At 39.8% G+C, this 143130-nt stretch overlaps 1 protein-coding gene across 2 annotated transcripts; it reads left to right on the top strand.

The window, feature by feature from the left end:
• Positions 1 to 42769: 42769 nt before the first annotated feature.
• On the top strand, positions 42770 to 139525 carry LOC127634008 (neuropilin-1a-like). Of its 2 annotated transcripts, none has more exons than XM_052113393.1 (17): positions 42770 to 43357; positions 45015 to 45189; positions 68914 to 69095; positions 80655 to 80882; positions 85779 to 85934; positions 89067 to 89233; positions 106934 to 107089; positions 112010 to 112154; positions 116461 to 116792; positions 117944 to 118088; positions 126395 to 126484; positions 127655 to 127702; positions 133205 to 133348; positions 133437 to 133714; positions 136218 to 136314; positions 136485 to 136538; positions 136771 to 139525. In XM_052113393.1, exons 1-17 carry the CDS (start codon positions 43291 to 43293, stop codon positions 137055 to 137057), a joined length of 2751 nt encoding a protein of 916 aa, XP_051969353.1. In that variant the 5' UTR covers positions 42770 to 43290; the 3' UTR covers positions 137058 to 139525. The 2 variants fall into 2 exon arrangements, with proteins under 2 accessions (XP_051969353.1, XP_051969352.1); XM_052113392.1 differs by having other exon boundaries at positions 126395 to 126505.
• The last annotated feature ends 3605 nt before the right edge of the window (positions 139526 to 143130 follow it).

Genomic DNA, 143130 nt, shown 5'->3' with positions numbered 1-143130 from the left:
TCTGGGATAAGACGGGCAAGTTTGATGTCTCATTCAGGTCTCGAGAGCAGGATGAGCTGTTGATCTCAGCATCAGAAAGCGGACTGATCCAGCCGGGCAGGGTGGCTCGACTGGGTTCCCACCTTTGGGTGTGGTCACCCAGTCTGAGGCCGATGTGGAGCTGGTGGCCATGCTTGCCCGGACTGCCGTGAGCAATGGGCTTGAGTGGAACCCTCCACCCTGCCCTGAGCCCCGCTCACAGCCATGCCCCACCTCGGTTCCATTCTTCCTGGAGGTGCACAAGGACCTCACAAAGTCATGGCAGGCACCTTTTATTGACTGGATCCAACCTCTGAGCTTCTCGCTCTCACTACCCTTGATGGTGGGATGGCCAGGGGGTGCACGGGGATTCCCCAGGTGGACAAGGCAGTTGCGGTGCACCTGTATCTACAAAACACCACCACAAGTTTGGAGGTGGTGGACAGACCACTCCATCCCCCCATGGAGGACCTGTAGGAAAATCTTTGGTTCCCTTTGAATTTGATTTCACCGCACGCCCAAGAGGCTGCCCAAAGGGTACCTACATTTTCAAAGAAAGAGTCGTTTTCTTCATTCCCTGGGTCTCATATCCTCTGTGTTTATGGCTGTTGTTGTCACGAACGTCGGAAACCGAATGTTCACGGCAGGCAGGGCACTACAAGAGCAGGCTCCCCGCCTTTGCCCACTCAGCTGCGGCACACACCCACGCTCAGGCGGTTGTGACGAGTCATGAGGTATTTCACCCTCGTCCCCCATCATTGAACGGTCCTATTGTGGACAAATGGAGGGAAGTAAGTGCTTTGACATTTCTCTCAACACAGCCCGAGCTCGGGATGCGAGGCCCCTCAATGTGGCAACTCCTGTTCCGCCCACAATGAGGACCACCCACTGATACGTCAGATGTGATTGTCCCTCTGGTGCCCCTCACTCAGTGCTTGGAGGCATGGCTAGCACTCTCCAATCCGTCATGCTGGCTGGCCAGGACAAATCGACTCGGCTATGCGATTCAGTTAACCAGGCGCCTGCCTGGGTTCAGCGGCATCCGCTTCACCTCAGGGAGGGGTGAGAATGCCACTGCCCTGTAAGTTCACGATCAAACAAAATATAGTCAAAATTACAATGTGGTCACAAACTATAAAAATCAATTGTGACTTAAAAGTCACTCTAAGACAACAGAATATAATATAAATTAGGTTATAAATAAAATTGTAATATCAAATATCAAATGTCAAATACATTTTTGTCTTAATAAAATAGCTACTACAATTGTCAGAGACATTATTTGCTGTTTTGTACTTTCAGTTTGGAAACTTTATTACCGCCTGCTTGTGGAATCTCCTGCATACAGGAACTCAGTTTAGACTTTGCGCTGAGATGAGACGTGCTTCTCAAAACAATTACCTGTTTCTCAGGAAAATAGCAAATTGCACTTTGCGCCACTTTATTTCTATAAAATACACCCACAGTTTGCATGCATACATCCACAGATAGCACAAACACACCAGCCCACATGTGCTTTGGCACTGGCATGAACATTGCACTTAGAATTAGTGCTCTCATGAAAAGTAGATAAGACATAGTGCACGATCATTGCGTGCAGTGCTGCGCTAAGTGTGGTCACGAAAATAGCTCTCTCTAGCAACATTTGTTTGCAAATGGCATGTGGTTTTATAGTTTATCTAATGCTAAATGTGACAATACTTTCTTGAGCCACTGTGGATAGCTACATCTTATAATTTCTAAAAATCACAAGACAATAAAGTTGACACTTTCACCTCACTTTTTGGAAATTTAGGTATAATGCTCATGGCATTTCAAAATGAAACAAAGACATACAAATTCAAATCCTCCTTTTTCAAATGATTTGGTGTAAATCCCCAGTGATATTTCTTGAGAGCAGGAGAGAAATAACTTGAAATGAATGGCACATAAACAGATGATCCGAGCCAATTTGAATGGGAGGCGGCGGAAGAAGAAGAGATTAAGGATTTTAATAATCTGCTGGAGCGAACCACAATTCATGCCTAATGCCACAACACAACAGCACAGGCCTCCAGGGGCAAGAAAAATTATCTCCATCAAAACACCACCTAATCTAGAAAAGAGAGAGAGAGAGAGAGAAAGGAAAGGGAAATAAGAAAATTAGGAATTATACTTTTCCTTAATCTGTTTTTATACCACGCAGCCGCACACAGAGCATAATGTTTTATTGAACAGAAAAAGATGGTGCATCCAGGAAAGGCATGGGTCAAAGACAAAGGTCAACAAAATGGAATGATTCACCCAGAAAAGAAAACTCTATTTACTTTTAAATTAAACTCTGTTTAAATGCTGCTCATTTCTATATGATGAAAGTGAATGGGGGCTGGCGTTGTCAAGCTCAAAATCATTGAAGTAGTCCATTTAGCACACAATATTTATGTGTTCTGATGCCATATGGAAGCTTTTTGTGTACAACAGAATTTAAGTCATTACATGCTGAACATCATCTTTTCTGCTGGAACTCTCAAAAAGAATTTACTCTTCCACGTTTTCAAACGTGCCACATCACATTATGTTACAAGACTTGCAATAACCAATTCTATTGTACAGAAAAGACCAGCATAACATTCTGCCAAACATCATCTTTTGTGTTCCATGGAAGAAAGAAAGTCATACAGATTTGGAACAACACAAGGGTGAATAAATGGCAAAATAATTGTCATTTTTGGATGAACTATACGTTTAAAGCATGTTGTATCGAAGCCAGTGAAAAGATAGGAGACACAGTAATTTATCCCACTGAGCGTCTTCATATGTGTTTGTATATTTGTCTGAGTCAGAGAGAGATGAGAGGAGTAAGCTTTAGATATATATACTGTAATCAAGCATGCATTTCTCTTGCTGAGACACTTCCCAGCGGAGTCAACAGATGTGTCCTATTCAATGTGGCACATCGCATTGCACACACAAATGTTATGGCTTCACAAGATTCATGATAGCTACCCCCCATCTGCCTCAATAGCGTAAGTGAAGCGGTTTGAGCTGCTGGTTGATTGGATGTTGAACATACTGTGGTGAACCTTTGGCTGTCACTGTCTGACAGCTTGAGCTGTGGAGCTGAGAGGAGAAGAGAGAGAGGGAGGGAGGAGAGGAGAACATCTCCAAGGTACATTGGGAGGTCAGGCCAGCTGTTCCTTTACACCATTATTGAGAAAGGCTGAGGACTCCATGAGAAAATTACATCAGATGCAAAGCAGTAGTAATTCAGTCCACACTGCTCACTATGCATATGAGGCACTAGAGAAACACAATTACATCATTAATGTCTGCTGTGTATGCCACTGCAGAGACATACGAGAGACACAGAACTTCAACTATGAGTGGGAAGAGAGTGAGTAAATGTATCCAATATTAGTTTTACATGACACTTTGTACATATTGAGGCAGTCTCCTAGTGAAATGAACACTAGAGGTGATACAACAACAATTACATGTATTCCTTTTCACAAACATCATGAGTAAAACATCAGATTATCACTTCTTAAACACTTTTCGCTCTGTTCCTCACACAATGCTATCTTATGACATTGAAACACTTTTACTATAACGCATGACTTGTAAGGCATTTGCATTACATCACCAACTACATTTACAAGCTTAATCGTATGTGATCAAGTTGTGCATTAGCTGAACTGATAGAAAGTTACACTTACACCACAATGAAGCGTGATAGTATTACAGCGGAGCACGTGAGTCAAAATGTGAGTGTCACAGAAGCACTACAAAATGCAGCCTGATCTCAATGTGACAATGGCAGTTTTTTGCTAAATGCAATTATGTGCTTAATTACAGGTTTGACTGCAGTTTCCCAGCGAGAGTAAAACTTTATCCATAGCCTAACCAATAGTGTCCTAAAAGATAAATGAAATATGAACAAAACTGACATCCTTACCCTTAATCAATGACTAAACCTAAATAATAGTGTTTTCCAAGTAAATTCGACATGAAAAGCAAATTTAATGTAGCACCCTCATCATTTTGTGGTGCTACTATGGCGCTTAACTTTTACTTCAAGTGTCCTTGGCTGGGCTTGAGGCTCGGTCAAACACTCTATCAGGTGAACTACCACGCAAAGCAAATCATGTTGGAATACGTGTGTGAATGCAGGAGGGTCTGTAATACAAGTGTTAAAATGTACTGTTTTTCAAAGAGTAAAAGTGTTTTGATATAATAATATAGCAGGGTTAGAGTAATATAGCCAAAAAATAAGTGTTTATAAGTTCATAATCAGCCATTTTACAGGTGATTTGTGTGAAAGTGAATACAATGCACAGTTGTTGTAGCGTCTCTAGTGTTCATTTCACAAGGAAACTGCAGCAAAACTAGATTGAGGCATGTAAAACAAATTTAAAAAAAATGTAGTAATAGTAACATTCATTATATTGAGGCTAGGTTGACAAAATGACATGGTTGATTTAGCAATTGCGTTTTTCACGTCACATTTGCTCTGTGTGACACTATAGGACTTTTCACACTGCACTGGTTATTGCTCATGGCTTATTGAAAATAATATATCCCATATTTAGGTATAGCTTTGATGTGAAACCTTTTAAAAACAGGGATGAGAGTACTTATCATAATATACCATAGTCAAATTGTGGCAGGGCGGAGGGCGGGGCCGGGTCGTGATCCCACACACCCGGTCCCGTATTAGGCTAATTAAGCCTCCGTGAGGGATAAATGTCGACTGCAGAGGATCGTGCGGGAGAGAGAGATAGTTAATGGACATGTCCGTCATGCGTGTGTTTGTCTTTTGTTTTAAGTTTTATATTAAACTATTATTTATATTGACAAGCCGGTTCTCGCCTCCTCCTTTCCATTGATGGCTTTACACAAATCATCTTTGAATAATGACAAACGTTGTTGCTATTCTAAACATAAAACTAATCTAAGACATACAACATGAAACAGATTGGTGAGTAGTGACTGAATGTGGAATAAATGATCAATACAGAGAAAATTAACCTTATGGAGTCTGATGACAATGCCTTAAGAACCATTTGTCCTTCTTTGAGTCTAATTCAATCAGATTACACAAAGTATTTAACTAATACACCAGCACTTTAAGCAAAAGTCTGGAGCTGTACTTGCATGTCATTGCATTTCTTTGCGTTGCATTTCCTCGAGTTGCTTGGTTCATTGGCGTTTGTAGAAAGTTTGTGTTCGTCAATGTCTTGGACTCTGTAGTGATCATGGATAGTTATTGTCTGGATGAAGCGAAGCCTTCTGCAAGGAGGACCATTGGGTGTCTGAACCATAGAGCAGAGTGTAAGAGGCTTCCTAGAGACTTTTTGTGTCCTGAGTTTTTCTTGGACTTTACATGGCATGGATGATCTGGAAGAGGAGAGGAGACCAAGAGACAGGACCAAGAAAGGATTTCAAGAGCATTCTAAGAGCAGATGAGACACTTTTTCCTGTTTTGGAAACATTTGAACTGAAATTAGCCACACCCCAAAGGTGTCCTGAGCCAATCAGAAGTGACCTTTCAGAGTCACAACTCCCACTCAAAAATAGTGCATGTATACTCATGAACTTTTATATCTTGAAGTGCAAGAGACATGACATCCATTGTCATCAACATTCTCTACATAAACAAGCAAGCATTTACATACTAAATGTGACATGCTTTCATGAATATTACATGCGTTAGTAACAAAACATGAATATCCCTGGTTACAAATCATACTGGTTAATTAATTGGTTTTACAACATGGATAATGCATTACATGTTATGAGAAACCTGAGGTTATGCCTTGAATAATTACAACTCTTAGTAGAATGAGATGAATCATACAAGATTAAAGATAATAATCATCGATTTGTCAGTTATAATTAATTACAAATCACTACACATATTTTAAAAGGTATATCAGGCTATAATCATTGATGTGTCATTTATAATAGTGATCACATATCATAAAATAATTTTGAGGATAATATAGCAAGGCTAGATTTTGTAAACATTGTGGGTCCATGTGGTCTCTGCTGAGCTAAGAGAGAATGTCTTTGGAATTTGCAGATGGTGAGAGGAGGTGTCCTGGGGGAGGAACAAATGTCACAAATGTTTTAGGTCTATGTTGATTTAGGGCCTTAGGACTGCCTTCACAAGTCTCCATTTCCTGATATGGTTGCAAATTTATGCATTAAGGTCACAAGGTGTTACTTGGCCATTTGGACTTACTTTTGGTCAGCTCTGTCATTACTAACCCAAGTTTAATATTAAGCAGGCATGGGAGAGACGGTCTCCTTCAGCAATTTAGGCGCAATGGATTAGTTTTTATGACTCTCCAATGGCTTGCTGGGGGATCTCTCTGATCTGTGGAATGTGGTATTGTGTTCATTTGATGGCTTTGTCCATGGATAATCATTCACAGACAACCAATTATATAATGCCTCAGTTCTTACCTCATTATATATGAATGTGCTTTGTACAGTCGCAGAAATGTCTCTGGTTAAACATCAGTTCCCTGAGATGAAAGGAACGAGACAATGCCGTAAACACTATGGGGAAAGTGTCCTTACATGACCTTGTTGAAGCATTTATACAATCACACCAATCTTCTGATTAGCAATGGGGTCTGAGCCCACCCCTTTTGGAATACATTCTTCAAAATTCTTCGATATGAAACTCTGAAGGAGTAGTGCAGTCAGCTTTGGCAATGTTTCGTTCCCTTCATCTCAGGAAACCGAGGTTACATGTGTAACCGGAGACGTTCCCTATCGATTCAGTTCACTCGACATTGCCGTAAGCACTATGGAGAATGGAATCCCATCATGCCTTACTATGTGAAATTACAACTTTAAATATAAATAAGATATTTATAAGGAGTCACAGGCCACAGGCAGATGAATTACAAGTCATATTAAAGTTTATATGAATAGTCCCACATGGCGGGTGTCAGATGAAAATGAACACAGTCTGTAATTTATACACAGTATGATTTATTAGCCCTCTCACAACATAGTTGTAAAAGTAGGATTATTTCTTATGGGAGTACTGTGGGACGGCGACCGACATGAGTATAGCATAAGCGAATAACCCTCATGGTGGGCCAGGAGGGGAGTACTTCGAATGGATATATGAACTATATAGTCATATGGTATGAATTAACCCCTTCACGAGCCCAGTCAGTAAGGACGTTTTATTACAATTAATGTACTTGTGACTTTATGGGAAATTTACAACTGTCTGTATGCAGGCAAATGACAGGGAATCCAATACTTAAAAAGGGCACAAGTTTGTTTGGGTAATGGGCAGTTCAACAGCACATAATCAGGTGACTGTGATTATAGTTGGTAGCCCACCCATAATAAAGGACTGGGCTCACCTGTTTGAATAGAGGACTTGTGAGGAGATGAACGCCACATCCAGGTTATTAAATCTCGCAAACAGGTTTTTTTGCGAGGACGTCCTGCTACCAAACATTTGTGCATGCCCATGAAGAGGCCATGCCTCTGGATGAATGTGCTTTGACACCGTCAAAGATTCATAAGATTTGATTAATAAGCGAGGGCAATCGCATCAACGATCCAGTGAGAGAGCCTTTGTTTGCAGACGGACATTCCTTTTGTGCATCCTCCATTACAAATAAAGAGCTGATCTGACAGCCTAAGCTGATGGGTGCACTCAACACATGTATGCAATGCCTTCACCGTGTGTAACATATGTATAGATTTAATAGTTGAAAAAATAAGGCTTCCAAACTAACTACCTGAGTATGCGGCCATGGAACCAGGTGTGATGTGGAACGTATTGCTTGAGCCAGTACTGGAGAGGTCTCATGTGTAACAGACCTAACATTATGACTGTGGATGCTGCTGACATAAAACTCAGCAATCTCTCAAATTACATCAGTGGCAATGTATTCCCCACTTTTAACTGAGACAGACACTGAAGAATGGTCTGTATGTGCTCGTGAGGTGCTCATGCATGCTCACTGAGTCGAGATTAACCCCTAAAAAGGAGATTTGCTGGCTGGGGGAAAGTGTACTTTTCACCCAGTTGACATTCAGACCCAGATTTTTCAGATGGAAAAGCAGCAAGTCTCTGTTTTCTTTCAGTAGTTCCTCTGATTGGGCTAGTAATAACCAAGTAAATTCAAAACACGCACGCCGTTGATTTTCAATGGGGCAATCATCGCATCAATACATTTCGTGGACGTGGGGGTGCCAGAGACAGACTGAAAGAAAGGACTTGGATTGATACGAAGTTCCCTTGCATGCTCAGATCTGGAATGGGCTGAAAAGTCAGAAAACGGATTGCAAAACAGCGGTGACACCGGGTGGCCAGCGTACAAACTGAATCGTATAACCATGCTCAATAATTTTAACACCCAGTCTGACAGGCCTGTGAGTGCTCGCCACACATCCATGCAGCGGGACAGCAGTTTTATTGCGCCACTCACCATAGGGAAGTGATTGAGCATAACGTGCAGGGTGCATGATACATGAAGGGAAAATGGCCCTTTTTTGAAAAATGTGTGAACGTATCATGTTTGTACAACTGGTACTTTTTTTCTCTTATGCGAGAACAATCTGTGTTTGAGTAATAGAGACAGAAGCAACGTTATGAACAATGTCCCATTCCTGATGAACAGTAATGGGGAAGAGGGGAGAATCACTGTGTGCCTCTAATCGAGACTTCTTCAGCTCAGGGCCATGAATAACAGCGAGCTTTGGGCTCCTCATCACAGGACTGGGCATGTCAGAAATTTTTCTGTTATCTGGCCGGAGTTTTTCGTCGGTGTACATTTGGGCCACAGCTTGTGTGGCTTCATTGACGGCTCATTAGTAGCTTTCAGCTGTGCTGGGGCAGCAAGAAATGAATTATTTTGGGAGTATGCCGGGAAGGGGAAGTGCTACTTCTCTTTGGTAGAAAGTGTTTTAATGCTTGAGATTGCTTTTGCACCATGATGAAGCACTCTGAAAAGCTTTCTACGGCATAGCCAAAGAGACCGTTGGGCAACACCGGGGTGTCGAGGAGGGCGGCTTTCTCTACGCCATGCATATCCATGAGAGTTAGCCAAATGTGCCGATTCAAAACAACCAGGTTGCTCATCATTTTGCCGATGGCCTGAGTGGTAGCTTTCGTGGCTCACAGTGTCAAATCTGTAGCCTGCTGAGCTCTTTGAACAGCTCTGGATCAGAGCCTTGCTCATTCATTTGTTGAAGAAGCTTAGCTTGAAAAACCTGGTGCACCGACATGATGTGTAGTGCTGAACCAGCTTGACCTGCTGCTGTATAAGCTGTTGCAGCCAGCGCTGATATCAATCGACATGGCTTGGAAGAGTGGCGGGGCGGGATTTCCATCCCATGGCAGTATTATGGCAGAGGTGAGCCTGTTCTACAGGAAGAAGTTTAGAATAGCTGTTTTTATTGCCATGGTCCACTTTAGTGAGGACGGCAGCACCTCCGACCATAATGCGTGAAGAGTAAGGCGCACACCAATTCTTAGTGTGCTCCGAATGGACCTCAGGGAAGAAAGTTGTGCTCCTCCGGGACCGCAGTCTGTTGATATTGCACAAGCGAATATGTTAGATCGAAAGTTCAGGAGGCTCGCAGGGCTTGTGCCGGCACAAGATCCTCCTCTAAGACTTCCAGCTCAACCCACTGCTCCGCTGTGTATCTTCATGTGGTCCCTCAGGACCAGAACAGGTGGGTGGGAGGTATGAGAAATAGATACCTCACATGTCCTCAGCTGACAGCTTCACTGAATTCTACCCGATCAACACCAGTTTCATGTACAACAGTAAAGAGAAGATTCAGGGGCACAGTCCTTATGGGAAGGATTGTAAACAAAAAGACACTTTTGAAACAGAAAAAAAAATTAGGGTGGGCAACAAATCACAGACATTGAACAACAGATAATTGAAAAAGAGTGTTATGGATCTTAACCCCCACTTAGCATTTTTGTGATCAGCTAGACTGTAAGGTGTGTGAGAAGTGCCCAACAAGACAGCAACATCTATGGCAAGTGCTACAGGAAGGGTGGGGTGAAATGTCACCTGAATATCTGGACAAACTGACAGCTAGAATGCCAAGGATTTGCAAAACTGTTTATATATATATATATATATATATATATATATGAGAGAGAGAGAGAGAGAGAGAGAGAGAGAGAGAATCAAGGTTACAGTAACTCCAGCCACAGCGCAGTGGGATGCAGGTAGAAGTCTCCGCTGAAGCGCTGCATTGATAAACATCAAGCCTCTGAAGAGAAGAACCTGTTCACCGAGAGCATCTTCTACCGTGATGTGGTGAACACTTCACTGGAACACACAAGGGAGCGGAAAGCCTCTCTGTGCAGGTACTGGGCACAGGTGAAGAGTCATCATTTCCACGTCTTGTTGAGGAGTTCTGTCCACTGTAAGTGTATATCGAAGGTGAAGCAGAACGGGTTCCAAGACGAAGTTTGCAGTCTTGAAGGAAGAACATTCTGAAGAAATTGTGACTGAGCACCCGCTTATATAGGCCTAATGCCCACATAAAGAGGTGGGGCTCAGACACCATTGCCAATCAGAGGATTGATGTGATTGTATAAGTGTTTCAACAAAGTCATGTAAGTACACTTCCCCCATATATCAAATGATATATCAAATATGCAAATAAGAACATAAATCCAGGGTTTGCAACTATACAGTATAAAACCTCGGAACATGAATACCCAGGATTAATTATTGACCCAGGGTACAGTCTGAACATTGTGAAACATGAAACAAGATAAGCCAGGATTTCGTTTGCCTAGGGGTAATGATGACCCAGGGTTAACACTTTGAAGTGTGAAAGCACTTCTCTGTTAAGGTTTAGGTTTAAATAAGGTTTAGGTTATAGAGGTCAATTTTGTTGCTTTAAAACTCCATAGAGATTTAACCTTCTTCTTTTTTCATCTCCCATTTGCTTTTTATGAAATTAGGGGTTAAGTTTTGGTTTAAGGTTTAGGGTAGGGAGGTTGGTTGGTTTCATTGATTTAAAACTCAATAGAGCATTAACCTTAAAAAAAATCATCTGTGGTGGCCTGGTTAGCTCAGAGAGCAAAAATGTTGACTACCACCCCTGAAGTCTCAAGTTCAAATCCACGGTATGCTGAGTGACTCCAGCCAGGCTTTCCAAGCAATCAATTGTCTCAGTTGCTAGGGAGGGTAGAGTCACGTGGGTTTAAAAATAATTTTCTACATAGCTGTGCTACAGAAGTTTCATGTCTTTCATATCACTAGTGTTCTTTTCTTCTCACACAATAAATAATTTTCTACTCCAAATCAATGTTTTTTGTTGGCTGTCAGTTACCTACTTACATAGGTGGCATTTATGGGTAGGGCTGTTTTGCATTTACCATTTTCGTACCCACCAATTTTTGAAATAGCTTTCAGGAGGTAAGTGTTTAATGCACAAGAAACATCTCCAGTTCTTGAGCAGGAGTTTTCATTTTTTTCATGCGTGTTATAATAAGTGATGATCAAGCACTGGAGTTTGTTATTTTTTATGTTATAATGAGTGATCGTTGTGGCTGATATCAGTGGTGTTAAGTGGCAGCAGGCAGTGATGTTCTCTACTCGCGCTGCAGTTTCTAGTTAAATCGCAAAGCGAAACGCAAACAAATATGCCTCCGCTCATAATATACATTCACTGACAAACAGATTGTATTAGGACGGATTAGAACCTGGAATTTCTTGTATTTGAGGCGAAAAGTCTAATCAGTCATTCTGGCTAAAGTTTACTGATCCATGTATTTATCCAAATACTATCAAAATCCCAGTACTGAGAGTGCGAGATGTACAGATCAAGTTATAAAAATACATTTTGTGAAATATTTATTGTAGCTGTTAAACTGGTCATCAAGGTCGATTTTATAGATTGTATTTATCATTATCTACACATTGCCTAGTAACTATTTTCAAACTTATCCTCATGCAATTTGTTTTAAGCGAATAACTTTTTTGTAAATATTTTGTATTTGCAAGATATATAAAATTTGTCTTTGTTGCGTATGTTGCTTGAATGCAGACAGAAGGGAGGAGAATGACAGATACTTCTAGAAGAATATTCCCCCAGAGTGCTGATAGATTGAGTCTGCCACAGGCTGCGGCTCATGATGACTTTGTGTATGTGTGTGTGCCGCTCTCATCAAAACAAAGACAAACAAATTGACGTAATCATTAAGTTGCTGGCGGGGTGTCATTTGTGTTGCAAAAGCAAATGGGAATTCTTGAAATGATGACAGCCTCACCATCTATCCATTGCCTTCAACACATACACACACACACATATCCATACACAAACACACACGACCGTAAGCACCCTACATATGTGCGTTGATTCATTTCTGTGGCTCTGTCAATGGGGGGTTTAAGCAGTGTTAATGTGTTGTCTCTAAGCTTCACAACATTTCAAAGATAGGCCAACAGAAGTGTCTCAACAAGGGATGATTTTGGTAGACTTGTTTAGGAATATACAACAGCTTAATCGATTATATTCTGGAAGGAACATTTTGTTTTAAATTCAAGTTAAGCTCAATTGACATTTGTGGCAGAATGTTTAAACAAAAACAAAAAAAATACCTGCATGTCATGCTTCATTTATTAAAAAAAAAAAAAAAAAGTGCTTTAAAGAATTTATAATGAAAGTAAGTGAAGCCAGTCAAATATTATATGTTTTTTGATTTTAGTGTGATAAAACCGGCCCTATTTAAACAATGGCTTTGTCTAAATATTGTTTTGCATAATCGACAGTGCCACAAATACTGTTGATTGAGCTTTACTTGTCTTGAACCTAGAACATTCCTTTGTATGTGTCTTTTTGTTATTATTATTATTAGTATTATTTTTATAAAACAGATCTGAAGTCTGATTGGATGAGACCCTTTTCTCATAAAATAGCTTTTTTACATACACTTGTGACTTCCCATCAGTTGAATTCTTTAGCCCTGTCCCAATACCCACACTTGCGATCTTGATACTGTGTGCATGTGGCACCGAGTAGGCCTAAGTGTTCAAGACTGTCCCATGTCTGAAACATGACAAATCTCAGTGCAGTAAATCCACACTGGCCCGAATATCGCTTCGGAGCAGTTTTTCAGGCTAAGCATTTCCACCTACCCGAGCGATCGGCGTATCTTCATCACACGCTTTGTAAATGACATGCCAACACATATAATTTAAATGGTTTGTAGTAGTAGCTATTAATGGATCACACAGATTTATTGAACAAATATTTGTATTATTATTATTTAAGTTGTATAGTGTATTGAGAAACAAAGTAGAAAGAAATGGCTTTAATAATTTATAGCAATTATGGATGACATATTTTAATGGGCAAAGTACTGAAAATCAAAATGTGTTAAAATAATTACATTTTGCAATTAATTTCACACAATTATACATTGTATAAAATTTACGGTAACACTTTCTATGAAGCCCATATTTATAATGCATTGTAAAGGCATTATACTGCATTCATAATATCTCATAATGCACCTTATAATAAGTTATAACTTCTCATAAATAATTATAACTTCAGTTATTACATTATAAGACTTGCCCTATTCATAGTTATACTTAAGAGTATAATGAATTGTAACACAAGCAATATCTAATTTTAATGCAGCAGAAGCTAATAAATGTACTTGTATAAGTGATGTCATGCAAAAGCAGCATAGTGTAAACTGTCAAAAGGCTTTATGACAATCATATTATAAGTAGTCTTTGCCAGCTTTTAGTAAAGTTACAAAAGTAATATCTTCTAATAAACAGACATAACATAAACTTGTAACATGTATTATAAACATTTTAAAAATGTATTTCAAGTCAAACTTATACAAAGGAAGTTATTCAGAAAATTTGCTTTTGTCACTTTACTTAAAGCATACCTATTATATATATTACAATATATATAATACATTATAACTTCTGCAGATACAATTGGATGTTGCTGGTGTTATAATGTATTATACATATAAGGTATAACTATGAACATGTAAGTATTATAATGTATAATAATTGTAGCTAAAATTATTTATGGGAAGTTATATCATATTATAAGGTGTATTATGAGAGATTACTAATGCATTATAAATATGGGCTTCATAGAACGTGTTACCAAAATTACTTACATATTTTTAACAACACAATACACTTCCAACAACCAGCAGTATAATGATAAATAAAAGGGTGGATGAAGTATTCAGTTATGTATTATTTTAAGTAGGCTACAACAGTCACCACAACAAACAACAATCAGTCTTCTGAGTGCAACTACAAAAACAGCTGTCACAACCTGGACCAACATCGTGAAGTTTAGGAGTGTCCCAAAGTGCAATTAAAAGTCATACATGCACATTCAGTCTTCATGTCGACTTTCACACTGTGGCCAAACACCGGAAACACATAAGACAAGAGGGTAAGTAGGCAAGTCCAAAACTGCAAGTGGGGGTATTGGGACAAAGCCTTTATTAAAGGTGCACTCAGTAGCTTTTTTCTTTATATCATCTTGGACTTACACTTTCACCTAGCGGCTTGGATGCAGCATCATTTAAAACCAATATTTTTCCATTGCAGATGCCATTGTAGAAATGTAGAATTCACAGTCAGCCATGATTACTTTAATCAATGAGTGAACGTGTCAAATAACAGGACTGTTACTGAGATTAAGCGAGTAGTATATGGCTGGTCATGTGATTCTTACATGGCTGCCCCAAATGTGTGGACCCTCTCCATGTAGAATAAAACAGCTTTTATAAGGCAACTAATGACTGGAGATTTCATTTTAAAGTGAGTGGTCATATTGCAAAATTACAATTCATGTCTTTAGGAGTTTTTTAATGAGGATAAAATTACTGAGTGCACCTTTAATGCGCCACATTGCTAAGGTTAGGCAAATTAACTATATTATTGTTTATATAACTATATCACATTTATTGAACATTTGTGTCTTTAATAATATTCCTGTTGCTTTCATTAAAAAAAATATATATATATATATATATATATATATATATATATATATATATATATATATATATATTGATTTTACTACAGTTAAGGGCGTTTTAGGATTTAGTTATGCATATTACCCAATGCCATCTTTAACTATGGTAATTGCACTAACATACAGACACTCATGGTTTACTGCTTTATTTCCCTTACAGAAATGTCCTGTGGTGGTACCGTGGTATAATGATGGTATCATATTCATGTACTATAGTATTTGTATGGTACTCCAAGTTAATTCAAAGAATACCATGGTAACATTTCTAATTTCCATGGTACCATGAACTAAAACTATGGCATTCCTATGTTATAATGTCCAAACAGCATGGTGAGACAATTATATTTTTTGTTAATGACAACTATACTAATATTATAAATTCACACCAAAGTTACTCTTACCATATAAAACGGTGGGGTTTTAGTTGTAAAGTGTGCAGCAGTCAATGTATTACCATGCCTCTCCTTTCTTCTGACACGTTTCAAGGCTGGGTTATGACAGAGTTGCCCTCCTGGCTCCATAAAAAGCCAGATCCCTCTCCCAGAGACCACTGGAATGTAGCTCTTACTGGGGATAACCTAATAGTGTCCTGAGGGGCTTCTCTCTAACACTCCATTAACCATTAACTAGTCACTGTGTGATGTGGAACATACTGGAACATGCTTACGAGAACAAGATATCACCAATGGGCTCCACACAGGAGCTGAGAATGGCCTTAGATAAGGACAGAGGCACAGCTCCAAGACGGGACAGATATGCCAAGAGTAAACAAAGTTAATTAACTTGTGTAGCTAATTCTGTCACTTGGAGATAGGATTCTATCAACATATGCGCATTTCAAGCCAAAGCACAATTTCTGTAATCTTATCTGAGTATGAAAATGTGTCCTAACTACTTTGAAGAAACTGAGCTTTTTAGGCTAGCGGAAAACTGTTGTAACAAGCCTTCTAAACAAATTTACGTCTAACAGGCCAGTCATTTTTAAGTGAACATGGAATCAGAATTGACCCTATTTACTTTCTTACTGCACATTGCTGGTGTTATTGTACTGGATTGATTTGTGCACATTATTTAAAAAAAAAAAAAATGATGATTCTATTATTCTTATTCTTTCATAAGAATGTAATAATTTGGTCAGCCTCTGAAATGACTTCCATACAATCCCTCTTATTTTTCAACCTTACCCCTCCAACTGCCTGGCTCCATATTGGTATGCAATGGTCAGACACTTTTCACAGTCTAATCTGTCCTGATGGATAAAATACCCTCCCCACCCCATAATCAAAACAAGCAAGTACAACCTCCTCATTATTTATACCATGATCAATGGACAGGTGGGTAAATGCTTCACGCTGCAACCCCCCAATGTTCTTGGCAAATCTACGCACTTGTATATGATATAGATTGTTAGAGCTCTATAATCATACTAAATAAAACATGTTAAAATGTTCTTCTCCAGTTTGCTGGGACAATTGTGTTGATGCTAAACTGCAACATTAGTTTCTTCCATGTTTGCTTTTCAGTAAGTCTGTGACGTTTAGATCCTTTGATGTTGGTCATACGTTTTTCCGCTGTATGAATTTGCATGACAGAATTAAACAAACCAGAACTTTGAACAGTGAAAGACAAATCACATATTCGTATGAGTATGAATGGAAGTGAAAAGAAAACAATACCTGTTAATTAGAATCAATGTGACAGAACAGGTGATTCAATACAAGAAAATATATAACGTTTAATTAGAATAGTGGCTATAACAAAATTCTGTTTTCTCTGTATATGAATCAGCATCTTGTGTTGCCAATGACAGCAAATGTTCCTGAGTTTTCACTAAAACAACATTAAATTCACATGCCATTCACACTTCAATTTTTTCCATTCCCAATGATATGCAGCATAAATGTAGATCACATCTGTTTTATGCTCTGTATCTATTTAACAAAATAGCACACTGCAGCACTTTATTATGCATTGAGTGAAAGAAGTGTTATTTAAAATGTGTATGAGGAGCCAAAGTCATTATTGCTCTGTGGCATTTAAACTTAATGAGAAATGACAGTATTGTGTAGCTCTCAGTGCAAAGAGAAGAATCCAATAAGAAAACAGTGCATTGAAATAGAGACTTAATAAAGAGAGAGGATCAAATGAAAGTGTCTGGGTGTGCAAACACACAACCTTTATTGGCCATAAAGTTTCCCTGCTAGCACAAGAGAGTGGACACGTTATTGGGCCATTGTGGTATGGTACTGTCGAAGTGAGGGCGTGGTCAAACACCTTTCTGGGGAGAGAGGAAGTAGTATGGAGGTTCACCTGAGATTAATTCACTGGAAACTACAGTTTCTGTGTATGCATTGAGAGACGGGGGAGATAAAAGTGTCCCCGTGCACAGAGAGGGGGAGAGGGGCACAAGAGAGATTCCGCATCCACATTTCTGGAGCTCTTTGAACATACGGCCAAAGCTCTGAAATGAAAAGCTCTCCTACCGCTGCTGACTGGGGAGGCCCAGCTCACAATCCAACAATTTCCAATCGCCAACCTCCATGCCAATAACCCCTGTCTCTCTCTCTCCCGGCTCTGTCCCACTCTTCTTCTCAGGTTTGGAGAATCCGCTGCTACTGGTGTGGGTGTGAGGTTTGGCCTGGTCTGTTGGAGTTGTGCGGAAACGGGACATGTCCGAGACCAGTGCCTGGTGATGGAACTGGAGGCGTTGATCCGGGTTCCCGACACTCCACAGGCCGCCCCCGATTGAGCAGGGATGTACCAAGTACCCATAAGAATTAGGGGCTGACATACCAAGCCTTAGTGGATTCAGGTTGTAACCACAGCTCTATTCATCAGTGCTTGGTTCAGAATGGGGCATTGGATCCAAATAATAGGGTGAGGGTGGGGTGTGTGCTTGGGAATATTTACGATTATCCTGTAGTGACCATCACCATTCTATTTCTGGCCAAAAGCATAATATTGAGGCTGTGGTTAGTCCCCACCTCACCCATCCACTAATTTTGGGTATCAATTGGCTGGCCTTTTCAGTGTTGTTAAAGGGGTTGTGTGTGGATAGGTCCTGTAATACAGTGAGACTGTGTGGGTGTGCAATGTGACGACTGGGGAGCGGAGCCGTGTTTCACAGAGTTGGTATTGACGTTCTGGTGGACTATGCAACACGATACACGGAAGCAACATGTAATGATGTGGATGCACTCTTCAGAATAATCTCCTGAATGTGGATTCTGAAAGAAATCCTCACTGATCAGGGCACTACATGCATGTCATGTACTCTATGTGAGCTGTACAAATTATTGGGTTTTAAATAGATTCGGACAAGCATGTACCATCCAAAAATGGATGGCTTGGTCAAACAATTTAATAAGACTTCAAAAAATATGATTTGTAAGTTTGTGCACGAAGATGCTCGAAATTGGGATATGTGGCTCAAACCCCTGTTATTTACAGTATGATAGGTCCTGCAAGCCTCCACAGGGTTTTCCCCATTTTAATTGTTCTATGGTTGTAAACGCAGTGGCGTGTTAGATGTCATGAAGAAAATTGAGAGGCGGGACCTTCACAAAGCAAAAATTAAATTCAATACGTTCTTGACCTGAGAGCAAAACCCCACACACTGGGGCATCTATCACAGTAGAATTTGCTACAGGCACAAAAACTTTAGTTATGGGAATTTGCACGGGAGATAAAGTGCATGTATTACTGCCCACATTGAGCTTGAAATTACTGGCGAAGTGGCAAGGGCCCTTTGAGGTCACACAGCATGTTGGGGAAGTCGACTATGAGGTAGTGTGTATGGATAGGGGTGGGGCACGTCAAATTTGCCACCTCAATCTACTAAAACCATGGAGAGAGGCTGCCCCCTTATCCTTGATGAAGGTAGTTGCGGAGAGTGAGGAGCTCGGTCCGGAGGTGAGTCTAAAAGCTAATCAGTTCACCCCAGTCCCTTGTGGAGACCACCTCTCTCCTTCACAACATATGGAGGTTGCCAGATTGCAAAAAAAAAATATTCTGATGTGTTCTTCTCTCTCTCCGGCCACACTTATCTCATAGAACACCACATCGAGACAACCCCAGGGGTAGTGGTACGTAGTCGAACCTACCAGTTACCCAAACACAAAAAACAGGTAGTACAGGAAGATTTAAAAGCCTTGCTTGATATGGGGTTAATAGAAGAATCCAATAGTGATTTAGCCACCCCAGTGGTTCTGGTGCTTAAGAGCAATGGTTCGGTCTGGCTCTGTGTGGATTATAGGAAAGTCAACACTGTGTCGAACTTTTACGCATATCCAATGCTTTGTATTGACGAACTGGTCGATCGGTTGGGCACGACTCCACATTCCATCTCATTGGAATTAACAAAGGGTTACAGACAGATCCCCTTAAAGCTGATGTCCCGTGAGAAAATGGCCTTCTCCACACCGTTTGGGTTACACCAATTTGTGACCCTTCCATTTGGTTTGTTTGGGGCCCCAGCAACGTTTCAGCATATTATGGACAGAGTCCTCAGACCGCACGCTGGGAATGCCACTGCTTATTTGGATGATATTATTATTTATAGTAATGATTGGCAGCGGCACATTCAGCATCAAGGGGCATCATCATTAGTTGGAAGCTCTCAATGAGTGAGATGAAGTACAGCACCATAGAAAGGAGTGTTTGGCCATCAAGTCGGCGGTCCTTAATCTCCACTACTATTTGTTGGGGCGGGCACACAAGAGACTGAGTGTATGCTACTTTAAAAAGTGGTTCTGGTGCTTAAGAGCAATGGTTCGGTCTGGCTCGGTGTGGATTATAGGAAAGTCAACGCTGTGTCGAGTGTTTTGTGTATGCTGCAAGGCCATCTTTGGTTGTGTGTAAGCTGAAAACAAATTTCAAGTTTGAAAACAAGTTTGTTGATAATTAAGTCTGACTCACGTGAATCATGGAAACTGGCTTCTTCTCCCTCCTTTATATGTCTGACAACAAACTTGGTTACGGGTATGTTCAAAACAAATTTGATATTGTGAGTTGAGTACTCTTGTGTGAAAAAAAAAAATCTGTATAAAATTGTGTTTTGCCACTGTGCTAAATTCGACCAACACAAAATGTGCACATTCTTTGGTTGGAAAGCATCTGCAAAAGACATAACTGTAAATATAAACATACAGTATGTATTCCTCACCACTTTCTTTGTTTCTTTAAATGCATTAAGGTCCCTTAAAGGGTTGGGCAAAATACAATTACATTTCTTATAATTATTTATTATAATGATTGAAATTGTCACACCCTAAGGAATAAGAAATTAACATGTAAAGACAGGATGAAAAATCAAATTGAATTGCAATTAAAGAAATTCAATACAGTCACATAACAGTGCAATTTTATTAGTCCAACACAAGTTTTGCAACAAAACATAAATATGTTTTTTTAAAAAATATATATATATTGTATAGGGTCATTAGTGAATGTAAAAGTGTTGCACTATATAGGCCTACTGTATATTGTACTTTCATGAATAATATAATAATTTGAGAAATCAAATTTTTCTTGATATTAGACATATAAAGAGGTCATTCTACTATAAAAAAAAAATGTAAGATCATCCTGGACACGTTCTTACACCAACCATTAAAAATAGTGCAAATGGGCGCATGTAAACATGCACTTTATCAGGCGTTCTCAGTGGGGGCATTCAAAGGATGCCTGGGGCTTTCTTCAAAAAAAGGTTGAGAACCACTGCACTAGATGGACATCTTTGACCGTTGTGATGCATTACCAGCAATATGCAGCACAGTGCAGGATGATACCGTGTGTGTTATGTTGATATGTCTTCAGTGTATTTCAGTCATAAACTAATCATAATATGAATCGAACTTTGCAAACAAACTGCTATTTTAAGATGGGGCAGGTAAAAACTAGGGATGGACATTTTTCCATAATTGTATTAGAATATTTGAGCTCATAAAAAAATAATTCTCAATTATTAGTTTATTTAAATTAAGTTATTAAATGAGAAAGATGTTGTGAAATTATTATTTTTCAATCATTAAGGTTGCATCACCATTTCAAAACAAGCTTATAATTATATCCAACACAAGCTTATATTATATCCTGTGTTTTTGGTGAAAACATTTAAATAAGCAATGTGTGTAAACAAAAAAGTATTGAACAATAACATTTAAGCTTATTCAAAGTGAAGAAAAAGAAAATTAAGTATTAAATAAAAATTAAGACAATTAAAATTAATAAAGTAGACTGCCGCATTTAATGTCCAGAACGTATACAAGCGCTCGGCATATAATGGTAATCATGTATATATTGTTTCCTATGTCATGTTCTTGTTGAGAAAACAATCATATCCACATGCTCGGGTGAAACTCAGCCCCTTAGTCTGTTCACAATAAGGCCTGCTGCAGAAAAAACACACTCTGCGTGCACGGACGTTGCTGGGACACACAGATAATGGTTTGCTAAGTGACCAAGTTTGTTTAAGCGCTTTGTATTTTCTGTCCACCAATAAATTGGATCCTCATCTAGTAGAAGGAATGGCTCCAGTAAGAACTGTTCATCTCAGCTTTAGCTATCAGGTGAGCGGTCTTCTTTTCTTACTCAGTGGTAAATCTATAGTGGTCTTTCCTCATTCGATTGGTCAATACAAGCGGTGGTGTTATTATGATAACTCAGTTTCACTTGACAATGCTTGCACATGACAAACTGATCATATTAATCAAAGTAATTCCAAACTTCATTGCACCTGGAGACAGACGATGCCAAATGTCTCATCAAATGTGTTCAACTTGTGTCCACAGCCCTATCCATTGTGTTCAGTTATAACAGCAAGTTTTAGTTTGGGTGTTCAGGATTTAACGTGCATTTCACTGTATTTACAGCCAGCAAAGCAACATTTTGTGAAATTGGAGTAGCATTTTAAACTTTTTGAATAATTATTGCAGAACGAATAATCAAGTATTCGACTACTCATGCACATCCCCAGTAAAAGCATTATTGGACCCGACTGCAAAACCTTAACCAATCCCATTCATGAATGGTTCAAAATTATGTTGCTGCTGTGCTTGAGTGAACAGATTCAGATGCAATATGTTGGATTTTATTTAAAAAAAAATTTGGAGCTTGTTTATTCTCTTTCGATTGAATTTCAAATATGGCTGTATTTGATCGGCTGCATGTTGGTAGCCAATAATAACAGTGGCCATTATCATTGAAGTTTAGGCCAAAACAGAACATTTCAGACAGAGGGCCAGAGACAGGGTGGAAAATGATTAGATTATTAGAGATATTTATAAATTATGACTGTTTTGGTGTGAAAAAAAAAAACGTTATTAACATTATCAATGGACATCAGGGAAGATGCCATGATCCCTGTAATATCTATACAGCTGAGAAATTAATTTGTTAGTTAGTTAATTCATTAAATATAATAGAAATATATATATATATATAATAATACTTGTATAGGTGTCATTTCAAACATTGATTATTTATGTAATCCAATATTTCTGGTAATACCCCTCGTTTTATGTGTATGATAACATGTGGAATATTCATACTGAGAAAAATTACATGTATTTTTATAACTTAACTTACAACTTACTCACTTATATTATAATAATTTTTTAACTTCCATTCCTTTTAATTTGACATCCTTAATTTCAAATAACTATAATTTTATAAAATGTATTTCTTTATTATTTTTCATAGATTTTGGGGGTCTTTTTGTCACATTTTATTAATAGACACAGTAGTAGAGAGACAGGGGAATGGTAACATGAACATGAACCCAGACCTCCCACGAGCACCCACCAAATTACTATTCTGCATCCTGTTTGCTTCCTCAATTTATCTTCAATTCAAATTAAGGAATTAAATTGGAATATAAAAGGCATTCTCAATTCAGTTTTGAAAGGCCAACAACCGTGGAGAGTCCCTTAGCATCACATCCACCATCCCTTGACCCTCACCCCAACCTCTCATCTGTTTCTCCCTTAATCTCACCTCTTTATCTGTTTCTTTCAGCAGTGTGGTTGCACCCAGCTGAGCATCACAAGTTATCTGGGTCCTCTGATATTGCCTCTATCTGAATGCACCAGCTGAAATGCTCCAGGAATCACTCACCACAGACTAATGTGGTCTGACTCATTAGCCAGGGAGTATGAGTGAGACAGTCAGTCTACACGCAACCCACGTTAAGCACACTCATATATACACATTCCTCCCCTATCAAAGCAGATGTTCTATACATGATCTCTGGCATTGCAATGACAAATGCCAGCCTTGTCGAAGTGTATCACTGAATGCTGCAGTACAAAGGCAAATGCAGTAACTACTCAAACTGAAACTAAGAAAATGGCTTGAAAAAGTTTTGATTGTCTTGCCAAATGTGGGTAATACATTTCACACTCCTTTTTTTATGAATATGAGCACAGTTAGGCCAAATCCAACTGTCACATGACAGATTTTCCTCATGGTCCTCATGGTCTAAGAGACACGATTTCGGTCATAACTTAATTTTAACTACATACAGTATTAGTTACTGTGTTTTCTGTGGATCTACATTAACTAAAGGTGATTTTGATCGGGGGCCAGGCGTGCATGGTTACGGCCTGGCCCGCCCTCCTCCTCGTCGCACATAGATAACCAGCTTGGACTGGCTACCTTGGAAGAAGAAAAAAAACAGCTTAAACCAACCAATATTGGTTTGATGTTTTCCAGGATTTGTCATGCTGTCTGTTTGGTGGTTTTAGAGGGGTTTTGGGCATTAGTCAAAACCAATTGAACACAATATTGGCCATGCCGAGAGACCAGCTAACCAGCTTCACTAGGCTGTGAGACCAGAATAAACCAGCTAAGATCAGAAAACCAGTTTAGACTGGTTTAAATGTATCTTTTCAGCAGGTTAGAAATAATTTTAAACCAGCTACCATTTGGAAGCTTGTTTAGCTGGAGTTATGAATGAGTAAAATTTTCAGTCTTAACAGATCCACTATTTCTTACTTAACCTTGTATATGGAATCTTTCAGTCTTACTGAGTAGAGTTTTCAACAGCTCTGGGTGATTTTTGAATCATGTACAGTAATTATGACAACACATGGTAATTCACTATAAGCTGTAAAAATGTAGACCGCAATGCCGTGAACAGGACTTGTAAGGAGACAAACTTCACTGCAAACTGTCGGGTGCAAGACTTTCACACTCAATTAACAAATGCTGTCTATCTTTGAAAACTTGTTTACAGTTTTACAGCGGATTTAATGTTTGTGGTTACAAAACACATTGATGCTGTGTGAACGAAGTTGAATGGACTTTGTTGTGACACAGTTTTTGTGTCAACACGTTATGCAAAGTAACTGCCTGGCCAACATTAGCTTGCATAAGGAACATAAACATGCAGGGAACAAGGCAAATCCCTCAGCTCATATTCACATATAATGGAAAACTAGAGGGCTGCAGATGATTTTGGATCTGCATTAAGATAATGATGTATCAATCTCCACTTTTCAAACTTTGCAACTCATCAATAAATAACTTAACTTACCTTACAACAGTTGTACTTTATATTATGTTTATATGATAACTCTCAGTCATCTAAAATGTATATTTGGTTAATCACAAATGTTTTTTTTTCCCCCATGTTAACTTTAAGAGTTAATCTCAATAATAACCTCCCAGCACTCTCATTTAACAAACAGCTACAGCAAAATTAAATAGACATATCGTGTTTAGTTTTACTAAATTTGATAAATCCAGTTGTATTATTTAAATTGGCCAAACCTTTCTAGTGCTTTCTAGCAAATTTTCATGACTCATACTCAAAAGCAATGGCATTAAAAATCAGTCCGTTAAAATTATGATGCTGCATACGTAGTTGATATGACTGAAAAATTATTTACTTACCCTCATATTTTTTATATGATAGCACAATGCAGCCACATAGTATTATTTTTTCACTCAATTATGTCATAAATACGACATCTTTTCTCATAATAATGAGATAGTATGTCATAAAAACAACATCTTTTCTAATACAATTTAGATATTATGTTATAAAAACGACATATTTTCTTGTAATAACGAGATTTATTATAAAAACAACCACTTTTCACATAAAAACTAGATATTTTGTTATAAAAATGACATCTTTTCTAGTAATAACGAGATATGTCGTAAAACCGGTATCTTCTCGTAAAAACGAGATATTATGTAATAAACACAACATCTTTTCTCATAATAACGAGATATGTTATAAAAAAAGACATCTTTTCTCTAATAATGAGATATATATAATGTCATAAAAACTACATCTTTTTTCATAATAACAAAATATATTGTCATACTAACGACATATTTCTAGTATTTCTCAACATCTTTTCTCCTATATCTCTGTGAGGAGGAGGTTGTGGAGGAGGAGGAGGGTGTGGCCGGGCCATGATGAAACATGCCTGGTGCTGAGTTGACTAAACAGTGGGAGAGAGATAAGAAGTCTGGGACACTAGTTTGAGAGAGAGACGCACATGTTGTGTATGTGTCTTTGTTTTGTTTATGTTGGAAAGCAGTGTGTGTTATGTTTAAGTTCCTTTGTGGCATTAAAAGTTTATGTTGATTGTTAAGCCGATTCCCGCTTCCTCCTTGCCCATCCTGTGAATACATTACAATCTTGTTATTACGAGAAAAGATGTTGTTTTTATGTAATAACTATCTCGTTATTTTGAGAAAAGATGTCATTTTATGAGAAAACTATCCATTTATTATGAGAAAAGATGGCGAATTTCCAAAATTATGTCACATTATTACGAGAAAAGATGATCGTTTTTATGAGATAACTGAGGGATAAAAAAAATTATAAGAATGTGGCAGCATTGTGCCATTGTAGATTTTAACCCTTATAACTTTTTTTTCTTTTTTCTTATTTATAAAACACAAAAAGTGATGGTAGGCAGAATGGCAACCTCAGTCAAGTCGTGACCTTTTTTTTTCTTTTTTCTTTTTTTCTCTAGCGTTGGATTTATATGTTGGTTTTATCAAAGGTCAGTGTGTTGAATGAACTGCCTGTTGTTGTTGTTTTTCTGAGCAAGAGCAGTTGTGTTCAATACTTTTGGTTACAGTATGTGATTATATAGAAATTGACTTTCAAAAACAACAGTGACAAATATTACTGGAGGAAGAAGAGTGATACTAATCCCAGTTTTCCTACAGTATACGTATATTCTGAAGAAATAAAATGTCAGTTTTTCTTTAGGTAGCAAATAAAGTTGGATTTGACACCCCAAATACACCATCTAAATTCCTTTTACTCTAAAGGCTTAGTCACTGAAGGCTATACTAGGCCATTAAGGTTGCATCACAATCAAATTATGCATTTATAGCTTGGCCAAGAATCTCATGACCTTTCAAATTAAATTCCAGAGAAGACACTGTCTTGAATCCCAATGCCTCCCAATGGTTCTCCACTGGCGCAAATTTCTGACAGCGAGTTTATTTCGGCACTGTCGGGCAAGAGATAAGCAGGACCTATTCCCTGGAAGGTTGACAATAACAAAAGCCCTCTGTCACTCAGGCCCCAGACTGGCCAGTGGCAGTGTCATAGTGAAATGTCCAACAGATAAGGTGACTGAATAAATGAAGTTCATGGACCATCCAACCAACTCTCTCAGCCATTCCCAAAATTGCTCAGTACAAGGTTACTGCTGAGTGAATTGTTTAGAGGGAAAATGTCCAGAAAACATTTGAATTTCCACCATTTCAAAAACCTAGAAAATCACTCCGTCTTATCTTTCATCTGGTTCTCCAAAGTAATGTGCTTGAGTTTTAATTATGTTCCAGTAACATAGAAAAAGAGGAAACTGAGACATTGTGCCTCAACCATCTCTTTAAACGTCCTTTAGCGGTCTCACAATAACATGAAATCAAGATCGGACTAAGCCATTTTATTAATAAATAATTAAAACAGTGTAACTTTTGAACTCTTATACTGTATAAGTGTAACCAAACTAACTAATAGTGGTCAGTCTACAAAGCTACAGTCAAAAATAAAAACAAACATACCAGCATTTTCTTTTGTTTAAATTTAGGTCATCAAACAATATTTTCTCAAGATATTGTTTCAGTCCAGGAAACAGCTTCTACCAATTTTTACACACACAATTTTTTTATGTATATTATATCAATTACATTTTAATAATAATCATTTAAGTAATTTTAAAATAAATTAATTATTAAATTAATTAAAATATTTCCTGAAGTGGTGCTTGCCTGTCTAAACTTGCTACCTCAATGCTATATGTTTGTTATGTGGTTTCTAAGGTACATTTAGTTGCTATGGTGTTCTGGGTGGTTGTTAGTGTGTTCTTACTGGCTCATGTCAATAGAACCCACTCAAGTCAATTATGTTCTAATCACTAGATATGGCTTGGGTCACTCCATCAGTGTAAGTCTATGGGACCTTTTTTATAGCACTTTGTTTAAATTCCTTACCCTAAGCAATAGTAATAGTGATTCTTGCCTTTGCATGAAACTATGTTTAATATTAGCAAGTAATCATTAACACACTTATTCAAACACAAATACAAAGAAACATGTCATTATTACAGGAATTTAAAAGTCATGCTCAAACATATCGGAGTTCAAGGATGACAAATGTACATTATATATTCTCATTTGTCCTCATGAAATGCACAAATCATGCATCACTCTGAGCAGCCTTCAGTTTATACATAATGGAGGTCACCACATCCATCACGTTTGTCTGCAGCTCATCAGACATATGTACAACATACATTACTGTGCGATGTGTTTTTCCTCTTTGCCACAGTGGCAGTGCTGGTGCCATGTGTCACTGTCAGGGGCTGTGCAATAAGTAATCAATAAAAGCCATGTTTGGTGGGTCATTCTGTGGCCGAAGTCCAAATGGCAACAAGAAAGACAAATTAAGAGACTGTCACAGCTGCGTTTTCTCCGAGATGACCATGACATTAGGTGACATTAGGTGCAAAACAAAGGATTATGTTTATCATCATTTAGTGTATTGATGCAATGTGACATTGATTTAGAGTGTGTCCTATGGAATAGATAATGTATCAGCCAACCAGGCCATATAGAGACCCCTCAAACACAGCACCACACAAACACACTTTTAGTGGAAAATAAGTCCAGTCAGATAAAGCAGACAGAGATGTATCACTGAATCATAGAACGATGGGCAAAACAAATGGGGTCAAAAGGCATCAACAATATCAATGTGTCAGTCACTGCTGACATGAGACAGTCTATGACTCTTCCAACCCTCAGTGACACAACAGACATGATTCACTCCATAACATATGGTTACAATAACAGTCATATACCTCTGTATCTTAAGATGATTCACCTTTTAAGGTATCCTCACTCTTTAAGGAGTAGCTTACCAAAAATCTCTGCAGGTCACCAAGTCGCTGTACTTTTTGTTGCTAGTCGGCGTTCCTACTTGACCACTGTATCCAAGTCTTCAGATGTTATAATGCAAGCCTTTGTTGTAAGGTGACTGAGGGACAAGAGGGACTGTCAGACCGATGGTCTCTGTGCCAAGAAGCACTTGCAAGACCTTTTACCATTTTTTCAGACAAAGTGGCTTCCCTTTGAAGACAGCAATGTGGCTCCTCCTAATCCACTTAGCATTTTGTAAAACACCCTACTTCATGGAAATCTCATAATTAGGCAAAAAATATGAGGGGACATTAGAAGGGGCAGTCTCTTGTATTTCGTTGACTCTCAGAGAAATAAGCATAACCTTGTATGAAAAAGAAAACTTAGATAGATAGATAGATGGATGGATGGATGGATGGATGTATGGATGAATAGATTCAAACAGAACATAGATTCAAACTGAACATAGACAGAAAGAGAAGAGAATGTATTAGAGCTTTCACTATGTAAATCACACCAATGGTCTGACCTTTACTCCTAATCAGACATATTCCACCTCTCTTTTTCTGTCTTTTATTTTTAGTCTCTTGTTCTCTCTCTCTTTCTTCCTCAACCTTAGGTTAACCTTTTTTTTAAAGACTCCATTATTAGTATTGCAGTCATCCGTATGGGAAGTCAAGCAAGTCTGAGAAATAATAGACGGCTACAATATATTCAAAACTCAACTGCTCTGACATTACGCTGTGACATCCAATCTGCACTGGACTTAAAACAACAAACACTTAGTATGTGGACGGTGGGAGATAGTGTTCATCTTTGTGAAAGGCAATGGCTTTCTCAGGACTTGCTGTGGCACTGGTTTCCCTGATAACCTGTGTGTTCATTTATGTGTGTGTTTCTGAGTGTTTTACCTCAGCTAGGACAAAGTAACAGGATGGTCTGCCTGTTTTTATTTGTCTATCTGGGAGTCTTATTTGTCAGTGCTCAGATAGAGCAGCTTGTGGTCTATTTCAAAGTCAGAGTCCACTGTGATTGACTCTTACTCAATGTAAGTAAATATATTGGCAGAGACATTATTAGTGTTTATGTTTGATGAAAAGCTTTAATGTTTCATCACAATTACACAATTGAGCTGAAGTATACATTAGTGGTTTGACTCTACCTACTTATTGACTTAAATATCCCATGTGAGTGTATAGGAGGACTTTGTCATTCCAGGTACTCTGTAAGATATGGGCCGCTGACTCATTATTGATACTGCAGAGCAAATAAAACAACCCTCCCATTCCCAGACATACATTCACTATAGTCCTAATAAAGTGCCCAATGTGGTCTTCTACTTGAGTAGCCCATCCGCCTCAAGGTTCGAAGTGTTGTGCATTCTGAGATGCTATTCTGCTCAATACAATTGTACAGAGGGGGTTATCTGAGTTACTGTAGCCTTTCTGTCAGCTCGAATCAGTCTGGCCATTCTCCATTGACCTCTGTCATCAACAAGGTTTTTCCGTCGCAGAACTGCCGCTCACTAGATTTTTTTTAGTTTTTTGCCACCATTCTGATTAAACTCTAGAGACTGTTTTGCGTGAAAATCCCAGGAGATCAGCAGTGACAGAAATACTCAAACCAGCCTGTCTGGCATCACTGAGATCAAACTTATTCCCCATTCTGATGGTTGATGTGAACATTAACTGGAGCTCTTGTCCACCTATCTGCATGATTTTATGCATTGCACTGCTGCCACACGATTGGCTGATTAGATAATTGCATGAATAAGTAGGTGTATATACAGTGTCATGCAAATGTTTGGGCACCCCTGGTCAACATTCCTGTTGCTGTGAATAGTTAAGTGAGCAGAAGATGAACTAATCTCCAAAAGGCATAAAGTTAAAGATGAAACATTCTTATCAACATTTTAAGCAATATTAGTGTATTATTTTTATTTAGTACAATTTTGGAGTGAAAAAATGAAAGGAGCACCATGCAAAAGTTTGGGCACCCCAAGAGATTTGAGCTCTCAGATAGCTTTTACTAAGGTCATAATTAGCTTGTTAGGGCTATGGCTTGTTCACAATCATCATTTGGAAAGGACAGGTGATGCAAATTTCCAAGCTTTCTACATCTCTGACTCTTCAAATCCTGTCCCAACAATCAGCAGCCATGGGCTCCTCTAAGCAGCTGTCTAGCACTCTGAAAATGTAAATAATTGATGCCCACAAAGCAGGAGAAGGATATAAGAAGATAGCAATGCGTTTTCAGGTAGCCGTTTCCTCAGTTCGTAATGTAATAAATAAATTGCAGTTAACAGAAATGGTGCAGTTCAAGCTGAGGTCTGGAAGACCAGGAAAACGTTCAGAGAGAACTGCTTGTAGGATTGCTAGAAAGGCAAATCAAACCCCTGTTTGACTGCAAAAGACCTTAAGGGAGATTTAGCAGACTCTGGAGTAGTGGTGCACTGTTCTACTGTGCAGTGACACCTGCACAAATATGACCTTCATGGAAGAATCATGAGAAGAAATGACACTTCTGCATCCTCACTACAAATTTCAGCATCAGAAGTTTGCAAATGAACATCTAAACAAGTCTGATGCATTTTAGAAACAAGTCCTGCGGACTGATGAAATTAAAATCTAACTTGCCGCAATGATCAAAGGTATGTTTGGAGAAAAAGGGTGCAGAATTTCATGAAAAGAACACCTCTCCAACTAAGCACGTGTGTGAATCGATCATGTTTTGGCTTGTGTTGATTCCAGTGGCACAGGGGAATATTTCATTGGTAGAGGAAAAATGGATTCAATTAAATACCAGCAAATTCTGGAAGCAAACATCACACCATCTGTAAAAAAGCTGAAGATGAAAAGAAGATTGCTTCTACAACAGGATAATGATCCTAAACACACCTCAAAATCTGTATCCTATGTTTGAGGTTGGGATAGAGTCACAGAGAAAGCTAGAGGGAGAGAGAATGTGTGTGTATAACCCTGGACAGGTGCAGTAGACAAAATGGCCAAATACTGACCCTGGTCTACACCAAGTTTGACCTCAGGATGAGATGTTGCACAGGGATTTGTGTTCGTGTGCGTGTGTGTGTGTGTGTGTGTGTGTGTGTGTGTGTGTGTGTGTGTGTGTGTGTGTGTGTGTGTGTGTGTGTGTGTGTGAGCGTGTATTTATCACTTTGTGGGGACCATATGTCCCAATAAGGATAATAAAATCCAAAATGTTTGATGTTGTGGGGACATTTTGTCAGTCCCCATGAGGAAAACAGCTTATAAATCATACTAAATTATGTTTTTTGAAAATGTAAATGTTTGTAGGCCTGTGTTAAGGCAGGTCCTTGCCAGACATCACCTGCAACAACATCGCCTATGAGCACGAACCCAACTACGCTGGATCAGACAGGACTGGCAAAAAGTTATCTTCACTGATGAGTTGCATTTTGTCTCACCAGGGGTGATGGTCGGACTCGCATTTATCGTCGAATGAATGAGCATTATACCGAGGCATGTACTCTGGAGCGGGATCGATTTGGAGGTGGAGGGTCCATCATGGTCTGGGGCGGTGTGTCACAGCATCATCGGACTGAGCTTGTTGTCATTGCAGACAATCTCAATGCTGTGCGTTAAAGGGAAGATATCCTCCTCCCTCATGTGGAACCCTTCCTGCAGACTCATCCTGACATAACCCTCCAATGCCACCAGCCATACTGCTCGTTATGTGCGTGATTTCCTTCAAGGCAGGAATTGAGCACATTGGGACCTGTTGGATCGGAGGGTTAGGGCTAGGGCCATTCCCTCAGAAATGTCTGGGAACTTGCAAGTGCCTTGGTGGAAGAGTGGGGTAACTTCTCACAGCATGAACTTGAAAATCTGGTGCAGTCCATGAGGAAGAGATGCACTGCAGTACTTAATGCTGCTGGTGACCACACCAGATACTCACTGGAACCCCCCCTTGTTCAGTGATACATTATTCCCTTTCTGTAAGTCACATGTCTGTGAAACTTGTTCAGTTTTAGTTGTTGGATTCATACAAATATCTACACATAATAAGTTTGATGAAAATAAAAGCAGTTGAATGTGAGAGGACCTTTCTTTTTTGCTGAATATATATATACTTAATTTTTTATTTTACTCTTTAAAGCCCATTCGATACACCATGCTTGCTGATTCACATACTTACACCCCAACAGGAGCCCATGATTTAATCAAGCTATCTGTCCAATCTCGTGTAAATGATCCTATACTAAAACAGTGGTCCTGTCACATGACCCTTTGACTTAAACACAACAGGATCAAACCTTATACCCATACCTTCGACCTTAATATCCCTGATCTTACACACTTACACACTCACAAACACACACAAGAGTAACAGTTTGTGCCCCAACACCCCTTTACACTGGGGAGCTGTGGTCTCATATTTCAGGGTCTAACATAACTCTATATCTGTTAATCTTTACTATCTTAACTCTTACTCCATTGTAGAGACTTTCCTGTGCTTGATGTAGGAGACTGCAGGCTTTGTAACAACTGTGAGCTAGGGTCTCCAGAAACCCCCTGTCTCAGCCCCCCTCCAGCATTACCACCTGTTGTGATAATTATAATAATTAACCAAACAAAATAATACATTGAGACAATGGGAGCACAAGTTTTCCCTGGTTACTTCTGTTTTGGGATATTCCATGGCTACAAAATGACTCAGTTTTTGAAATAAATGCTGTGATAAATTCTGCATTTTCTCAATTTTAGTTACTTAAAATGCACAGCCTTCTTGGACCAACAAGTCTTAAACCTGGGGTCTGTATCTGGGCCTTGAGGAGTCTAGTCTTGGTGTGGGTTTTAGGGGTCTGGTGTTGGTCTGGGTCTAGGTGTTAAGGAGTCTTTTTTTGGTCTGAGTCTTAGGAGGTCTGGTATTGCTCTTGGACTTAGCGGATTTGGTAATAGTCTGTGTGTTAGGGAGTCTGGTAATGATCTGAGTGTTATGTGGTCTGATAATAGTCTGGGTGTTATGGGGTTAGGTGTTTGCCTGAGTTTGAGGGGGTATTGAATTGGTCAGGGTCTAAAATGGCGTCTAGTCTTGGTACAGATCTGGGTCTTAATGGGATTGTTATTTGTCTGACTTTGATTGTTAGGAAATATGGCCTGGTTTTAGGGGGACTGGTATTAATCTGGGTTTGGGTGGTAGGGGATCTGTTATTGGTCTAGGTTCTAGGCGTCAGGCTGCTGTGTCAGGCTGCTTGGGCATGTGGGCTTTGTATATTTGGGTCTTGGGGGTTCTGCTATTTTTCTGGTTGTTATGGGTCTGGTATTGGTCTGAATCTAGGCTTGAATTGAAGGCTTAGTGACCCAGGTGTTGGTCTGGTTGTGGGTCTTAGGGGGTCTAGTCTCAGTCTAGATCTTAGGGGTCTGGTCATAGTCTAGGTCTTAGGGGTTCTGGTCTTAGTCTGGATCTTAAGGGTCTTGTATTGCTGTGTATCAGTGCCTCAAGAGGTGTCTAGTCTTGGTATGAGTATGGTATTATGGGGTCTAGTCTTAGTCTTGGTCTTTGGGGTCTGTTATTGTTCTGTATTTGGGACTTGATATGTCTAGTCTTTGTTTGGGTCTAGGTTTTAGGTGTCTGGTCTTAGTCTGGGTCTGTTATTGGTATGTATTTTACCCTTGAAGTGTCTAGCCATGGTCTGAGTTTGTGTCTTAAGGGGTCTGGTTTTAGTCTGGGTCTTAGGGGTCTGGTATTAGTCTGTATGTAGGACTTGAGGTGTCTATGCTTGGTCTGAGTCTGGGTCTTAGGGGGTCAGGTCTTGACTCCAACTCTTCTAATCTGAAGCCAGGCAGGCTTTCTTTACATATTGAAGAAGTTTAGTTGGGCATTTCTGACTCGGAACATCACCCTTCTCATTTTCTATCTCTTTCTCACTTGAAAGATCAAAAGGAGATCTCTTTCATTTGCAGCCTGTCTCTGTCTCCGCCACGAGGGAAACCTTCAAAGGCTGATGTTCGGAAAGTGATGCTTCAAACTCGGAATCGAACGGATTTGCAACAAAAATCCTCAGTCTGAGCAGATACTGCTTCATCTCAGCACAAATCCACCTACATAACATTTCTTTCAGACTCTTCTGTCAGGTGCACCTCTTTCGTTCTGATATTTATGAAGTTTCCTTTGAGTTAATCTCTTGCATGTGTATGTCTGACTGGAAAATTTTATCCTGTCTGCCTCTTTTCATATGCAGAAAATGTTGAAGAGAATGTTGAAATGCGTTGCAATGAAAGAAATCCACATATCATGTAGGGTTTTGACTTGGTGTGTCGTCTGAAATCTAATTAAGTAAGAGGTAAAGCTTGTGTAATTTAATCCTTGTATAGATTCTTTGAGGACAGATAATTCCTTTCAGGATAAATCATTTAGTTAGACATCAAAGATTGCGTGGTGATCACAACTATGATGATGATGATGACAAATTGGGGGCAAGTGAGTCAGAATTTTAAGCAACCAAGCATCGTTCGTCATTTAATTCCAAACCCATATGAGTTTATGTGTACTGTGGACCACAATAGGAGAAATTGTGAAGTATTTTGACACTGCTCTTTTTCTATACACCACGCTTTAATTTCTGTTTTTATTTTTCCCTTAATTCCATCTATTTTTCTCACAGAATGCCCTGATTTTGCAAGCGCTGCTCTGTCTTGATCTGCTGCAGTCCCAGTGGATTAATAGAGGGTGGAAGGTTTTTTTTCTTCTAATCAAGGGACTCTCAGCAGACTTTGCATCTACACTAAGAGCAAAAAAAAATGAAAGGATGAAAAGAAAGACCAGTCACTGTGTGGATTTTACTGATAGCTCTAAAGAAGCATAGGACCTAAAAATAGCTCTTGGAAGTTTGTGCTATTAAATGACTGTACATGTTTGAGGAGTGTTTGCCTCATATGAGAGAACATACAGCAGACAAATAGGGGCGGAAAGGGGGGTTGATTTTTAAACTTTCCAAGGAAAATATGAGTGGTGCTTGCCTGTGTTGTGGGTACTGTATATGGGCAAGAGTGTGAAGGTTTGTGCACAAGTCTATGCTTGTGAATCATTTTCAAATGAATAATTGCCTACAGCTGCCAAAGGTGTAAAGTAATGTAACAAAATTGTGACTGGTTTTCTGTATGCATAATACATCTCATACATTGAGAAACAGCCTGTGCTTACACAAACTGTTCTTTGGAGTACATCTTAAGTCACAATGTCAAACATGACCGATGTGGCATTTTCTTAGGCTTTATAAATAAAACACTTAGATTTTTTTGAAAGACTGGGAGAAGCCTGACAACATTTTTATTTTATGAATACATCGTGGTCAGTCACAACTGAGCATATTCAGTTCAGTTTGACAGTCACTTATATAAGCTTTTTATGGTGCTGTTTGATCCCAGATGTAAGTGAACATTATAGACTCCATGCGGTAAATGCTATTTTATTAGCACCAGCAGTCCAAAACCTCAAAAATAAACAAACCAAACCTTTCATGTGGCTTCAACATTGGCAAACGCAATATGAGAATCAGCACGCCCTATCATTCAGAGGCACAGCTAAAATTATCATGATATTCATTAAGCGAGTGAAATCAGAAAATTGACAAGGAGGTTTCAGAGTGGGTAGCCGTTTTATTGTTATGACAACTTTTTCAAAATACATTACCACATTTTCAATTATTACACAAAATGCCATGTTAATAATAGGTTCATAGTTATCATAATGAAACCCTATTTTTGTCTTTTGAGTAGTTACTTTTGAAATTAAAGAAAGGGGGCATTAACAGAATTTAAATGCACTCAGTCAAAAGGAACATGTGCTTTTGTTTGGTTCTAATCATTCCTAGGGAATGTATGAAAGATAACTCAGGACAGGAAGGAACAAATTTGTTAAATGGACGTTCCATTGTTCCTGCAGAATCACCACCATTTTAAATATGGGAGCAGTAGATTCTCCGAAATTACTCAATCTCCTTGTTACAAAGCCTTTTTGCCCTCCAGAGAATAGTCTAGTCAAATACAATTTGATTGAAAGGCTCCCTCTTTCTTTCACACTCTCCCTCCTTCTGTTCTATCTGCAAAGTGGCTGGAATTACTAATAGTGATTGGTAATAAACTGGTGAGTTTTTTTGTTCTTTAAGACACATATCGTTATTGAGGCCTGAGTGCGGAATGGTTAAAGGAACAGTGCACCCTAAAATGATGTTCCTAACAGCACACAGGTTTGGAACAAAATAATTATGAATAAATGACAATTTCAATTTTAGGGTAACATATTCATTTAAATTGAAATGCTCTTCCAAATCTTATCAAAAATAAGATCTATTGTCAGAGTTTCATTTCAGTAAATTGTGATCTTATATTAAACATGTCACACTGTATTATAACACTCAAATTGCTGCTGGGTTTCTGGAAGGAATACCCTCACAAAATAGTCAATATGACTCTGACACAATCACAATGGATGTTGATTAGTTTATAACATCGGAGTTCCTCTCAGTGGCAGCAGATTAGCATATGCTGAGAAATGCATTTACACTTCCTTTCTGTATAAAAAAAACAATAGGTCAGTGAAGTGGACAAAAGTGGGTAGCCAGTTAGGTCAACACTCCTGACAAACATCGACCAACAACACAATTCTATCAGTAAGGAAAAATGAGATAACACTTTTCCATTCTTTACAACTACATTTACATCTGATCAATAAAAACCTTCTCATGGTTCCCTAAGTGCAACACATGTGCCTTGATTCTCTTTCAAAATGTAAAAACATCCTGATAATGTGAGTTTGTGGTCACAACAATAATATCCAACACATACATAATACAGATGGAAAAAAAACTATGTTTGGAATGGCAAAAAAAAAAAAAACATACTCTTACTATTTCTGCAGTATGCATATTGACTTTTCAGCCTGATCTCATGAAAATTGCATGACCGTGGCAAAAGTTTTGCAAAACAAAATTATGTACTTCATTATATGCTTCGCATTTGTTTTTCCAGTTAAATATCCAGCGAGGTGTGCCAAAAGCAAGTGAAATGGTGTCGTAATCAGAGAAGATTGTTAAGGTGAATGTTAGATGGATGATAATGGATAATGAGTAACAAATACCTCACTATCCTAAAACTTAAACCTAATCCTAACAAATTAGAGGTGAACTAACCTGACATTCTTACCCTAAACCAACACATAAAAGTAATCGATAGTGTCATAAATGCAATTGTGACATGAAAAGACCATTTTCTGAAGCAACCACTTTATTTTGTGTCGCTTCGTATGATTCTACGATCTTGTCTCATGTGTCAGCTTGTGTGCTTGGCTGGGCTCAAGCCTCAGTCTTCCGTGTAAATAGTCCAACACTCTTTCAGGTGAGCTACTGTGAAAGATAACCATGCTTGTATAAGTATGTAAATGTTGGTGGGTCTGTAATACAAGCGATAAAATGTATCGTTTTTCAAATGAGTAAATGTGTTTGGATATCATAACATAGCAGTGTGTGAGTAATAGTGCAAGAAATATGTGTTTATAAAATCATAATCAGTCATTGTACTCGTGATTTGTGTGAAAGTGAATAAATCACACAGTTGTTTTAGCGCCTCAAGTGTTAATTTCACCAGGAAACTGCTGTGATATGTAGAACTTTGCACGTAAAACTCAGTTTGCAAAAATGTTGTAATAGTAATGTTCATAATTGTGTCTTTTTATGGAACAACTGTAACGACCTAAAACATTTCTCATTGTGCAGATGTATACAAAAAAGGACACTGTGAAGAATGACCGATAGTGGCCTGCGAAGTGGACTTCCATTCAGCCATCTTAAGTGAGATTCCAATTCAAAGGAGTGTACATTTCAGTTTGAAGGGCACACCAGACAGCATAGGGAATGAGGGTACATCGATACATCCAGTGTTGGGCAAGCTATTCAAGCAATTTAGCAAGCTAAGCAACAAACTACTCAACAGAAAAATTTGCTAAGCTAAAAGCTACATTTCAGAGAAAGTATTAAATTACACTACAAGCTACTCACCAAAAGTAACTTGCAACATTTAAGCTTCTTCATATTTTTTTCAACCACAGATTCATGGAGCATACAGTCATAGGCAAAGCATTTGGGTGGTTTATGAGGGAATTTTGGTAACTGGTAATTTCAAGGGTATTATAATATACAGTAAATGTGGTTTATGAGGACATTTCTAGTGTCCCCATAATTGAAATTGCTTAAAAAATATACTAAACAATGTTTTTTGAAAATATAAAAATGCAGAAACTTTTTTGAGAGGGTTAGGTTTAGAGGTAGGGTTAGGGGATATAATCTATAGTTTGTACAGTACATAAATCATTATGTCTATGGAGAGTCCTCATAAGGATAGCCACACCAACGTGTGTGTGTGTGTGTGTGTGTGTGGGTGTGTGGGTGTGTGTGTGTGTGTGTGTGGGTGTGTGTGTGTGTGTGTGTGTGTGTGTGTGTGTGTGTGTGTGTGTGTGTGTGTGTGTGTGTGTGTGTTTTTCATTCCTATCACGTGTGACCAATTAATTTTAAAGAACTAACTCAGATGAGAATCAGAATCAAAACTGTCGACAGTAAACACCGGGTACAAGGTATGATGTAGCGGTGTAGCTTAACACTCTGCCACTACCTCCTCAAAAATATAGCTTAGCTACTGCAAAGCTACTTGATTTAATAACTAGCAAAGCTACCACCTCGCTACTCAGAAAAGTAGTTAAGCTAATAGCTTAGTACAGACAAACTGAACACTAAAATAAAATAAACAAAACCTGTTTGAGACACTGGTGTTTTGATTTAGTTTGATTTACCTCATGTGTGCTTTCTATGCAGTTGTGCATGAGTGTAAACTGCACTAAATGCAGCAGTTACATCTATTATCATGTAACATAATTGGCTATATAACAGTTAAGAAGACACATGTTATAAAATGTACATTTATTTATTTAGCAGATGCTTTTATCTAAAGCAACTTAAAAAATGAGGAAGGATACAACATAAGCGATACAATTTAAGGACACAGTAACACAAAATTTGCTGCATTACAAAGTTTCAATTGCATTAGAAAAGTTCTGGCCAAGATAGAGATTAGAGTGCAACAATAAGTTTATTTTTAACCAAATAAAATTTATTTTATTATTTATTGATTTATTTATATTAAATAGCAACAGTCATGTAACTTAAAGGTTAAACATTTGGAGAAATATATTTATTTAAAAATATAACAATAATTTTCGAGAATATTCTAATACACATGCATGTGTTATAAATTGATGTAGGCCTATATGTGTGAAAGGTTATCTATATTACATTTATATGCATTTACACAAGTTCATAATGTTACTTGAAAACCGAAATCTGCCTAACTCAAGCATTCTCTATGTTTGATGATGTTCCAGGGTTTTCCAAATGAACTAATTTTGTGAAGTGAATGTCAACAGATACAGTATAATCCCATTCTTAGTGAGTAGCCTACTAGGGAGAAGTGAACACTATGTAGGGACTCTGTAAACGTGACTTGTATCCTTCAATGCTTGACTTGAATCTCCATTTCTAGCTTGACAAATGTACAGAAATATCAACTCTTCAATATTTAATCTCATTCTTGACTCATTATTTGAATCAAAACTAAGACATGCATACATAAAATGTAATAAAACTGCAAAAGTGGCCATTTCTATTTTCTATGCTTTACATACATCTAAAACTTTACAATAAGGTTCCATATGCTAACATTAATGAATGTATTAGGTACTGTGAACTAACAATTTACAATACATTTCTTACAGCATTTATTTGTCTTTGTTAATGTCAGTTAATAAAAATAATATTGTTAATTGTTAGTTCATGTTAGTTCATGGTGAATTAACTAATAATGTTAACAAATACAACTTTTTATTTAAAAAAATGTATTATGTTGAAATTAAAATGAACTAAGATTTATAAATACTTGATAAGTATTGTTCATTGTTAGTTCATGTTAACTAATGTTGTTAAGTGATGCTAACAAATGTAACCTTATAGTAAAGTGTTACTGATAATGTGACAACAGTGTAGCATAGTTGTTATGGTTGCAAATTGTGTGCATTTTCACATGATATTTCATAAATACATTTATGAAGAAAAAGTAGGCTGGGTAGAGCGCACTGTGCAGTATGCAACACGCTAGTATTCCATTTCGACGGTCACCTTGCTAATTTGAAGGTCTTGACTCATGAATATTAATTCATTACGCGACTGGACGCTCCAGCGCTGTAACCAAGCAACGTAGGCATAGCCTAATTAATATTCATAAGCTAAGCCCCTGCCCGTTGTAGAATTCTCCTCACCGCTGCTCTTGTCGGCTCTCCGGCGGTCTGCTAGCAGCGCTGTGCGGACACAAAGCACATAGTTGAGCCGCGGTCCAGCAGTGCGGTTACCCACAGCGAGGTATTAGATTAGGTGAAGCCCGCTTATGTGTTATATAAGGTATATATCTCACTGATTTACAAATGTGACAACCGTAACGACGGAGCGTGAGGAATTCGCTCGACAAAGCAGCACATATTTCACGAGTTTTTCCCAGCGTTTGTAAAGTTTGTTTTCAGTGGGCTTATAGGCTTACCTAGTGGAGAATATTAAATCCGAGTCAGTGAATTAACATGGGATGAACTTTCATGGCATGCATTTAATCGACTGGGCAAAGCTAAGTTTAAATTGACTTGTCAGTCACAACGTATTTAGTTCACAAATATCATCAGGTCGACAGTTGGCAAAGAAAGGACTGGAGCTGACCAATCCCAAATTACCTTCTTTTTCCCTCTTTTAATACGCGAGAACACTGCTGAATAGCGTCAACAGACAAAGTGCTATTCTGCATAGTGCATAGTCTAATGTTGACACAAACATATAGGCCATAAATGCAGAAATGGCCTATGTTTGTATAATGAAATGAAAATTATATATATATAGGCTATATATAATTTATTTAGGTTTTTTGATACATTAAGTTTATCACTACAGTGTCAATAGAGTAGCCTAAAAAATGATCCCTTTAAACCTGATTATTTTACAAGAAAGTTTCATACAGCAGCCAGTGTGCTTGTGTAGTTTGTATAGCAGCTTGCCGGGGCAGCCTCAATGAACATGGGCGTGAGACAGGATGGACTCCCGTTCTCGGCAGCGCTCTAGCGGAGCGCAAAACTAATTTTCTCAAGAATGAAGCGGAGCATCACCTTCTCTCTGGTCCCGGCTTTCGGTATTGACCTCTTTGAATGACTGCATCAATAAGCCCACGTTCACCCTAAGCTTGCAGTTAGACCCTGTTGAGAAAGCGTACTGTCTTTCCTCGCTTTGATTACGGCGGTGGCTGGTTGGTGCTGCGCAACACAGAAGGGTATGCAGTAGTTGCGAAGGACTGACTCTTCTTTGGAGACGTGATCAGGGTTGAGTCTGATGTTTACGGATTTGGGGAGGCACTGTTTCGTTTGGAGGGGCAGGAGAAGATAACGGGCTTAGCAAGCACAGCGGTTACCGGATCGCACTGTAGCTACTGGATTTTAAGCAAACTGGTTTGACAGCTTATAGGCAAGTGTTGCTTGTTTGTCTTAACAGAGAGGATTCATATAGGCTACACCGTTGCGCACGAAAGCGAAGTCTATGCGTAATTTTGCGACCAACTGTATATTGCACATTCCCGTACTGCTGCGTAACGCGCAAGTCTCCTCTCAGTTTCCCGATAGCTCATTTGTATTTATGGATGAGACACGCGTTTGAAGGAGTCATGCAATGAAAGGACACAGGCATGGTTGCAACAGATTTCAGTGAATGGTCAGATTTCCATTCATTTTTATTTATTTTTTATCTGTGAAATTATCGTCGTTAAGAACATTTATGTTTTCCCTCATATTGGTGAAAAGATTTGTGCCATACTGAACGCGGTATAGTGCAACTATAATAATACATATGTCAGTATACATAGGCTATGTGGAGAGATTTATTTTTGTAAGTAAATGAATTGTTTTGCCATTTTATTTTGGTAAGCAAGTTTACTATCTCATCAGTCGTGTCGAGGAATCCCTCTCTTTCCAAATACAGCACCCGTGCCACACTACTACCACTGATCGCGGAGGTTTGAGATGTGTGAGGGCTGGACAGTGTCTCAGAGCCAGCTCTGGGTCTCTGGACTCTTTTATAGGAGAGGTTGGGCTCCATATAGGTCGGGCTTTGCATATGTGTAATCAAACCAATGAGAATGCCCTGCGCGCCTGGCACACGAGCAGTGAGGCAGCGCACCAAACTCTGGGAAGAAGAGAAGCGATTGTAATTTAGGGGGTGTATCCCTTGTTTAAGACGCTGTTATGGCAAAGCCAATCGCCAGATGTTTGTGTTCCCAAATCAGATTTAGAGACTAAGCAGAACGCCGGTTACTACGCGGAGGCTGGTTTGTATATCCAAGCCACTTTTAGCCAAAGTATACAAACGATCTGCGCCCCATCTCCTTCGCTCACTGTACGCACAGGATTACGCCCGTTTGGTCGTCTATTTTGAGGAGCTGCAACGTTTTTGTTTTCTGTCATTCTTTAACAGGCAGAAGGAAATGGCAAAGGAGAGAGGACCGCGTCTGGGAGAGCGCAGAGGAAACCAGAGCTGAATGGCAGGATGCAAGCGACCTGAAGACGCACAGAAACCCACATTTCTAGCCCTCAATCCCGTTTTCTTCTTCTTTTGGTTTCCTTTCTACCAAACTAGAGACCCGCGAGAGGAATTATCCCTATTCTACCACTTAAGGATTTCCTTAATATCTTTTTATCTGTTCCCCCTCACATTTTTATTTTCCACATCCAGAACTCTAGGAATCGAGGATGCATTGTGGATTAGTGTTTATCGTCTTTACGGGAAACTTTCTCATTGCCAATGCATTAAAAAATGGTGAGTGTCAACACAATCTGATTAACTGTGTTGTTATACGGTGTGATTATTCAGAAGAAGGGGGAAAAAACATATTGACAAGAGTCTGAGACTCCAGTTCACCTGCTCTCACCTGCCGTCTAGTTTCTGACACTTGAGTGCCAATCAAATCCATTTTCCCTAATCTAATATTAATGTAATATTCTTTCCAATACAGACTGAATGCACTACCGGATCACGGTCTATACTGCTGTTTACGAATTAAAATAACATTCATTAATGACATTAAAACAGTATTACATTATAAAGCTTAATAGATCAGTAGCTAATGTACGTTCAAAATGTTTTGAATAACCGATTGGTTAAGCATATAATGTTTGATTATGACTTATTAATGAAAGTTATTATAAAGTGTTACCCAAAAGTTTAATGTTCGCCTTATAACTTAAAAAAAAAGTTTTGTTTCCCTCACTATAATCCTGACAAACTATTATAATTATGGACGATTGTTTTAATCAGTTATTCGTTATGGTGCGAACTAGGGAATATTAAACTTAACTCTATTAATTGTACTGATATTACGAATAACAATTCAAAATAATAATACAAAATGTAGCCTAAATAAGTTTATAGTGTAAAATGTCCCGCGCATAACTTTGGGAAGTGTTAGGCTATTATTGACCGGCCCATTTTAAAGTGTAAATGTTTTTTTTTTTTATTATGTTATTTTATTATAAGTTGTTTTATATTGTTTGATTAATAAACTTTTGGGAACTTAGTTGCGTTTACGGAAAGTAAGTTCACTATGTTTCATGAAGTCTAGAAGCTTTCAAACGGGATTTCTTTCAAATATTAACTTTCACACAGATTTGGACATCAAAGAGGGTCTCCAAGTCACCAAAGAGCACATGGGCCAAAAGGTCATGCTATAAGTTCCTGAATTAAAATAATGATTCATCTATTACATGTACCAAATCACAGCTTTTGAAAATACAACTTTAATAGTGTGCTTCTTTTCGTCCCATATGTCTAAGCATTTCACCAATATTAACCTTTCGTCCCAAATGTTACATTAAGTCATAAAAAGGTCTAGTGCAATTATATTTCACATGGATTGAACTTTGTACTCATTTAAGCCTGGAGATTTGTATCCAGATCCTCAGAGAGACATTCAAATATCTTGAGCTCGGTTTCTATCATAGATTGTGTTTTGTGGACATTATAACATTGAAGCTTTTGTTATATATTGTCAGAACGCCCAAGCGTTTCACAACTCGGATAAATACGATATTTCTCCTCCAGTTTGTTTGTTTACAGCCAAACTGATATTATGAAATTGTGTTGATTAGATGAAGAGTTTATGAAAGTGCATAACAAAATATGGAACCATACTTCCCTACCACATAATGACATAAAACCACCAAGCCTTTATTTAGAGCTGAGAAATAGGTCTAATGAAATACTTCTGAAGAGAAACGGCATTGCCTCGTGTCAAACTACAGTAGCAGTATTGTCCATTTAGTGTTCAAAAATAATCCAGCAGCTAACATAATGTCACATGAAGTGTGGAGAGCAATAGCCAACCGGGAGAAAAAGAAACACTTAACTTTTATATTTGTTTTCTTGTTATTGTTTTTGGTCTCGTGCTGTTATAATGTCTCCTTTTCATTTCTTTCAGACAAATGTGGGGGTAATATCAGAATCTTAAACGCAAATTACCTCACCTCACCCGGTTATCCGGTGTCTTACTACCCGTCTCAGAAATGCATATGGGTGATTACGGCTCCTGGACCGAACCAGAGGATTTTGATCAACTTCAACCCGCACTTTGACCTGGAGGACCGGGAGTGCAAGTGAGTGTTCTGGATTTATGATTCTGTGTGGAGGTGCGCCACCTGCTGGCTGTGCCTCAGTATGTTCAAGACATTCTTCATGACTGAGTGTCTCATAAGCGCTCTGCTTTCTGTGGTGTTGATTTCATTGATTCCCCCCCTCCCCCCAATTTTTTTTATATCTGCCGGTATTTTCTGTTTAAGTGTTATAAAACACATCTTTAAGACAATGCCTTTTCACTTAGTCCTATGGGCTGGAGTTTCTTTTAACATATTGTGTTGGCAATTGATGTGTTGCCAATAGGTAAAACCATAACACTTCCAGGTTTTCCAGAAGGCATTAAAAGCTGATTTGTAGTGTTATGACCATCATGATTCAACAGTTGACTTGTGGTTTGGATGGTTTAGTTTCCAGTACTGTTCTCTCTCCCTCTTTCTCCTCTTTCCGTCTGTTTCCTTTGTTTGAGCTGGTGGGTCTGAGGGACATCATTGTACTTTCAGAGAGTGTGGTTGGCTCTGTTACTGTATCCCCTCCAACCGGATAGTCTTCCGCCTGGAGTCCTTTGTGTTAGCTGAATGCCTCGTATTAATGGCACCGTTTATCAGGATCTTTACCTTTTTATGGCCATGTAAACCTACAGAGATTTACTGCCCCAGATGACCTCGCACTGTCTGCTCATAGGGGGTCAGTTTCTTTGGAGGGTTCAGGTTTCAATGTCCAGAAACGAGCAGAAACCTGCCTATCACAAACAAACACACACACACGCGCGGTCTTCGACCAGGGGACAATGTAGGTGAGGACATAATGAGCACTACTAATGAAATTATCCAGCAATGGTTTTCCTGTGTTCGAACAAGCCAAGTTAAAGAATTGCAGATTTAGCCCTCGAGGCAGTCAGTGGATATAAATGACTTCATCTGAGTTTAACATGAGCTCTTTGAGGTGTAAAGGGCATTTTATATAGGATAAATTAGGATAATGGAGTGTTTTTGCACTGCAAATGGGACTTTTTACTAAAATACTTCCAGTTTAAGTCAAAATTGACCATATTTACTTTTTTTAATACGTGTTCATGGTCTTTTTGAATTTGAAATTGAAAGTGGAGATTTATGGTAAAAAAGGATCTGTTTCTGTTTCTAACCCACAACTATCATATCGCTTCAGAAGACATACTAAACCATAGGAGTTGTTTTGATTACTTTTATGCTGCCTTTATGTGTTTTTTGGAGCTTCAAAGATCTGGTCACCATTAACTTTGTATGAATTAACAATATTTGAGATATTCTTCTAAAATCTTTGTTTGTGTTCTGCAGAAGAAAGAATGTCATAGACATCTGAAATAGCATGAGGGTGAGCCAATTATTAGAAAATTGTCATTTTTTGGGTGAACTATCTCTTTAAGAGAAGTAAAGTGTGTTGTGATTGCTATTTCATGTTGACTTTAAAGGAATAGTTCACCCAAAAATGAAAAGCTCTTTCTTATGCAGAACACAAAAGAGAAATTTTACTCTACTGTATATCACGGTCCTTCTTTTCAATTCAACGGCAGTGTTAAGTGCCTCACTATAAAGCTTAAAAAAGGACCCAAAAGGATCTTAAAAGCAGTCTATCCGATATCTGCATCATATTCCAAGTCATCAGAAGGCATACGATGAGAAACAACCCAAAGTCACATTTCTGTGATCTTTTAAATGTCTGTTGCATGTTCATGAATGAAGTTTGTTTGCAGTGCCTTGTATTATTTTAATTTTTTCATTACCCAACAGTTATTTGAGTGGCTTTATAGGGTACTCATTTTACCTGTTGTATACCCTTATGGTCTTTGTACTATTTGCCAAATGTCATTGTTATTCTTGGTTTTGCATTATGCCTGGGAATGTGGTCACGGTTCATAAAACGGCAGTACAAGTGACACGAAGAGCTAACTTGAAGACACATTCATGCCCTTAGCACTGAATTTCTGGCCTCCAGGCCTTTCTTACCCTACAACGTTTTGTGGTTGTATTTTCTCCTTAAGGCAACACATGCCTTTCACTGGGTTTTAGTTTCACTCTGTAATCTCTGCACTTCAAGACCAAGCTATCATATTAAATCGCTGTGGAGAACGGCCATTCAAACGTCGCGATTGTCTGAAAGTTATGAGAGGCAGAGATGGACTCCAACACCCACCCCCCTTCGCTAAATCGCTAATTCAATTTGGAGACCAAATAGTCATCTGTTTAGTGGATCTGGCTTTTGCCGATTAGGGGGTGTTTCTTGACTCCTAGATTCAGCTGGACACACATTAAGGGCCTCTTGCATTATGGAAACTGTTGCTGGCCGAAATGGCTTCTTTATCAGATGGACTGCCGAGGGAGGGAATCTACAACACACGCTTCAGTGCCCCGCTTGCAATCTAATTAGCAGCAAATGGAATGCACATGCTCAGCATATTATGTCCATTATCAACAAAGCAAACAAGAAATGCTTCATGTCCACTTGTGAAAAAAAACAACAACTGCCCAATCAGCCTTTAGTATTGTACGTGTATAAAGATGTCACAGAATTTTTGTTTGCTGAGGGGAAATGGATTTATCGCATGAGGAATAAAAGAGAATAAATCTTAAATGAACTTCGTGGACAAAACATGTTTGACTTTCTCACAGTTTGGAGAAGATCAAGGATCCGTAGCATTGAGATGTTACCTTGAGGTGTGAGCAGAAAGTTGACATTCACTAAACAAATGTTTGATTGTTCAAACAAATGTTTGGATTGAAATTAATATGGTAGCCTTAGTTAAAGGGATAGTCCAAAAATTAAAATCATCTCATTATTTACTCACCCTCATGACATCCCAGATGTATATGACTTTCTGTCTATTGCTGAACACAAACAAAGGTTTTTAGAAGAATATTTCAGCTCTGTAGCTCCATACAGTGCAAATGAATGTTGGCCAGAACTTTGAAGTTCAAAAAAGCATATAAAGGTAGCATAAAAGTAATCCATATGACTCCAGTGGTAAAATCTGTGTTTTCAGAAGCAATATGATAGTCCCTTTTACAATAAATCTGCACATTCACATTTTTCTAGTTTTGTTTTTGACGACTCACATTCTTCGTGCATATCGTCACCTACTGGACAAGGAAGAGAATTTATTGTAAAAAAAGGACTTAAATATTGATTTTTTTTCTCACTCACACCTATCATATCGCTTCTGAAGACAAAGATTTAACCACTGGAGTTTTATGGATTACTTTTTCCTTTTTGTGCTTTTTTGTGGGATGGCATGATGGTGAATAAATGATGAGAGAATTTAAATTTTTGGGTGAACTATTTCTTTAGTTAATCAGAGAACGCTCTTTAAACTTCTGCCTTTCATGGGTTTGCTGACATGTATTTGGAGGGTGGGTTTTGGAGAGAAGTTGTAAGTCTATCAGAAGTTAGCAAAATGGATTACATGTATTTATTTGTTTTGTGTTATTTATTTATTTTTTCAAAATAACCTGGTTTGACTACAAAAATATCTTAGTGGAAGAGGCTGGTTATGTCATACTGGTGTGTTTAGTGTTACTAAAGCCAATGGATTTCAGTGAGATCGCAGTGTGTGTTGTGTGTGTATGTGTGTCAAGTTGTGTCAGAGACTGACCTCTGCAGATAACACATCCCCCTGACAGCGCTATGAATCATTGATGCGCCCCAATTCGCTGACCATACAAAAACTGGAAACATTTTCCAACCATTGTAAGATTTCTGTCTTGAAGTGGTGAGGGGAACCACTGGACAGAGGAACTGCTGAAGCAACGCAAAGGACTTAGCTTCATCGCTCAAAGAGAAAAGCTTTTCCGTTTATAGCCATTTATATTTTGTACCTTGTCAGAGAATCCTCAACAATAGCCGGTTGGTATGGAGGAAAATATTCAGAGAACACATGCTTGAGAATGGTCCTTGTCACCGTGGTAACTCAAAGCCTGAAAGCTCAGCTACTTCTCCTAACAGTGACCCACCTTCAGAGCCACCCTGCTGGGTCAGCCCACAAAGCACCACATGTCCTGCAGAGTGAGCAAATACGCTCTTGGCTAGCCACACAAACCACACATCCTGGATATGTGTTGCTCGGAGACGAGGACAAAGCTGATGAGTCATAGAGATACTAATGGTAAACAGTCTATAAACATTTAAATACACACAATTTCAAACATATAGCCAGAAAACGTAAACACTATTTACGTGAATATGTTTTTAGTGTCACAAAATCAGGGATTTAGCTGTGTTACAGCATTTTGCCAGATTACAGGGTTTACAGGCTTTATGTCATCATGACAGCGAAGTTAATATTAGTTCTAACTTTACACAGATAAGGTTTGTAAGCAATTTTATCACACTAAAATCATGTTAATATGTATAATGTGTATTTTAAAGTTTATGGACTGGCCCCATCACTTTTAAGTACCGTAAAGGGATTCTCTCATCATTAACTCACCCACACTCCATCCACTCATGTGGATGACTTTTTTTCTTCTGAAGAACACAAACGAAGATTTTTAGAAGAATATTTCAGCTCTTTGGGTGAATTTATGGTAAAAGAAAAAAGGACTTAAATATTGATCTGTTTCTCGTCCACAATCTAACCTTTTGTACAAAAGAGTTAACATGGTCAATCTGAACAAATGTGCTTATATTTGATAACCAAGAAATTGTAAAAAAAAGGAAAAAAGAAATCTTCTGGACCCCACTGTATGTTAAAGAAAGAGCAACCAAAACTTAAAAATGAAGAGAAAGACTAAAACAGGAGATCTCTCTGGTGCTTAAATATCAGCACATCTCTTTAACTCATGCAGGTTTTTGTGTGCTCCAGTGGAGCAGGGGCCCTGTGAGTCTCCAGTCCCCCACTGAGAGGTACCATAGCCAGGTTGAGAACAACCGTGACTCTCCCTGCATCATCCTGACACCCAACACTGTCCCTCTCCTCTCCTCCATAGCACAAGTAAACACGGAGAGAGCCGGATGGCTTGATCATTCATCAGCGGTTGTCACGGAAGGGCAAACTAAAGAAGTTTGGAATGCACAAGGGCCGCTTTCATCCTCACCCAGCAAGGGTTTTAAAAGGCAGGGAATCTTGTGACCTCTGTGCACTGTAGAAGGCCTGGGCTGACAGAGATTGTTTTAAATACTTATGGCCGCTGTTAACAAACATAAACTTGACAATCTATTCTCAGTGAGGGTCAGGGAAGCGTTAGCAGGATCAAAAGCAACACCAAGATGACCCCGGCCATTCGTGAGCTGTTGATGAGAGGCAGAGGGCCATTCTTGACTCATTCTGTGGCTGTAAAACAGGTGTAGCACTCCTGTTTCTTTTCACAAAGACAACATTTTTTGTCCTGTAATGGTTGACATGCTTTGTGCCAAAGAGGAGAAAGAAAGCAGGGACTTTTGCTACTGCTCTGAGCAGTTTTGCAGTGTTGGGAGGTTGTTTCTTGTCCCTAGACTGCCTCTAACTCACATTTGTTCTGGTATTGCATTAGATTCTGTGTACAGATGAAAGCAGGCAGCATCTGTCATGTGGAGAAAGAGTGAGGTGGTGTTGCTATAAAGCCAGTCCAGATGGAGAACGAGACATAAACATAGGAAAACATACACACAAGCACCCACGTAAGCTTATATGTACTGTTGAGCACAGATCACAAAACATGAGCTGTAGTTAAGACAAGATTGGACAAGATGCACAAGATTTTCAGAGAAAAACCTCAAATCATTTTGGAGATATTGGTGGCATTTTTTTCTCTCTCTCTTATTTACTTTGTTTAATTTCTTTTTCTTCCCATTGGCCATTCCTTACTCACTCTTTGGCATGCATTGATAACCTCATTTTCTCCTTGGCCCTCTAACCCTCTCGCATGACACTTATGACAAGCGGTTGTAAAGTGGCCTGCTTAATGAGGGAGATTAAAGCGGTATGTATCATCTACATGTGTGTTTCTGTGTGTGTGTCAGGGCAAGGGGTTTTCCGCCGGTAAAGCGCTTCACCTTGGCCCGTGTGTTGGAAGGACGGGCTGATTGAAAAGCTCTCTCTCTCTGTGACATCTGCTGTCCTCCCTGCTGTTCTGTCACTGGCTTGATTCATGTCCTCCTCATTCACTCTCTCCCTCCGTCTCTCTCCCAGAAAAGCCAGGCACTTCGCTGCTCAGCGTGAGCTTATCTATGAAGGGTGGAGAGAGTGATGAAGCAGGGAAGTGGGGAAGAAAAGGAGGAGAGTGTTAGAAAGTGAGTGGATGAAGAGGGGGAGGCTGAAGGGAGGACAGGATGAGGAAAGGGGAAAAATTCAAATAAAACCCCACAAGACATGCAAGTTAGAGGTGGATAACTGCAGCTTTGAAAAAAGGGGGGCTCAAAGGAGTGAGAAAAATCAATTAGGCATTAATGAAGGAATAACAAACCTCCTCCTTTCTCACAGTAAAGCATAGTAGACATTAACAAATCCCCCAAAATTCCCTACACTGACAAAAGAATAATGGAGTTTCTAAAGGGAATTTGGCAAAAGCCTTGCCTGCTTTCCAGGCAGAACAACCTCTCCAATATGGAATTTTTGCTGTCTCTGCTGTGAGCTGCCACAGCTAAGAAATCTTGTTGCTAGTTTAGCTTTTTTTTTTCTATCTCAGATGTTTCACAAGTCACACGATCAGAACCCTAAATTATTTTAGTTATACATTTTGCACATGGGTTAAGTTCACCCAAAAATCTAACTTTGGTCATCATTTACTCACTCTCATGTTGTCACAAACCCATACAACCTTTTTTCATCCAAAGGAACACAAAAGGAGATACTTGACAGAATGTTAGGGACTGAAGGTCTCAGTTAACATTCACCTTCATTGTATGGAAAAAAGAAATTAATATTGGTTTGGACCAACATTTCATGGGGTAAATACAATTTTTAAATCCTTTTAACTATTATATTTTATTTATATATATATATATATATATATATATATATATATATATATATATATATATATATATTTATATTAACATTTAATATTATATTTATATTTAATCTAGGGCTATAAATAATCTATAAATCAATTACAATTTTAATTAAATAAATTACATGACATGTTGATTAATTAGTCAAAATTATTGCAATTAATCATTTATTTCATTTCATTTATTTATGTATTCTCTTTTCATGGTAATGCAACACGAAATGCCACAACAGCAATTTAACAAATCCAACAAACACAACAAAAATACATTACATGACAAAAAGAACAGGAGTAGGAAGAAGAAAAAAAAATAAAAATCTTATAAACTCCTACCCCATTCTTATAATAATAAAAAAAATGTACAAATTAGATGACCTCACCAACATTACAAAAGATAACAACAACAAAAAATAACAAAACAGCCCAGACCAGGTAATCTACTTTCAATTTTAACAATTTTCCTTTTTTTTTTTTGTTTTTTTGTTTATTTGTTCACATATCTATATTTGAAGAAAAAGTCCCCCAAATAAAGGTAATTCTATAAAATTAATACACATTAACTTGAATTATTATAAATATAATAAATACAATAATCAGATTTAAATATATAGCATTAATGTGGCATACGAATAAAGTATTCATTAGACAATACAAAAAGTGGCTTGATTTCATGCTTGAATTGCTCCTATGATAGAAAAATATGTAATTCTATTCCGTAATTTATGTAAGGGTCAGGGGTATTAATAATTGCAGTAATATTTTATATAAAAAAAAATTGTTTTTTATATTTTTTACATGATTAATCACACTAAATTAGCATTAAATTGACAGCCCTAATTACACAAGGTACACATTTATTGCATTGCATGCATTATGTACAAAACACAATGGAATATACATCTTAGAGGTTGTTTGGATGAAGCATAACCTCATTAGCATCAGGTCAAGTTTCCATGCAAAGACCCAAATGAGGAACTCTTTACAGGGAAAGAGCAAATGTGGAGAAATTACCACTGCTGTGAAACCAATGGTTGAGGTTCTCTGCGAGTTTGGTTAAAGATCTGTTTCAAGACAACCTGGTTTTAAAGCCCCCCTGGAGAACATCAGAGAGGATATAAGCTTTAATTGATGCAGTGCTGTTGGAAAGCTAATGCACCATGCTGGCCTTGTTTAGTTTGCTGCCAGAGCCACAAATGACCCATTATTTTTGACTGATGGGGCTCCTGCCCAGCTATGGTTCAGCCCTCACCGCTCTGAGCTTAAGGGACCAGTTGAACAGGGATTTGTGTTTGGCATGGTTCAGCTCCACTTGGGCCCCACGCTTAGACTGCAAAGTGAGTTTTTCAATTTGTATTGAAGATGTTGTCTTTTGTGGTAAATTTAGGTTGTGAGATCTCATTCTCATTTGAGTGTAACCAAGGGACGTCCATCTTCGTTTTGTCCTCGACAATGTCAGTAATGAGTTTGATGGCTGGAAAGAGACAGTGATGAATGGGGCAAAGCGCTGTCTGATTGAGTTGAGGCAGTTCACACAATGCTTGCCACCCCTTGTGTTTGCTTTTCTCTTGGTCTTGTCTTTCAACGGGCTGATGTTCATTTTAGGGGGTTTGTTTGTGCGCAAAGATGGCAATTATCTCACACTATAATTTGCACTATTAAATAGCTAATTTACCTGCTTTTAAATCAATCCCTTGGTGGGATGTTATTGCTCTTGTAATGTGTCAGCCTTGATGCCAGCTTAAGTCTGTGAGTCCTTCCTATCCTCTCATCTTCGCCAATTTCCAGCAATTGAAGCATGAATACTGAGTTAATTAAATTTGGTGAAGTCTTCAAGTTAGCAGGGTCAGTGTGGGTTTGTAACAGAGAGGTCTGTTTGCCCTCAAAACTTTGGCATTGGTGCTTTGATCTAGCTGTTGCATGACAAGACACTACATATATGCATGCTCATATATTGTCTGTATTGCATCGGAATGGAACCAAATTGCAAAGGAAAGAAAACAACATGCCACCTGGTTCTCTCAGCATGTGCACTCTAGAGTGTGCGATTGCACAAGCTTCATTTCCCTTATAGAGAGAACGGATGCCCTGTAAGGAAAGATAAGAGATGAAGAGACAACTTCACTGATAACGAATTGGACACAAAAAGAAAAAGATAATTTGTCAAATGCCTAGACCTTGAAACAAACGTGGGAGATTTTACAGAGCAAAGATTCCTCCATTGTTTTCATTCTTCATTAATTGAAATCAGAATTTGTCATCTGAAGGATGTGGGTGAGTGTGATAGACCTAATTTTTTGCATTGTTATTAACCATGGCACTGTTCCCGTGAGTCATGATGCTGACCTGGTCTAGGAGAGTACTACGTAGCCATTCCCTGCCCCCTTCTCTATCAGTGTATGTGCCTGGAAAAGGAGAATGATTAAGGGGACGAATGGGAGAAGAGGGGACTAGACAGTAGACAGACAAGGAAAGCAAGCTAATTGAATTACTCTCAGTGCAGTTATAAGCCCTGTTTCCATCTGAAAGAAAGAATGATCTGGACACAAGGCATTATAGCAGAAATGTAAATGGACCAAGGACGTAGCCTTGAGGGACCTCATGCTCACATCCGTGAGCCTGGTGCTCTCTCTCTCACTCTCTCTCTCTCTTTCTCTATTTCCATTTCCATCTCTCTTTTATCCTATGACACCACCCCCATGTTTACCTCTACTTGACCTCCCTCAGCATTCACATCATTACCCAATAGAGGGCATGCATTAGACTGCAGTAAATATATGGGTCAGATAGTTTAGTAATGGTCTTGTTTTCTTTATGCAAGCCAGTAACTCTTTGTGTCATGTACTGTTCACGAGCGGTCATTATATGGATACGATTTTAACCCTGCTCAGAAAGTCAGTAGGTAATTTCCAGTCCTTCAGGTCATGCTGGCTTTGCCGAATTAGATTTGTGGATTATTTTAATAATGCAACTACTGTAGATACAGATCTTTTATAATTGCCTGTTCTTTCCCTTTTTCGCTGTGGGACTAGTGACACGGATCTAGCCTGCAGGATCTTGTAGTATATCTCTAAATAATTAGTATTGTGATTAGCATTGCTAAAGGTATTACCTTAAGGCTGACCCTGATTTTCTCCCTGTGTAATAGAAATGAATCCTGTCCTCATTATAAGAGAGATTTACCTGAGGGGAGCCTTGCATGTTGCCTTCCATCACTGCTGGGTCAGCATTGGGGTGCATTGGGCTTGGATAGGGAGGGGGGTATAGTGTTTTTAATGGAAAATAGGGCACGTCTGACCCTGCCCCTACCCCACAACCTGCTTCCATCTAACTCAATCCACATCTTATACTATACATTGAATTCTCATCTTCTTAAACATTGACCCTTGCTGTGGCTACTCTGGCTCAGTAATAATACCCCCTATCAGATGTCAAGACGGTACAGATGGTGGCTATTCTCTTAGTAATGGCCAGTGAAATGGGCTCCAGTCAGAGACCGAATGAAGACATGTGTCCCCTGTACACCTTAAAGTGCCATTTCTTTTTCAGTTGTGCTTTTCTGTAGATAGTAGATTTAGTAGAGTACAATAACAGTGAATATACAGTACAGTGTATTGCTAATATAAGATCGTATAATGTTTAAAATAGCTGTATGTTAATATTTAATTTCATCTGTCTGTTGTTTATTTATTTTTATATTTCTGCTCCTTTTTGATAATTTTGTGCAATTCCAACTGGAGAAACTGGAGGTCTCAAAAATCAGAGGTTGTAGATTTAATGTTCTCAGTTATATTCAACTCGGATGTTTTTCCTAAAATTTCTTTGAAGACAAAAATTGACACAAATTAGACAATTGTTGGCATAGATGAAATTACTCTGATATCACACCACAGGCATTTCCGGGTTCTTTTGAGCAGAAGATTTCAATTGTTGAAATGGGCAGCACTGCCATTTTAATCATTTTTAAGCATTATACAATGTGGCCAATATTAGTTATTTGTGTGAAGTGCAAGTCATGGTTAAAAATAGTAAGTGTTAAGGGCCAGTGTTTAAACAAAGATTTTGTAAGAACTTTATTGACTAATGTCTTTGAAGTCCATCCTGGATTAAATGCAGAAGTTCACATAGATGCATTGTCCATTGTTATTTGGCTGATAAAGGCTTTTGTGGTCAATTAATTGATAGTCTATTTATTCCATTTCAAGAGTGTAATCCATCGAGAGTTGCGTGGTGCCATGAGAGGGTCGGACTTGTGAACGGCTGTCGAGCCATTGTAGGCAATGCTGGCAAAGGTCATTGCTGACTTGGAGGATCTTGCTGTAATACGTCTATCGATCACTGCCATGGAGACTAAAATCTCCATGGTGGTTACAAGGGTGTCGGACATCGAAAAACGGATTGATTATCTGGAGTCATCGGAGAGGAAATTAGCTACTAACCCGCTAGCGACCAAGATAGACTTGGAGCGCATTTGGGAAAAGTTGGAAGACCATGAGAATCGTAACCAATGAAACAACGTCCGAATTGTTGGAATTCCTGAGAACGAAGAAGGCTGAGATATGGTGAAATTCCTAGATGAGCTCTTCCCGAGTCTGCTTGACATAACAGGCCATAAGCTGGAAATCAAGCGAGTTAACAGAGTCCCAGTTCGTAGATCCACTGAGGGAGACAGGCCCGATCAATTCTGGCCAAATTTCAAAGATCATCCCATAAAGAAGAATAAAGGAAGGCTTTTTTGGAAGAACCACAGCATTTTCTTGTTCCCAGACTTTGCGAATTAGACAAGAGAGAAACGTGATCGATTCAAAAAATGCAAGAAACTCTTACATCAACAGAAGGTCGCTTTTGCACCGGTGTTTTGGGCAAATTGAGAATAGATACTAAGGATGGCTGCAAAATATTTACATGCCCACAGCAACCAATGTCCTTCATAAAGTCAATGGAATGAAAGAGTATGTCATTGTGTGATACTGTCTATATAGCCGAGTGGAGCCGACTCACTGAACATTCACTTGACCGTCCGAGGAACTGAGCTCCTTCTTTGTTCCTTTTTTTGTGTTGTGTGTGGTGGTTCCACCTACCGGCTGGAGTTTGTTTTGTGGAGGAACACACCTTCAGAACAGTAATGTGGATAAATTTACACGTCTTTGTGTTTATCCCGCCTATTGGCTGGAAAATGTTTTATAGATTATCTTCTGTTGTGCAATTCTGTCAGAAAATTTGGACAGAGCTCCGGATTTGAGCAATCTGATGGCGAAGTTGGTGCGGGGGCTCTCATAGGCGTACATGGACTGTTTGAGTTTAGAGGGAAGGATGCCAGTTGGTGCTGTCATGTGCGGGGTTAATGTGCCTGTTTTTCTTTTTTCTGTTTGTTTGGTTCTGGGGGAAGTTTGATATGTGTTTGTTGCTCTAACATTGGAATGTGGACTTTATAATCTTGTTTTTGACACACAATACAATTTTTCTAATATATCAAAATTTCAAATGTTAATATGAGTGGATTGTCTCTCTCCATGTGGAATGTTAATGGGTTGTGGCACCCCATAAAAAGAAGGAAGGTTATTTATTTTCTTAAACATAAGAAATATGATATTGTGTTTCTTCAAGAAATCAGCACTTCTGATACTATTTTTCAGAAGCATTTCATCAATAGCATGTGGTCAGTGGCGAATGATCATACTCCGGACGCTGCCATTTATTTGATGCAGAAAAGGGAAGGCGATTATCTTTTTAAGATTTTGAAAATATATGGGTTCGGGAATACTTTTATTTGTATGAATTAAGTTACTTTATAGACATCATGTAGTTTAATTTCAGATTATTTTACTCTGGATAGGGCTCTTTCCTCATTATTGTTCACTCTTGGCCTGGAACCATTAGCAGCCGCGAAGGAAGGAAGACAATTTTCCAGGGGTGGTGGCGGAAGGTAGGGCGCATAAGCTTTTGCTTTATGCGGATGATATTTTATTATTTGTCTCCGACCCTACTAGATCTATGCCTTGCCTCCACAGCATTATTAATATATTAAGTTCTCAGGATACAGAGTCAATTGGGCTAAATCCGAAACATTGGCTCTGACAGTATACTGCCCAGTGATTGCTTTTCAGCCAGGCACCTTCCAGTGGCCCAAACAGGGCATTAAGTATTTGGGCATTTTATTCCCAGCAAATTTGTCTGATTTAGTTAGAGTACATTTTTACCTCTTAATAAAAATATTTTTGTGCGATGTGGGCAGGTGAGCATTCATTACATTTATCTATGATTGGGACGGTTAAAGTTGTTCAAATGAATTGTTTTCCAAAATGTAACAACCTGCTACAATCTGTCATTGTAGATGTCCCCCTCTCTTATTTCAAGCAATTTGATAGCATAGTGAAGTCCTTCATTTGGAATGGTAAGCATCCCAGAATGCATTTCAATAAGTTACATAGGCCGTTTGACAAAGTGGGCTAGGCCTACCCAAGATTTGATTTTATTAATATGCATACAGTCTGAGACATTTGGCTCACTGGTTGCTTCCACCTGAGACAGCCCCTCGCTGGTTTTTTATTGAACCAGAAGTTCTTGCCCCTATTTCGCCATTGCAAAGCCATGCTATCAAACAAACCGGAGATATTAAGCTACACCCCATTGTCTTGCATTTGCACATAACTGTAAACTGCACAGTGTGGATTTTTTTTTTTAAATGTTTATTTACATATGGCATTTGGGAAAAGAGCATATGGCTGAACCTCAAATTATGTATTAATAAGTACCCTTTTTGCTGGTCAGAGTGGATCGTTAGGGGGGTTACTACACTCGGTGACCGATATGATAGTGGAGTGTTGAGATCCTTTGAAAATTTGGTTAATCATTTTAGGATTCCCAGATCTCAGTTCTGTAAGTATTTACAGCTGAGCCACCTGCTTTGTACTGTTTTTGGGAGTAGTTTACACCCCCCTAAAGCAGCAGATACTCTGGGAGTGGTGATTACTGCATTTGGAAAAGGTCATGAGACAGTGTATTACTGCTAATTCAGAGTCTGGGGTATGGAGCTTTAAATTCTTTCAAGAGAGTATGGGAGAAAGATTTAAATAGTATTGGAGGAGAGAATGTGGGCTAGGATTCTAAAAAACATAAATTATGCATCTAGAGAGCAAGGGTGCGCCTTATAGAATTCAAGAATTTACATAGATTCTATTGGACCCCCTCTAGATTCTACTGTATAGGCTTGGACTTAAAGGCACACCCACCTGCTGGCGATGTCAATCAGAAGATGGAGACACAACCCATGTTTTGGGGGGTGTTAAGATCCAAGAATTTTGGTTGAAGATTCAGAGTTTTATGTGTGAGGTATTGGGCACTCAAATTTTATTTTGCCTCAGACCCTGTTTTTAGCGATGGGGCGGTCACCAATATAGAGAAAAAGCACATACAAAATTGGGTCCTAACTAGCGGGGTGGCAGCTTTTGAAGAGGTGTTAAATATTATGGGGGTGACATATTGATTCTGTTTGTATATGTTTTTCTTTTCTTTGATTAATAGATGAATCAATAAAAAAAGCATTATATAATGTAATAATGTTCGTAGATGTTAATAAAAGTTACTATCAGGGATATGCAGTATATGGTTTACAGTAAAGAAATTATGTTGGCTCTTTCTGAACTTTAAGCAAAACAAGTTATAATGTGGTTCAGTTGGCATGTATGATTATGTTGCGCATGTGACAGTTTGATGAATACACATCTTGACACACTTAATACCTGAGAAATGCGGCATATGAAAATTAAAACTACCATCAGACAAACAATTTGCGTCTTTACTGCTTAAATTATTAACCCACATAGAGTAAATCATAATGTTTGACTTCAATATTCAAAATTATTGAATATTCCATGTTTAAACTTAAAGGTGCACTCAGTCATTTTTTCCTCATTAAAAAAGTTTAACTCCTAAAGACATTAATTGTAATTTTGCTCTATTTGTATGAAATTGTGACCACTCACATTAAAACAAAGACTCCAGTTATATCATTAGCCTTATAAAAGTTGTTTTAATCTACATGAAGAGGGTCCACACATTTGGGGGCTGCCAGTTTAGAATCAAATGACCAGCCATATACTACTCGCTTAATCTCAGTAACAGTCCTGTTATTTGACACGTTCACTCATTGATTAAAGTTATCATTGCTGACTGTGAATACTACATTTCGACAATGGCATCTGAAATGGAAAAATATTGTTTTTAAATGATGCTGCTTCCAAGCTGTCAGTGTAAGTCCAAGATGACACAAAGACAACAGTAACTACAAAAGTAGCCTTTTTTGTTTGAACGCATTACTTATAATTTTAGCAATATTACGTTATTTTTTGTGTTGCAATGGTGGAGACAGGGCCCCATTCTTCCCATTAGATCATGCAGGGTTCTGGTTCCTATAAGAGCATTGTTAGATTATATTTTACCTAATTTCTGTCACAGCAGTTACACTCTGGAAATATAAAAAAAAAAAAACAGCCATTTGTGATCAGAGTTTTGTGTGATTCCTTAGTGAAAAGTTCAAAAATAACATAAGTTGCATTTCTCATTAGAGCAGACACGATAACAATGATGGTGATCCTTGAAATATCATAAATCATGTCAAATCCTGATTTGTTTCTGATCCAATTATCCTGAAGGAAATTTTAAAAAGACAGAATCTCCAATCATTTTTGGAGAGTTTCAACCCCATAAACAGCACTTTTTGGGCATTTCAGCTCAATGTGAGCCAAACGGCGATTTAACACAGTTCTTTTCTGGTCTTCCAAAAAAAAAAAAGAGTTTGACTGTAAGCAATGACTTCATCTATAAAATTAATGTGGATAGCATAGCTCAGATAATTTGATCTGGGAAGAGTATGATGATACATTTTTGAGTTCATATTGAAATCTGTGACTTTTGATTGCAGACTTTGGTATCTTGGCAAATCTAAGCACAGTTTAAGACTTTTTTGAAACTATTGAGGCAGGAAACTTGAGCAAAAGTCTCCATTTGCACTCCATATAAGCTAATGTTGTTGCTTCAAGGAGACATCAAGTTTGCTATATCAAAAACATTAGATAAATTACTGCACAACTTTCAGGAACTTTCTTCACCAATTCTTTGTTGCAGCAAGGCTAAATCTCTGAGGTGAGGTGAAGTTAAGCCAATATAGGGCAGTTCCTCATCATATCCTGTCAGAGAATGAGAAATCCATTCTGCCCTGCTGGTTGATGACAGAACTATCTCAAGCTCATTCAGCTGTGTTTATATGGGATCATTCAGGGATTTTACATTAGCAAAGAAGCGTGGCACTTGTATGTAGCCTTAGTGTGCTCTACCCTGCGCCTCGTTTAGTGCGGCGTGCTTCACTTAATCAGTAAATGCATATTAGCCATTTTGCCCCATGGGCAGAATTCTAATTAATTGCACTTGCTCCTTCCTCGAATGAAAACAGGATGTTAGACTCTAAATGAGGGCATTTTATGGTGTAATATGCCTTCTGTGTTTCTTTGTATCCAAAACTGAAGAGTTTTGTGTTCCATCTAAATTACTTTAATGGATAATGACAGTTGATGGAGTAAGGAGAGACAGTATGGTTTGCTGACGTACACCATTTTAGTGGCGAATTAACAATAGCATGGTACCACAGTGCGCTCTTTTGTATTATGGCCCTCTAATTTTTTCCCCCTGCTAAAAAAGAAAAAAAAAAAGTTTTAATTATAAGGAACATGCTATCAGTAATGTATTTTGTGGCATGTTTCACATGTGCACATCTCAAAAAACTTTTTTTTTTCTCAGCTTTTACTGCTATACCTCTTACATTGGTGTGTTTTGCTTGGTGTAAAGACTGTAGTGAAACTGCCAGCAGTACACAATAATTCTCTCCAAATACTGGAATTTATTAATGTGATTGTTGGGAATCTGTGGCTCTCGAGCAACCTAATTAGGAGTGCTAATGAAAGCGGACACACTAAATCCATCAATGTTAATCATAATTGCTGTTTATGAAAGCGTGCAGCGTGGTCTCCTGCATCGCGCCCATTTAAAATGTATTATCATCTAAAAATATGTCTAACACATTAACAAGGATGCTTAGGATCTCTGTGATTGTAGCTACTGGGTTGGTGTAATTTACTTTAAAGTGTTGAACTACTTGACATGTCCACACCCTTCGCCAGCCCTGCACCACATGCAGTTTGTGCCACCCATGTCTAAATGGTGCTGCTGTGATAGCTCAGGTTTTGGAAAGAAGCAGGGGTGGAAAGAGTACTGAAAAATCATACTCAAGTAGAAGTACTGTTACTTCTCAAAAAATGTAGTGTGAGTAGAGTAAAAGTAGCTGTCCTAAAAACTACTCAAGTAAGAGTAAAATAGTAGCTCATTTAAAAGTACTCATGAGTAGCTCATTATAATGAACACTCTATGATAAACACTACATTAATCTGATTCCAAAAAATAAAAGGTATACATGATAACAGGAATGAAAAAATGTAAAAGTTATTTTCAATGCAGCGATCGTTAATCGTAATGTATGAAACAATTACATTAAAATAATTTTATGTGTAGGGTCTAAATTTCCCTTAATGCCAACAGAGCTTTATTGTTGTGCATAAAACATGTTCAAACAATGCAAGGAATGCAAAAAAACATTTGAAATAAGCAGGATCACTTGGTACGTCATGTCCTGCACAATAAAGGAGGTAGAGCAGGCATGGGAAAAGTTGTTTGGTACAGGGGCTACATCACACTTAAAAAGGAATAATTCACCCAAAAATGAAAACTCTCTCATCTCTCATGCCATTCTGGATGTGTATAACTTTCATCTGCAGAACACAAATTAAGATTTTTAGAAGAATATCGCAGGTCTTTTGGTTCATATAATGAAAGTGAATCAGTGCTAAAATATTGAAGCTCCACAAATCACATAAATCAGCATAAAAGTAGAATAATCCATATGCCTCCAGTGGTTTAATCCATGTCTTCAGAAACGATATGGTAGATGTGGTGAGAAACAGATCAATATTTAATCCCTTTTTTACTATTAATTCTCCTCCTTGCTCAGTCAATCTCCACTTTAACTTTCAATTGTATTTTTTCACATTCTTCATGCATATCGCCATCTACTGGGCAGAGAGAAGAATTTCTAGCACAAATTTACTAAAATATTAATCTTTTTCTCTCCCACACCTGTCATATCAATTCTGAAGTCATGGACTTTTTCACTTTGAAAAGCTCTTTCACGTGCTGCTGTGATGTTCAACTGTAAACTGTGCTTGAGGCATTCTCCACAGTTGGCGCCAGATCTGCAGCTGCCGTTCAAGTTTTTTACGTGTTTTGATTTGCCAGGAGTCACAAGACTCTCCCTAGCCAATTATGTTGATAGATAACAATAAAATCAGGACAGGGAAGTAACATATACAGATAGTGGGAAAATAGCGGAGTAAAAGTAGTTACAGCATTTAAAATGTTTTTTTAAACTACTTAAAAAAGTAAACTTCTTGGGAAAAGTAGTTAATTACAGTAACGTGAGTATTTGTAATTCATTACTTTACACCCCTGGAAAGAAGACAGGACTATTGGGTGGATGCCATTGAACAGACAATAACATTTTGACACATCAAATGATATTAAATTTGGACACGCTTTTAAAAATGTCCCACACATACTGGACACAAAGAGACTTTCATACCCAAGCTTCGCTTTTTTTTTTTTTCTTTGAAAAAAGATTACATTCTCCTGAAAGACAAAAAGAATGTTCTTCTCAACAGTTGGTTGCTCACAGAACAGGTTTCAAAAAGTCATTTTAAGAGGTTCTGTAAAGAAATGAACAAAAGAACTGCTAAGCCATTGCACAGTTATCAGAAAACGTACAGCTAACTTTGTAGTCATAGCCTAAGGTAATTGCTTTTCCCTCTACATGCTGCAACAGTCGTGTGTAAGTTAATAACTCCATTGGGGACTGTTCTCATTCTCTGTACTCAAATAACATTGGACTCCAGTCTCAAACTCAACTCATTCTTTCCTCATCTGTCTCGTTAACAATGTGATTGACAGTGGTGAGGTTATTGTCATGCGAAACGCAGATAGTGGCTTCAGGAGCCAATTACTGTAGAACAGTAAGCTATCTTGTCTCCCAAAGGCTTGAGTAGTTAAAACAGCACAAAAATCCTTGCTTCATGGAAATGTTAACCAGAAAACTAACTTACACTTGAGGCATGTGGCCGTAACATGTTTGTTGGTGTTTGTTTGTTTGTTTTTTGTGCAAGCTCTTGATGGTTGGTTCAGAATCCCACAACTGTTTATAGCTTTACTTGTTTAAACTTTCTTGTGAACAATGAAAACTTGTACATCCTTCAACCATCTCCATCTAAAAGGAAGAGTTAAGAAAAGTGCAATTGTTTCGTAAAGGGCACATCGAACCTAATGTTTCACTATGGTAATGGATAATGTTATCTACTCTATTGTAGATCAGGCCCGAGATGCATATTAGCCATTTTGGCCTATGGTCATATTTTGTTTCTGTGCAAGCTTATGGGGGTTTAAGTGCCATGATTTGCTGGGTAGGGACATACACTATAAAGCTCTGAGTCTGAGATATATTGTTAGGTTGTGGTTGATTGTTTTAACGCTAGGCATGTGAATAAGAGCTACAGTTATGATCTGACCCTTTTGGATTGCATGGCCTGTACGCTCCCTGCAGACTGGCTTTTCTGCTACCACATTGCAAGGCAGTGGAGCAAAGGTGCCTGAGAATTAGATTCATCCTTTTCATTTTAATTTCCCCCTTGGATTGGCAGGCTATTTTCACCATTATTATGGTGTGTGAGAGTGCGTGAAGACTTTATGGTTGTTCACAATCTCAGAGAACAGTCCAGCTAAGTCGAAGAGGTCCACAGGTAGAGGAGTGTGAGAAAGAAAAGGGGGAATGCATTAAAAACAATTTGTCCGCTGTCTCTTCTGGGGCCATAAAATGAAGTGGGCGGAGGTCAGGTGGCGCGAGAAGAAAGTTTAAGACCTGGGGCAGGTGGAGAGGTGTCTGGTTTGAGAAATTGCGACTCGGTACTTGATGAGAGTGCTTTACACCTCCCTTCTTGACTTTGGGGGCCAAACAGCATTTTCAAATCAGTCCCTGCTGTTTGCTCTCACTCTGTTAATGGCAAACCTCATCTCCCAGTCTCAAACCCCAGCAAGTTTCCAAAGAAATAGATTAGCAGATCCTGTTCTACACAGACAGCTCTGCTTGGGAGAAAGTCATTTTCAAAATATAAAATGGCATCTGCAGGCAATCCAATAATGCTCTGCAGATGATTAGCAAGGCCAAACTGGTGCTCAGAATACACAGAGCTTGTGGAACAGCTGGGATCAGACTCTGCAGAATGTTCTGGCTTTTCTCGCCTGTACTGAGTAGTCTTTTAAAAAAGGAATGGGAATGTGGCTAGAATGCACAAAGACACTTTTTCTATGGCAGCAGCACTACCCTTGAGGCTACTACCCCATTCCCATCTGCATCTTATTCTTATACCTCACACTTCAGCATAACAAGGTCCATCTGTGGTAAGGAGCAAGTGTCATGTCTGAATAAGAAAAAATGCAATAAACAAGATTTCTAAAGGTGTTAAGAAATAACAGGTACAGTATATGCAGGCAGGGGAAGTCTGTATGCTGTTTCTAAGCCTCAGTGAAATTATGTCTCATGGAGAGCTTGTAGTACAGTATAATGTTACCTCTGCTGTGACCACGGTTGTGCAACAGTGACTGTAATACTGTGACAGACTGCTGTAATCTGATAACACACCTTTGATTCACACGGCCCTTCTGAGGAGGAAACGGTTTCTTAAACCCATCAAAATCAGCAGCAGTAATGCCTGTATCAGTTTTTCAAAGATTTGGTTGTGCTTGGGTTTATCTGATTTGGATTTAAAGTAGAGAAAATATCTGTTTATGTGCTTTTAGATGGAGGTATACTGCAGTATACCATGAGACCAGGGAGAAACAAGAACAAGACTGATGCTCTCCACTCATGAGCCAGAATGCTACTGTAAAAATGCATCACACATTGCTGCACCAAGCCTTTTCAAGTTGCTTTGAGTGAAATATCCGATTATCTGCAAACTGCAATGCTCTACTTTCAAAGTATGAATTAGCAACTTGCTTTGCAGCCTTATTTTCATAGCATGATTTACCTTATTAGAATATTCCTGAATCTAAACCCTACTCAAACCCTAAACACACCCCTAAAAGCAGAGGGAAAGGATTGTTGATAAGAATGATGTTGAAGCCTTCAACCCTACCCTAATCTATACCAAACCCTGAACCCTAAATGGAATTTTTGTCCTGGACAGACAAGGAGAGTTTTAAATTGCAAATGTTAGGCAGTGCATGGTAGCAACTTTCCTTACAAACAATCCTTGCTCTCTAATTTTAAAGTTAGTTTATGGTTGGGGATGGTGTAGGGCTGTCAACAATGGATTATGATCAAGAAACATGTCTAGATTTGTATGCAGAGGCTTACATCCAAATTACACCAAAATAATGATGTTGAAGATAATCACCATGAAGCTTTTCATCTGTTTGTCATATCCTCTTATCTTGAAAAAACATTCTTCTAGTGCTCCACACCATTGACACTACGTAAACGAGTCAAACTTGAGCCAGAATGATGACAGAAAACAAAAGAAGTCTTTGGAGTGTTAATGGCTGCTTTTTACGGTCACTGTGCTGTAAAGCCAGTGAGTAAAAGTTTAAGTGCACTGGCTGGATTCCTGGAAAATTATACATTGATGGGGCTGAAGGTAGACGCAGTTCTCCTGCACAGACTGATAAAAGAGAAGAGAAGAACAGAGCTTGTTTGTGCGGGTGCAGTAGCTCTGTTTCCACAGCTGGCCTTGAGAGGAAGAGGGTAGGGAATGAAAAACAGAATGGCATGCGCAAAAAAAAAAAAAATGCCACCAAGCACAAAATAGCAGACCCAAGCCGAATAAAGTTAGGTCATCGCTCAGCAAACGTCATGTGAGCAGTGAGTGCTTAGATAAAGCTGCCTGAAAAGAGCAGTGGGTTTCTATGTTTATGTTTTCGTTATATTGATTTTCACGGCAGTACGTTCCATAGCGTGTTTGAAGTGTTTGAAGAGGGGGTGGTCTTGCTTTACATGTCAGTTTAAAGGCGCTTTCAGTGTGTATATGGTATTACAGCAGTGGCACTCTTTTCTGCTGTGACTGATGGAGTTCTAGGCCTCTTCCATTAGGCCAGCCAAGCGAAGAGACATGGGTGAAGTCATCTCTACATTACAGGCCCCTCAGGGGACCCAATTTTAGAGAGCGGCACGGATATCATTTTCCATCCCCTCCATTCGCACACATCAGTATCATGCCACCCCCACAGTGTGAAACAAACCAACCTTTATATCACTGAGAGCAAAGTCTGGGATGCACCCCCATTTTAACACCTTTCCAAAGTCCCTGGACATACGCTAACACATCGACACACATTCGGCTGTCTGTGGCACCTTCGTTAAATTTTCACACATTTACCTCCATAATGTGAAGCAGGAGGAAAAGGTGGAAAATTTAAATTGTATATCTAGGCTTTTATACATATTCATAATATATATGGGTGTTTTTTTTTACTACTTTAAGCTAGCAGGGGTAATTGAAATATAAATTCAATTAATTCAATTGGCAAACAGTTTATTTTTTCTTGTTTAAAGCATAAACCTCACTAAATTTTGTATTTCTCTGAAAACAAGACTTGATGACCTATATCATTAGACCCTAAAACTACTTAAGAAAATATTTTTTTAGCTGTGTACTTCCCTAATAAGCAATGATAATCCACACCATAATACTTTGAAACGGAAGAGACTGTTCCAGCACCTCATGGTGCTTCACTCTCCTTTCTTCCCGCTGCTCTTGCAGTTACGGGGTGATTAAACGCCATGGAAACAAGACCCAGCTGTCAATCATATTCCACACTGACCCTACCCCCAACTGAATTTCACAAGTATAAAATCAGTATGCACAGTGTACTGTACAAACAGACTGAAAACACACAGATCTGTGTGAGGAGCATTCACATCGGCTTTGGTTTTCATTCCATCTTGCTCACTAACTGTGGTGGGACCACCCACCCATTCTTGTCTTTTATTACAGACACAAGAGTAGCGTATGTTCATGCATATTTTTGTGTGTACATGTGCTGTCGCTGTCTCAATTATGTGGCAGCACAAGCTAATAGCTTTAGGGTTGCAATTCTATTTTGAGGAGAAGTAGAGCGTGTATGTATGTGTTTGTGTGTGTGGAGTCAACACCTGTGTCTTATAATACAAGAGCTGCCATCCACAAACACGGAAAGGCCCTTACACAATTTGACAATTCAACGTGTAAAGTCAACTCCACAGTATCACCATCTGCTGTCATTGTCACAATGATTTGTGTCTGTCTGTCTCTATTGCTTTCCCTCTACCACAGACACACACATTTATACTAAGATAGAGTATAGGACATATTCAATGATTCATAAAGCTTTATAAATCATTTGACTGTAAAGGGAAGTTAGCACTTAATGCAATTAAAATAGGTCATCAATTTTCTGTACCAATGGTTGTTCATTCTTGGGACTTCTAAAAACACTATTAAGTGCCGATTCCAGTCCGTTGAAACAAACCATCCAAACGAACCGAATCACTAAAATGAATCAGTCTTCCCAATGCTACTGCTTTCAAGTGTGTATGTGAATAGTTTAGTCAGTTAATAGTTTACATTAACAAATCTCTGATTTTTTGTCTCTCTGCAGATATGACTATGTGGAAGTGAGGGATGGGGTGGATGAGAGTGGGCAGCTTGTGGGGAAATACTGTGGGAAGATCGCCCCCTCTCCTGTGGTCTCCTCCGGGAACCAACTCTTCATCAAGTTTGTGTCCGACTACGAGACACACGGTGCTGGCTTCTCCATCCGCTACGAGATCTTCAAAACAGGTGGGCAAACATAAAGACCTCCAAAAATGAAAAACATAAAGAAAGAATTTATTCATTCTCAAGGATGAAGTAACATACGGCATTGAAAGGCTAATTGATTTTACAAAATGCTAGCTACAGTAATATATAAGATAAAATAATCACAATATTTAATAGTAAAATGTTTTCACAATAAACAGTTCTTCCATCAAATAACACTGTTATTTGCCAAATTAAAGATGATATTGTAGATTAAGTGTACATAAATATAGAATTAAATTGCTGTGCACAGTAATCACAGGTAATCACGGTCACATGTGTGCACAAATAGGTTATTTTACAATGACTTTGAACATGGCTAATCCAATCAGACTGTAGAGGTGGAACTAAATAAATAGAAAAGATTCAGACAAGGTAGTAATTTACTGCAGGGGAGGACAACGACCATATAAGGACAGAGAAACATTGAACACTTCCTAGTTGTTCTTAGTCAGACTCAGTGGGAGAGTTGCAATAGGAGCAGTGGTGTAGTCGGGGCTATACATGTATATACCGTATGCTTACTTTTTCCCCAGGGCTGTTTGCGTATACAACTTCTAAGGATCAATAACCTCGGTATAACCACTTGTTTTGCTGCTTCAGAAGTCCATAATCTACTGTTGTGTTAGTTTACCTTTAACTTTATTGGATGCTGTTTTGTGAAACTGCCGATTCTTTGTTGTAATTGGTGCATTGTCACTTGAATTTCCTCACCCCTGAAAACCACTGTCACTGACATCATTGACAGAGGGAATTTATGACAGTGAGTGGAGAGAGTCACCCTCACACTGAAGCAGTATCAGGTATTTAAAAATTAATGAACAAAATATGCCAAACGTCCCGTAAAATAAGGAATCGTCCTGTAATTATGGGGAAAAAATTGCGTTCCGGATTAAATCCATACACGTTGCCATTTGTCCCGTATTTTAGCGTCTAACTGCTGAGAATATTTTACAAATCAAGAGAAATTGACCTGACACAGGTGTGAGAAATCAGCTGTTTTAACATGGATGGCTGTGCACTTAACATGTTTTTGCGTCCGTCCTCATTGTTTTTCAATGTTTAGCAGCATTTTGCACAGGAGCGCCTGTATAAATGGGTAATTCCGACAGTTCGGTGACATTAAGTCCCGAGTACAAGAATTTGTGGTATTTATATTATTTCACCCGATTACAATTTTAATAGGCTTGTTAAAAAGAATAAATACTTTTTATGTTACACATTGCTGTTGGCTTAAAAGTTACATTTTAAATAATTGAAATCCTAAATTTTCTCATGTCCACAAAACTGCACATCAAACATCTTTGACAAAAATAAGTGCTAAATTGGATTTACATTTTTTATCCCATACAATTAAGAATTTAGTATTATGGGGGCCTGGGTAGCTCAGCAAGTAAAGACCTTGACTACAACACCTAGAGTCACAAGTTCGAATCCAGAGCATGCTGAGTGACTTTAGTCAGGTTTCCTAAGCAACCAATTGGCCCGGTTGCTAGGGTGGGTAGACTCACGTTGGGTTAACCTCCTCGTGGTCGCTATAATGTGGTTTTCGCTCTCGTGGGGCGTGTGGTGAGTGGATGCCGTGGAGAATAGTATGAAGCGTCCACAGGCGCTAGGTCTCCATGGTAACACGCTCAACAAGCCATGTGATAAGATGCGTGGATTGATGGTCTCAGACGCGGAGGCAACTGAGATTCGTCCTCCCGGATTGAGGCGAGTCACTACGCCACCCTGAGGACTTGGAGCACATTGGGAATTAGCATTCCAATTTGTGGAGAAATTTGGGTGGATGTCTGCATTTTTTGTAATTTAGCTTGTAATTTGACCAGTATGACTAATACAATCTTTAATATGTCCCTGTAATCATAAAGCATGAAGATACTTGTAAAAGTATGTTTTATTTTTCAAAAATTTCAAAGCCGGAATGTCACTGAATTCTATGAATTACCTATTAAAGATATGTACAGAGCAGCAGTTCTGCCTCTCTCTATTCGCAGATTAACAGACAGAAGATCAGGGACAGGGTAATAGTAAACCATTTCTTTTGGTAGAACTACACCACTGCTTAGGAGATGAGATCTCATGATAACATAGACTCGTAGCCCTTCAGGGTGTCTCGCTCTGGTACCGTCTGGCCTACAGAGACACAGATACACACTCAGGGATTGTAGGTCTTATCTGGAGATGTTACGGCAGTAAGCAGAAATTTCCTGTTGTTCAAATCTGTATCCTATGTTTGAGGTTGGGATAGAGTCACAGAGAAAGCTAGAGGGAGAGAGAATGTGTGTGTATAACCCTGGACAGGTGCAGTAGACAAAATGGCCAAATACTGACCCTGGTCTACACCAAGTTTGACCTCAGGATGAGATGAATGTTGCACAGGGATTTATTTTAATCTTTATTTATCCGTTTGTGTTTGTGTGCATGTGTGTGTGTGTGTGTGTGTGTGTGTGTGTATGTGTGTAGCGTGTACTTATCACTTTGTGGGGACCAAATGTCCCCATAAGGATAGTAAAACCCGAAATTTTTGACCTTGTGGGGACATTTTGTCGGTCCCCATGAGGAAAACAGCTTATAAATCATACTAAATTATGTTTTTTGAAAATGTAAAAATGCAGAAAGTTTTCTGTGAGGTTTAGGTTTAGGGGTTGGGTTAGGTTTAGGGGATAGAATATAAAGTTTGTACAGTATAAAAACCATTATGTCTATGGAAAGTCCCCATAAAACATGGAAACACAACATGTGTGTGTGTGTGTGTGTGTGTGAGTGTGTGTGTGTGTGTGAGTTGTTTTTTGTGGTTTATGAGGAAATTGTTTTAGTTTACTCACTAGAAATTATGAGGGTATTATGCTATAAATTTGGTTTATTAGGACACCCCTAATGTCCCTGTAATTCAAACATCTAAAAAAGAACATACTAAACAATGTTTTTTCAAAAATTTTAAAATGCCAAAAGGTTTAGGTGATGATTAGGTTTAGGGGTAGGGGTAGGGTTGGGGGATAAAATATATAGTTTGTACAGTGTGAAACTCATTATATCTATGGAGAGTCCTCGTAAAGATAGGAGTACCAACATTGACCATTATCTGTCACAATTTCATAAATAATCCAAATTAGATTCTTTCTGTCTGAAAATTCTAAACATGCTCAAGTATGCCACATGCTGTTTTCTGAAGGAATTGATGGATAGCAACTAAGTGAAACTGTCAGGGTGGATGCTCATTATAACCTCACAATAACTGTAAGATACAATTCTTTTCTGATTTAAGATTGTTGGTACACCTAAATAACTGACTTTAAATAATTATTTATCTTAGAACTGTGTCGTCAATAGGTTAATTAAAATGCACACAGTTAGGGTTAGGTTCTCATGCAATTCTTCCACAACCTAATTATCTGGACTATGCTATCCACATTAATTGTATTGCTCTATACTCAAATTGTATGGCAACACGCTTTTCTTTTGTGTCTTTTTTATTTCTCCCAAAATTATAGGAAAAACCTTTATGATAAAGTTGAAACTTTGTTCAATCTCTAGAGCTATGAAAGAGCAACCTCCAAGCAATACATTCTCCACTGGGTTCCTAAACACCCCCCACTCTGGCTCTCATCAATACCATCAATAAGTCTCTCACAGTATGCCATTATCTCAATGCTGGTTTTCTTGAACTCATCTTCTTGATGTGCCTGATTGGAAACAAAGTTCCTCTGGAGAGAACAAATATATCTGAAACATATTGACGTGCTCTGTGCAGTCCAAGTGTCTACCAGACACTCTCAGCTGGGATTTGCTCCCTAACGCTGGGTGTGTTCCTCCAGAATGCTCTTGTCATTTATCATCATGGGTGGGCCACTAGATCCTGTGTACACAACAAATAGTGTATTTTTGGAGTCCAAGCCATGGGAACACATTCCAGTAAGTGCCAAGCACTCAAATACATTATCAAATAATAACACAAGGACAGTGAAAAAGCTAAGAAAAGAAAGTAAGAGGACAAAAGAGTTGGGGTAGTGAATAATGAAAGAAATGGAAATGTGTTATTTGTTAGTCTTGTCAACACTATCTGATCTGGGTGTGTATATGTCTGGGTGTATGACATAAAAGAAAACATAATGATTATGCACAAGTGTTGAGGCAGTTGTGCATTCAAATGAGAGATGATGTAACAATGCAACACCAATTTTAAAACTGAGAGCTGCTACTGCACTCCGAGTGGTAAGATGTGGATTAGAGTAGATATTTCAAACACACATTCAGTGTACAAATGCATACTCACATACACACTGTGTGGGGTGCTTTGCTTGAAGCAGCAGTACAGAAGAACATCTAATTGATGGTACACTGTGTATTTTGGAGCTCTGAGATTGGTAAACAGGCATCTTCAAAACAGGCATTTTCATCTTTATATGCTGCTATATATTACTAAAGCCACAAGAGCCCTAGAAAACCCTGGTCTTAAACTTTCAGTCTGTGTAATATTTCATCAAAATTTAATAACTTGCTCTCAAATGACTTTCAGATTTTAGAGTTAGCTGACATCACTGAGATGGAAGTTTCACCAAATGTTTTGGTTGTTTTGTAGCTTAAAAAATTGCTTAGCCAATCAAATTTTAGAGTCAAAACCATACATTTTATAAAGGATAATGAAATATGAACCTTTGGGAGAAAAAGCAAGAGTGAAAACAGAAAGCTAGTGAGAACATTAACAGAGTGAAAGACAGAATAAACATGGAACAAAAAAATTAGTGACGAATCTATTCAGAAAAATTGTGAAGGTGGCAAAGAAAGTGAAGAGAGAGATAGAAGATGAGGTGAAGCGAGGGTGAGAAAGCCTGAAAGCTACACACACAAAGGAAAAGATGAGAGATGAGAATCTCTTTACCACAGCTATCTCTGAATGCAATCAAACCTGACCTAAACACTGGGCAGCATGGCTATCTAATAAAGAGCAATCCTCCAGAGGCTTCATACATCTACGGTTTCACAGACACCATGTTCTTTACCTCAGAGTTCCCTTACATCCCTAAAAAGGGGCTTTTAGTTGATTTTTTAAAACTTGTGCATCCCATTCGTGAAAAGAAGAGTCTGTAGTTATCATGTGAGGGCATACCCTATATGGCCTTTTGTGGGGTGGGAAGATGTAGACATGCGTTTTTAGTTAACAGCTGTGCATCACCTGTACACCTACTTATTCATGCATCTAATCAGCCAATCTTGTGGCAGCAGTGCATAAAATCACACAGATACGGGTCAGGAGCTTCAATTAATGTTCACATCACCAGTTAGAATGGGGAAAAAAAATTATCTCAGTGATTTCAATCATGGCATGATTGTTGGTGCCAGACGGGCTGGTTTGAGTATTTTTAAGCTGCTGATCTCCTGGGATTTTCATGCACAACAGTTTCTAGTGCTTCCTTAAAATGGTGCCAAAAACAAAAACATTCTGTGAGAGGCAGTTCTGTGGATGGAAAGGCCTTGTTGACAAGAGCGGTTAACAGAGAATGGCCAGGCTGGCAGACAGCTGACAGAAAGTATATAATAACTCGTATAACCACTCTGTAGAATTGTAGTGAGCAGAATAGCATCTCAGAATGCACAACACTTCGAACCTTGAGGTGAACGTGCTACAACAGCTGAAGAGCACATTGGGCACTTTATTAGGACCATAGTATTATTAATAAAGTCCTCAGTGTGTGTATATAATGCGATTGTAGCTAAATTTCATCCAGAATGTATACATGTTTATCGGACCACAACTGCACGTGCTCCAATAGACACAGGTGAAGTGTGACGTGTAATACTGGCGCTTTGCTTAAAATATTTGATTACGCATTGTGACGTGTATATCTGGACAGATGATGAAGAATGTCTCTTGTCTATGCAAAAACCTGCTGTAGCATGAGAATAACTGTCGATTATGTAGCTTGATTATAAAGTTTTAAATGAATTGAATTTCTGAAAGCCCAACTGGACCCGCATCTTTAAAATGCTTATTGGCCAACGGATACAAAGAGTGCGTTGTAGCAGAAGTTGAAATGTCAACAACTTTTGGTTGCAATGACGGAGCTTCACTTTTGCAAACCCTTGCTCTATTCCTCTATCTTTCCAACATCCTATCCCAATGAAAACTATGGATTTGCATAAACTCTAGTGTGTAGCCGCCCTAAAACTAGGGCATACATAATTTATCCTTGTATAATTTTCATCTCAGCCTTTCAAATGATACTTTATTGACCGCGAGCCCCTACAAACGCTTTTAACGCAGCACACTACAATTGCTTTGTTATACTCTTTTAGCAGAGTCAACAGCAGGCACATGTTGTGATGATTCACAAAGATGCAGACTGTCTGCCTGTCTATAAAAATGTATATAGTGCTGATGACGAAAACTTCTGCAACACATACAGCCCAAGCATTCTTCGGCTTAAGACTCACTCCACCATGCCGAACATCTGTGTCATCAGTTCTAGATCATGTCTAGCTGGACCATTTATCAAAGAGATGTTATCTGAACATCTTTACGATGGCACCTGCATCAACACTGCAAGATAAGGATTGCATGTGGAGTGCAGCTTGTTCATTGTGCCCAGTTTGGTTGGTTTTTTTACGTCTTTAGTTGTTTTTTACTGGCCAGTGGCATAGGTCACATCTTGTAAAGCAAGCATGTCATTCTACAAGCCCGTCTTCTAAATACACCTCCCTACTTTACCCCTATATTAACACTCTGGGCTAATGAAATCCAAGACACAAATTGTCTTTCTGTGTGTTACTTGCCCACATTCATTCTCAAGGGGAACCATCAGTATGGTTGGCTGGCTAAATGATATGTCAGCAACTATGGAGTGTGTGTGTGTGTGTTTGTGTTCTGGGTAACCACACAGCTGTGAGCTCAGATTAATGTTTGTAGGAAAATGTGGCCAAATTTTGCTTCTCAAACTCTCATCGTGCCCATTAACCTGTCCGAGTGCAGCCACAGGGGTAAACGGTGAGGAAAATTATGTGTTTACTGTATGTGTCCATATTAATTATTTTCCCTGCAGATATATGGAATATAAACAACAGCGATTAGCTCACTAGACCCACAACACCTTAAGCCACTTCATTTCAACTTCTGCATTATGCAAACTCTGTGGTATGCCAAGAGATCTAGGTGCAGTTCTAATGTAACATTACACATATCCCTTAACAGTAGCTTAACCATGCTAGTGCAAATTTTCAACACTTATGTCTTTAACATATCTTTACCATTTATAGGCAACTTCAGAGCTAAGCAAAGCCCTGCTACCATGCTAAAAATTTAAGGTAGAAAAGCTAGTTTAGTTACCTAACCAGTGCCCAAAAATGCTTTTAATGGTGTGTTCACACTTGTAGTTCGGTTCTCTTGATCTGGACCAAAAATTGAAATTTTACATTTTGTCCTGGTTCGCTTAGCATTCACACTGACATTTTTAACACCTAAAGATCCAAAACAAAAGGCATATGGATAACGACACAACCTGATCGGACAGCTTTTGTGATGTATATTTTGTGACGGAACTTGCCAAACATCCAAAACAATGCTGGCTGCTAGGCTAAATGCGCTTTTTGCATTTATGTATATATTGTGGTTTTTTTATTAACTGAGAACAAACGGAAAGCTAAAAAAAATGTGTAAAGGAGTCAAAACAGTGCGAGGAATTCCTCCGTTGCACACACAAATGAAAATATGCTGCAAGGAGACAGCAGTTCCGATGCCTGTACCGAACTGTAATAGGCAACATAGCTCCTATGAGAAGAACCAGGTATGTTTGAGGTCAGTATTACAGGAAATTACTTCCTGTTATTGGTCCGTTTGGACATCTTTGGTCCATGCTGCATTCATATCTCAGTCGAACCGCCCCAGAGTTCGTTTGGAAGCCGAACGAGCCCCGATTGTTTGGTGCGCAAAGGTTTAGAAGGCAGCATTCACCCTTGTTCAAATGAACCGCACTAACAGAGCAATCGCAACAGAGTTCATTTTAATCTAACCAAACCTGTCAAGTGTGATCACACCCTTAAACCAGCAAACCAACCTGACCAATGAAAACCAGCTTGGTGGGCAGCCAAGACCATTAAAACCAAATTAGACTGGTTTAAGCTGTTTATTTTCAGCAGTGTGTGCTGTTGAAACACTATATACATAAGTTTCTTAATAGAAATCATAAGTCTATGACACTTAGGGCGGTTTGTTTTCGCTAAGAGGGGGCCTGCAAGCGATCTTTTTAACAAGCATTGCCTCTGGCCTGTTAAATAAACTGTGCACATTCCATAGAGACTGAAGGCTTTAGCCACTTCAACACACTAAAAAGATAAGCCTTTTGTGTATACATTTGTAAGGAGAAGCCTGAAAAATAAATCATGCCACCTAGCAGTAAACATCAGAATTAGCACTTAGCCACTATGAATCAGCCGTGTGTTGTTGTTTTTTATACCACTTCACCATTCTCCCATAAATTCTAGTGTTTAAGTATAAATATAGTTCAAAAAGACTTAAAAGTATTTACGGCTTTAACAGGGATAGAAAGAGAGAGAAGAGCTCACAAAGCTTTATTTGTTTGGCTTGTGTTTAGAGACTCAAAGCCCTCTTGTTTCTCATCTCAATTTTCCTGTCTTTCTCTTGTAAAGTTTTTTTTTCCCCTACTATTTGCAAATAACACACATAGTAGTGACATGTCTCTGTACCCTTATGAGGCACACATTCAGTTTTAACCGAATGTGCTATTATATAGTAAGCTAGCTAAAAGCATGTGATCAGTTTAACTGACTTTAAATTGTTCAGCAATTCTCCCCAAAATGTTGTTGCTCTGACATAACAGCAGACCTGAAACAGAAAACTAAAAGAAACCTGACCCTGAACCCTTCTACATATGGGATTCAACAAGCTTAGCCTTAAATAGCATAACATGGCAGTCCCATAGACATTCTATGGGCGGTACATTGACGATGGTACAAGAGGCTGGTTTTTTTTAACGGATGTCTATGGAGGAGATGTTTCATTATGCTGAATAAACTGCTTTTGTGAGGAAACAGCTCATCATTTAATGAATTGACTGCCTGTTCACTAATCTTCAATGTTTTACTCTAAACAATCCTTTTGCAATGAACTATGTGTGGAGTTTTCTATGGTAAAATTGCTGTTTTATAAGTGAAGACACGGACAATTTTGCAGCAAGTGGGAATCAGTTTATGGCTCTCACCATTCATTCGTATTGTATCCGCAAACGGTGACTTACTGTCGTAACATTCTAGTTGACTGTTACGCTCTCTCCAATGTGAAAAACATGGAGTTTGTTATCTCTGTATAGAAGATCTCCTCCTGACCTAAAAGAGAAAACTGACTAAAGAAGTAGACATTTTACGCAAACGTTGGCAGGAACTGGCAGAACAGTCAACATAAACTTTAAAGACAGACATAAACATAAAACAACATAAAACAACCATAAACACACAGCGTGGCCACGTGCGTCTGGCTCATATTTATCCCCCTCCTGGCTGATTAGCCAATTTAGGGCTGGGCGTGTGTCTTTATGACCCGGCCCCGCCCTCCTCCTCATCACAATTCTCTAAAGAAATCAGTTTGTCTGTCTGCTAGAGCTGGAACAAATATGAAACTATCAAAAACTAAAATAAAAAGTTAATGCTTTTAACTCCATCATCAAATAGTTCCTTTAAAGTTCCTTTAGTTCTTTACAAGCCTGTTAGGCCTTATAACTTTTATTTTAACTTTGAAAACTTTTGGAGACAGTTGGTGATAGCGGACCATTCCGCTTATAGCTTTTATCCAGCTAAAGTGTTTCTGAAATTACCTTGTCATACCCATATGATATATCCTCCCCAAGTGCAATTGCTGATGTCACAGGTTTCAGTGGTTTAAAGTGGAGGCCTGTTGGGTTTAGGAAGGATACATCCACTGTAGAGTGTGATACTTCAGACTTTTTCTTATTTATGATAGAAAATTATATTAAATCTCTGGAATTTTAGGCCTCAGTGTATTGCAAGTACTAAAAGTATGGAATTTATGTCCTGCTGTTTAAAACTCAACCATGAACTGTACTAAATGTCAACACACTTTAGAGTCAAATTGCCATGCTGGTCATTTGCTTGAGAGCACAAGAGAAATTATAAAGAAATGAAAAGGAGAGACAAAAGAACAAGTTATTGTACATAGATTTTTTTGATGGGCTTTTTGATGCACCCTATAAGATGCCCTATAATTATGCACCCTTCAAGATTCCCAAGTAAATTACAGAAAAATATTCTCTCAACCAATCTTCGTACACTTTGAAGGTTATTTTTTAGTTGGTAGTTGCAGTGTGTCATTTTTAATGTTTAAATACTTTCTTCTATCCCAACATAATATGCAGAGACAACTTAAAGTAAGCCATTTGTAGGTTGTATGAGGGCTATCAGTACATTGCTCTGTATTTGTGAGCATCTGACCAGCCTGACACGGCAACATAAGCCATTAACCAATGGCATGAGTTTGGGAGTGAGTCTGTTTTTCCAAATAGTGACCAATAGAAAAATTGTCCAAAAGCGATCATTGTTTTCGCAATTTTATTAGGTGACGCTCATGCCGCAGAAATGATGCACTTCAGCTTTAACTGACGAAATACCCTGTAGCATCAACTAAACCCCACCAAAAATGGTGCACCAATGCACTTTTATCTACCTGTGCCATTCTTTCCCAAACAACCTTCATATTTCTTGGAGTTTTGCATTAATGGTCATTCATTTCTTTTATTTTTTAAGTTTTAGCCACAGTGACATCATTATTCATCATCTCTAATCTCCAGTCTGGTTCATGATCTTTAAACTTTTGCACTCAGAAATAACCATTAGGGATATTCCACACTACATTAGGTATGGTGCTAACGTAATGTTGACATTTCATTGTTGATGATCCTTAAGCGATCTTATACGCATTACTCCGTAACAAAAGCGTGTTTACTCTGAGCGCTCAGAGCCTATTCATCACACAACAGCTTTAGTGGGGCGGCCGTCATGTAAGTGCTAAGTGGTGATGCATGTGTGAATTTCCACAACACACTGCATCAAGAGAAAGCTAGTTCACCAGGGAGTTCTGGGTAAATGTTATGACTTGCTGCTTTAAAAGTGTGTGCATGCATTTGTAAAGAGGGATAAAATATTTGAGTTTTATAAAGAATGATGGATGTATTTCGGTATTTCTTAATTGTGTTATTTTAAGCACAAACCATATGGCACAGAGTGTCAATGAAACATTTAATAAGTACAGGCTCATATTTGCTTGAACTTTCTTTTTGGTCTCGTTACATCTTCATTATTAGCCCTTACACCCAAGAAAAGAGGCAGTAACCTCATCCCAAGCAGGGTGGGCTTACATCACGGCCCATAAACCATGCAATCATCGAGCACGACAACATGGACCACCATGCCTTCTTTGTTTGTTTTTTCACCTTGCTCCCTCTCTTGCTATTTCCAAAATAATAATAATTATTATTATTTTTTCTCTTGTTCTCTTTGCATCACCCTCCATCTCAGGTCCAGAATGTTCCAGGAATTTCACCTCCAGCAGTGGAGTCATCAAGTCACCCGGCTTTCCGGAGAAGTACCCCAACAACCTGGACTGCACCTTCATGATCTTCGCACCTAAGATGATGGAGATTGTTTTAGAGTTTGAGAGCTTTGAGTTGGAGCCGGACACGCAGCCACCCACCGGAGTGTTCTGCCGCTATGACCGCCTGGAGATTTGGGATGGGTTCCCTGGAGGTGAGTCATCAGAGAACTGTTGGTCCAAACAGGAAAATGAGAATGTATGAAACAAAAGATCCTTTGACAGATGATGTTTGCACAACCACAGTTTGTGAAAGGACCAGCAACAATAAACTCAACAATAATAGGCTAATGGATCTGATACAGTGAATGGCAACAAATAATAAGAAAATGTATTGAACTAGATCTTACATTTTCCCAAGAAATTGTGAGTGGTGCTTGCCACCATGATGCTTAGGTGGGTTGTGTTGTTGCCAAGGCATTGCTATACCGTTAATAGGGTATTCAGAGTTGCTGCAAGGGTGTTGCTAGGTGGTTGCTAGGGTGTTCTAGATGGTTTGATGTTTGTTATTTACTGGCCCAAGTCAAAAGAGTCCACTCCCAAGTCCCTAGATAAGGCTTGAGTTCCCTTTTTTAATGAATTTGAGCATTTTAATGAAAGTTTTATCATCCACCAGGTGTAAATCCGATGACTTAAAAATGTAATAGTACACCTCTGATTTGAGGTTCATGTCCATAGCATGAAGAGTACTGAATACTTGAAGGGATTTGAGAAATTGATGTTTATTTTACCTCAGACAGTCATCAGAGCAGAAATCATTGGGTGGGTCTCGTCCTTGGCCTTGAAAATGCCCTTTAACCGAGAAGCCAGATGCCGTTATTAAATAACAATGCAGTATGATTGATCTCTTGGGAAGAATTGACGCCTGGCCCTAAACCATATATTTGTTACATAAGCAAAACAAAACTTGTGTGGACAAGAGTCTTATTTGGTGGGCATTGCACACACACACACACACACTCTTATATGCAAAAATAAACATGCTGTATATATGCACCTTTGCTCTTTAGGAAAGAAAAATCTTTTGAAAACATGTTGCTAAGAGTTCTCCAATTAAAGGGATAGTTCACCAAAAAAATGAAAGTTCTCTCATTATTTGCTCACCCTCATGCCATCCCAGATGTGTATGACTTCCTTTCTTCTTAGCTCTATAGGTCCTCACAATGCAATTGAATTGTAGCCAGAACTTTGAAGCTCCAAAAAGCACATAAAGGCAGAATAAATGTAATCCATCCAAATCAATTGGTTAAGTCAATTTCTTCAGAAGTGATATAAGTGTGGTTGAGAAACAGATTTCACTTTCACATTCTTCTTCTTTAGTTTTTGGTGATTCATATTCTTTGTGCATACCGCCATCTACTGGGTAGGGAGGAGAATTTATTGCCAAAAATTACTTCATATTTTATCTGTTTCTCAGCCACGCATATCATATAGCTTCTGAAAACATGGATTTAACCCCTGAAGACATGTGGGTTACTTTTATGCATTCTTTATGTGCTTTTTGGAGCTTCAAAATTTTGTTCACAATTATCTTGTGTAAATATAATATATTTTTTTCTAAAAATCTTCGTTTGTGTCCTGCAGAAGAAAGAAAGTCATACACATCTTGGCTTTCATGAGGTAAGTGGTAAATGGTGTAAGTGGTAAATGGAGTAAATGGTGAGAGCTTTTTTATTTTTGTTATGTCTATCTATCTCTGGACATGAGTCTGTGGTTTGTCTCCGCTGGTTTGGATGGGGGACTTTTGAATGCAGACTGTTGTTATAACTACAAAAATATTATTTTCTTGAAGATAATTACATTTTTTGTTGGTGCATGTGTATTTGAGCTGCATAAATTATTCCAGTGGCCCAACAGGCAGATTCCAGCTCAAAACGGGAAGGAAGTCTGTGAGGACCAGATGTCTCGTTCTGTTTCCACTTCATTATCGAATTTTTTTCCTGACTTGTCAGAGGAGAGAAGCTGATAAAAAATGGCACCTTTAATCTGGCTTGCCTTTTTATCTTCCTCGTCAGTTATAATATTATTTTATTAGCATCTTTTCTATGGCATGTTGTGAATGTATAGTTTACCAGTTATGGTCAAAGGAAGTCTGCTTTTTTTATTAGTTTTAGGCATGTAAGAAAGTTTTAGGTACATAAGATGTTTCACGAAAACATTTGTCTTAAGATGGTAATTTATATCTTTAGCTTTAGTGTGTCAATAGGAAATATACATTTTAAACTCCCAAATATTCCTTTTGCAAATAGAATAGAATAGAAGAACAGGGAACCTTGCAACAGATGACATGGCCCCCACAGAGCCCCCCACTAAAAATCGAGTCATTCTGGGATTACATGAAGAGACAGAAGTAATTGAGACAGTCTAAATAGATCTGTGAACTGTGAAGAACTGTGACGAATCCTCCAAGAAGCTTGGAACATCCTATCTGCCAACAACCAAGAAATACTGTGTCCAGGTGTACCTAGGAGAATTGGGGCTGTTTTAAAGGCAAAGGTGGTCACACGTAATATTGATTTACATTTTTTATGTTTACTGGACTTAGTATGAAGTTAACTGATAAATGCAAACTATGTATGGTATTATTTTTGAAGACATGCTCAATATGCAACATTTTCACAATTGCCTAAAACTTTTGCACATTACTGTAAGTGTATTTGAAAGTTTACGCTGAATTGTTCTTGCTGTTCTTTGACAATTTTGTGGAATGCATTTAACCAGTAAAACAGAGCTGTGAGAACTACATTCTTATTGGGGTGATTCTCACAAAACCTGTCAAGAAAATTTCCTGGTTCTATTTTACTTCAAAATTAAAAGTAACAAATAAGAAATTATATTTTGCATATAAAATCTGAAGCCTGTTTGTTGAGCCATTTACAATGAGTAAAATATTCAAATATCTAACAGAGTGTTCAAACAACTTTGGCTAACGTTATGTAAAAGTAAAAACATTAATAGAGCATCATTGTGATGTAATTATTTTTTCAGAAAAGTTCTCACAATGTTAGGAGAAAATGCTCTTAGTGCAATATTGTTTGTATATCCTTTCAATTAGATTTATATTTAAACTAAATTTCATGAAGCTTTAAAATTTTTGGGAATGCTATGCTAACCTTTAAATAACGTTCTACTCGTGTTACACCGGACATTTTAACATTTCCATGTTTGGAAAACGTTTTAAGAACATACATTTATTAACTGAAATAAATGGCCGTTATTCACACTAAGGATGTGTAGAACTTTGTGAATAATGTCCATTCCACTTCTGCTGGTGCAGAATCCATGTCGTCCTAGGGGAAGTGTATATACATCGAGACAGAGGAAGCATGCTTTGTCAGAGATTCCCAAGCCATCCATTTAGAATTCCTCAATAGAAAAGGCTCTAACGCTAGTGTCCCACAAGTGCACAGTCAAAGAGAAAGAGCCAAGAGGGAGAAAACAAGGCTTTAAAGGAAAGGCACCGGTGCTCAAGGGCCTTAGTGTTGCTTCTCTATGGTTCAGACACAAGCTGCATTACCTGTGGAGCCACACCAATCAATAGTGCATTAGTGTAAAAAGGCTGTAAGGCATGAGACAGAGCTTTCTATGGCTTCAATCCACAGCGCCCCCAGCTAAGCCCCTCCATTGCCTACTGGCAGCTCATTTCGGGACAGTCAAGACCTGGCTCCTTATCCACCAGAGCACACATGCAGTTTGGGTTCATGAAGCGGCTCTTTAAAATGTCATAGCCCTGTTGTGTCATGCAGATGAAACGGATGGTTCGCCACACCTTTCCAATGCACAAGCACACACACATTTATACACACTTGAAAGCACCTGGTTCCACAATGTGAAGTCTGATGAAGATTAAGAATAATGTAGGCCAATAGATCTGTTTAAAGTAATTAAACACACAAAGCAAGCAGATCTGCTTCACAGAACATCTCTTCAGAGAAACAGCAGACCTTGAAAGAGAAACTCACGTTCTCTTCATTATTTTATTTGTCGCCCACACAATTTCACTTTTCTTTTTAATGCCTTTCTTTACAACCCTTCCTGTCTCACTCCAAAAACTAATCCTTTGGCTTATTACTCTTGAAATTGTTCACCTAGGGTCATTTTAACCCTGTGAAAACTTAATCCTGGCTAACTTTGTTCCATATGTCACACTGTTCTTTACCCTGGGTTAATAATTTAACCTGTTATTAATATCACCATGTAAATTCGCTCTGGTTGTTCTTAGTCTTCTGAAACATACTACATAAACAAAAGTACAAAAGATAGAAGTCACAAAGGAGCCATCACCTCAACATTTTTAACTGCACAAAGCTCCTGAATATTTAATGAGGCAAGGTTGGTGGCATTTTATGATTGGTTGTTTGTTGCTTAACAACTCGACATTACAATATAGCACTTTATTGTTCCAAACTGTATACCATTGGCTCTGCGGTTCAAGTTAAACACTGAAAGCAGTGCTAATCCTGCATTAGAGTGTGGCTTCAAAACACAAGATTATAAAGGCTACTAACCCTTTTCATTACTTGTGTGAAATGATGCATAACAAGGTTAAAAGTGGCCTTAACCCAGGGGTAAAAACACATTATTTAGTGTGAAAAGCCCTTTTCTCTTTCTTTCTCAATAAAGCTTCTATACATTTACTTTCGCCACTGAATGTATAGCATACCTCGCGTTTACTGCCTTAGTTAGGCTCGGTTCCTTCCTTCTTTCTATCTTAAAAGTTTTTTCCTTTTAAGTGGCTTCTGGGAAGTCATATCAGAGTGGCCCTGAAATGAACGACTAGTGTTTGAATGTATGGCTGCTACAGAAAACAGAAGCCCAAGGTCATAGACACATACAAAACAGACACTGTCCTTTTCATTTCCATCAACAGTGAGGTGTAAAGAGAACACTTTTTGTTCATTTAATAGAGTTATACAAGGTCAGCCAATGTCAGTGTTCTTTAAAAGTTGAGGTTCACATTGATTTCATATACACTCTGTCGCTTGTTTTTGAGTTGACAGGAATAATATGACATATTTAATCATTTTCTTGTGTGTTGTCTCTTTCCACAGTCGGTCCATATATTGGCAGATACTGTGGGCAGAATACTCCGGGACGGATCATATCCTACACTGGAATCTTGGCCTTGACAATCAACACAGATAGTGCTATTGCTAAAGAAGGATTCTCAGCTAATTTTACTGTACTGGAAAGGACAGTCCCTGATGGTAAGTCAACACTTTAATGTCTAAAGTGATTATATAAATTAAATGTATTGTGAAGAAGAACACTCCAGTCATATTAGTGGCCATTTTATTATGTACTGTGTGAATAAGGTTGTCAACCATGTTGAGATAACATAACCTGTTTTATACAATAAATAGCTTTTTTATTCATATTAATAATTGGAATAAACAATTAAATACACTATCCAATGCTCTTTTTATAAACAAGTGTCAGAGTGTGCACGTTACCCAAATACACACGCATCCTCACATATAACATGGAGCTGCATGGGAAGATATTAAATCAACATGTTTTGCTCAGCTGTGGCCCTCTTACGTTAAGTGAATGTGTGAAGAGTCATGACCCATCTGCCCTGCTTTATGGAGGTCACTTTACACACACACACACACACACACACACACACACACACACACACACACACACACACACACACACACACACGTTGGTGCAGCTATCCTTATGATGTCTCTCCATAGACATAGAAAACCCAGATCACCCAAAGGGTTCACCTCTTCACTTCAATCTGAGAAATACACACAACAAACTCTCACCTACAACCACGCTATCCATTTATATCTCTAGAAACCTCTTGTTTTCTCTTACTCACAGTCTGTATCTCTGTCGCTGTCTCTTGAGAACATTAATGTTAAACATGACATTACAATATAGTGGTGCATGTGATTCAACACCAAGATAATTCAGGATAGTAACACCTGTGATCACTACTCTAAACAGGTCATACCGATTTAAGGTGGTCAAGCTGTCAAGCTCAAAAAATCATAGAAATCATAGATCATGGAAGCTGGTGTATGGCAGGTCTAAGGTGGTCTACCAGCTCAAAACAGCTCTGCCAATATGGTCTACAAGGTCAAAACCAGCTCCACCATCTGGCTGGATCAACCTAAGTGATCAAACAGCTTGGGCCAGCCAATGACCATAAAAAGAGTAAAACCAGGTAACATCACAAGCTGGTTTTAACTGGATTTTCCATAGTTAATTGTTAAATGAAGAGATAAAACATGTCTCCAGTAAAACGTTTACAAATGTCACTTTTTCCACCTCATTTAAAAAATGTATGCAGCTTTTTGAAGATAGGTCAACAATGCTCTGAGCCCCTGTACTGTGTTATAGTTCAGCTTTCAGAACAGATCAAGGTGTGTACTACATCTTTACTGTCCAGGCTCATGCTCAAGAATAGCTTGTTCTCAGCAGGGGCTCTGCTGAACAGTCACAGTCTATCAAATATATTTATTGCCTCCATAAATGTACATTCTGTGGACTGCTTCCCTCACCGTTCAACATGTTTACCAGTATATTGTGCTTTGTAGGAAAGAAGGGAGATTGGATATTGGCTATAAGTCATTATTCTCATTTTTTATTTTTTATTTTTTTCATCCAAGTGAGACCAAACAGTGATGGATGCCAGATGCAATCAGACCACAGATCCGGTTGTTTTTAGTCATTGTTCTGAAGAATGAATGGGTGGAGAGTGGACAGATGACTTGAAAAGATAGAGAGATTAAACAGGAGATAATGAGTAATCAGGGGTACATCATGGTAAGATTTAGCTGAGCTCCAAGTTTGAAGGGTTAAAGAGAGATACAACAGTATGAGAACACCACGAGAGAATCAACATTCATTTGATTCCAATAGCGTTTACTGTTAGCATGTTGCTGAGCTAACAATGTGATACTCTAACAAACAAGCAAAATAAAACAAAAATACATAGCCTATGCAAATAACTTACAAAATACATTCTGGTAATAATTTTTGTTTTACTTTGTTACTTATACTTTTTTGTGTGTTCACGTATCCTTATGTTATTTTTCAAAGTACTTTTTACTATGGTACTTTGGCTGAAACTATGGTTACCTTGGTAAATTAATGGGAAAATAATATTATAATTTTTATGTTTGTTAACTATTTTTACTTTTCCATGTTGAATGAAATATAAGTATATTTACAGTTCTCTCGACTTTTTTTCAGTTAGCTCATCGCAATGCATTCTTGTTTTGCCTATTCTGCACAGTATATATGCGATGTTGCTTTATATTTTGGACAAAATTGATAATTTTGTTGCCTAGTGTTTTGAACACCTATGATGCCTAGAGATGGTGTCTAGGTAGGTAGCTCACTACGTTTTGAAACAAACATAACTTCTCAGTGTGAGTTAATAGTCAGTTTGAACAACTCAAACAATGTTTATCTAACACAAATGCTTTCGCCATCTGCTACATGTGTTTAGCCCTGCATATTTGGGCCATGCTGTTAGTGTATGTGTATCTGACCTGCATGATCTGCACCCTTCGCCATAAATATTAATGAGCGTTGAGCTCATCCTGTCTCTCCATGCATTACCTTACATTTAAACAGACAATATGTGTTTGTGTATTTGTGTGTGTTTGACCTCTCGTGAATACATTTGCGTGTCTCCTACCTCAGCCTCAACATTTCCCCATCCTTCACTGTCTCAGAGCTCTAAACTGTGCCGTGGCGTCTGGATGAAGCCCCTCAGGGGTCAGAGCATGAACTCTGCTTGTCTCAGACACATGGCCATCATGCCTCTGGACGACTGCCCCAAAACATAACAAAACAATCAACAATGATCCTATCCTGGGTGGCATGTCTTGAGGAGTGATATACACCCCTATTCTCTTGCCTTTGAAAACACAGACATGTGCTTGGGACGTCTTTGCCTTTGCCATTCCTCCAAATGCTGATATCTGCCTTTCCATGGGCAATTTCAGCACCCATCTGGGATCCTTTCGAAGGCACTTCCTCTCTGTAATTCATGACTTCTTGTTGCTGGACTTAAGAGCTTAAACTGAATGTTTTATGAATAAAGCCTTACGAATGTGGTACAGTACACTTCACACAGTGCTGTCATTAAATTGTTCTTTCCCTGTAAGGGGTGAGAGATCGGTGAGGAAAAGCTAAATAAAGTGGGTATGTTTTATTTTAGTACCAAGAGATGGAAACTTTGGTATACTTTGTCACTGAGTGGCCCATTCCCAAGAGGAATGCTTAAGTTTGGGTCATGATCTGATGTGTTCTTTGTTTAGATTCTGAAATGATATTTTAATAACTCCCCTCTCCCTTTTTCTCTAAAATAGACTTTGACTGCACTGAGCCCTTGGGTATGGAGACTGGTGAAATTCATTCGGGCCAAATTGTGGCTTCATCTCAGTACAACATCAACTGGTCTCCGGAACGTTCTAGACTCAACAACCCTGAGAATGGCTGGACCCCTGCTGAGGACTCAAACAAAGAATGGATTCAGGTACTGCAAAAATCTCACACACATTCTCATGAATATAGATAGCGATCTATCATGAATGAGTAATGGAGGAGGGATTTGTCCTTGGCAGAGAAAAAAACCCTGCTGTAGTAGTTTTTTGAAGAATAGAGAAGCATCTACAGAAGAGAAGTTTGAAACTCTGAAAATCTCTCACACTTTGATGATTTTCGAGTTTGAAACTTTTTCCAACTAGAATCCTAGTTCAAACGTGAACAGGCAGCCTTACAGATGCTTTTGCCATTGGCATGTCGTTCTTTTTTAAAAACCAGCAGCATCTGTTGAATTCTGTCTTTTTGTGGACAGTAATGGAATGTTATGTAAAAACCAAGTATGTTGGTTCATTCTGGCCTCAGTGAGTTTCCCTAGCCAACAGACGCTTCTAACTCAACAGAGACTCAAGTCTATGAGATGCATCTACAAGTATCTAACATGTCCCAAAGACATTAGACAAAACCTAAAACTTCTTGTACAACCAAATTTTGGCAACACACACAAACAATGACACGTTTTAGGCAATGCAGCACTCACAGATTATATGTGCAAGTCTATTTCAGTTGCACAAATCTGTGAAAAACTGTTGGCAGCAGACATAGCGTTGATTACACAAACATTTCAGCACCTCAACAAGCCTTGTCTGCATGTTAGGGGATTTTATGCAGCCCAAACCCCTGGGGCACTCTCAAACCCCAGATTTGGTTTATAATATTTGCCTGACTGGAAAGTATGGGGCAAACATCCCCCTCAGGAGGCTAATAACATACGTGACCCATGGCCAAATATTTGCTAGGGGAGGTCTGTTAAGCAGATTTTTTTGATTGCTATCAAAATACTGTATCAAAGAGCCAGTCTTCTAAATCAGAGCTTAATTGAATTTGTAGAAGGAGATAAGAAGAACGATGATGTTTAATGCTTAGTCTCATAGTGGAAAAGACACATATGCAATCTTTAAGCACTCAGTATGCTTATAGATTACTGGTGTCTGTCAATATAATATTGATTGGGATCGTTGTTCAGCACAATGAACTATAATTACGCACTACTGGGATGTTATTTGAAAGGCAATCGATAATTGGCCTCCACTCATTTTACAGACCATCCCTTCAACTGAAGGATTCTCATGTTAGTCAGATGGCATTATGTTTGTCATTTTTTGCCATACAAACTGTTTTGCTTGTTTCTTTAGCTTGCATCCAACCCAGGAAGGGTCTTCAAAAGTTAAACATTTGCTTAGATCAAATGAGTTTCTGTAACTGATGGCCCAAACAGCGAGAGAGAAAAATGTCTCCCCAAGCACCCAAACCAATCAGTTCTACATCATTTCACAGATGCCACTTTATATTTTATTCAGGATAATTAAGTAGACTTTGCAAATGTTCAGCCTCTTAGCTTGCTGAACTTGTTTAGTCATTTCAGATATTAATGAAACTCTAAATGACTCGCTTCCCACAGTGCAGTATCGAGCAGAAGAGAGCACAATTTTGCAGCCGCTTGGAATTCTATAAGAGTATTGATTAGAGAAAGGGTACTTTTGTTAGTCTGAGAAATCTCAGCAAATCAAACAGTATTCTATTTCAGCCCTCATGTGCAATACCCCTGTAAATCCCTTTTCGCCAATCACATGTCAAAGTTGAACCCCGCACATCTGTTTCCAAGGGAACAAAGGCGGAACCCTGCTATGGATGAATGATTTATAATTTGGAGGCGTTCTGTGCTCTTTCTGTCTTGCCTGCCCAACTCTTGTGGAGGAGTTTAATTATTACAAGCATTATTAAAAGAGTAGAATTTTGCTTTCATTAAGCAACACAAGCCACCACAACAACCACACTTCGTCTAATGGCCCCGTCCACTTGGCACGCACAACTCACTCGCTCCAGTGTCCTCCAATGCATATTATAAGTTAATTATTTATTACATTTACACTCTCAAATGTAATTTACAGCAGACGCAATATTATTCATGGAAGCCTGATACTTTCTTGTTAAAATGCCTAATTTTCTTGCAGATTTTCTTCACCCAGAATGTGTAAAAAGAAAAAAAAAATGTGCTTCCATCTTTATGCAGCTTCAAATTTGTTTCTGGGTCTAATGCTCCCAGCTTGCCACTCCTAATAATTAATCTAGGGCCAGAAGATCTTGTGCTGAGCTAGGAAGCTACAGAGACCAGTAGCCTCTGCTTATCTAAAAGGGTTTTACACATGCTGGCAAGTTTTTTCAGACAAATGATAGAAGAAAGTGTATGAAGAAAGTACAACATATTGCAGAAGATTTGCCGAAGTGTTATTAGTAAGATCAAAAGAGTTTTGTAGAAACAACCCTTTCAGACATTTCTCATCTATTAACTATGGATTGTCCAACCTGCCTTCACCCAAAACACTGGATTCTTACTCTGAAGACTTTTCACTGGGTTTATAGTTATGGCCTGGTTCCAGTCGGAAGACTTTGTTGAAGCGTGACAGGGAGATACCGACATCTGTACAGCACATTTTGACTTTCCCAGGGATAAACTTCCTATGGATAGAAGACTGTAACCTAAAACAAAAGATGTTGTGAAGGATCTCATGTAAGGCAGATTTATAGTTAGTTCCATCAAGAGCCTGGCATAACATAGAATGGATTCTTAAGGGCCGTTCACATCAAAAACATACTTGCGTAGTAAAAAAAAAAGAAAAAGAAAGAATAAAAGATGCAGTGCCACTAATGAAGCAGAACGTAGGTCTGTAGAGATGCATTTTAAACAGTTATGTTATTTTTAACCTGACATGGCATATAAAACCTCAGCTGAAAAAGGGTTCCTGGGTTCCTATCTGGTAGAGCATGGTGTTAGCAATGCCAAGATAATGGGTTCAGTTCCCAGGGAACACACAAACTGATCAAATAAATACACTGAATACACTGTAAGTCGTTTTGGATAAAATCATCTGCCAAATGCATAAATGTAAATGTAAAAACTGTGAGACATGGTGCAATGGTCAAACACGTCCATCTAGTGCATGTTTACATATGACAACAATTGAAATATAGCGCAGATAGATGCAAAAATGTGTTTTGTGTGAACGACCCCTTAGATGGTGATAGCTAGGACATTTCAACATCAATGTGGCATACTGCAGGTGGTTCAATAAATGTGAGTTCATCCACTCCAACAACAGCCACTGATTAAAGAGCTTGTATGAATTATGCATCTTGATCTAGGGAAAAAGTCAACCATCAATACTTGAAAGCCTCTACCGTCCGGCAACTAATGCTAGAGTAGAAATTGATCATTATAGTTCATGTTTTGTTTCATTAAAATCAGCCTCAGAATCATTCTGGATCCACACGCCTACCAAACCATGTCAACCATTTGCATATGCAATGGTGCTTTGAATACATAGCGATTGATTTAAGCCTCTGCTGCATATGTCTGTCCTGCTGTTCAGCTAAATGGTTTGATCAGGGCTTGATTCACAGAGACTTGAGGTCTTGTCTACTTAGCGTCACAGAAGAGGATGTTTACGTTCATCTTGTTCATTAAAGCGCCTCTAACAAGAAGCCAGCATGTTCAAAACAATAAGGGCGATGTTTTCAAGTCTGGAACTGTGGAGTGCCAACCAGGTTTGTTGTCACCCGGTTCAACAGGAAGCCGTTATCTTGATTGATGGAGGTGAGGAGGGAATGTGCCAGGGTCGTAGATAGAAACAATGATTGAGACACCACCCCACCCACATATTCTTGCCAGCTGTGCCAATGCCTTGAGTCGCCGACCCATTTTTCTACAAAAACAGGTCGGAATTCCAGGGCTATCAAGGAGGCGCTAATTACAATCTTCCTTTGAGAAAAACATTCCTCTCCACTCTCTTGAGTGTTTGTTTATCTGGGAAGGTTGAATGGAGGCAGGGAAATAGCGAGAAAGAGGGAGAGTTATGGGTGAAATTTTACTCTCACTTGACCATATCCTGTTTTCCTACACGTCACCTACATATGTTGTCTATTAATGATGTTCATCTAGATACAGCTTTGTCCACTCACCATTGTTTTGCCTTGATTTTCTCTCTTCAATTAAAGGATTAGCTGGTGCTATTTTCAGTCGGGCGCTGTTCTCCTGCCAGCTGATGAGTAATTAGACAGTGGGACTGTAATTAACATGAGAGTCTCTACTGATGAAGCCTGCAGTGCTGGTGTCAAGCTAGGCCACCCTGCTAGCAACACACCTGCGCTAGGTACATTCTTCAGCGTTAGAATATTTTCAAACCATCTGCAGTGCCTGCATGTAATTAATTTGAGACATTTAGAAGAATCTTTGATAAAAGTTTCAAGCACTTACATTATGAATCCAGGTGTATTGCACATTCATATGTAACATTAAAACACTTTCTCCTATGCCATCCTAATATGCAGAGACAACTATATGCAACCTATTTGTAAGTTGACATTATAAGATCTGTCACGTTCCTCTGTTGTCTGCCCTGTGTCTCACTGCCATTTTGTTAAAGAACTACACTTCCCAGTATCCACCTGTCATCATCACTGCCATTTTGTTCATTGTTCTCACCTGTGTCCCATTTAGTCATCACTCCCTGTGTATTTAAGCCCTGCTTCTTGTTCTCTCCTGGTCTGTCGTTGTATGTTGTCAAGCCTGGAATGTTTCCCCTGCCCGAGTTTACTTGTTTATGTTTTGTTTCCCCATCGAGGGTTTTTCCTTTGTGTTTTGCCTGTTTACCTTTTTAAGAAAAGTCTGCATTTAGATCCGCGTCTCCTCGCTGCCTCATTCGTAACAGAACGACAGACCAAACAATGGATCTTGCAGCTTTTTTCAATGAGCTGGCCCAAGCGGATCTGTCGATCCGCGAATACACTTACTTTTTTGTCGCCGCGATCAGCATTGGCGGATGGAGTGAGGAAGCGCTGAAAGCGACGTACCGAGTCGGCCTGCCTACGCGCCGGTGGCAAGAGTCGCCCGGAATCGAGGGGTACACCTGGCGGGAGTATGTCGATCTAATCTTGTCGACGTTCGCAGCTGACGAACCTCCCCTCTCGATTCCGGGTGTGCTCTTCACGGGAATCAACACCTCCACGCTGCCAGCTTGGTCCGCTCCAGAGCCGGTGTGCCCAGCTTCCTCTGCTCCTGCGCCAGCGCGCTCAACCTCGTCAGCCCGAAGGAGGAGGAGGAGGGCAGAAGCTTCTGCTCGCTACTCCACACCTTCCACGGCCAGCGAGCCTATGCCCACGCCTGCCACGGCCAGCGAGCCAGAGCCAGAGCCTGCCCGGTCTGCGAGCCAGAGCCCTCGTCAGCTACGGTCAGCGAGCCAGAGCCCTCATCTGCCCCGGTCTGCGAGCCAGAGCCCTCGTCAGCTACGGTCAGCGAGCCAGAGCCCTCGTCAGCCACGGTCAGCGAACCCAAGCCAGTGCATACCACGGTCATCCAGCCAGAGCCTGTCGCCTCAGAGGTCAGTGAGCCAGTACCTGTCGCCTTGGTCCTCCCTGAGCCAGCGCCTGTAGCCTCCGACGTCAGCGACCCAGCGCCTGTAGCCTCCGACGTCAGTGAGCCAGCGCCTGTAGCCTCCGATGTCAGTGAGCCAGCGCCTGTAGCCTCCGATGTCAGTGAGCCAGCGCCTGTAGCCTCCGACGTCAGTGAGCCAGCGCCTGTAGCCTCCGACGTCAGTGAGCCAACGCCTGTAGCCTCCGACGTCAGTGAGCCAGCGCCTGTAGCCTCGACCATCCCTGAGCCAGCGCCTGTAGCCTCGACCGTCCCTGAGCCAGCACCTGTGGTCTTGTCCGTCCCAGTGCCAGTAGCCATGACCGTCCAAGAGCCAGCGCCAGTAGCCATGACTGTCCAAGAGCCAGCACCAGTAGCCATGACCGTCCAAGAGCCAGCACCCCTCGAGCCTCCCAGGGCTCCTCCTTCCGAGCTTTCCAGAGCTCCGCCTTCCGAGCTTCCTGAGCTTTCCAGAGCTCCGCCTTCCGAGCTTCCTGAGCTTTCCAGTGCTCCGCCCTCCGAGCTTTCCAGAGCTCCACCTTCCGATCTTCCTAGAGCTCCGCCTTCCGAGCCTCCCGAGCTTTCCAGAGCTCCGCCTTCTGAGCTTTCCAGAGCTCCACCTTTGCCGTCCGAGCCTCCCGAGCTTTCCAGAGCTCCGCCTTCCGAGCTTTCCAGAGCTCCGCCTTCCAAGCTTTCCAGAGCTTCGCCTCTCGAGCCTTCCAGGGCTCCGCCCCTCAAGCCCCTCGAGCCTTCCAGGGCTCCGCCCCTCAAGCCCCTCGAGCCTTCCAGGGCTCCATCTCTCGAGCCTTCCAGAGCTCTGCCTCTCGAGCCTCTCGAGCCTTCCAGAGCTCTGCCCCTCGAGCCTTCCAGGGCTCCGCTCCTCAAGTCACTCGAGCCTTCCAGGGCTCCGCTCCTCAAGCCTCTCGAGCCTTCCAGGGCTCCGCCTCTCAAGCCTCTCGAGCCTTCCAGGGCTCCGCTTCCAGAACCTCTCGAGTCTTCCACGGCCCTTCTCCCCGAGCCTCCTACGGCTCCACCTCCAGAGCCTCCTACGGCTCCGCCTCCCAAGCCTCCTACGGCTCTGCTCCCAGAGACTTCAGAGCTTTCTAGGGCTCCGCCTCTCGAGCCTCCTACGGCTCCGCCTCCTGAGCCTCCTACGGTTCCGCCTCCTGAGCCTCCTACGGCTCTGCTCCCAGAGCCTCCCGAGCTTCCTATGGCTCCGCCTCCCGAGCCTCCTTTGGCCCCGCCTCCCGAGCCTCCTATGGCTCTACGCCCAGAGACTCCAGAGCCTTCTAGGGCTCCGCCTCTAGAGCGTCCTATGGCTCTGCCACCTGAGCCTCTCTCAGCTCCGCCTCCAGAGCCTCCTTCAGTTACACCTCCTGAACCTCCCCCGGCTCCGCCTCCAGTGGCTCCCTCAGCTCCGCCTTCTGAACCTCTTAAGCCATCGCCTCCCTTGGCTCCGTCTCCCAGGCCTCCTGACCCGGCCCCTGTCCTGTGGCCTCCTCCCAGGGCCCCTGACCCTGTTCCTGACCTGTGGCCTCCTCCCAGGCCTCCTGACCCGGCCCCTGTCCTGTGGCCTCCTCCCGGGCCCCCTGACCCAGTCCCTGTCCTGTGGCCTCCTCCCAGGCCTCCTGACCCTGTTCCCGTCCTGTGGCCTCCTCCCAGGCCTCCTGACCCTGTTCCCGTCCTGTGGCCTCCTCCCAGGCCTTCTGACCCTGTTCCAGTCCTGTGGCCTCCTCCCAGGCCCCCTGACCTGGTCCCTGTCTTATGGTCTCTTCCCAGGCCCCCTGACCCAGTCCCTGTCCAGTGGCCTCCCCCCAGGTTCCCCAAACCTGTCTTTGCCCTGTGGCCAACTTCCAAGCCTCCTGAACCTATCCTTGCCCTGTGGCCAGCTCCCAGACCACCTGAACCTGTCCTTGCCCTCTGTGCCCCCTTGGACTTCCTGCCTGCCCTTAGTGCCCCCTTGGACTTCCTGCCTGCCCTCTGTGCCCCCCTTGGACTTCCTGCCTGCCCATCTGTGCCCCCTTGGACTTCCTGCCTGCCCATTGTGCCCCCTTGGACTTCCTGCCTGCCTTTTGTGCCCCCCTTGGACTGCCTGTCTGTCCCTGTGCCTCCTTGATCTGTCGGTTTGCCCCTTGTGCTCCCTTGATCTGTCAGTTTGCCCCTTGTGCTCCCTTGGTCTGTCTGTTTGCACCCCCTCCCCCCCTCTCCTTGGATGATTTATTTATTTATTTATTTATTTTTTTTTTTTGGGAGTATTCCCTTTTTTTCTGAGGAGCGTCTGGAAGCCGCTCCTTTGAGGGGGGGCTATGTCACGTTCCTCTGTTGTCTGCCCTGTGTCTCACTGCCATTTTGTTAAAGAACTACACTTCCCAGTATCCACCTGTCATCATCACTGCCATTTTGTTCATTGTTCTCACCTGTGTCCCATTTAGTCATCACTCCCTGTGTATTTAAGCCCTGCTTCTTGTTCTCTCCTGGTCTGTCGTTGTATGTTGTCAAGCCTGGAATGTTTCCCCTGCCCGAGTTTACTTGTTTATGTTTTGTTTCCCCATCAAGGGTTTTTCCTTTGTGTTTTGCCTGTTTACCTTTTTAATAAAAGTCTGCATTTAGATCCGCGTCTCCTCGCTGCCTCATTCGTAACAAGATCATTGCTCTGTTGAAGCAACGCTGGCTTAACCAATGACACTGAAACGGGAAAGTTGGGGAAACTGGTCAATATTTTGAAATACTTTGACAGAAAATACACACTTTGACTTTAAGCTTTCTCATTTGTGAAAGTAGTCCATAAAGGCCAGAAATATAGGATTTCTGCAAGATTCATGTCAGAGGAAGTCCATTTCTCAGATGACCAGGATTTTCTATTCATAGGCCAGTTTACTGTTTTAAAATGGGTTTTGGCCTGTAATACCAGCAAAACATGACAGTTGACCTGAATAAAACTCATCCTTAAAATATCATTGATTGACCAGTGTGACTGACCAATATACAGCTTTAAAGATAACATGAAACTGAGTTGACTGTCTATTTTACTTGCGTAATGTGACATATTTCAACTTAAAAAAAAATTTAGGGTGCTAAATTTATATAAATATATTGGAGATTGATTGGTTAATGAGAAGTGGTGTCTATATGACAGGTGGTTGGAGGTGAGGGATTGGTGACATCAACCCAAAAGTAATTTCAGAAGAAGAGCAAGTTACAAAGACAAACATATTTTTTTTATCTAGGAACAACGTGCACAATGAATCGTTCAAAATGAGACCAGAAATATATATTATGTAAGTAAATAGCATCGATTTTGGTTTCATGTTAAATTAAGGAATGCACTCCCTTGAAAAGTAGGTTGGGTCGATCTTTCCCGACTATTGCGAAATGACATTAAAGACATGTATTTTTTCCATCTTAGTCCCACATACATACTTTCCTCTCATTAGACTGGCTCGAGTCATCTCTCTCTGAAGTAGATGATCACCACTCAGGCACATTTTTAACAAGCATGAGAAGTGCTAAAAATAACACTAGCTAATTCCACCAGGTAAATTGGTTGATGAATGGGAGGTCTTCAAGGAGACTATAGATCTCTCAGCTGGCAATAATAAAACATTTTATGAAAATGCGAATTAATTATACCTGTGGTTAATGGAATTTTGGAGGAGCTTTTGGAGCAACCAGGTGTCATGGGATGGGATGGTGGGAGGAAACAACAGTTTGATGGATGAAATAGAACTTTGCCCTGCGAAACCTGCTGTCCCACATTTGTGTTTGCTTTGACTGGGCCGTTATGCATCTGTCTGTTCAATGTCTTAGTTCCTCTCCTAACCCGCGCCAGATGGTGTTTAAGCCTTAGACACACAAGAACAGTTGTGGTTTTAATGAGTAACAAATTTGTGGATTTTTGTTTTCCACTAATATGAAAGACAAGGGTGAAAGAGAAAAGAAAATAGACAGAACAATGCTGCATTGAAGAACTAAAACAGACAAATCTTTTTGAAATAGCTGAACGTTGAAAATAAATCGTGTTACATGGTGTAATTTCTCTGCCACTATGTCACTAAATGGGATTGCAAAAAATAATGACTTTTCAAACAGGCTGAACACTCCCAGATCTTTCATTGGTTGTACAAACAGTCAAAACAACCACCAATCCCATAATAAGCATATGTGATGTTAAACAGAACTCTCATTGCTTTAGGAAACTGCCAGACATGTTTTACACTTATGTAATTCAACACAATTCACATGAGAATTGTCGGTGAGTGTGCAGTGGGATTTAGGAAGATTTAATTTCAGCCGTTCCCTTCCATGCAGACTGAGGCAAGGCAAGAATTGTTGCTTCCAACACACTTATGGGCTCAAATAATAAAACACACACTCTCTTTGTAAATTTTATTTGTTCTACAAAATCTATGCTGAAGTCAATATTTCACAGATTGACTCCGGGCAAATTTAGCAGATTTTAACATTCCAAGACATTCCCATGACAGAATGAAAACTTTAAACTCCAAGGTTACACTTTATTTTGTGTCAGCAAAGAAAAATTACTATTGTATATCATGATATTTATTTGAATTAATTTACAATGGGAAGGGCGTTGGTGTATTTGTCTATTGAGTGGCATCTCTCCAGGCCCACCCTCTTACGTAACTCTCAACATCCCCAAAAAAAAAAAAAGTGAAGAGAAGAGAAGAGAAGGAAAAATAGAGGAATATAAAACGGGCACTTGTTTTGCCGAATCAGCATGGCTTGAGAGCACACCGTCCTCAGGGGACATACAGATTCCACATTTGACTCTTTCTCTCAGTGGTTACAGCAGCCTTCAAACTTGACCAATAAAAACCTGCACATTCACAACAGTGCCTAATACAACTGCTCAGCAACTTCAGTTGGCCTGTTTTTTTCCTCAAGTGTCCAATGCGGTTTCAACGGTTCAAATTTTTTTCACCATAAATTATAGAATCCATTATTGTTTTTGTTCTTGTTTGTGTGGTTGTGATATTTCATATCAAATTCCCATGGACAGGAAAATGGATCTTGTTTCCTTATAAGCAGAGGTGGGTAGAGTAGCCAAAAACTGTACTCAAGTAAAAGTACAATTACTTCAAAAAAATAATTACTCACATAGAAGTAAAAGTACTTACATAAATAATTACTTGAGTAAGAGTAAGAAAGTGTCCAATTAAAAGAGGACTCAAGTAGTGAGTAACTCGTTACTTTCACAAATGACATAATAGACGTTAACTCCCATATATTCCATTAAATAATACACATTGAACTTGTAATACAGAATTATTATTATTGTTAATGGAAATTCTGTCATCATTCACCATCATGTTGTTCCAAACCCGTATGACTTTCTTTCTTCCGCCTGAGTCACTATTTACTTTCAGTGAATGTTTTATATATATATATATATATATTGAAAGTGAATGGTGAGCGAGACTGTCAGTCCCTAACATTCTGTCTAACATATTTTGTGTTCCACATAATACAAAGCCTCACACTGGTTTGGAACAACATGAGGTAGATACATAGATAAATGATGACAGAATATTACATTCTGGCTGGGCTATCACTTTAAAGAGATAGTTAACCCAAAAAATAAAATTCTCTCATCATTTACTCACCCTCATGCCATCCCAGATGTGTATGACTTCCTTTCTTCTGCAGAACACAAATTCAGATTTTTACAAGATATTTTAGCTCTTATGTGCTAAAAGCACATAAAGGCATAATAAAAGTAATCCATAAGACTCCAGTGGTTTAATCCATGTCTTTAGAAGTGATATGATAGGTGTGGGTGAGAAACAGATCAATGTTTAAGTCCTTTTTTGCTAGACAGCAGTGTGAGTCTTATGGAGTACTTTTAAATTCATATAGAAATAATTCTTCTAAAAAATCTTAATTTGAGTTCTGCAGAAGAAAGAAAGTCATACACATCTGGGGTTGCATGAGGGTTAGTAAATAATGAGAATTTTAATTTTTGTGTGAACTATCCCTTTAAGGGCTCTTGTCAGATCTGGATTAATTTGTCAATAAGAAGAAAGGTTTGGAAACATTTCTAGTAATTATTACAGTGAAAACATGAAAATGTTCCACGGGGACATTACATACAATGCTGAAATATAATGCCTTCTTTTGCTATTTCATAGCGTTTAAAGTCCTATGTGGATTCTTATTTCAGTGTAGTTACAGTTATCATTGTCGTAGGTATTTAGATCGTTAGTTCTGTACAACAGTACTCTAACTGAACTCTCTAAATGAAGAGTACTCAACCTACGTAGGGCACAAACCCTGATCGTGGAACACTCGCTGTGTCTGAAACCGCCCCCTATCCACTATATAGTGCACTATTTCGAGTTTTCGCAATTTTTTAGGAGTGTCTGAATTCTGAGTGAGCCACTCGTTCCCTAATTTTGTTCACAAATTTTTACCCACAATGCCCTCTGATTTCAAGTGTACATTTCAAGTACACTCGATGAAGGTTAATTTCCCACAATCCACCATGGGGAAGACGTTCGAGCTGGGAGTTTACTGCTTCCTTCACTCCTGCATTGTTTTATTTTATTCTGAATGTAGTAAATTACTTTTTGACAAATAATTACTGGATTAAAATAACATAATAGCATATAGAGAGACAAAACATACAGATACATTTTAAAATGTACTCTTTATTTGATCAAATGTGTTTACTCTTAATATTAACACACAGTATATATTAAAAATGACAAACAGGATGAAGATTTATTATATTCATATATTATTTAATAAGAATAACAAATAAGGCCCAAGTATTTCAAATGTCATATCTGACATTTCTGCACCAGCCCCAGAGCTCCAACACTCTCGTCCTAATTCACTCATTTCGTTCACTTACTGCTGAGATATAGTGCACTAACTGCTATTAACTATATAGGAAATAGTGAATGAGTTACAGCCACTCTCGTTGCAATGATCGCCTCATGCCCGCACATCTCACACGCACGCGCCACACCCACCTCGCTGTGCATGTGCAGAAATGCTGTCTGTTCACACTCCAGTTGTCAATCACGCGAATGGCAGTAAATTACACTTAACTTGGATGTTTATATGGATTTATACTTTTAATCAGCCTGAAGTAGCTGCGATAGTTTCCAGTACCCCCGCAAGGGTGCGTAGTATATGCATAAATACTGCTTATGACATGCGGGACAAAGCACACTGATATATTGCTGCACTAATTTAAAAATATACATTTAAAAACTGATGTCATAAGTTACAGAATCACCCTGAAAATGACCATCTCATTACACAGAAAAGCCCGTGTTTGAATTAGATCCAAAATTTACCTCAGCGTGTTGCCTGAAGTTGGAGCTGTTACTTTAAACTTGAAACATCAGCTTTGCATGACGAAACTATTCTTTTTTTTCACTGTGTGGAGTGAAGAAAGTGTTTCTCTTTGAAGAGTTTGATGCTGCTGCACTGATGACTTGAGTGACAGTCTCATCACTCAAGTGGGAGCGTTTCATCGTGCCCAGCTGTGAACTTCAGCTCTCATAAAGGTCCCATTCAATAATCTCTCAATAAATTACACATTAATTCAAATTAAACCCAGTAATGTAAAGACAGTAACGTCACACATTGTAAAGAAGTAAAAGTTTAAAAAAAATCATTAGAAATTGACTTGAGTGAGAGTAAAATGTACCCACTTTTAGACTACTCCAGAAGTACAATTTTCCCCAAAACATTACTCAAGTAAATGTAACGGAGTAAATGTAATGCATTACTACCCACCTCTGCTTATAAGGACGTGTGAGACACTTTTGGAAAGTGTTTTTTTTTCTTGAAACCATAAAGTTATGTCTGTTAACAAGGGAAGGAAGCGGAGCTTTGCCATGGTCTCCTGTTTCTGCTGTATTCCTTTTAACCCAGTTCATCCTGGATTGGTTGTAAAGTCAGTAGGATCAACACCTTGTATATTTATTGTACATAGCCTACATACATTGTCCTGTAAATAGAAGTTGATGCATATTGTGTCAAATGACTCTGTTTTTATTAAAGGGTCAGGACACCCACCTAGTTGAGCCCCAATTTTCACACATCAGACTGAGACAGCATGCATTGTAACATTCATTAATTATATGGTTAGTGTTATAGTCACATTTTTTGCTGTTTGCTGACTTTATTTATGCTATCTTTTGTGGGGTTTTTTTGTTACCACTGTAAGTTAATAGTTGTGTGGTGATCTTAGGAGCTCATCTTTTAACTTAATGAGGTTTATTGATTGTCACTGTTATTAAAGTTCATGTGTTATAGGGTTGAGGTCTATAGGATTGAGTGTGTCTATGTCAAACTATTGTACATACTGCCTTGCCTTGCAAGACAAATCTCTCTCTTCAAAATTAAAGTTCTCTCGAGGTGTTAGTTAGCTGAACTAGAAATGAGTAGTTCTCTCAACAAGGATTTGTACATTTAGTGAAAACACATTCACATTGACTTAACAAAGAAATATTACTGAGGACAAATATTAAACAGTCGTTGAGAGAAACCAAAAATCTTACTGCATCATATTGCGTTGAATGTTTAAGTTTTCTCAACGATTCCTTTTTTACCATGAAAGCGTTACAGCAGTGAAATACTGTACAAACAGTTTTTCTTCAATTTCTTATTGCTCCAGTTTCTTTTAGCCTATTTTATCTCTCTGTGTGTGTCTGAAACTTAAAGTCATTCATAAATCATGAGGCCCTTATTAGTGCTGATCTCTGATCAGCTTGTGTGAGTGGAACTGATCCAAACTCTCTTCTACCGCCAAGCTTTCTGATCTCAGATCCCTGGCTGCTCTACAACTCTCTTATCTTGCTGCCATTTATATTTCAGCACGTCTAGAGAATCAGAGCTAGCACTTGTCCAAGAAACTTCAGAAAAAAAGACCTTATTTTTCAATATTAATAGACTGAGTGTGGATTATTTTACAGATGTTGCGCAATAAGAAACATACTGACCCTTTGCAATTAGCTCATTCCACCTCACTAATTAAGCTTGATTAACCATTATGTCAATTTTTGTTTCTGCAAAATGATCACACGGGATGTCAGCATGTTGTTTCCAAATGTTCCAGTATCCTGGCATCAGCCCCATTATATGAGTTACTGACAAGCGGCATCTCCCATTAGACATGTTTGCATCGGTGCAAGTGTGTTTACCTTCTCCTTTATTGGAACTGAGAGCATGTTGCGTCAGCTGCGTGGGAGAAGCTCACGTTCTCATCTCAAGTTAAAACCAGGAAGTAATCATGTTTGCATAATCACAAAACAATCACAGGTTCAGTTTCCCTTTAACTTTACATTTTTACTCCACTGATGGTTAGGTTTAGAGTCGGGGTTTGGATTTTGGGGTAGAGTTAATAAAATATGGATTCCTCTGCGCTGTCTTACATCATTTACAGCTAAAAACAACTCGCTTTTGGCACCCCTCTGTGGGTATTTCACACAGAAACTGGAGCTCACATTTGCCTTTACGTTTCCACTCAGCTGTCATTTGCTGCTAATGTCAAGCTACTTTTTGATGCCGAACACGCTTCACGTGTTCACAGAGAGATTGACAGGCAGGAATTTGGCCAATAGTTGCTGCAAGCCTCTTATAATCGACCAATTGGTGTGCGAGAAGGCTGGACTTACAAAGTGGCATTAAAGCAATGCAAATTTGCGCTCGCACACAATGACGTATTAGACCAGATGCACATCATTATGCAACTAAAGCCGAATCCAGGACATTTTTGCAAATATATAAATCCCGGCCAGATGAAAAAGAGGACATGTTTGGGAAAAAGAGGACGTATGGTCACCCTATCACTATTGGATAGGTTTAGTTTAAAGTATTAGGTTTGCAAGGTTCATTTTACTCATTAAAACCTCCATCTAACATTCACCTTAAAAATTGTGTGTAATTACAACACCATATCTCTTGCTTTTGGCACCAAAAAAAAAAAATGTGTTTTGATAAAATTTTGTCACAGAATTTTTATGACACCAGACTGACAAGTTACAATGTATTGCTTTCTATAGCTATATTTTTACCCTGTGCTGATATTCAGAATCCTTCCATGTTGTTCACACAGGAATGAGTGTAATGAAAGAAGTTGGAATAGAAAGTGTCCGTTCCAAATGAGCAATCTATAAAATTAGGTGTCACTCCAAGTTTAGAAATAGTCTGTGAAAGTAAATTGTGTGACAGGTGAAGCCAAAGAGGATGTTGTCATGGTTTTAACAGGATGTCTAGTAGGCCATCTACAGACTGCACTCCTAAAGTTTTGTACTCCTCAAAAGTTGCTCTTTATTGCTCAGGAGATAAATGGAGTTCTGTGTTATGATTCTTTTAAGTGTCACTTATTATCAGATGGTTTCTTTAGGAGAAATAAAATTAGAATTGATTTAGTCCATTTTTGACATGTGGTTAAAGTATAGAGCTGTACAATTAATGTGGATGGCATAGCATAAATCATTTTGTTTTAGAAGATTTTGATTGCAGAATATGGTATCTTTTAAATACAGTATTTGTTATGTTTGCAAAATAGGAGCAGAGTTTAAGACATTGGTGGGATCACCTCTGAAACTCTAGAGGGTATTTTTCTCTGGAGAAAAATCAGAAAAGCATAAGACTTAAGCAAAAGACTCAATTTGCTCTCTATTTAACCCTATTATGGTATTCATAAATGGCTCCTTTGGTATTCGCAGTCATTTTTGACTGGAAGGTTTTGATGTGTAACCCTTTTTTTAATGATGATAATGATCAAATGTTTTCTTCCCTGAAGTATGCATTTTCTTTTGGGATGTTATGCTATTTTGGTCTTATTTACATATAAATTTCAAGTTGAAACATGAAGAAAATATGAGAATCTGACATAAATTGGAGGCCGATTGCTGCTAACTAGTGAACAAAATATAAATAACATGACTTAAAAACCATGTCATTCCAGAAACAGCCAGTAGAAAGCTGTACCTGCCACCTAATGTGTAGTCTGATGGCTTGTTGTAACCTAATTTTTTTACAGACATTTTTTTTCAAACACAAAAATTTAATAACTCAAAGTAAATGCATTATAATGTCAAGAAAATTAACATCAAGAAACAGAAATGAACTGCAAAATGCTGCAAACTCATATAGAATATATAACAGAATTTTCTTTCTGCGTTGTTGCTGATTTATTGACTGTATTTGACAGATTAAAAAAAATGCTGTTATTTGGTCTTTCCCATTCATTTTCAATGGTCAGTCAATTTTGACTGTGAATACCTGGTGTCACTTTTTTTTCTAACTACCTAGACTTGCTGAATCAAGCCCAATTTTTTTTATTTATTTTTTTTTATGCTCAGATGGCAAATGGAGGATAAGTCACCAAGTCTTGTACAGCTCAGATAAAGGAAACCAATTTCATTAAATAAAAAATAAAATGTTTTGCCAGAAATGACCGAATACCATAGGTTAATCTAAAGATTGTCTAGGAGAAAAAAATGTACACTTTATTTTAGTGTCCTTGTTACAGTGTAATTACTAATTAACAACATGTACTTACTATAGGTTTAGGGTTAGGGCAAAGGTTTGGTTTAGGGTTAGTTGCTTGTAATTACGCATAATTGACTGTTAATACTATAGTAAATACATGTAATATGTGTAACAAGGACATATTAAAATAAAGTGTTACCCAATTGAGCTATTAAAAAGACCTAATTTGTGATTTTATTTCCTTCCAGTCTTAGTATTTGAAATTAAAGTGGCAATTCCAAAATTCTCTGTCCACATACGTACACAAAATGTATCATCTTCCAGTAACCACTGTCTATTCTCTTCCATCCTCTCTCCTGACCACCTCTCACATACACTCACTGCAGGCTCACGGGAATGACATCAGAGCTCATGATTTCTTTATGAAGCATTAATTTTTCAATACAGCACACATCTGAAATCCTGTTTCCTTTTCATATGATTTTTTTTTACAGACACAGGGGCTATGAAGTTAGATATCCTTCCTCATCCAATAAGCTCTTGTCTCCCGTTCAGGAAATTAAATCGTCACATCGACTATGCTTTATTAAATTGGGATTCATTAAAGTTAATCTTTCATTCTAATACTCACCTAGGGTCTTATGAGCTCAATATATGAAACATGATAAGCCACTTTAAAGTGATACTCCCACAGTTATGAGTAATATATAGGCTAAGTAATTTAAGTAATATGGTTCTCTTTCTCTGCAGGTTGATCTTGGGTTCCTGCGCTTTGTCTCAGGAATCGGCTCACAGGGTGCGATCTCTCAAGAGACCAAGAAGAAGTACTATGTAAAGTCCTACAAGGTGGATGTGAGCTCAAATGGGGAAGACTGGATAACTATTAAGGACGGCTCGAAACAGAAGGTGAATTATTTGCTTCTTTTCATGGTCTTTCTTAAAGCGTGAATGTTTATATTTTAGTTCACCTGAATACACAACTACATCACAAATGCGTCTAATGTGTTAAGAATGTCAGCCCATATTATTGTTGACACTCAATTGAAATTTGAAATTTGAAAAATTTGAATTGAAATTTCACATTCAAAGGTTGAAATTTCGGAACATTTAAAGCAATGTTCCGGGGTTTAGTACAAATTAAACTCCATGACATGTAGTTGATTACCACAGAAAATAAATTAGCCATATTTCTCAGTTTGTATTTCACACTTACAATGGAGGTCTATGGGGTAAGGCAAAATACACACAGTGTCTAAAGTTTAGCCACAAGGTGTAAATCATATATGTAAACATGAGACAAGTGTGAAAAAATCACTTACTATCTTGTCTATGCAATGAGCGCATTTATATATATACATTCTTACACCGATTATGCTTAATAAGCTGACAACGTGTGCAATCATGCAAACGCAATAAACCAGCGTTTCTCAACGGGGGCGGTACCGCCCCCTAGGGGGCGTTTGGACAGTGTTGGGGGGCGGTGTGAACGCGGCAGCAGAGAGGGGGGCGCTCAGGCACAAATGGGGGGCGTTACTCAGAGGTACTCAACAGGCGGCCTGCGCAAACATTTTTTCAGCTCTTCTCCTTAGCCTATGTCTTCGTCTTGCTCGGATTACTGCTGCCACTTCACCAGGAGGATATGCCAGGAGAGCCGCTTCCTAAGTTACACATGCTTTTATGAGGCGGAGAATTTTCAGCGCAAAATAGAGGTGCGCTTTCACCGGCTTTTTCTGTACATAACGCGGAATACATAATTAGGCGCATAATTAGTGCTCAGGGCTCACACTAATGACCGTAATTAATAAAAAAAAAGTGGCTGGTTTTGACGTCGTTTTTCTTCGGTTCAGTTCAGGTGGCCGAGCTGTTGTCGATCTTTGTTCGTCATTTGAAATCAAATGACCATTTGTAAGCTATTCAAATTTGAAGCCTAGTATATATTGCCTAATTGAGTGCTTGCGAGCGACCGCTGCTTTTTCATTGGCAATTTAGGTTAGTTACATTATTGTTCACGTGATTGGTTCATCTTAAAAAAATTTGTGTGTGAGCCTGAATTTGTTTGAATTTCTAAATACATTTGCAATACATTTCAAACAATCCATGTGTTTTTGCATTTTTTCCAAACACAATATTACTCAACTTGAGGCTTTTACATGTAGTTTAAATACAATAAGAAACTTCTGTTTCAGTTTTTTTTTTTTTACCAAAAACTCAGGCTTCAGGTATCAGTGTTGCAATTGTTTGGCTGTAATAGTATTTCTGAAGTGTTTGTGTTTTTTTTTGTTTTTTGGGGGGGGGGCGTTAAGAGGATCATGAAGAGGTCAGGGGGGCGTTTGTTCAAAAAAGGTTGAGAACCACTGCAAAAAACCATGTTCCTATATCGGCATGGCTTATGAATAAACCGATAGGCACAGGTAGATTATGATCACCATTATGATGATTTCGCTTGCCATATATACACCTTACCCCATTTTCTTACCGGCTCATCCAATGTGCACATATGTTGAGTGCATGCCTCTTCAGGGTTTGACTTCAAAAGTACAGAATAAAGCAATTATTTCAAATATCATATAAACATGTATTTCTTGCCTTGTCATATTTTTTAAATAAGTTGATTTTAGAGAGTAATCAGCATATTGGTGTGCATCTAAACGGGCTCAGTGCCAAGTTTCCACTATCAGGCCAAATGAGGGTGTGCTAGTGTGTGCCAGGGCCAGTTGCATTCCCACTGACACTTCCAGGGCTTCATCGTGTGCTTTTCAAACTGAAGGCTGCAGCCTAGTAAGGCTGTGTCCTTCATAGACCAGTCCTTCAGAGGTTGCAGGCTAGACTCAGCATTCAGTGCAAAAATGTGTTGGTCTAGTAAGTGAGCATGGCGAACCATAAGCTTAGAACCATGTGCTATTTTAGTTTAGAAAACCCATATACTTCAGAAAATGAGAAATATGTCCTAAATCTACTAATTATTTTAGCAAAATATTTTATTCACTAACTAGCTTACAAATCACTCAAAATAAAGCCTTTAAATAATACATTTTGCAACACTGATTAGAATTTATATTTAAATATCATACATTCTTGGGGCTTTCTCAGGGCCACCCTTGGGCCAAACAAGACCAATCGTGGATTGATGTGGTTTCATTGTCAAAGGCGAAGTTTCGCAGAACTTCCCAGGCAGTGTATAGGCTGAGGCTATTGGCCCCAGCTGGCCAGTTGATAGCCCTGGCTCACACTGGCCCAATAGTGGGTAAGCAGCTGATCGTTCAGATGTTCATTTGCCAAGAAAAGTAGTCCCGCTACTAAAAGTACAATTAAACAGCTATACAGTTCAAACATACATATTTTTTGTACAGAAAAATGTATATACTAAGTGCTTTAACAAAACAAGATGTTGCATATTTCTGCTTTTAAACCCTCTGGAATGCCTTGCCCCATAGACATCCATTACAAGAGCATCACTGTAAACAGACTGAGGTACAATTCAAAATTATTGTTTGTGCTAATCAAAATACATTTTCTGAATTTCTGTAAGTATTCGTTGGAGGTCAGGTTTGGTTTGGTACAGCTCTGTTCTCAAAAATTATAAAGAAGCCTTTATTTTCCCAGCCTAACGTGGGAGTAATCCGTTACTAGGTACGTTTCCAGAGCTCCCTGGCAGGAAGACTTGTAAACATCTACTTGCATTGTAGAGCTGTACAGTACCTCAATTACACCAATCCATGCTCCAGCTCCAGTCGGGAATGCCATGCTCATATGTTCTGCAGGGGTTGTGTTTCTCTGACTCCATTATGTGCCTAGTGTGGTATGCTAATCCGCCTTCTTAAAAGAGTTTTGCAAGCTCTGTAAAAAAAGACCAAATTGCACAACTCAAAAGCAACCACAGTAGTCAGACTGATTTTCTATTCTTTCTTTCAAGAAATTATGTCAACATTTGTGCTAGGGCTTTATTTTTTCCTTAAGGGATGAAATTAAAGAACAAAGAATGAATAAACAGACAGTGGAAAATGGAGAGGGTAATAGAAGGAGGATTTCTGGGAGATTTAGAGGGTTTTAACAGCTGGATGGTCATCCTTGAGCCCATGATGGACTGAATGTGGGCCAAGAAGATGCTGATTGATTAGCCATCAGGTGTGCTATCTTTAATGTCTCCTTAACAAGGCAGCTAACTAGGTTTAAAGACACAGCAAGTGTGTGAAGTGCAAAGTTTATTATTTAACTTTTTTGTGAGTGCAAGCAAAGACATTCATATGTGTGTTTATGTGCATGTCTGCTGTGCACACTCGAACAATGCAGGTTTTGAAATAGACCTGTCAAGCTAAGCAAGCCAAATAGACGCTTATATGTGTGTGTGTACATGCGTGCGTGCATGTGTGTGTGCTTTGTGTGTGTGTGTGTGTGTGTGTGTGTGTATGACCATACACATCTTCATGCCTGAGAGAAAATGTGAGCTTAAATATACCAAGAGGCCCAATTTCTTTGCCGACCCTCGACTAAAGTACACTGTTCTCTTTTTAGAGCTTGCATTTTAAAGGTGCGATGCCTTGTTTCTTTCTGTTCGCCTCTAAAGTGCTTTTGTGAGATGAGGGCCCATTTACAGACTGTTGAAACAGCAGTTTGGCTGTGTGTTCGTAGCACAAAAGAAAAGCCTTTTTTACTACTTAGAGCACTAGAGCAAAGCACTGGCATGACATTTAAAGATAGCGGATGGCTCCTCATGTGTCTCCCTCCCAGACAGTCACGTTTGACAAGTAGTGCCTAGGGATACGATTAGCAGCATGGACTCGGGGATAGACGGATGGCTGTATGCCCTGACTGGAGCTTAGCAACACCTTGGTTTATGTTGTGGCCAATGAAGTTGGCATGTGTATCCAGAACAATTCACTGGATACACAACCTGGCGAATTCGGTGAAACTCCACCTTTCATATTGTCCCTGCCTCAATCCCTAGCTGGTCTTGTTGGGCCCGTGGGTAATCAGTGGGCCAAAGGCCATTTGCCCCTAGAAAGCCCAGAAGAGGCACGATGAAGCCCCGGAAGTGACAATGGGAATGCAACTGGCCCCGGTACATGCTACCAGGCCACATATTTTGATATGGTCTTGTCATCTGTCTCTAGTCTCCCTTGTACTACATTTCCCATGATTCCCTACACTCATTATTACTGTCTGTTTCCCATCATTGCTCCCAGGTGTTCTATGTTTGGTCATTATCCTAGTCTGTGTGTATATACCCTGTAGTTTCAGACATGTATGTCAGTTCTTATATGTATGTCAGTGCATGAGTGTTATTTCGTAGTTTCTCTGACAAATCCTGACAATAGCGACCTGTGAAACTAAATGTACTATGGAGAATAATTAGGAGTTTTGAGGTAAAATTTGATTTCATTTGTTTCCCTTGTTACTAGTTCTTGTTACTTTGACACATACTGTAGCTGTATCCTCCCTTCAGAGACAATGTGTCAGCAAGAATCAGCTGCCATGAACATAACACTATGTGATTCATCGCTGTGGCTACAGTGTTTTCATACAGCAACAACAGGAACCATTGTATAATTGAAGTGTCCAAAACATTCAGTGCTAATTTTACCCAGACACTGACATCACAAAGTGGCTTTTGTATTGCTACATAATGTAGATGGCTCCAGAGATATTTCAATTCAGTATTACTGTATGCTGTTACTTTTGAAGATTTTGATCTAAATGCATTCCTATCATTTATCTTTGTTTCTGGGGCAGAGCGTTAGGTGAATCCCAGGTTTCAAAGATCTGTCCACTGTAGATCTTCTAAACAAACAGTGTGAATAATGTATGTGTTTGCTCTTTACTTGGCAGATTTTCCAAGGGAACACCAACCCTACAGACGTGGCAAAAGCCATGCTCCCCAAGCCTACATTGACGCGATACCTCCGGGTCCGACCCTATTCTTGGGAGACCGGCATTGCTCTACGCTTTGAGGTTTATGGATGCAAAATATCAGGTTGGTTCTCTAGAAATCTGGTTCTTTTCTGTCATTCTTGGCTTTAAATCGTACAAAATTAATCGCTATTTTTTGGGCACAGCTGGGATTTGTCAAAATTTTTGTTTAGAAGCAGAGTGTTAATTCAGATTCGTTAATACGTTCCACACGGAAGCCTTGTTTTGTCAACACATCACTCCATCATAATCTCTCAATTAGATGGTTTACGTTTCGCGTGCTTTGGGGGCAGGCTTACTGAGAAGTGTTTATTTATGTAGCAGAAAGCCTTGTGCAAGCAGTGTGCGTAATTGTTTTTTTAGAGAGGTGAGGAGCTATTGCATTATAGACAAGTGTTCACATCAACAAATATAACCATGTATTCATGTTACGGCATGTTTGGATGTACTACATTCAAAATGAATGCCATGCACAGCAGGCAAGGCTGTAACGCCAATCTCTACGTCTACTCTAATTCTGCATCTATACCCTCCTCCCTACTCCCTGATCCCCCGAGCCCTAACCTCTCCAACTCTCACACACATACACAGATGCACATATTGCACACACTATTACATGTGCTGAGATGTACACCCTCCAGCCGCTGTCAGCCTCAGCTCATTTGCATACTCATCTGCGTGTTTTGGCATGGCTCCACCCTCCATCAAACTTTGATTGCACAGGCTTTCATATCACCAACGTCCCTGATGAATACATTTCATCATACAGTATGTGTATTATGAGGGCGTGCCTGTTTGCCATCATGCACCGTCTGTCAACTTCATGTTCAGCATGCGTAAGGGGCTTTTTTTTTAGAGTCAGAGTGTATACACAGATTTAGCACTGGTTGTATATTTGTGTGCAAGTTTTTGCGTGTGGTTCACCGCAGTTCTGGAGCGCAGCTGTTGCAGTCATGTTTTGATTGGGTGAACAGACCGCATTCTAAACACATCACAAGAGCAGAGGGCTTTCAGTGACATCATCAGTGTGCTCTTATAATGATGAGGCCAAGCTGGGTGGATGATTAGTGAAAAATTCTCAAGTAGTTCTATCAACAAAAAGCACAATGGAATTACTATGGTTTTTGGATATGATTCCATGTTAATACAATGCTTTTAAGACATGTATCTTGATAATACCATGTTTTTTGCCCATGTACGATGCATCGTTTGAAGAAACATCAAGGTAAATATAAATTGTGTGTATTTAGGATACATACAGTTTTAGCTATAAAAATATCCTTATCATGACAAAGGAGTCAGTTAATTTATTTCCAAAATATATATTAAAAAAAAGGTCATCATCACTGTCATTTTCACAATGGAATTTAATTGAACACAATACAGAATTTGAGATGTGGTGGAAATAACACTATGGTGGGAATTGTTATGACAGTTAAAAAATATTTACAAAAAATTTATCTCATGTGATGCATGTACATACACTGTTGGACATTGTTAGTAGACAAATTCAAAAGTGTACTAAAATTGCCCAAAATACTATGGTAAATGTCATTGTAGCATGGTACAGAATCTTAAATTACCCCCTCTAATACTATTCCTGGGCACTATGGAATCTATCAGTGATTCTGGCTCACAGTTAGGAGATGAGTTTTAACACAGTTCACGTAGCATGCATTAATAAACTTCCTACCGCTGTTTGTAAATAAACCATCTACTGCGCCCAGACCAAGGCAACAGACAAAATGCGCAATACAAGCAACCCGGTCCACCCTCATGGTATGTCTCTTGGGTCTACAACACCCGGAGATTCTACCAAACATTCCCAAATACCATCTGAGATCCATATACAGGTCCTAATGACAGTGGCTGCCTTAATTTACTTGCAAACTTTGAAGCCAATCGCCTAAGTGAAGATCTTTTTCATCAAGGTCTGGAACAGTTTGGAAAGGAGGATGCAGGAGCCAAATACACATTCAACAAGACTTTAATTAGAACACAGCATCAAACTGAAAACACAGCAACATAAAACACACAAAGCGGTGTTATTGGCTGTGAACTCAGAGATTTCATCTTGCGAGTCACAGGAAGCTTGATATAACGAACCCTTCACAAACAGGAAGAACTGCAAATGTCTTTCAAAATAAAAGTCCCACTGAAATAAGAGCTCTATTCAACCAGGTGCGTAAAATTGAAGACATCACGACTTGTTAATATAGTAAATATTACTACTGTTTAAACATGTAATATTCAAAGTAGTTGCATTAATACTCATAAAAGCAATGATTTTATATTAAATTGTTATATTATTTATATTATCATCTGTAAGCAATTTCACAAAAGCAAGTGTAATGAAAATCAGAATGTTGTGATTCAGCCATGATTGCAAACTTTTGCCTCAGGTAATCAGATTGTTTTCATTTAATGTTGTCAGTAATAATGTAAGCTCTGTTCTGCATCTTTTTGTTTTTTTTTACTAAAAATAATATATACATTATTGTTGAAATATAATTGTTGGCTCTGTATTGTTGAAAATTATTATATTTTCATTTGATTAAAGCTGTACAGTATGTATTTTATTAAACACAATTTGTGATTTGTGGGCCAGGGTAGCTCAGTGGGAAAAGACGCTGACTATTACCACTGGAGATCATGAGTTAAAAACAGGGTGTGCTGAGTGACTCCAGCCAGGTCTCCTAAGCAACCAAATTGGCCCGGCTGCAAGGAAGGGTAGAGTCACATGGAGTAACCTCCTTATGGTCGCTATAATGTGGTTCGCTCTTAGTGGGGCACGTGGTGAGTTGTGCGTGGATGCCGCGGTGGATGGCATGAAGCCTACACATGCATTATGCCTCCGTGGCATAATGTATGTCGTACCGATGCCAAAATTTTGGAATCTGAGCAACATTACTACAAACAAACAATGGAAAAAAGAAACACAGGAATTTGTTGTTTTAGGAGCCTGTAACTCACATTTGGACTCTTGAAGGGGTCAGAGAAAAGTGCTCTTTCCATTCCAAAACTGCTGAGGAAAGTTCCCTCCATCAGTGCAAAAAAGTGTCATAAAAGAAAACTCTGTTCTGTTGGTATTTCATGGGACATTATGTCCATTTGTGATGGGCCAAAGATTGTCTCTGATGCTTTCCTGCTCCACGGGTGCTGATCGTAGATTATGGTACTGCTGGCAGGCCTGAGTTGGAGAACATACTGTATGAGAGCTGTGACACATAGGCAGTCAGTCGGTCAGTGCTTCACATCTGAGAATTTCCCCCAAACTCAAAAGAAGTTTACCGAAAAGAAGCGAAGCATTAAAAATATTAACAATGCTGGAACAAAGTAAGGGGACTTGGGGTGTTGAAGATAGATTACAAGGTGGGTGAAAGGGTAGGAATGGTATTGTGAATAAAAGCGAGACACTGTTCAGAAATAAAAGTAAACGGCACTAGAGAGGGGTTTTAATTAGATAGCTTGAGAAAAAACAGGTAGAAGAGATAGTGCACAGGTTCAGTGGTGAAAAGAATATGGAGCGAGAGAGAGACCGAAAGAAAGAGAACAAGAGGGTTCTTATCTTTCCTGTCCACTTCATCTGTCTTTCCTGTGCAATAAATGTCTTTCCCTCTCTCTTTGTTCTGCTTCTTTGTGGCCTGTGGCTTCTTTAAGTTTGTTTGTAAGAACGCTTCCCAACTCACTGAGACGTGAACGTTTTTACCACAGTTATCATCCATCATCATTTTATCCTCTCATTTCTTTCTCACCCTTTCAGTCTTACATCTAATCTAATCTCTCGCAGACAATTCCCTCAACAATTATCATTCAAGTCTTTCTCTCTTCTTCACTGTTTCCATGTGACTAGTCTTGCATAGCTAGACCTTTATCTAAAAAGCATAGGTCTAGTTTGCAATACAGCTTATTTTTGCCCAGAACCATCCACTTTGACAAGAAGACTCCAAATGTTCTGCTCATTTATGTCTTGTTAAATCGCTACTAAAGGCTCATCACATTCACCCTTCCATGGTGAAATTTCACAGGGTTGAGCATATGACAAGCATGTGCGAAACCCGCATATGGTATGTACAAAGGACCACACACACACAGAAGTCACTGAAAAACCAAGTAACTTGCTATTGGACAGCATCGGCTGATTTTCGCCATTCTAGGGTGAATGAGTGAGGCGAGCCTAAAGTGCCTCAAATAGTACTCAGAAATTGATTTAATATTCAAAAGCACTCATTGAATATTCATCAGACGGTCAGTGAACATACTGTGTGTGCTGTATAAAACTGATAATATTGTGAAATTGTTGTGACAAATAATGGTACATTTGTAAGACAAAAGCCTAATCTTTGCCCTCTCTCACCATCCCTCAACAGAATACCCATGTTCAGGAATGTTGGGAATGGTCTCAGGCCTCATCACAGATACCCAGATCACAGTTTCCTCCCACACTGAGCGTACCTGGGTATCAGAAAATGCCCGTTTGCTGACCAGCCGCTCAGGATGGATATTGTTGCCGCAGCCACAACCCTACGAGGATGAATGGTTGCAGGTTGATCTGGGTGAGGAGAAGCTGGTTAGAGGCTTGATCATCCAGGGAGGCAAACATCATGATAATAAGGTCTTCATGAAAAAGTTTCGGCTGGGATACAACAGCAATGGAGTCGAGTGGAAAATGGTGATGGACGCCACCGGTAGAAAGCCCAAGGTAGGATATTGGGAAGCTGAAAGTTGGTTGGAGACAAACTTGGGATGTATGAACAGATAAGCTCTGTTTTGTTTAGCCTGATGTTTAAGACATGAGATAAGAAAGTTGACAATGGACTTGTATTTGTATTCTAACCCAATCCTTTAGAGGGACTGAGTAGAGAATGAAAATAATTAGGCTAGTGCTGTGAGCGTAACATTAGTGAATTGGCACAAATACATTGAACAATACTACTAATAAATGTTCCACTACCCGAAGTCAGCCAATATATGCTGCAAAGTGGAGGGATCTTGTATACTCTTGGTGGTTTATTTTGTGATAATGACCACCTGACTGTGCATTATCCCGCAAACGAATATGACATTTGATTATTAATTGTAATTATTCTAGGATGAATTAAGGTAAACTTGGCCAATTTTTACAAAATATTGGACCAATTTACCCAGATTCAACCCAAATGAATTCAGACACATCTCTTCAAAAATTAGAGATACCACATGAAATTAGTAATCTTTTAGTGGAGGACAGAGCAGATACACCTTATCTCTTATGAAAAGCTGCATTGGAATATCAATTCCAGATGGCCCCATGCCTGATTTCAAAACCCTTATATTCTCGTCCTTACATCTTGAGCTTGAAGGACAAGAAGACACATTAGCGCTGATGGCCATTAATGTTCTTTCATGACTTCCTGTCTTGTTCTGTACCTTTGTTTCCTCTGGCAAGTATATTTCCATCTTTTTGGGGGTCTCTGTGTCCTGCGGTGCCTTGTGTCTGGGTAGGAATACCTCAGAAGTATGAAGTCAAAGGCAGATGCTTTTGAAGGGCTGGGTATCCTGCCGTTGTAGACTGCAGTGTTCGCCCGCAACCTTTCGTTTTGCACTAGCTCAGCAGTACGATGTCAGAATTAAAATTGAAGGCTTTCTTGTCTCTAGTGCTTTGTTGCATTAGAAAGAGAGTAGGTATGTGCTCTGCACCTTCTCGCTTGTTTTCTTTCATTAAAGCTGGGTTCTTTTCCTTCTCTGTCAAGGTAACTTTGGGATACACTTAATAAAGGCTTCCGCTTTATCCTTTACCATTGTCAATCAGTTTTCTTTCACTCTCTGCTTGACTGCTAACTACTGCCTCTCTACTGTCATTGTTCTTGGCAGATTTTTGAGGGGAATTTGAATTATGACACGCCAGTATTGAGGAAGGTGGAGCCTGTATTAACTCGCTTTGTAAGGGTGTACCCAGACAGAGCAACTCCTGCTGGAATGGGACTTAGACTGGAACTCCTTGGCTGTGAAATGGAAGGTAAGTTGAAAACTCATTAAAGAACAAATTAAATCATGCATTAATACAAATTCCAAAGACATACAGTGGCCCACACTGACACACTTGACACACTTGATAACAAATATCAAACCAAGCAGCACCTTTCAACAAATGATGCTAGACCTTTTTTCAACTTTTTCCCCACTTTTATTTATAGCCATTTGAACCATCTGGTCTCAAGGTGACTTTTAATGGATGTATGAAATCAGTTGCCATCAAGCACACAGGTGTCCTAGCAGATTAATCACAGGTGGAGTCCATCAGATTAGCTATGAACTTGATTTACTAACATCAGACAACCAGAATATTTTTTAAATACTTTTCATCTTAGTTATGAAGTGTAGCCCATATATTTAGTTTCATCATTTAAAAACTTACAAAATTATTTTTATTAAATATGTTTCTTGAAAGTTGTGCTCAGAATTATTGTCCTTCAATCTAAAAAAGGCACCTGAGGATTCTCAAGAGTGTGGTCTTAGGGTACAAAAGCTATTTGATTGAATTTGGGCTTATCCACTCAAGAGAACGGGATAGGGCACAGCTTAGCTTTCTTCATAATTAGTTGTCCTGCATATGCTGCATCAAAGGATGTCTCCAACCCAGAGAAGCAGGAGCCTGTGACACTCCTAAATAACAGGGCCCCTCACAGCTGGAGATAATCTTTGGTCCACCTGCCTTGAAGGATTACAGAGAGTCCCTTGATGTCTTCCCCTCTCTGTCTTCTCTCTCTTTCTTTCTGAATTAGTTTAGCTCTGATGTGGAGTGTGTGCATGTGTGTTATGTAGAGACAGCGTTAAGTGGATTTATATATTGGATTTCTGAGGAACTGCGAGACTTGCTAGTGTAAGCCACAGCATCCCACCGGGAGCTTTAGTTGGATGATAATGCTTGTTTTCACTTTTAATGCCAACCCATGTGAGCACATGCCAGGACCGTATATACAAATGAACCCAGTTTCTTTCTCTGTCTCAGCTAAAACTTTCACTGTGTTTGCAATTAAATCCTAAACACACTTTATATTAGATGTCTTTAAATATTATGCAGTTAAGCATTTGATACAATGTACTCATTATGTAAATATGTATTGTTGATTTGTACTTATATTTAAAGTACCTGCATTTAATTACATGTGTAGTACTGTTAACCCTATCCCAACCCTTACCCTAAACCCTAACCCTACCCATACCTTATCCTCAGAAGCAGCAAATGTGAATCTTGTGAGAATTTTACAAAACAACATGTAGTTACACAATAAGTACATTTTTTTTTATGTATTTGAATGGTAGTACATAGTAGTTAAAGACACCTAATATAAAGTGGGACCCATACTTACTAAATACAGCACATTGTCAGCTATATGACCATTCACCCCCGACTGAAGCTCTGTTTACACCAGGTATTAAAATGCGTTTTGGGAGATCCGATCACAATTAGACCTGTTTGTCAATTTCAATGGACAGACTTTGATTGCATGACGGCATACATCAGTCATTATGTCATTGATGCTGCTTGATAATAAAGTGCAAAAAGTAAAAGAAGAAAAAAGTGCTATAAAACAATGCACAGTTTCTCTTAATTAAACTTACATTTAATTTAAGCACAATCATGACGTTTAGAGCAGATTTCTCTGTTATTTTAGAGGAAAACCTGTATTAGCTGTCAGATGTAGGCCTATGCCTCTCATCTGTGTCACTACGTGTTGATTTCAGGCATACTGAAGGAAATCTGTGAAGTTCTTCTGCATGTGTATGTATTCACTTTTTTATATATGATTGAACAGTTATTTTTTATTAAATCCACACTTAAACACTGGAAATGGATCAAACAGATTGCCCAAAACACATCTTAAAGATACCCAAAATGAATTCACAAACTAGTGCACATAGCAATGGGAGAGTTTATTAGTGATAATATGTCAACTAACAACATGAAATTAGGGCTTGCGCTTGTTTATTGCACTGATTTGAACAGAACGGAAATTTTAAATAAAAAAGCTGAAAATAATGATGAGACGTGGGGAGGAATTCGTGGGTGATGTTTTATTTATTTATTTATTTTCATTATATTTGGTCTCCTGCTTTGAAATACATTGCTTTCCTCTTGCTATCTCTCTGTATTTCATTGGCTTTTGCTTATTGACCTTTGGTCGTGTGATCAGAGACTTCTCATCGTAGACCAGTTGCTGCCTAGTCCCCTACTCAAAACGAGCTTGAGATGTGTAGTGTTCACTAGGCCAAAGTTCTAGAAGAAGTATGTGATCATCAATGCTGTCCTGTGAACACAGCTGGGTAAAGTCCACCAAGTGACCTTTCTACGACCCCTTGGCTTTAGAGATTCTCTTTAAACTGCCCTTAGTTCACCCGGGTAACTTCCACAACAGCTCTAGTTTCCCCCTCCCCTCATATTTGTTGCTCCATCTATCCCGGGAAAGCCCTCCTGGCTTAAGGGCAGCTCATTACAAGCTGAGAGTAAACATAGGGCTTTAAGGCAGATGCAGGCAAAGGCCACAACCAAGGGGCCATGGGAAGCCATAATGAGAGACCACCGCAGTTTCAGTGAGATGTGCTGGCTTGGGGTGGGACATAATATCCAGAACCCTACAGCCAAAACTCCAGCGCCCAGAGTCACGCATAAACTCATATTACAGAGTTACAGATTTGGAATGACTATAGACAAGAGTATAATCATTAAGATAGTACCATGGTAATACCATGTTTTTTGGGTGTGATGGTATTACCCTGTTTTTTAGACATGTTATGTGTTAATACAATGGTATTATTTTAAGTAGATTGAAATGCCATGTAAATACTATGGGGTTTTTCTTTTTGGACATGTAACATGGTATTTCTATGTTTTTTGGACATGTACTCATAGTAAACCATGATTTTGGATGTACCTAGATAAAATAAAAGTCTTCTAAATTTGAGAACCATATAAATACTATGATTATTTGGACATGTACCAAAATAGTATCATATTTAGTTTTTTTGTGTTGTCTTTGTTTGTTTGTTTTTGGGGAGGGGGGATGCAAGTACCATGATATTTGGACATGTACCATGGTAATAACTTTTCTTTTAAGAACTTTATAATGCAGTTTAAAATAATATTTACCATACTAGTACCACGGACTGCTGAGATGATTATTGGTGCTCCCCTACCCACCTTCCTAGAACTGTACATATCCAGAGTGACGAAAAGGGCTGGTAAAATCACTCTAGACCCCATTCACCCAGCACACTTCCTCTTCAAACTGTTGCCCTCTGGTCGGCGCTACAGAGCACTGATCACCAGAACAGCCTGGCACAAGAACATCTTTTTCCCCTCATGAACAGTTAAAACTTCCCCCAAATACTTTCCTTTGGTCATGTGCAATGTTCAGTCCATCCATTCCTACTTATATCAATATCTCATTTATATTCTTTAACATATCCTACCTCTTCTTCACTACATTACATCACCTGCATATAACTGTATATAAATTATTCTAACAACGTTTTTGCGCTATTGAATATTTCTCTTTTTTTATGTGTTATCTTTTCTGTGTAATCATGTACCATACCAATACCATGATTTTTGTACCTTTACCATTGTAATATCAAGGTATTATTTGAAGTACCTTTGAAGACCATGTATATAGCTGTAACCCGCACAAGAAGAGACAGTCACAATGTCGAATACAAAACAGCTTTATTAAACACAAAGCGTGCAAAGTACAAAAAAGGGCAAATCCAGTGAAGAGGCGTCAAAGGGGAGCGTGATGTCGGAGCCGGGGAATCAGAATAGAATGAAGGGGCAAATCTGGGAGAGAGTGGTCAACGAGAGCGGGAGGTCGAAGCCGGGAAAACAGTTAACAACTATGGCGTAGAACAAGACGGGACTAGCGGGATCAACGACAGGGGAACAAGGGGAGCTGGCAAGCTAAGGGGTAAACAAGAGGAGTTCAAAACTAGGCGAGACTAGCGGGGGGCAAGGACACGGGAAACTAAATACAATAACCAACAAGCGGAAGACGAATGTGCTGTGATATTTATAGATACGAGTGCAGGTGTAAACAATGACAGGTGATAGGGACGAGTGCAGGTGTATACAATGAACAGGAGTGCAGATGATGCGAGTGCAGGTGTACATAATGTTCTGGCGATTGGGAGCGGGCATGTGAGCCCGAGGGGGGAGATAGTGTACGAGCATGTGAGCTCGTAGGAGCAAAAACGAGCGTGCAAGCTCGAGCGAGCAAAACGGGCGTGGAAGCCCGAGGGAGCAAAACGAGCGAGGAAGCTCGAGGGGGCGGAGCGGGGTTCGTGACAGTACTCCCCCCTCTAAAACGGATGGCTCCTGACGGCCGCGCTCGGTTGCGAGGAGCACGACCTCTGGGAAGTGGTGCTGGACGATCCCAACAAACAAAAAACCTGAACAGACAACCCACAAAACACACAAACAAAATTGAGGGCAGTCCAAGGGGCACAGAGGGAAATGAGACAGTCCATGGGGTCAATGGGCAGTTTCAAGGCAAGGTCAGGGGGAACATAGCGGACAGGCGGGTGGTCGGGAGATCTAGGGGGCATCCAAAGGGCAGAGACTGGGTCAGGGGGTCTGGAAGGCGACTGGAGGACAGGGACTGGGTCCGGGGGTCTGGAAGGTGACCACCGGACAGGAATAGGGTCCGGAGGCCAGGGAAGAGGCCACAGGACAGGGAGGGGGTCAGGAAGTCCGGGCTGAGCCGTGAAAGGCAGTGCCGTCAGAGGCGGCACTGTAGGCGGCTCTGGAGGTGGGGTTCTGGAAGGCTCTGGAGGTGGAGCCGAAGGAGGCTTTAGGGGGGAAGGCCTGGAAGGCTCAGGAGGTGGAGCCAATGACGGTGACGCCGTGGGCGGCTCTACAGGCGGAGGCCTGGAAGGCTCTGGAGGTGGAGCCGAAGGAGGCTTTAGGGGCGAAGGCCTGGAAGACTCTGGAGGTGGAGCCGAAGGAGGCTTTAGGGGGGAAGGCCTGGAAGACTCAGGAGGTGGAGCCAATGGAGGTGGCGCCGTGGGAGGTCCCCGAGGCGACGATCTGGCAGGCTCTGTAGTCTCGGGGGGTAGAGCCGTAGGAGGCCCGAGAGGCGGAGCCCTAGGAAGCTCTGGAGTCTCTGGGAGTAGAGCCGTGAGGGGCTCGGGAGGTGGAGCCGTGGGAGGCTCTGGAGGGGGAGCCCTAGGAAGCTCTGGAGTCTCTGGGAGTAGAGCCGTGAGAGGCTCGGGGAAAAAGGTCGTGGAAGACTCTAGAGGCTCTAGAGGTGGGGCCCTGGAAGGCTCGAGAGGCTCGAGGGGGGGAGCCATGAAAGACTCAAGAGACGGAGCCCCGAGAGGCTCGGGAGGAGGAGGAGCCCTGGGAGACTCGAGAGACAAAGCCCCGAGAGGCCGGAGGGGAGGAGGAGCCCTGAGAGACTCGAGGGACGGAGCCCTGAGAGGCTCGAGGGGAAGAAGATCCCTGAAAGACTCGAGAGGAGAAGCCCTGAGAGGCTTGGAAGGAGGTGGAGCCCAGAAAGACTCGAGAGGAGAAGCCCTGAGAGGCTTGAGGGGAGGAGGAGCCCTGAGAGACTCGAGAGGGGAAGCCCTGAGAGGCTTGAGAGGGGGAGGAGCCCTGAGAGACTCGAGAGGCGAAGCCGTGAGAGGCTTGAGGGGTGGAGCCATGAAAGACTCGAGGGACGGAGCCCTGAGAGGCTCGAGGGGAGGAGGAGCCCTGAAAGACTCACGAGGGGAAGCCCTGAGAGGCTTGAGAGGGGGAGGAGCCCTGAGAGACTCGAGAGGCTGAGCCGTGAGAGGCTTGAGGGGTGGAGCCATGAAAGACTCGAGGGACGGAGCCCTGAGAGGCTCGAGGGGAGGAGGAGCCCTGAAAGACTCGAGAGGGGAAGCCCTGAGAGGCTTGAGGGGGGGAGGAGCCCTGAGAGACTCGAGAGGTGAAGCTGTGAGAGGCTTGAGGGGTGGAGCCCTGAAAGACTCGAGAGGAGAAGCCCTGAGAGGCTCGAGAGGAGGAGCCCTGGGAGGCTTGGAAGGAGGAGCCTTGGGAGGCTCGTGAGGTGGAGCCCTGGGAGGCTCGAGAGGAGGAGCCCTGGGAGGCTTGGGAGGAGGAGCCTTGAAAGACTCGGGAGGAGAAGCACTGAGAGGCTTGAGAGGCGGAGCTCTGGGAGGCTCGAGGGGTAGAGCTCTGGGAGGCTCGAGAGACTTGAAAGGCAGAACCCTGGGGGGCTTGGGAGGTAGAGCTCTGGGAGGCTCGAGAGGAGGAGCCTTAAGAGGCTCGTGAGGCGGAGCCCGCGAGGGCTCTGAGGGGCGAGCAGAGGCTGGCAGAGCCGTGGAAGACTCTGAGGGCGGAGCAGAGCCCGGCAGAGCCGTGGAAGACTCCGAGGGCGGAGCAGAACCCGGCAGAGCCGTGGAAGACTCCGAGGGCGGAGCAGAACCCGGCAGAGCCGTGGCTGGCTCGCCGGCCGTGGCGGGCATGGGCGCTGGCTCGTTGGCTGTGGCGGGCATGGGCACTGGCTCGTTGGCCGTGGTGGGCATGGGCGCTGGCTCGTTGGCCGTGGCGGGCATGGGCGCTGGCTCTCTGGCCGTGGCAGGCATGGGCGTTGACTCGCTGGCCGTGCCAGGCTTCGAGACTGGGGCCGTGTCAGGCTTCGGGACTGGGGCCGGGACAGGCTTCGGGACTGGGGCCGTGTCCGGCTTCGGGACTGGGGCCGTGACAGGCTTCGGGACTGGGGCCGTGACAGGCTTCGGGACTGGGGCCATGACAGGCTTTGGGACGGGGGCCGTGACAGGCTTCGAGACAGGGGCCGTGGTAGGCTTCGAGACGGGGGCCGTGGTGTGGAGCGCTGGTTCAGTGTATGCCTCCTCCACAGTAAACGAGGAACCAGTGTACAGTAGGGCGAGGTCAATAAACTGAGCCAGGTTGAGAGAGCAGCGACCACCAGGCATGAATGATGAGGATGGCTCATTCAGTCCATAATGAAAAATGTCTTTTAGAGCCACCTCATCAAAATTCACCTGGTTAGCCAGGGCACAAAAGTCAGTCACATAAGCCTCCAAGGGTTGACACCCCTGACGCAAAACCAAGAGTTGGGCCGCTGGGTCCATAATGTTAAGGGCACGGCTGTTCGTTCTATAACCACTGCCCTGCATAACCAACTCTTGGTAAGCGCCCGAAGAGCCGTCAAACCTCTCAGGGGGTTGAAGGCTCACGGCGCTCAGAAATGCGTTGGGAGCATAAACGGGCTCAGGTACAGACACAGGTAGAACAGGGTGACAAAAATCAAAAATCGCACGTACCTGCTGTCCCTGGGCTGTGAGCGCGCGATCATGACTCCCAACGGTAAATCCGCGCACAGAACGCGCCGCGACAATCCGCTCTAGTGAGCTGCGTACATCGTCAGCGCGGGACATTGTAACTGTCTTCGGTAGGGTTGGTTATTCTGTAACCCGCACAAGAAGAGACAGTCACAATGTCGAATACAAAACAGCTTTATTAAACACAAAGCGTGCAAAGTACAAAAAAGGGCAAATCCAGTGAAGAGGCGTCAAAGGGGAGCGTGATGTCGGAGCCGGGGAATCAGAATAGAAGGAAGGGGCAAATCCGGGAGAGAGTGGTCAACGAGAGCGGGAGGTTGATGCCGGGAAAACAGTTAACAACTATGGCGTAGAACAAGACGGGACTAACGGGATCAACGACAGGGGAACAAGGGGAGCTGGCAAGCTAAGGGGTAAACAAGAGGAGTTCAAAACTAGGCGAGACTAGCGGGGGGCAAGGACACGGGAAACTAAATACAATAACCAACAAGCGGGAGACGAATGTGCTGTGATATTTATAGATACGAGTGCAGGTGTAAACAATGACAGGTGATAGGGACGAGTGCAGGTGTATACAATGAACAGGAGTGCAGATGACGCGAGTGCAGGTGTACATAATGTTCTGGCGATTGGGAGCGGGCATGTGAGCCCGAGGGGGGAGATAGTGTACGAGCATGTGAGCTCGTAGGAGCAAAAACGAGCGTGCAAGCTCGAGCGAGCAAAACAGGCGTGGAAGCCTGAGGGAGCAAAACGAGCGAGGAAGCTCGGGGGGCGGAGCGAGGGAGCGGGGTTCATGACAATAGCATGGCATATTAATATCAAGATCATTCAGTACCATGGTATATATCGAAGTATTACCATCAGATACCCTCCCTGTACTATGGTTCTGTCTACTTTTTTTTAAAAGAGTGCTTAAATGGAACCATCTTATAAAATGTGCAATTTCATGTTTAATGTGAAACTTTACCTCTCTTTCTCTAGTGCCCACTGTGCCTCCATCCACGCCCTCTCCCTCCACCATCCCATCAGATGAGTGTGATGATGACCAGGCCAGCTGCCACAGTGGAACAGGTGATGACTACGACCAGACAGGTGCTAACACTCGCCTTGCAGAGACTGCACCCTGCACCTTCTGCTATGCTAATCACACTATCCTAATCCCCACTAGACTAATTGTCCCCCTTGCTTCTGCAAATAGCAGCTCTTCTAGTTTATTCTTGCTATGCTAGCCCCACAAAGCTAATCACGCTTCACACCTGCAACATTGATCACCAATTCCCCGTAACCACACTCACCTGAACCTCTGGATATGTTCGGAATGGCAAATGACCCTACTACTCCTACTAGAAATGCAGTATGTATACTGTGCACGATATGCACATTTTCTGCATGCATCTAATATCTGCATAATTGACTACATTTACCAAATATGCTTGAAACTACCTTTCACTGTATTAAAGACAAGTGGATAGTGACAAACTAATATCAAACACATATACAGATGTACAGATACAACTAACACATTTCTAAAAATGGCAGTTTGTCGACACATCCTGATAAGAAACAGAAAACAGCTTGCAACACATCAACTGTCCTGCAGAACAGGAAGAACAAGTTGTACTGAATAAGAAGTTATTGAGAGGCCTTATTATTTTACAAATGTCTAATGTTTCATGACAACAATGTAGCATAATACAGTTTAAAATGTTCATCATTGTATTCTTCTTACTGCTTTACATGTGTACATGTAGCATACCATTGTTTAAATGTTTATCGTTGCATAGTGCAGTTTCACATACATTTAAAATAATAGATTAGGCAATAAACAGTCAAAACTGCACAGTATGTAGTAAACATTGTGCTAGTATTCCATTCCAAACATATCCATAGCATCTATACTTACCTTTTGTCTTCATCTTGCAACTATTTGACAGCTAAAATCTCAAGCTGACAGTACTAACAATACATTTAAAAATCTGTCTAAAATCTTCTGTTCACTCCAGTGCAGTCTCACAGAGTGCGTGTTACACAGAATTACACTCTCCTCAGCTAAATGCTAGCAGCAATGTTCTACATGAAGAAAATTTTATTTGCTGTTTCATGCCGCAAAGCTCATTTTAAAAATGCTAAGCAAATATAAGGAGGGGAATAAGATCAGTCAGATCCATGCCGCTTGATAATTAACCAAATAAAACTTTACTCGGCATGCAATTTAAACTTCCCATCTAATGGCCTTCACAGGTGGGACCACTGTGCCAGAGACGACCACAGAGCTAAGCACCGTTCCAGGTGAGAAATGTATTCCCATGTACTATATACATTCTCTGTGCACTCATTATCAGAAATATTAGGTAAAGTGTGTAATTTTTGTGATGTAACAACACTTTCTCCTATCCCAGTTTAAAGCTGCATATGTAACTTTTTCGATGTGAAAATATTTTTTTAATATGCAGAGACAACTATAGGTACGCCATTCATAGATTAATTTTCTTCAAAACTGTAAACATAGTCTGTGTGACAATATAAAAATCCCTGTGTTTGTTTTGAGTGACCCTCTTAGACCCGCCCCAACAATGTTACTCAACCAATGTTGTTAGTTGGGGGAGGGACTATCTGCCTGAACAACAGCAGAGGAGGGGCATATTCAAAAAGATGTTTTGAAACCATTGTTTTTTTTTGCAATTCCATTCGGTGGTGCTAGTGTCATGGGAATTACATATTTCAGCTTTAAAGTTGCTGTAAGCGAGATGTTGGTTTAGCCACGCCCCCTTTTTCCAAAACACTGCACCAATACAGTTGAAACTGACACAAAGCCGCAGTACTGAAATAGTGCCCTCAACTGACAAATTATAAATCAGAATATGGCATTAATCCTCAATTATTCACTGCAACCATAGGCAGAGCTTGTGTAAGGCTGGGGAAGGCTTAGCCTCTCCCTGGCCACGGCACTAGCATGTCATGTGTACATTAATACAATAATATACAGTAGTTTTGATTGCTGCTCAGGGATGATGCTGCTCATAACTGCTGGTCTAGGGTCCATTTCCCAACCAGAAGTCTAAACTCTAAAGCTTTACTATGTAACTTTTGGCCCTCTAGCGGTTGAAGCATAAAACTGCAAATTACTCCAGATCAGTGACTGCAGCCGAATTCATCGCTTGATTGGCTGCGTTCAGTTGACGGGCATCCCATATTGTGCAGCAGCTCCAACAACTTTATTTTCCCTGTCTAATCAAATATTTGTAACAAATGTTACGTATATATGAATGTATTGCTATGAATTGTATTAATTGGGCTATATATTTAAATAACTTTGAACCTTTTCATCAAAACCAGATCGAACAGACACAAGATGCTGAATTAAATAACTTTGAGTGTTAAAATTCTTCCAAAACTCCTAAAAATCCATCCACTTTAAAATAAAAATAAATGTTAATTACAAATATAATAGGCTATGTATGACTTGATTATGAATTTGATTTGTTATTCTTCCATTCGTTCCATCAAAAGCAGCTAATGATGGCATAAATAATCTACTCTGAAACAAGTTATTAGACTTTTGAACTCCAGCCTCTTTTCCCCATAGGCCCCATGTTAATTTTAATTAGGCTATCGTGCGTGAATTTATTGCTATGATTTTTACTTGTCTTAACTTAGGGAAACAGTCACTGGCGTAGATAGCTCAGAATTTTCTCAACCTCTGAACCTGATTCCTTCTTGCTTAATTCTCTCTTAATATCGCAGCAGTGTCTCTCCTCCACTTTAATATTGTGTTAGAGTTGTGATGCAGTGACAAGATCAGAGAAAAAGTCATTTTTATAGTAAACCATAGTGGTATTTTCATGTGTCCAAAGACATGCCAGCAATTGTGAAATATTTGGATCAGCAATATAAACTGAATAATAAAGACAGTAGTCTCTGTTCAGTAGTCTAGTCCATCTCTGTCATTTTTATGCATCAAAGAGCAAATTTACCATTTCATGGTAAAAAATGTCCATTCTATTTTGTTTTGTTTTTAATTTTCTAAATATTCTAGGGGTAAATCTCCAGAATCCCCAAATAATAATTAATATCTGTTCTCAGCCACAAGGCCTTCTAAAGTTCCAATATGTATTTATATTAATTAAAATATGTAAAATAATGTAACATTTTTATTGTACATTAAATATAATGTAAAATTAAAAAAAATGTCCTCAGACAAGAATATTCTTGATTGAATGTTTTATATTCTTAAAGTAGACAATATTTAGTAGCTAAATGTCCTAAATGTACACCTGGAAACAATTAGGTAAACAATTAAAATGTTTAATTAATTAATTAAGTTTTCAGTAGACTTGCCCTGAACTTAACCCCTCTGCTTATGGCTGTAACAACAACATATGTGTAAAGGGATTAATGGAAATGAGGAGGCGAGAAATTCGATATTTAGACAAACACACAATGGTGTCGGATAGCTGTCCGTAAATCTCTCTCTCTCTCTGTCGCACTGCCGTCTTCGGTTGGCCTTTATCCCTCTTGAGGGATAATTAGCCTGATTATGGGCCGGGTGTGCGGAATCACGACCCGGTCCCGCCCTCCGCCCACCCACATTCCTCCCTCGTTCTCTCAGGCCGGGGAGCCCCCGACATGACGTACACCCCCATCCCCTCCACCACCCCTCTTTCCCTGGGGAGGGGCGTTCCTTCAGCCCCATCTGCTGGCAGTTAATCCCGGTCTACCTGGATGAGGGAGGGGACAAGGGGAGGGAAAAAAAAAAAAAGTAGTAATGGCGATCATACCAAATTAACAAAACATTTTAAAATAGAGAGGGAAAGGCCAACACAGAGCGGTAGTAGAAGAGAGAGAGAGAAAAAAACTCTCTCCGATACGCCGTAGCTTGGTCCTCGGCCACTCCTCCACCCTCTAATGGACGACTGCCACGCCTCCCCAGGCGGATCGCAGTCTTCAGGCCCCTAGCGGACGGAACGCCTTGCCGCGTTCTCGGGAAACAGAAGGGGTCTCCCCCGCCCCTGGCAGCGGTTCTCTCGCTCCAGGCGGTCGGCCGGCAGCCCCTCCACACTCGTGGTCAGTTGTCGTCACGACCCCGCTGTGTTTAGCGGCTGGTAAGGGTCTCCCTTCGCAGGGCGGCCCTGACCGCTCCAGGCGGTCAGTTAGGAGCCCCTTCTCCCTTCGCAGTCTGCAGCCTTTCGTCCGCTCTCAGGTGGTCGGCAGATGAATGCGGCTGCTCCGTTGGGATGGATGGTAGTGGCCTCCCACAAAATGAGAATGCGCAAAATCATTGACTGGCAGAACGCATCAGTGTGTCACATTGTTGTTTGCTGTTTACAAAGTCTAGCGATCGGCGAGATATCTCATGACACTTATATTACTGAAATCTTTTAGGGAGAAGGAACATTTTGTGCATAATGTTCCATGAGAAAATCGCTTACATCACCTTTAATGTGACAACTAATAGTATGCCATTCATAGGCTGACTTCTCCAGTATAAACACTGCAGCACTTTCAAAAATGTCTTTGTTTGAGCATATCATTAGCTCAACCAATGAAGTAAGTTTTGGGTGGAACTACCTGTTTGAGATTGGGTGGAAGGGGCCTTAAAACGTCAGCTGCACTGCACCACTAAAAACCACTCAGAACACTTTTAAAACACAAATCAACACCATGAGTTTTGCATAGTCAATTTGATGGTGCTAGTGCCGAAAATTACAGACTTTACAGTTCAGAAACAATGTTCTTATTTATGTTTTCTTGGTTTTCTATTTGGTTGTTATGGGTTGTAGAAGGCATTTGATTGTGTGTTCACTCAAAGATAAGCCTGTATTCTTGTCTTGACGTGTTCTTGTAAATGTCTAAAAGAGCTGTTCTGATTTGCTCATTCAGCATAATTAATGATTAGCCATTCAAGAGTGCTTACTAATTGGCAAATAAGAAATGCCCCTGAACTGACCTTGCCTAATTAGAATGTTTGTGTGCGCGTGTGTTCGGCCCTGTCTGTGTGCAAAATAACAGAACAACTGAATAGAATGAAGGTTCTTATAAGCAAGTGTCTTTGTGTGTGCGTGTGTGTGCGTGTGTGTGCGTGTGTGTGTGTGTGTGTGTGTGTGTGTGTGTGTGTGTGTGTGTGTGTGTGTGTGTGTGTGTGTGTGTGTGTGTGTGTGTGGGTGGGTGGGTGGTTGGTTGGTTGGGTGGTCGTGGTCTTAGTCCACTACCATGAGTAGATGTGTGTTCTTTCTATTATTGGATGTGGTTTATTTGTTATTACAAGCATTCAAAACTGGTAGAACGTTATGGACTGCGGTGAAAATTTCCCTTGCACTGTCTTCCACTGTGACAGTCCCAATCCATTTAAAGATAGAAAAGAAGAAATAACTTTTAATTGGGAAACTAGCATTTTTTTGTAGAGGGTGGTGGCAGGGTGCCTGAGCTGTGGCTTATAATGGGAAATTCTTTCCTTTGCATTCAGTGAGCAAATACCTTTCGAAACTCCTGGAGAATCCTGCCATTATTAAAGGAGCTGAGCGCTCTGCTTTATTAAACTGTCTGGAAAAGCAGCATTGAAGCTGTGTATGCACTGGCATAGCTGACATCCTAGAGGTGCCTCTTCTTTTCTGTCCGTCTCAATTTCCTCATTCTCTCTTTCTTCGGCTTTCTATCGCTCACTCAATCTAACATTGTTTAATTCCTCCGGTCTTATCCTTTATGTCTTCATTACAAAGCTGCACTGTTTCTTATTTTGTGTATTTTTGTTTAATATCTTAGATATATATGGCGAACACTTCTCAATTTGGAAAGCCTCTGAACTGTTTATGCTTGTATTTCAGTCATTTAAATTAGTAAAATAACTCTCTACTACCATCCAGTGGACAATGTGTATAAAACAGTGTACCACTGGCTTTCCGTGGAGTTCAATCAGTGTGCAAATTATGTTGGGGTGTGGGGGGGGGTTAAAAAATATTTTTTTATAAACATTTCAGCAGGGTTTTCAATATGTCAGTAAACACAAGTTAAACATATATGCTCACAAACAGAAAATAGAAATCATGAGGAAAGCTTAGCAAGAATAGACTATTACTGGACAAAACATTGATTAAACAAAAATATTGTCATCACTTTTTTCTAGATTTACATTTCACAAATAATATCATAAAAAAATACTGTTGTATTTAAACGGTATTTAAGAAGTTTGCAAAAATGTTAGTGTTGTGTTTATAAAGTCTTTAAGATAGCTGGCTAAATACTTTACTGTTGTGTTTATGAAGTCTTTAAGACAGTTGCAAAAAAAACTTTAGTGGTATGTTTATAAAGTCTTTAAGGTAGCAAAAACATTTACTGTTGTGTTTATGAAGTCTTTAAGTTATTTTAGTGTTGTGTTTATAAATTAAGAATGTTGACAAAAAAAACTACTGTTGTGTTTATTAGGGTTTTTAAGACAGTTGACAAAAACATTGGTGTTGTGTTTATAAAGTCTTTAAGGTAGCAAAAAAATTTCCTGTTGTGTTTATGAAGTCTTTAAGACAGTTGACAAAAAAAAAAAAACTTTAGTGGTGTGTTTATAAATTATTTAAAGGCAGTTGGATTGTGCAAAATGAAGCTCAACAGATTTTGCATAAGACATTAAACAATTTGCACACTGAGCTTGATTGCACACTGGTCATCAGTGAGACTAGTGGCTTCAAAGCATGTAATTTAATTTAAATTTACAAGAACTGCTTATATGTTAATGGTTTACTTGTATAAAAATGCTATAAATAGGCCATTAAAAAGACCTGAGTATGTGATCTGTCTCTGTAGCATTCCTGTGGTTCGCCTGTGATTTCGGCTGGACAAATGATCCTTCATTCTGTGACTGGATTTCAGAGGACAGCGGTTTCAGATGGCAGATCCAGTCTAGTGGCACCCCTACTCTAAACACCGGCCCAAATATGGATCATACAGGTAAGAGATAAACAAAACCGATACTGGGTGTGAAAGCTTTAAAAACTTGTTAAACTTCCAAACCTCACACTCTCTCTTTTCCTCCAAGGTGGATCAGGCAACTTCATCTACACGCTGGCAACAGGTGCACAGGAGACAGAGGTGGCTCGGTTAGTAAGTCCATCAGTGTCAGGGCAGGACTCAGACCTCTGCCTCTCCTTCTGGTACCATATGTTTGGCTCCCGCATTGGCACACTGCACATCAAACAGCGGAGAGAAAGTGGTCAGGACACAGCTGATGTACTACTCTGGACGGTCAGTGGTCACCAAGGCAACAGATGGAGGGAGGGGCGTGTGCTGATACCACACTCCAATAAACCCTACCAGGTATGAAAAGTTGGAGAAAAGTATGTCTTGATAAATGCAAAATATTAATAGCTGGTTCTCAGGGGGGCCTGGGTAGCTCAGCAAGTATTGACACTGACTACCACCCCTGGAGTTGCGAGTTGGAATCCAGGGTGTGCTGAGTGACTCCAGTCAGGTCTCCTAAGCAACTAAATTGGCCCAGTTGCTTTGGAGGGTAGAGTCACATGGGGTAACCACCTCGCAGTCGCGATTAGTGGTTCTTGCTCTCAATGGAGTGCGTGGCAAGTTGTGCATGGATCACGGAGAGTAGCATGAGCCTCCACATGCTGTGAGTCTCAGTGGAGTCATGCACAACGAGCCACGTGATAAGATGCACGGATTGACGATCTCAGAAGCGAAGGCAACTGAGACTTGTCCTCCACCACCCGGATTGAGGTGAGTAACCGCGCCACCATGAGGACCTACTAAGTAGTGGGAACTGGGCATTCCAAATTGGGGAGAAAAAGGGGATAATTTTTATTTATTTATTTATTTATTTTTAAATAGCTGGTTCTCAGTCATTCCAAGGAAATTTCATTGGTCCAAATTCCGACTCCACACAACTGTATATTAAACATCAAATACAGTGTCAAGAAAAAGTATGTGAACCCTTTGGAATTAGCTGTTTTTCTCCATTAAAGGTGCTATAAGTGATTTTTTCATTGAAAGATATGCAAAAAAAATAAAAAGTCCTACTCCCTGAAAGATATTACTGAAATAAGTATCGTGAGATATCTTACTGGTCTGTGTGATAGCTCTAGACTCTCTGCCTGTCAATCATTTTTTGCATTCTCATTGTATTGTAGTTGCAGCTAATTATTGAGGCTTAATTCCATTTTTATGCCATGTTGATCAAAACAGTTGTCAGTTTTGCTGCTGTTGTTTTTGACAACAATTTCTGCTCAATATCGTTCTCAGTAAAGCTAATTTGGTAACTTTGGAGTCTGGGTTTTGGAAAGGGGGCGTGGATAATCCAACGGCTCAGCTTGTGGGAATTCTGGAACGGGTAAAATCGCACATTTAATTGGTCATAAAATGTGATCTCATCTTCATCAAAGTCACAAGTCTAGACAAACACAATGTGCTTGAGCGTACAACACACAAACAATTATAATCTTTCATGCCTTTATTGAACACATCCCATTAAATATGCACAGTGCTATGGAAAGTAAGTGAACCCTTGGATTTAATAAATGGCCGATCCTCCTTTGGCAGCAATAACCTCAACCAAGCATTTCATGTAGCTGTGGATTAGACCAGCACAATGTTCAGAAGTAATTCTGGACCATTTTTCCTTACAGAACTGCTTCAGCTCAGCCATATTCTTAGGATGTCTGGTGTGAACAGCTCTCTTGAGGTCATTCCACAACATCTCTATTGGGATTAAGGTCTAGGCTCTAACTGGGCTTTTTTTGAAGCCATTCTGTAGTGGATTTACATTGACGTGTAGGGTCATTGTCCTGCTGCATCACCCAAATTCTACTGAAATTCTAATGTCAGCCACCCTGACATTATCTTGTAGGATAACTTGATAAACTTGGGAATTCATTTTTCCCTCTGATGGCAATCGTTCCAGGTCCTGAAGCAACAAAGTAGCCCCAAATCTTGATGCTCCCTCCACAGTACTTTACCATTGGGATGATGTTTTCATGGTGGTATGTGTTGCCCATTTTATGCCATACGTAGTGCTGTTTCTTCTTCTGATACAATTCAACCTTAGTTTCATCATTCCACAAAACATTTTCCCAGTAGCGTTGAGGGGTGTCTTTGGCAAACTTCAGGCATACAGAAATGTTTTTGTTGGAAAGCAGTGGCTTCCTTCGTGGTGTCCTGCCATGGACACCATGCCTGTTTAATGTGTTCTGTATAGTTTGTGATTCCTTCAAGTCTTTAGTTGTCACTCTAGGGTTCTTTTTTACCTCACTGAGTATTTGGCGTGTGCCATTTGAGTCATCTTGGCCACTTCTAGGAAGAGTAGCCCCAGTACTAAATCCTCTCCATTTACAGACAATTTTTCTAACTGTGGACAGAAGAATATCTAAGCTCTATGAGATAACTTTGTAGGGGTTCACATATTTTTCCCAACATACACTGTGAATGTTTGAATGATGTATTCAATGTGTACAAGAAAAATACATTAATGTATGTGTTATTACTTAAAACAGATTGCGTTTATTCATTATTGTAACTTAGATGAAGATCAAACCAGATTTTATGACAAATTTATACATAAATGCAGGTAATTCCAAAGGGTTCTCATATTTTTTCTTGCCACAGTAGGTTCTATAAACATATATACAGTCACGTAGTTCCTGGTTAGGACTCAGACAATGTATCAGTCAGAGTGCTTCAAGGTTCAATAATAAATATTGCCATGTACTCTGTATATTCTAAGAATTTTGAGGGTTCAGATACCTGACCTTGCTTTTGGCCCAATTGATACTATTTCAAATTGATTTTAACTCTATTTTTGCCTTTGTTTCAGGTGGTAATTGAAAGTGTAGTGGAGAGGAAAAGCTGGGGAGACATCGCTGTCGACGACATCAAAATCTTAGACAATCTAAACATGGCTGACTGCATAGGTAAGTCTACTAGTTCAAACTGCATTGACACAAAGCAGGATTGTGCTGTCACAAGTCTTATATCTGCTAGATTCCAGCTCCATTAGAGTAATTTGGTTTTAGAGCATACAAAGACCATGGCAAGCTGGACTATGCACTTTTCCTGACTGTTTTATGTTGTTCTTCTATAGACCCAGATGTCCCTGCAGAGCCAATTCTACCTGAGGACAACTTTAATGAAATCAGTGAGTCACAAATTGATTACAAACGCTGACTAAATGTTGGATCAGTCTCAAAATAAGCTATAAAGAGCTTACTTTACAGTGTCCCCACTGTGAAAGTGAATCACACTAAATTAGATATGACAAATATGAGATTGATGATATTATGCAGATTACAAATGGAATCCAATCTTGTAATATCTAAAACAGGCTTGTCTATGTAACTCATGGTTTATCTCTCCTGTCCTCTCTTTAGTTGTGGACATCACAGACTTTCCTGAGGTTGTGGAGAACAATGAAATCAGCAGAGCGGGGAACATGTTGAAGACATTGGACCCCATCCTCATAACCATAATCGCTATGAGTGCCCTGGGAGTCTTCCTCGGCGCCATATGCGGCGTGGTTCTCTACTGCGCCTGCTCACATAGCGGCATGTCCGATAGAAACTTATCCGCCCTGGAGAACTATAACTTTGAGCTGGTGGATGGCGTCAAGTTAAAGAAGGACAAGCTCAACTCACAGAACTCCTATTCAGAAGCGTGAAGTGCCAACTAATGAGAGGGAATCTCTCCTCAGGGAGGGCGGGCTACAATGGACTGCCGATGCCATCCGATTAGAGGAGGACAAGGCTCTGTGGTTCAGTGAACCAATGGGAGGAGGTCTGGGACTGAGCCATGCTTTTCTCAGGAGCTGCAGTGAATTGAACCTACCACTAGGGGACACTGTGTACAATAACGTTGAATACAAGGATTTAAAAGAAAAATAAAATACACAAAAATGACATAAGAAATATGTACAGATGATTGAAATTATTATTTGAATTTTTTTCTTTTATTGCTTTGTATCATTTTTAGTTGATCGTTTTTACAATCGGATGCTGGTGTTGAGACCAATATATAATAATGTTATAAAGTATTTATCTTATTTTCTAGGGGGAAAAAACTCAATTATTTTTATTTTAAAGGATTTTTTTTTGCGCTTTAAGGAGATGTGTAAAAAAAAAAGAACCATATATGGCTAAGGGAAGGTAATTACCCCATGGTAAAGCGAGGATAAAACAGGGTGGAACATCATCCAGTGCTGTTGCATTCTGGCTATGGTTCAGTCAGTGCCTTTGGTACATCTTTTTTGGCCTCCTCTTTTGACTTTTGATGTTTTCAACCCTTTCGTTCTCAAAATAGGCTGTTGATCAAATCTGCAAAATAAAAACCAGTAAATTTTTAGTGTTTTAATGTTAAAATCCAACATATTGTACATAAGTTTTAATATATTTTAATGCCCTTTTCAAAGAAATGAGTAAAAGGTCAAAAAAGAAAAGCTGCAGTATCCCTTTTTTCTTGGGTTGTATGTTGTAAATACAATCGTCTGACTGTTTTGTGAAAGTGGAAAATGTGTGCTTTATTTCAGTCCTGTTTGGTTATTTTGCTACGCTCCCAAAAGATGCAGCTGAAAACAGGTGTTAATACAAATCCAGTGCACATTCACATCCCATTTCAAAATGGGAACAGTATCTTTTACTCAAACAGAACTCATTTCATAGTACTCTGCAATGGCTCAGTGGCATTTTTTGTATACAAAATCTGAATTTTGTGTTTTACTAACCAGGAATCCATATATAAGGCTGAATATCAGTTTAGCATCAAATCATCTCATGCACAAAGATATAATAATCATATTTCAAAATGTCTGTCCATTCAACATACCAAAAAAGAAGAAAATGCATGATCATCACCCCCAAATATTTCATCTGCCATTTCAATGTGCTTATTTTTCCATCTTTCGAGCTTGAATGCTTGGCGTCAGCCGGAAAATTTGAATAAAATTCTTGTATCAGGGGGAAGTGTCATTTTAAGAGTGGTGCTAGTTAAGTCAGATGTGCTAAAATGTTTTATCACATCATGCATTGCCTATTCACAAGCTTTGGACATCCAATTATGGTTTCTGGTTGAGTGATGTCATAGTGTAGTTCTGTCATTGGCCTTGTGTCTGTACCAAAGGACTTTTGCCTCAAACTGCAGGGTCCAATCACAACCTATTGTCATTATCAGGCATGGCAAGCCCAGTCTTGGCTTTCAGAAAGAGGTCTGATTAATGAAAGCCAGATTAAACAATACATTTAATGCTTATAATACTGGTTTTATAACTTATTATCAATAGTTTTGGTTCAGAAGTTAGAGGACTGGTTGAGGAATCAGTACTTTGAATAATGTACAGGAATCAATGGCTTACACATTTAACCAACAACAGGGCTTCATTTCTGACAATACTAATGTTTTTCTACAGGTTTCTTGGTATGTTCATGTGCTGTGTTGTATACTGTTGCAAACACTTTTTGTTTCTTTCCGGTAGTTTCAGAATACAGAAATCCATGTGTCGATGCTACATGTGTTATCTGAAGCTCTAAAGGTGATCGGCTTCAGTCGGGTCCTGTGAGAAAGCATACTGTAGCATTAACTCAAAAGAAACAATGTTGCACTGATCAATATATTTGCTTAAGTTTATGTGTTTATAGCATTAATTTGTAAAAAAAAAAAAAAAAAAAAAGAAAATTTAAATAAAAAGACAGTGTTGATTTTTGAATATAGTTTCAGAATATGTAATACAATTCTGAAATGGTCAATTATCAAAATGTTTTCATTATCGAAAAAGGTATACAGATTTCCTATAGTAAAGTTCCCATTTAACTGACCGATTATCTTTTCGTTTTTGTACTGTCATTCAAATTTTGTGCCAATTTTTATTTTTTTTGTTAATTTTTTTTTTAACGAGAAGATGAGGAAGAAAAAACTTTTATTTTCAATACTGCCTCTGTAATTTGCTGTTGTAGGAAGGAACTAATTTAATAATAATAATAAAAAAAGCAAGGCCTTAAAAATGGATATCAATGTTTTGTATTTTAACATTCTGCATCACAAGAGAAAAACAATCTTCTGCATTGACTCTGTCTCTGGTCAAATCAGATCAACTGACATTCCAAAGATTCAGCTCCAATAAATGTTATCTGAAACTAATCTTCTCTTTTTAGAATTTTTATTTGATAATTTTTCAATCATTTTAGACATTTAAGCAGAAATGCACGAGTTAAATGAGCAGCAATGAGCTTAATGGAGAGTGGCAAGTCAGCATACGTATGCAAAACTTTAAGGAAACATTAGAGGGCACTGTTGAACACGCCGTTAGAAGAGAAGCATGAGCAGTGTTTACACACTGCCTAGCCAAAACAAAAAAAGTGGCTGTTTGGATTTAAATTGGCAGATTTATAAGAGCCTAAGATTGGGTCATTATTGCAATGATTAGTATGTTAATCTCATGAAAATTTTTACAGAATTTACAAGTTGGCTATTTCATGTTCTTGTGTGCTGTTGTTGGCATAAACTCTTATGACTCGATTTGAGTTAAGATCTTTCCAACGCATTATTAAAACATGGAAGTATTGAGGTGAACCATAAAATATTTTACTGTGGAGCTAGGGACGGATTATGACTGTCAAGAGCCCCTGGGCTCTGGCCCCATGGCCTGGTTGATAATCCATCCCTGTGTGGAGCCATGGGAAAAGATCATGTGGTCTGATGAGTCCAGATTTACGCTATTCCAAAGCGATGGGTGCATCAGGGTAAGAAGGAAAGTGCATGAAGCGGTGAACCCAGCATGCATAGTGCCCACTGTACAAGCCTCTAGAGGCAGTGTTATGAACTAGGGTTGCTTCAATTGGTCAGGTCAAGGCCCAGCAACATTATGCAGCAATGAAAGTAAATCAGCTGACTACCTGAATGTAATAAATGACATGGTTATAACATCAATGGATTTTTTTCTTCCCTGACAACACGGCATATTCTAGGATGACAATGCCACGACAAATGCCTTCCGTAATCAAAGCTAAAGGCGGACCAATTAAATCGTTTTTTTTTTTTTTTTTGGGCCAGGCAGTCTATAAAGTTAGCAAAACAATATTACCATCAATTTACATTTGTACATTTCTGCTTTGAGGGCTTTTTTTACTCTAAAGTAAAATTAGACAACAAGTGTTCAAATGTGGATAGAAAGCACAGGTGAAAACTCTCAGCAGGAGTTAGCAGAGTTCAGACTAACAGCCATCTCAACTGATGGGGCCTAGACAAGAGGCAACTAGTGACTGTTGATGCAGACTTTGCATTTACATGTAGTAATTTAGCAGACACCTTAATCCAAAGTGACTTACAAATGAGGAACATAGCAAGCAATTTCCCAGCTTAAAAGACAGAAAAAAGACTGGTTAGTGCTGGTGTTTTGCTGGTCTTGCTGAAGGACCAGCATGGCCATGCTTTTCACCAGCAAAACCTAGCTTGTGAAGCTGGTTGACCGGCATTGTCTTTCTGTTGAAAATGGTAAAGCTAGTTTAAAAGCCTGGTGGAGACACCAGCACACCAGCATCCCATGTTGGGTGACCAGCAACCAAAACACAACACAAGCTGGTGACCAACAATGCTGGTTTTGCATCAGGGTTGTCATACAGATGTCAACAACAATGTCTTCTCCATATGGGCCTTATCCCGATGTCCTGCTCTTTGGCACCTGAGAGTAAGTCTGTGGGACGGACTGCTTGGCTTTCGTCCTCATTCTGCGTCATTCTGTTATGACCATTTCCTGTGACAGTCCCTGTCACTACTTCCATCCCAGGATCCTATTTGGGAGTGTGAGGATCTGTGGCCATCTTGGCTGCTTGTACCAGCTTATCCTCTTGTGAGGGCTGGTCGGGAGGTATATCCCCTCTCCTAGACCAGGGGGTATGGGTTAGTAAGTTATACAGGGTATCTGAGTTCCACTCTGTAGATGAAAAAGGAGGAGATATGTACCTTTGGATCTTCCACCTTGAACTCAGTAGTTGTTGTTCCTGCCAAGTTGTTCCAGGTCCAGTAGAAATTGCAGGAATGCCCACCAGTCCCGTAACAAGAACTGTTACCAGAGAGAGAAATCACACGTGTAAGCTCTTATGAAGACTTTTTTGTAGGAATTAGCAGTGTTCAGAACAACAGGTGTCTAGACTTATGAGGCCTAGACAAGAGGCAACCCTGTGACTGTGGACACAGGCTTTATAACTGCAGGACACACGGAGAGGAGAAACAAATCTTACAGAGATGGCCGTTTCATTTTGTAACAATCTAAATCACAACATATTCTATGAAACTCCCTTCACACAGACAACCCACATACATGTGCATTGTATATTGTGAGAAACAGATGGAAAAAACAAGAACATAATACAATGAAGGACAGCTCTGGGGCTAGTCACATCACAGGCACAACAGTATTTAACATTAAGAATCAACAATCTGCCAAAAGACACCAGTGAATTTATATGTTGCAACTTAGGGTAATTCTAAAATTAAGATCTGTTAACTGATAATCTTTTGTGTACTGACTTATCCCAATGAGATGTACTCGGTAGTCTCGATTTTACGAGTTACGTCCTGCATAAAGACTTACAATCAATGATCTTCAATGAGTGGCAGTTCTGTGGAGAGATGCCTTGTTGATGAGAGAGGTCAACAGAGAATGACCAGGCTGGTTCGAACTGACAAAGTCTACGTTAACTCACATATATCTATGCTATTCTGAAATGCGGGTCGGCGCAGTTTTGGTGGCACGAGGGGGACCTACTCAATATTAGGCAGGTGGTTTTAATGTTGTGGCTGATCGTGTATATGAAAAGGATATAGCTGAAACAGAGCTCCAAAAAGGGGCAGGAGCTTCAAAGATATAGGGAACCCTAACCATGTGTGGAAATGATGCCCCCTTTTGGAGTTGGGGCAACCCCCTTGTGGAGTAACCCAACCCCCTTCTGAAGTAACACTGCCTTCTTTTGGATATTCTGACACATTTGGGGATCTCCGGCCTGCAGCTATGCCAATTTGACTTATTTTACTGAGTCTCCTCAGATGCAAGAAGGCCAATATCTAAGATGGTTGAATGTTATTTGTATTTTTCTGAATATTTTGTAATAACATTTGTAGAAATTCACTATTCACAGTAAACTAGGATTAATTTAATCCCTGAGTGAAAGTTTCCAATATAGATTGAGAAGTGTTGGGATGGTCATGTGATCATAACATGCCCCCATGAGGGGACCCTCTCCATGTAGAATAAAACAGCTTTTATAATGTGATATGAATGAACTCTTCATCTCATGTGAGATTTTATGATTTTATACATGCGTTTCAAAATTACAATTAATTTCTTTAGAAGTAAAGCTTTTTAAATGATTAAAAAATGACTGAGCACACCTTTAATTACACTGTACCTCACCATACAATTTTGCATTAGATCAAAGATTTTAATGTTGTGATTCACCTTGGATGTGGTTGTTTTGGTTCATGGCTTCCAATCCTTTTATGAAATACCTCATAAAATCCCTATGGAAAAAAATGATGGGGAAAATACCTCTTGAACCAAACCGCTGAAAAGTGGACGGGCACTGTTGTGCTCCATAGAGCCGTACAGTACAACCTGAACAAATTATTGGATAAATGTTTGAACCAAAACACTTCTTCAGAAAATATTTGTTTAATATTAGTTACTAGTCGTAATAATTGATAATTCTCATTATCATTTATTATATATTTATTTCTGTTAAATTTGA

Source organism: Xyrauchen texanus, chromosome 41 (assembly GCF_025860055.1).
Source record: "Xyrauchen texanus isolate HMW12.3.18 chromosome 41, RBS_HiC_50CHRs, whole genome shotgun sequence".
NCBI classification, from domain to species: domain Eukaryota; kingdom Metazoa; phylum Chordata; class Actinopteri; order Cypriniformes; family Catostomidae; genus Xyrauchen; species Xyrauchen texanus.
This window is presented reverse-complemented; position numbering and strand designations above follow the sequence as displayed.

Bases quoted from the DNA above. Each gene is read 5' to 3' on its own strand.
- LOC127634008 (XM_052113392.1), top strand. From the start codon at position 43,291: ATGCATTGTGGATTAGTGTTTATCGTCTTTACGGGAAACTTTCTCATT. The intron at 112,155-116,460 runs GTTGGTTCTCTA...ATCCCTCAACAG, and splicing joins TTATGGATGCAAAATATCAG to AATACCCATGTTCAGGAATG. The intron at 118,089-126,394 runs GTAAGTTGAAAA...CTCTTTCTCTAG, and splicing joins CCTTGGCTGTGAAATGGAAG to TGCCCACTGTGCCTCCATCC.